Source organism: Artemia sp. Qi Xiang Cuo, chromosome 8, assembly GCF_049724085.1.
Source record: "Artemia sp. Qi Xiang Cuo chromosome 8, ASM4972408v1, whole genome shotgun sequence".
NCBI lineage: Eukaryota > Metazoa > Arthropoda > Branchiopoda > Anostraca > Artemiidae > Artemia > Artemia sp. Qi Xiang Cuo.
In genome coordinates this window covers 57,109,744-57,228,652 of record NC_142801.1, presented here as the reverse complement: position 1 = coordinate 57,228,652, position 118,909 = coordinate 57,109,744, and the positions used below count along the sequence as shown (strand labels likewise).

Below are 118,909 nucleotides of genomic sequence, written 5' to 3'. Positions count from 1 at the left end.
TACAGACAGGGTAAGTAGTGACATATATAAGGGATGAGGGGAGTTTTGGCCCACCAGAAATTTCACAAAAATTTTCTAAAGAAGCTTATTCTTTTACTTACAGCAGTCCACTTGTTTTCTTGTAGCACAGTTTGATAATTTATTTGGAGTGGTACACAGCAATTACAATTTTCACCTTTACAGATCATTTTGTGCTTTATGTATCTATTAGGAGTATTCATTATTAAGATCTATATCAAGTCGTGAATCGTAATTTGTCATTCCCTGGGTCATTTCATCCCAGTGCTTTAATTTCTAGCGCATTCCATTACAAAATATTAGTGTTTTTGTTTCATTCTAGTCTTATTATTAAGGATTATCAGTTTTTGTCTTTGATGTCACCCAATATGCCGTAAGGTGACTAAGTTTTTGGAATTTAAGGGGTTATAAAGTGTTTTTTTTTTCGTAAAAGTTTTGTCCTTCATAAGACGGCCTCATAACGTCATGAATTTACAAATTATTTGAGCTACTTCGATCTATGATAGAATTGAAAAAGCCACAACGGTGGTGGCGCAATGGCATGCACTGGTACCACCAGTATGGCGGTGCGCTGCCGACCTGTTTCTATTTAGCCTTATGTTTTTGCAGTGATTTGTTGATTTTAGTGTGCTAAATTAGTTAACATGCTAGGTAACTGTGTAAAAATCTATCAATATTGATTTCTAACCAGAAAATGGAAATAATAGTCTACTGACAGAGTAAGTACTGACACTGATGCATTTAAAGGAAAACGAGGGGTCTAGGCCCCCCAGAATTTTAACAAGATTTTCTTAAAGAGATTATTCCCTCACTCGCACCAGGCCTTTTTATTTCTTGTAGCATAGTTTGACGATTTATTTGAAGTGGCACACAACAATAAAAATTTTCCCCTTTACAGATCTTATTTTGCTTTGTACATCTATTAAGATTATTTACTATTAAGATCTTTCTCAAGTTATGAACTATAATTGGTGTTTCTCTCGGTCACTCCATCCCTGTGCTCAATTTTCCCGTATTTCAATCCATTTTTTTTAAAGATTAAGGATGATCAGTTTTTGTCTTTTAAGTAACCCAGTAAGCCACGAAGCGATAAAATATTTGGAATTTAGAGGATTACAAAGTGTATTTTTCCATAAAAGTTTTCTTCCTTTATAAGACGACTTCAAAATGTCATGTATTAGCAAAAGATTTGAACTGCTTGGATCTATGATAGTTTTGAGAAATCGCAACAGTTTTGACTTCTTTCGAATTTTGTTACTATGTATACTGAAAACTGGATGGAAAATACCCTCAATTGTTATTTTTGTTTTGAAACGCAGATGATAATTTTAGCACAGATCACTGATTCTAAAAATAAAATTTGAACTGCTTGAACTGCTATGATAGTTTTGAAAAAGCCACAACAATTTTGACTTCTTTCAAATTTTATATACTATGCATACTGAAAACTGGAGGGAAAACACCTTCAATCGTTATTTTTGTTTTAAAACGTAAGTGAAAACTTTAGCACAGATCAACAATTCTAAATTAAGAAAATTTCTCACAAGCCTTGAGTTGAAAGAATAGTCTTGAAAGATTTGATCTTAACATTAAGTTTTCAACCTATTCTTGTACCCTGAATTCTCAAAACTTCCAAATTTTTTTTATCTTCCTATTCCTCCTAACTTTTCTTATAACCTCCTAATATCTTCCTACTCTTCCAAGCTTTTTCCAACTCTGAGAAAACATCCTGGGCTTTGGGTGTTCTGTTTCTAAAATCTTCACTACACCCACCGTCTTTACTAATAATACTACCTAGTAATAATAATACTAAAAAATATAACACTAAATGCATTTTAAAACGCAGCTGAAAATTTTAGCATAGATCACCGATTCGAAAGAAAGATTTGAACTGCTTGGATCTATGATAAGTTTGAACAACTCACAACAGTTTTACTTCTTTTGAATTTTGCATACTGAAAACTGGAGGGAAAATACCTTCAATCGTTATTTTTGTTTTAAAACGCAGGTGAAAACCTTAGCACAGATTACCCATTCTGAGTTAGGGAAATTTCTCACAAGCCTTGAGTTGAAAGAATATTCTTGAACTCCTGTAGCCAAGGCGATATTTTGTTTATTTTATTGCTCACTGTTTAACTTCGACGAAGAAGAACGAATAATAAGAAAAGGCCTAACCAATGGAAAAACAGTAAATTCTGTAAGTGAAGAACTTATTTTAGGTCAGAAGCCGAGTTTACTTTCTTAGATTAAGTTGAGCCGATTTGGCGAAACTACGAAAATGCAAAGTTAACGAATTTTGCATTTTACAATATCCGTTCCAGAAAATTCACTTGGATTTTGAAATTAAAGAGAGGAATAAAATTAAATTCTTGGGCAAAATTCAACCAAATCTTCAAGCTTTTCTAAATCTGTGGAATTATTTTAGATTTTGATTGAATAACTAGACATATTACTAAGAGACTTGCTTTGAAGAATTCATAATTTATACTACTGAATTTTGGACACTCTCTATCGGTTCATTGAATTGATATTGAAATCGAATGGAATTTTTGAACTATCTGAACAGAGCCGTTCCTAAGGGGGCAACCGGGACAGTTTAACCCGGGCACCGCCTACCCTAGGAACGGCTCTGTCTCTGAAATTCTGTTGCAACGAATCCGTTTTTTTTTTATCGGATTCAGTATGAGTTTGGATTTTTGATTAAAATTTTACCGAACCTAAAAAAGTTTAAGTTACTGCCCCCTCCTCCCCTGCGATACCCCTACCTTCTAGAATGAAGATCATAACAGCATCCACTTGATTTGATATGCATTGCTGCTTCCATTGCTCAAATTTTCTCCTAGTAAAGGCCTCAAAACTGAGTCTAATTCAAATGGTGTAAGGTATTTGCAGACGTTGTTGTTTCTTGTTTTTCTTCCTCTTTCCCCAAACGAACTGAGTCCGTAGCTTTTTTCTGTATTCTGCTGCATACACAGAACAAAAGCTGCTTAAATATCTTCACACACTTGGTTGAAAGGTATGATACTGTGATTACTGGGTTTCATTTAATACAACGACAGGTATCATAAAACATTAACACGGAGGGAAGTGAAAGCTGCCGTTTATTGAATAGCTAGAAATTAAAAAGACTGAAATAAGGCTCTCGATCCTTAAAATTTTTGAGTACTGTTGTTTTTGTTGTTTTCTCCACGAATTTACGCAAGTCATTATGTAGTACATGCTCTCGGATTCTAAACGGCTTTGACAGATGTGTCTGTTTATTGAAATTGGAACGATGCGTCACTCGGGGTGTTTTAAGAAGATTTGAAACTCCTTCCTAATAAGAAAAGTTAGCTTCAGCAAGGCGACGCACCCCCGTTTCCCCTAAAAATCAATTATGCAATACCGAAAAGAAAACCGACGTAGCGTCGGGATAAGCAGTACATTTTCCTTACAAATAGCTATCTACCTTCTTGGAATGTGGCCAGAAAGCTCCTCGTGACATTATAAAAAATGGAAATCAATTTTCAAGAAATAAAAAAGAGAAAAATCTGTAGAGGTGGAAATTCCCTTGTACGACTACCGTCTAATCCCATGTCTGCCGATAAGTATAAACAGTTCTTCTTCTTCTAATTCACAGCAGGCGGGCTATTCAGTTGGTACTATTTAACCCTCTTCTTTTTGCTTCACTCTGTGGGCTACAGAGCTACTGTCTTGGTTGTCTCTTATTTATTAGATATTCTCAGATATCTTTCAGTAGATCTTTTCACTCAAGGAGTTCAAATATAAGATGCTAGATATCGATTTCTGTGCTCTGTGTGCAGGTATAGTTGGCTAGGCTCTTGGCTGATAGTGAGATTTTGTGGTGTTTGAAGTATTTTAACAGTTTACAAAGCAAGGTATGTTGTGCAGACGTCAGCATATTACATTCAAATAGGCAATGATCAATTGTTTCATTATTCATATTACAATGCCTGCAAAGAGGGGACAGGGGAACTGAACCACTTGAATTAGAAAGCTTATATGAGAATGCAAGGAAATTTAGTCCATTTGTTCCAGAACGAATTCTATGATAAAATTTAGAAAGATACTTATTGGGAAACGGGGAAAGGATAGGATTAATCTTATTAAAATTAATATCTGATAGCCTCTATCGGTAAATATCTCTAATTGGGATTGGTCTCCCGCTTGGCTGGTCAATATTTATAGAGTTTTTTGCTATTTCATCAACCTGATGATTACCACTTATGCCACAGTGGCTAGAAATGTACTAAAAATAAATTTTTATGCCACTTGAAGCAAGATTATCAATAATACTGAGACAATGATAAGTGTCAATATCCAACTTATATTGAGGAGCTGAGGCCAGCAACTCAAGGCTTGATAAAGAGTCGGAATAGATGATAATATTATTCGAATTTGCAATCAAAGGTTGGTTTTGCTTAAGGTGCTCTAATGCCATGATTATGGCATTTAACTCAGCAGACATTATAGATAAATTATTAAATAATCTCTCGCCCATTGCAATTTTCAGGTGAGGAAGGAAAACACCACTTGCAACCTTCTCATTCATTTTTGACCCATCAACAAATATTTGGAAGTGATTTTTATAAGTAATTGTATTAAGTTCTGCAAATTTTTTCTGGACAAAAGCAATGGTGGTTAAATCTTTATTCCATTTTGAAAATTCAGTATTTATTATGGGAAATGACCCATTCCATGGAGGGGATTGGGGGAAAGTAGGTGCAATAGACTTTGCTGGTACAGGAAACTTCTTTTGAATATTGGCATACTCATCTGCAATACCTCTATACATGGCTGGATTTCTTAACCAATTATGTAGTGTGTGTTAGCTATATGATTCAATTTTTGTAAGATGTTTTATCAAGAGAAAGCTACGTCTCTCCCTTATTGTTGTTAATCCACTCTCCATAAGCAGAAACTTGGTGCTTGTGGGTTTCCTAAGACCAAATATGAGACGTATTATATCATTTTGTGTTGTTTCAATTTTTGCATCTGGGTCTTTGCACATGCACCATAGATGATGAGCCCATAGTCAATATGGGGTCTTATATGTGATTTATAAAACTGGAGTGAGGTTTTCTCTTTACAACCCCAGGGTGTGGAAAAAAGTCTTTTTAGTATATTTCTTTTCTATAGCATCTTTTTTATTGCGTTTGACATGTGGAGGGGGAAATTAAGTTTTTGGTCTAGCATGAGACCTAGGTAATTAATATGATTATCTTCTGGAATAGTTGTTTTATTTAGAGTCTAGTTTTGCATTAACATGGTTTCGCTTCCTGTGAAATTGGATTATTTTTGACTTGGTGCGTGCAATGGGTAAATCTGAATGTTGAGAGAATTTTTCAAACTGGAAAAGTGACTTTTGCAGATTTGACTGTGCTATCTGAAAGGTGTTGCCAGATGACCATAGCACCAGATCATCAGCATATTGTAGATTCGTGTGGGGTAGGTTCATGTCCCAGAGATATAGGGCAAATAGGAGGCAACTGAGGATTGCTCCCTGAGGTAGGCCTTTGGTTATTGTCTTTTGGGATGAAGAGGCTGAACCAACACAAACTATGAAACTTCGCACTTCTATGAAGGATTTAATAAAGGATACTAGCTTAGGGGGTACTCCAAGGTTTGCAAGTTTATTTAAAAAGGATTTGGTGGTTCAAATTGTCATATGCCCTTTCAAAATATAGGGATGCTGCCAATAGGACATTATAATTTGAGAAAGATTCATTTATTGCATTTGTTATAAAAATGAAAGCATCTGTTGAGGAGTGGTGTTTCCTGAATCCAGTTTGAGGGTGTGGGATCACATTATTTTTTTCAACAAACCAGAGGAGTCTGTGATAGATCATTTTCTCCATTATTTTCCCCATCACAGGTGTAATCATTATGGGCCTATGAGACTCAGGGTTATCTTTTGGTTTATTTTTCTTTAGGATTGGTAGGAGGGACGAACATTTCCATATATTGGGGAACATAGAAGATGCCCAAGCGTGATTATAACAATTTAGCAGTTCTTGTTTGTATGAAGGTGTGAGATTCTTTATCCATGTAGGGTGTACATTGTCATAGCTGCTGCTTGTTTGGGTCCTAATATGATGTATTGCATTATCCAATTCATGGATTGAAAATGGATTGGTTATGTACTTGGATCCTGGGCGTGGTTGGTAACTTGGATTCATAGGAATTGTGGACAGTTTGCTTTGATTATTTGATGTTAGCTTGTTAACAAAAAGAGTTGCAAATAGGTTAGCTTTTCCATTATCATTGTCATAATGGGTATTATTATGTATAAGCTCATACAGGAGTGGGTTGGGGGAAGTCTTTTTCCCACAGATGTGGCTTATGACTTTATGTATAATTGGCTCATGCGTTTCTCTGGAGAGATTATTGGCAAAATTATTCCAGTATTTATATTTAGCATCTATTATAGTCCTTTTTAGATTAGATTCTGCTTGTAAATTTTTTAAATATGTAGTAGGTGATGGTTTTTTTATGAATTCTGTCCTAGCTGCCTTTTTTATCCTCCATTTATTTAGGCACTCAGTTGTCCACCATGCTTTAGGAATTTGTTTAGGGAATGTTTTCTTAGGTGTTGTCTTGGGGATACCATGATTAGCTGTATTGATTAGTAAAGATGTCAAGGCTTCAGCATGTGTGTCAACTGTTGTGTTAGAAATGCATGAACTTTGGGTGAAACTTGTAATTTCATCATTTAGCTTATTTTGGAATATAGACCAATTTGCTTTAGTGTTGATATATTTGGAGGTATGAGATAAAGTTTTAGCAGGTTCATTTAGGGAGCAAACTATAGCAAAGTGGTCAGTACATAGACCATCAATTTTATTTATGTAAATTTTGTTCAAAAAATTTGATGACACAATTTGTAGGTCAATTGTGGAGAATCTGCCACTTTTGGGGTTGAAATATGTGTTCAGGTTTGGAGGGGTAGCAACAGCTAATTCATTATTATTTGAAGTCATATGCTCAATGAATTTACCAGCTTTATTTGCTGGTTTATTCCCCCACAAAAGGCTGTGGGCATTGAAATCACCACAAAATGATGATATTTTTTAACATATTAGAATTATTTATATAATTAAAGAAATCCTTGGCATCTGTAGTTTGGCCATTAGGGTTATAAAAGCTTATTATGTAGGTTTTTAAATTATCCAGCCAAACACTGATACCAATTACATCAACATCATTTGCAAAATCTGGAAAATTGATGACACAAAGATTTATATTATTATTAACTAATAAAGCTACCCCACCTCCTTTTCTCTCTGAAGATCTATCCTTTCTCAGGATAGTATATCCCGGAGACTTAATTTGTTGATTTTGGGTTAAATGAGTTTCCTAGAGGCAAGCAATATTAATGTAATTATTATTCATATATGATATTAGTTCATTTAGCTTATTTTCTGTGTGATCTTACATTCCATTGGAGTATTTATATATGTTGTGTTGTTGATTTATTCTTCATATGACTGTGTATCAATGTTCAGCTTTGTTAAAAGTAAAGCGAGATCTTTTTTGCTTGAATGAGCATATCATCTGGGATGTAGATTTTTGCCAATTCTGCAATAATTTTTGTTTTCTGTAGTTGATGTATGTTCATGGCCTGAACTGCATTACAGTTTAGAATTAATAAGCATATATTTGGGGATTGCATTTTTGGTTGAGCATCCTGTTTGTTGGTTAAGGGATTGATTCCTGGTAGTGTTTCTGGTTTGTTTCTTCTTGGGAGGGGGGGGGGCAGGCTGACCTCATCTCGCCGGACAAGGAGGCTTGTTGGCTTGGTGATTCCTTCTGATAGGGATTTGAGCTAGGGGGCTTAGAAGATGGTGTTTTATATGGGGTGCTGGATGCTGTGGGGGCATTTGCCTTGGGGGTTTTGGTTGGTTTCATTACAGGCTTTATTTGGTATTGTTGGGCAGCATTTGCTTCCATTGCTGCAAAGGGGTATGAGATGGCCATCTCTGTTGATATTTGGAGTGTTAGAGCTCTTTTCTTGTATGCAGGGCATAATGATTTATTTGTAGATTCATGTGGGCCTTTGCAATTGATGCATGTAGGCCGGGTGTTGTTGCAAGTTGTCAGCTCTTTAGGATGGAAAGATTTACAATTACTACACTCTTGGAGAATTTCATTGCATTTGTTTGTCGTGTGTCCCAGTTTGAAACACTTCTGACACTAGATAGGCTTAGGTTTGTATTCCTTGTGTGGTTTGATTTGCCCAAATAGGAATAATTTTTCTGGGATATCAATTTTATCCTTCAGTGTGAATAAGAAGGATCTACTAGATTTTAAGCCATTAGAGTCAGGTTTTCCAAGTTGGGTAACATCCTCAACTGGGATTGTGTTTCCAGCCCTATCTGAGAGCCCTTCTTTTAACTCCTGAGTAGATATCTCTGGGGGAAAATTATAAACTACTATTTTTGTTGGTGATTGATTTGGGTTCCAATTAGATCCAATAATGGGGGTATTCATAAGGGATTTTAAGTTAATTATTGTATCTGCTGATTTCTGATCTTCTACAGCTATTAGCAGAGATCCATCACGGTTAATGTTAAGAGAGAACATTAATTTTAGCAATTTAAAAATTGCAACTCTTATTGCAGTGATCATTTTTATTTCAAAGGGGGTAGTGGGAGTAATTTTAAGGTAAATTCCTAAGTTTTTGGAGGGAGGATCTTGGGCAGGGAGAGGGAAAATTCTTTCAATTTGTGAAATTTTTCACCTTTTTTTAGAGCTTCTAGAGAGGACCTCTTAAAACACATTATCATCATTTATGGTTACATTAGCCCCTACACTTATCATTGTCGTATTCTTCGCATTAGAACTATCATTAGAACTTTGAGATAGTTTGCTTGACCAGCCAGGATGGGTATCTTTCATTATGACACTTTCACTGGAATTTGATTTGGGATCTGGGGGGACTTTTTTTTGGAGGACTTCTAAACATTTCCTATTGGAAAAAGCTTTAAACACAAAAATAAAACTAAAACAAGAAGGGAAAATACAATGATATCAAACCGTCTGCACTATACTATAGGGAGGATAAACACCACAGTATAGCCCTGAGGATGAGTTGAGCAGGATTGGTTTGGTACAACTGCTGATTAGAAGCGATAATAATTCACAAGAAAATATATTTTGATTTTCTTATAAGGTTGCAGTTGTTGCGAGGTTACAGTTATTTTTGTTTTAATTTTTTCATGCAGGTCACCGAAGGTAAATACAGCAATTGTACGCTTTGGGAGTGCGTTCAGAGCTAAAACTGCAATAGCTTACTTGACTACTATTTATAGTGCTACTAACAAATCACTGCAGCCCCAAGCTGCCTGAGGTCGCCACAGCTACGCACGCTTCTCCTACATCCTAATCTATTCTAAGCATCCCTCTTTATACCCTCCCAAAAAATTCCTATTCCCATCAGTCGTTCTTTATGAAATCCTCTCATCCCATTCGGGAAAGATTTTTTCCATTAACCATAGATGATCGGCGAACAAGTACGGTTTTAGACAAAAATTACTGTCACCCTTCATCCGCAAAGCATGTCCTAGCCATCTCGACCTCTCTCTCATTATAGACTTAGACATAAGGATAGAACCACACTTCTTGGACAGCTTATTGTTTGAAAAACAGTCTATCAAACGGACACCCGAAACAATCCGTACACAATTTCTTTGGAAAATATGTAACAGTTTCTCTTCCATCTTTTGGAGCGCCCACGCTTCAAAGTCATATTTGAATACTGTCATCTCTAATGCTACCTAGGTAGGTGAAGCTGTTCACTTGAACGATCTTTTTGCTATCCAGCATCACCTTTTTACCTTTATGTATTTCCAGTCTTAGCGACTTAGTCTTCTTAACATTAATTTTCCAATCGTTTCCTGTACCCTGAATTCTCAAAACTTCCAAAAATGTCTTATCTTCCTATTCCTTCTAACTTTTTCTATAGCCTCCTAATATCTTCCTGTTCTTCCAAGCTTTTTCCGACTCGGAAAAAACACCCTGGGCCTTGGATATTCTACTTTTAATATCTTCACTTCACCCTCTGTCTTTTCTAATAATACTACCTAGGTATAAGAAGTTGTCCACTTAATCGACCTTTTTGTTACCTAACATCGCCTTTTCACCTTTACCTATTCCTAGTCTTAGTAACTTTGTCTTCTTAACATTAATTCCTGCGTGAACTCGCAAAAACTACAAAATTCTATTCAATTTATTACCATCTTCATCTAGGATGCTCAAATTGTCAGCGTAATCAAAGTCTAGGAGAGTTTTACATCCACATTTGATCTTGTGCTCTCCTATAGCCTTTAATGTGCTCTTTAAAACTGAATGCATCAAACGATCCATGTAGACAGGGATAAAGCTTAACGCTGCTTACCTCCTGATCTAACGCATTGCAAGCTACTAAACTGACTTCCACTTTAACCATAGCAAAGTTATTGTCGTGTACTAATCGCTTTAATGCACTTATCTGGCACACTTTACAAGGATAGGGATTTACTCGTTAAAGCTCTTCTAGTGGCTGAATCAAACGCTTGTTCTATATCTACAAAACTGACGGCTAAAAGAGTCTGATGGCCCATACACTTCTCAATTATTAATATAAGATTATTAATTATTAATCATAGGCTTGTCGCATAACAAACACAAAAAATGACAGCTTAAACAGCAACACTGCAAAACACACACACACAAAAAAAAATCATCAGTAAAAAAACAACTATACAACAACTATACTACAGAAACAGTTTTTCATAGAACTCAGTTTCAACAAGAGCACTCTTAAATGATTGCACTGTTTGAGTAGAAACTACGGTATCGGGTAAACTGTTCTAAAGTTTTGTTGCAAGGTTAACAAAGCTACATTGACCTATTTTCTTGTGCACTTGTGGCCGATACAGTTTATACGAGTTTTGTCGAGTGGCCGAGTAATGACTAAGTTTGAAGAAATCAGCCCAGTCCACATTATCAACACCCTTAATAATCCGGAACGTATTGATCGGGTCAATCCTATCCCGTCAAAACTCCAGAGAAGGAATTCCAAAACACTCCAGTCGACGCTGATACGGTAAATGGGTCAACAGCTTCAAAAGCAGCAACTTTATAAGAAATTTAAAATAAATTTTCTTGTGAAATATTATCGAATTTAAGCAGCAGTTGTACCGAACCAATCCTGCTCAATTCATCCTCAGGGCTATACTGTGGTGTTTCTCTTTCCCAATAGTATAGTGCAGACGGTTTGATATCATTCTATATCCCTTCTTGTTTTAGTTTTGTTTTTTTTGTTTAAAGCTTTTTCCAATAGGCAATGATTGGAAGTTTTCCAAAAAAAAGTCCCCTCAGATCCCACTTCAAATGCAGATAATAGTGATACTAATTTTGGCTGGTCAAGCACTCTATCTCAATGTCCAAAGGATACCTCCAATTCTGAGAAGAGGACACTGATAAGTGTAGGGGTTAATTTCACCATAAATTATGATAATGGGTTTCAAGAGGTCCTCTCTAGAAGCTCTAAAAACAGGAAAAGAATCTCCCCAATCAAAAGCATTTTCCCTCTCCCTGCCCAAGATCCTCCCTCCAAAAACTTAGGAATTTACCTTAAAATTACTCCTACTACCCCCTTTGAAATAAAAAAGATAACTGGAATAAGAGTTGCAATTTTCAAATTGATAAAATCAATGTTCTCTCTTAATATTAACCGTGATGGATCTCTGCTAATAGCTGTCCAAGATCAGAAATCAGCAGAAACAATAATTAACCTAAAATCCCTTCTGAATACCCCAATTAATGCATCTAAATGGAACCCAAAACAATCACCAACAAAAATAGTAGTTTATAATGTTCCCCCAGAGATATCCATTCAGGAGTTAAAAGAAGGGCTCTCAGATAGGGCTGGCAACACAATCCCAGTTGAAGATGTTACCCAACTTGGCAAACCCAACTCTAATGGCCTAAAAGTAGTAGATACTTCTTATTCACACTGGAGGAAAAAATTAGTAACCCAGAAAAGTTATTCCTATTTGGGCAAATCAAACCACACAAGGAATACAAACCTAAGCCTATCCAGTATCAGAAGTGTCACAAACTGGGACACACAACAAACAAATGCAATGAAATTCTCCTATAGTGTAGTAATTGTAAAGCATACCATCCTAAAGAGTTGACAACTTGCAACAACACTCAGCCTACATGTATCAATTGCAAAGGCCCACATGATTCTACAAATAAATCACTGTGCCCTGCATATAAGAAAAGAGCTCTAACACTCCAAATAGTAACAGAGAAGGCCATCCCATACCCCTTTGCAGCAATGCAAGCAAATGCTGCCCAACAATACCAAATAAAGCCCGTAATGAAACCAACCAAAACCCCCAAGTCAAATGCCCCCAATGCATCCAGTACCCTGTATAAAACACCATCTTCTAAGCCCCCTAGCTCACATCCCTATCAGAAGCAATCACCAAGTCAACAAGCCTCCTTGTCTGGTGAGATGCTGGCCCCCCCTCCCAAGAAGAAACAAACCAGAAACATTACCAGGAATTATTTCCTTAACTGACAAACAGGATGCACAACCAAACATGCAATCCCCAAACACATGCTTATTCATTCTAAAAAGTAATGCAGTTCAGGTCATGAACATACATCAAGTACAGAAAACAAAAATCATTGCAGAATTGGCAAAAATCTACATCCCCGATGATATGCTCATTCAAGCAAAAAAAGATCTTGCTTTACTTTTAACAAAGCTGAACATTGATACACAGTCATATGAAAAATAAATCACCAACACAACACATATCAATACTCCAGTGGAACATAAGATCACTCACAGAAAACAAGCTAAATGAACTAATATCTTTTATGAATAATAATTTCATTAATATTGCTTGCCTCCGGGAAACTCATTTAACCCAAAATCAACAAATTAAGTCTCTGGGATATGCTATCCTGAGAAAGGATAGATCGTCAGAGAGAAAAGGAGGTGGTGTAGCTCTATTAGTTAAAAATAATATAAAATTCTGTGGCATCAATTTTCCAGATTTTGCTAATGATGTTGATGCAATTGGTATCAGTGTTTGAGTGAATAATATAAAAACCTACATAATAAGCTTTTACAACCCTAATGGCCGAACTACAGATGCCATGGATTTCTTTAATCATATAAATAATTCTAATATGTTAAAAAATATCATTATTTGTGGAGATTTCAATGCACACACCCTTTTGTGGGGAATAAACCAGCAAATAAAGCTTGTAAGTTGATTGAGTATATGCCTTCAGATAATAACGAGTTAACTACTGCTACCCCTCCAAACCTTAATGCTTACTTCAACGCCCAAAATGGAAGATTCTACGCAATTGACGTACAAATTGTGTCATTAAATATTTTGAATAAAATTTACGTAAATAAAATTGATAGTCTATGTACTGACCACTTTGCTATAGTTTGCTCCTTAAATGAACCTGCTGAAACTCTACCACATACCTCCAAATATATCAACACTAAAGCAAATTGGTGTATGTTCCAAAATAAGCTAAATGATGAAATCACAAGTTTCACCCAAAATTCATACATTTCAAACACAACAGTTGACACACATGCTGAAGTATTGACATCTTTACTAATAAATACAGCTAATCATGCTATCCCCAGGACAACACCTAAGAAAACCTACCCTAAACACATTCCTAAAGCCTGGTGGACAAATGAGTGCCAAAATAAATGGAGAATAAAAAAGGCAGCTAGGACAGAATTCATAAAAAAAAACCATCACCTACTACATATTAAAAAAAAATTACAAGCAGAATCTAATCTAAAAAGGACTATAATAGATGCTAAATATAATTACTGGAATAATTTTGCAAATAATCTCTCCGGAGAAACACATGAGCCAATTATACATAAAGTCATAAGCCACATCTGTGGGAAAACGATTTCCCCCAACCAACTCCAGAATGAGCTTATACATAATAATATCCTTTATGACAATGATAATGAAAAATATAAGTTCTGTGCAGCTATTTTTGTTAATAAGCTAACATCAAATAATTGAAGAAAAAGGTCCTCAATTCCTATGAACCCTATTTACCAACCATACCCAGGATCCGAGTACATAAGTAGTCCATATCCAGGAAATGAATAATGCAATGCATCATATTAGGACCAAAACTAGCGGCAGCTATGACAATATACACCCTACATAGATAAAGAATCTCACCCCTTCATACAAACAAGAACTGCTAAATTGTTATAATCACGCTTGGGCATCTTCTATGTTTCCCAATATATGGAAATGTTCGTCCCTCCTACCAATCCTAAAGAAAAATAAACCCAAAGAGAACCCTGAGTCCTATAGGCCCATAATGATTACCCCTGTGATGGGGAAAATAATGGAGAAAATGATCTATCACAGACTCCTCTGGTTTGTTGAAAAAAACAATATGATCCCTCACACTCAAACTGGATTCAGGAAACCCCACTCCTCAACAGATGCTTTCATTTTGCTAACAAATGCTATAAATGAATCTTTCTCAAAAATAATGTCCTAGTTGCAGCTTTCCTAGATTTTGAAGGGGCATATGACAATGTGAACCACCAAATCCTTTTAAACAAACTTTCAAACCTTGGACTATCCCTCAAGCTAGTATCCTTTATAAAATCCTTCATAGAAGTGCGAAGTTTCATTGTTTGTGCTGGTTCAGCCTCTTCACCCCAAAAGACAACAACCAAAGGCCTACCTCAGGTAGCAGTCCTCAGTTGCCTCCTGTTTGCCCTATATCTCTGGGACATGAACCTACCCCACACGAACCTACAATATGCTGACGATATGGTGCTATGGTCATCTGGAAACACCTTTGAGATAGCACAGTCAAATCTGCAAAAGTCACTTTTCCAATTTGAAAAATTCTCTCAACATTCAGATTTACCCATTGCACCTACCAAGTCAAAAATAATCCAATTTCACCGGAAGCGAAACCATGTTAATGCAAAACTAACTCTTAATAAAACAATTATTCCAGAAGATAATCATATTAATTACCTAGGTCTCATGCTTGACCAAAAACTTAATTTCTACCTCCACATTTCAAACACAATAAAAAATGATATAGAAAAACAAATATACTAAAAAGACTTGTTTCCACACCCTGGGGCTGTAAGGAGAAAACCTTACTCCAGTTTTATAAATCACATATAAGACCCCATATTGACTATGGGCTCATCGTATATGGTGTATGTGCAAAGACCCAGATGCAAAAAATTGAAACAACACAAAATGATATAATATACCTCATATTTGGTCTTAGGAAACCCACAAGTACCGAGTTTCTGCTTATGGAGAGTGGATTAACAACAATAAGGGAGAGAAGTAGCTTTCTCTTGACAAAACATCTTACAAAAATTGAATCAAATAGCTCACACACCCTACATAATTGGTTAAGAAATCCAGCCATGTATGGAGGAATTGCAGATGAGTATGACAACATTCAGAAGAAGTTCCGCGTACCAGCAAAGTCAATTGCACCCACTGTCCCCCAATACCCCCCATGGAATTGGTCAAGTCCCATAATAAATACTGATTTCTCAAGGTGTACTAAAGATTTAAGCCCTATCGCTTTTGTCCAGAAAAAAATTGCTGAACTGTATACAATTACCTATAAAAATCATTTCCAAATATTTGTTGATGGGTCCAAAATGAATGAGAAGGTAGCAAGTGGTGCTTTCCTTCCTCACATGAAAATTGCAATGGGCGAGAGATTATATAATAATGTATCTATAATGTTTGCTGAGTTAAAAACCATAATCATGGTATTAGAACACATTAAGGAAAACCAACCCTTGATTGCAAATTCAAATAATATTATTATATATTCCGACTCTTTATCCAGCCTTGAGTTGCTGACCTCAGCTCCTCAGTATACGTTGGACATTGACACGTATCACTGTCTCAGTATTATTGATAATCTTGCTTCAAGTGGCATAAAAATTTATTTTCAGTATATTCTTAGCCCCTCTGGCATAAGTGGTAATCATTAGGTTGATGAAATAGCAAAAAATTCTATAAATATTGACCAGCCAAGTGGGAGAACTATCCCGATTAGAGATATTTACCGATTGAGGCTATTAGATATTAATTTTAATAAGATTAATCCTATCCTTTCCGCCTTTCCCAATAAGTATCTTTCTAAAATTTATCATAAAATTCGTTCTGGAACAAATGGACTAAATTTTCTTGCATTCTCATATAAGTTTTCTAATTCAAGTGGTTCAATTCCCCCGTCCCCTCTTTGCAGGCATTGTAATATGAATAATGAAACAATTGACCATTGCCTATTTGAATGTAATATGCTGACGTTTGCACAACATACCTTGCTTTGCAAACTGTTAAAATGCTTCAAACACCACTAAATCTCACTATCAGCCTAGAGCCTAGCCAACTATACCTGCACACAGAGCATAGAAATCGACATTTATCAACTCATAATTGAACTCCTAGAGTCAAAAGATCTACTGAAAGATATCTGAAAATATCTAATAATCATGAGGTAATCAAGCCACTAGCTCTGTAGCCCACAGAGTGAAGCAAAAGGAAAAGGGCTAAATAGTATCACTGAAAAGCCCACCTGCTGTTTAAATAGAGGAAGAAGACATGATAATAATCAGAACAGTGTAAGGGGCGGAGCAAGTTGTGTTATTCGTACGTGTAATGAATTTTGGACTTGAGCTTTAACTTTATTTTAGTTAATTTTGAACTTTCTCAACTTTAAATTTTTGGGCTAAACTCTAACTCTTTCGAGCGAAAATCGCCCTTTTAACCCTCAATTTCTACTGGCCCTAATGCCAGAACTAATACTGTCATTCTGTGGCACTAAAAACGCAAGCAAATATGAAATAATAATACCTGCTTTGTGTTTTGTTTTATTGGAAAAAGTTTTTAAATAGAGGACTCATTACAGGTTGGCCTAAAAGAAAAGAGTTATTTTTGTTTAGTCTAACCTTATTATAGACTATATCAGCACAATGGATCAATTTATATACAATTCAGCCTTCTTTTAGCCAGTGGTGTAGCCTACTTTCGCCAAAATCCTGGAGGGGGAGCAAAGTTGGAGCCAATGTAAAAACATCAGAATCGACTTTAGAGGACACGTTATATCACGGGAAGATGTTCTTGAAATCCCCCTTCCCCCCAAACTCAAAATTTTCCAAAATTCTACTTTAGAAGCTTTTTTTAATATTTCTAAAGCGCTAAGACATAAAGAACTACAAACATCAGAATAGACTTCAGAGGACAAGTTATGTCATGGGAAGAAGTTATTGAAATCCCACTTTGCCCCAAACTCAAAATTTTCCAAAATTCTACTTTAGAAGCTTTTTAAATATTTCTAAAGTACTAATAGATAGAGCGCTAAAAACATCAGAATCGACTTCAGAGGAAAAATTATATTATGGGAAGATGTTTTTGAAATCTCCCTTCACCCCAACTCAAAATTTTCCAAAATTTTACTTTAGAAGCTTTTTTAAATGTTTCTAAAGCACTAAGACATAGAGCACTACAAACATCAGAATCAACTTTAGAGGACAAATCCTGTTATGGGAAGATGTTCTTGAAATTCTCCTTCCCCCCAAACTCAAAAATTTCCAATATTCTACTTCACAAGCCTTTCTAAACATTCATAAGGCACTAATGTATAGAGTACTACAAATATCAGAATCAACTTCATAGGAGAAATTATGTTAGGGGAAGATGTATCTGAAATCCCTCTTCCCCCCAAACTCAAAATTTTCAAAAATTTTATTTTAGAAGCTTTTTTAAATATTTCTAAAACGCTAAGACATAGAGCTCCACAGACATCAGAATCCACTTTAGAGGACAAATTATGTTGTGGGAAGTTGTTCTTGAAATCCCCCTTCCCCCCAAACTCAAAATTTTACTGTAGAAGCTTTTTTAAATATTTATAAAGCGCTAAGACATAGAGCATTACAAACATCAGAATCAACTTTAGAGGCCAAATTATGTTATGGGATGATTTTCTTGAAATCCCCCTTCCCCCCAAACTCAAAATGTTCCAAAATTCTACTTTAGAAGCTTTTTAAATATTTCTAAATCACTAATAGATAGAGCACTACAAATATCAGAATCGACTTCAGAGGACAAATTATATTATGGGAAGATGTTATTGAAATCCCCCTTCCCCCCAAACTCTAAATTTTCCAAAATTTTACTTTAGAAGCTTTTTTAAATATTTCTAAAGCGCTAAGACATAGAGCGCTACAAATATCAGAATCAACTTTAGAGAACAAATTATGTTATGGGAAGATATTCATTAAATCCCCCTTCCCCCCAAACTCAAAATTTTCCAAAATTTTACTTTAGAAGATTTTTTTAATATTTCTAAAGCGCTAAGACATAGGGCATTACAAACATCAGAATCAACTTTAGAGGACAATTTATGTCATGGGAAGATATTCTTGAAATCCCCCTTTCCCCAAAACTCAAAATATTCCAAAATTCTACTTCAGAAGCTTTTTTAAATCTTTGTAAAGCACTAAGACATAGAGCACTACAAACATCAGAATTGACTTAAGAGGACAATTTATGTCATGGGAAGATGTTTTTGAAATCCTCCTTCCCCCCAAACTCAAAATTTTCCAAAATTCTACTTAAGAAGCTTTTTTAAATATTTTTAAAGTGATAAGACATAGAGCGCTAAAAACATCAGAATTGACTTTAGAGGACAATTTATGTCATGGGAAGATCTTTTTGAAATCCCCCTTCCCCCCAAACTCAAAATTTTACTTACAAAGCTTTTTTAAATATTTCTAAAGCACTTAGACATAGAACATTACAAACATCAGAATCAACTTTAGAGGAGAAATTATGTTATGGGAAGATGTTTATGAAATCCCTCTTCTCCCCAAAATAAAAACTTTCCAAAATTTTACTTTAGAAGCTTTTTAAATATTTATAAAGCACTAAGAGCGCTACAAAAATCAGAATCGACTTCAGAGGAAAAATTATATTATGGGAAGAGGTTTTTGAAATCCCCCTTCCCCTCAAACTCAATAGTTTACAAAATTTTACTTTAGAAGCTTTTTTTATATATTTGTAAAGCGCTAAGACATAGAGCATTACAAGTATCAGAATCAGCTTTAGAGGAAAAATTATGTTATGCGAAGACGTCCTTGAAATCCCCCTTCCCCCCAAACTCAAAATTTTCCAAAATTCTCCTTTAGAAGCTTTTTAAATATTTCTAAAGCACTAATAGATAGAGCACTATAAATATCAGGATCAACTTTAGAGGACAATTTATGTCATGGGAAGATGTTTTTGAAATCCCCCTTTGCCCCAAACTCAAAATTTTCCAAAATTCTACTTTAGAAGCTTTTTAAATATTTCTAAAGCACTAATAGATAGAGCGCTAAAAATATCAGAATCGACTTCAGAGGACAAATTATATTATGGGAAGATGTTTTTGAAATCTCCCTTCACCCCAACTCAAAATTTTCCAAAATTTTACTTTAGAAGCTTTTTTAAATATTTCTAAAGCACTAAGACATAGAGCACTACAAACATCAGAATCAACTTGAGAGGACAAATCCTGTTATGGGAAGATGTTTTTGAAATCCCCCTTCTCCCCAAACTCAAAAATTTCCAAAATTCTACTTTAGAAGCTTTTTAAATATTTCTAAAGCACTAATAGATAGAGCGCTAAAAATATCAGAATCGACTTCAGAGGACAAATTATGTTATGGGTAGATGTTTTTGAAATCCCCCTTCCCCCCAAACTCAAAATTTTCCAAAATTCTATTTTAGAAGATGTTTTAAGTATTTGTAAAGCGCTAAGACATAGAGTGCTACAAACATCAGAATCAATTTTAGAAGACAAATTATGTCATGGGAATAGGTTTTTGAAATCTCCCGTCCCCACACACTAAAAATATTCCAAAATTCTATTGTGGAAGATTTTTTAAATATTTATAAAGTGATAATACATAGAGCACTACAAAAATCATAATCGACTATAGAGGACAAATTATGTTATGGGAAGATGTTCTTGAAATCCCCCTTCCACCAAAACTCAAAATTTTCCAAAATTATACTTTAGAAGCTTTTTAAATATTTCTAAAGCACTAGTAGATATAGCACTACAAATATCAGAATCGACTTTAGAGGACAATTTATTTTAGGGAGAGAGTTTTTCTAAATCTCCCTTCTCCCTAAACTCTAAATTTTCCAAATTTCGATTGTGTAAAAATTTTTAAATATTTATAAAGTGCTAATAGATAGAGTATTACAAACTTCAGAATCGACCTTAGAGGACAATTTATGTCATGGGAAGATATTCATTAAATCCCCCTTCCCCCCAAACTCAAAATTTTCCAAAATTTTACTTTAGAAGATTTTTTTAATATTTCTAAAGCGCTAAGACATAGGGCATTACAAACATCAGAATCAACTTTAGAGGACAATTTATGTCATGGGAAGATATTCTTGAAATCCCCCTTTCCCCAAAACTCAAAATATTCCAAAATTCTACTTCAGAAGCTTTTTAAATCTTTGTAAAGCGCTAAGACATAAAGCACTACAAACATCAGATTTGACTTTAGAGGACAATTTATGTTATGGGAAGATGTTTTTGAAATCCCCCGTCCCCCCAAACTCAAAATTTTCCAAAATTCTACTTCAGAAGCTTTTTTAAATATTTTTAAAGCGATAAGACATAGAGCGCTACAAACATCAGAATTGACTTTAGAGGACAATTTATGTCATGGGAAGATGTTTTTGAAATCCCCCTTCCCCCCAAACTCAAAATTTTACTTTCAAAGCTTTTTTAAATATTTCTAAAGCGCTAAGACATAGAGCATTACAAACATCAGAATCAACTTTAAAGGACAAATTATGTTATGGGAAGATGTTCTTGAAATCCCCCTTCCCCCCAAACTCAAAATTTTCCAAAATTCTACTTTAGAAGCTTTTTTAAATATTTCTAAATCACTAATAGATAGAGCGCTAAAAACATCACAATCGACTTCAGAGGACAAATTATGTTATGGAAAGATGTTTTTGAAATCCCCCTTCCCCCCAAACTCAAAATTTTCCAAATTTTTACTTTAGAAGCTTTTTAAATATTTCTAAAGCGCTAAGACATAGAGCATTACAAACATCAGAATCAACTTTAGAGGACAAACTATGTTATGCGAAGACGTCCTTGAAATCACCCTTCCCCCCCAAACTCAAAATTTTCCAAAATTATCCTGTAGAAGCTTTTTAAATATTTATAAAGCACTAATAGATAGAGCACTATAAATATCAGGATCAACTTTAGAGGACAATTTATGTCATGGGAGGATGTTTTTGAAATCCCCCTTTGCCCCAAACTCAAAATTTTGTAAAATTCTAGCCTTTGTTTCCATGGGGGGGGGGTATTTTCCCCGGGGGGTAAAGTATTTGGGTAGTTTGAAGGCAGAAAATAATTAATACTAGTTAATAGGGCCAATAAAAAATTACAGAAGAATAGCAAGGTATCTGGAAATGCTGTTAACTAAAAAAAAAAAAAAAAAAAAACATCCTTGTATAAAGTAAATGTAATCTTTCATTTAAGTTTTTTTTGAACAAACATCAGTGCCGACCTGGAAGCATTACGGCTTCTGCCAAAGTTAAATTTATGCCACCTGGGACTAAACAAGCTGAATTGTTGGGTCAACCATATAGGCTCAACACTAGAATATTTGCATCTGTTAAGAAGCAACTATTTCAGATGCAGGAAAAAAGGATACTAAGTTGACCTATCTTTCCAATATATTCATAACCCAATTCACTGTTATCTTTGTTTGACTATTCCCACTGTTTAACAATGAAACAACTATGAAAGCTGCAATTGATATTACAAGTAATAGCTTCAGTCTGTAAATGACAATTATTGAAATATGTCTTGTAATTTTTGTGAAATAAATTTATGTGGTGGTATCATTCAATTTTCTACTGTTGAGGCAGTCTTAGAGTTGTATTATAACCATGGCTTTTTATTGAGAAGCAGGAATTGTGATAACTGTGGCCGGATTTGTGTAAAATATAGAAATTTGTTCTGTTGCCAGAAATCTAGGCTTATACCTATCTGAGGTGGCCGCAAATATTCTCAGGTAAAGTGTAATTTTTCAAAATCGATCTATGACAAAACATGGATGGCTGGTTCACACCTTTCTCTGCTAGAAAATTTCTGTTTTTTGATGATTTGGCTTCAAATACCGCCTCCAAGGATGATTTCATGATCAACAATATTACTTGTTATAAAAAAAACGTTTGTGGATTGGAACCAGCTCTACAGAGAGGTTTGAATGAATATATATCATTCAAACTCCGCTCCTTTGGGAGGAGAAGGAGTCATTATTGAGATAGATGAAGCCAATTTTGGGAAGCATAAATATAATTGTGGTTGGATTGTCGTGGGTGCTTGGGTATTTGGTGGAATAGAGTGAGGAACTGGTAATTCATTCATGGTTTATATGCTGGATAGAAGTTGTGCCACGTTATTGGGAATTATCCAAAACTAAATCTTACCAGGGACAACAATTATCAGTGACTGTTGGAGGGCCTATAATTGCCTGGCTAGCCAGGGCTATCAGCATTTACATGTCAACCACAGCATAAATGTTGTTGACCCTGCAACAGGTGCTCACACACAAAACATCAAAAGACACTGGCGTAAAGTTTGAGACAATATACCCAAACATGGCAGAAGAGAAGAACATATGGAAGGATATCTGTCTGAGCACTATTTAAAAAAAATATTCAATCTCCTCAAGAATGCACCATTTCATGAAACATATATCGGAGCTTTATAACCACAATTAATTTGTTTTTTATGGGTATTATTTACTAATTAATTTTTAAAATGTTGTAACAGAAAATTTGGCAATTTACGGTATCTAACCCCATTTGTTCTTAAAGCAATTCAAATGTTTTTTTTACAAATAGTTTAGTGTAGGCAATCTTCATTCTTGAAGCTACGAGATGTTATTGAAGTGTAAATAGGGAGGGGGAGAGAGGGGGCGGAAGTAAATATTTAACTATAGAATAATCGGTACTTGTGCATTATAAATAACCCACCACTATACACGAAAGAAGTTAAGTTTGGTTACTGCTAATGAAATAAAAGTTTAGAAACGAATTTGGGCTATAATATTTGCACATTAGGGGGTGGGGGGTAAATCATAGCATATATTAAATACCTAACCTAACCTAGGTACATTTTTCCCTCCCTAAACCCAAAAAAAAACAACAGTTTAAATATTGTAAACGCAATAAGAAATCACTCTTTGCGATCCATTTGTCTAACAAATGCCCGTTTTTCTGGTTTCCTTGTACAGTCTATAGTGATGGGTTATTTATAATGCACAAGTACCAAATAATCTATATTTGTTTCGATTATTTTTTTGGAAACCCCTTAACATTTTGAGTTGGGTAACCACATAAAACATATTCAAATAGCTTGATCCTATAATATTGAAAAATTGTGCTTTTCTTTTTAACATCCACGAGTTGAAATGTGTTAAAAATGCTGGAACTTGTATAAAAATTTTCTTTTGAGGGTGCAAAGGTTAGCTGCAAGAGGATTTGATAGCAGGGGGGGGGGGAGGGCGGGGCGGTGGTGAGCAACCTGCTTGCAGTGCCCCTGCTTATACTAATCTAAGCTGACCATTTCGTTGCAACGTGTTGCACTGGAATCATACTCTAAAATCTTGTTGATAATTTGCCTGTCTAAAAAATTTGTCTGAGTTTCGTAAAAGGGGGAAACAACCCCTAAAAGTCAAAGCTTTAAATAAAACTCATACCATAAAATTTGTGATTCTTTGCGAATACCCGCCGGAAAATCCCCCCGGAAACTACCTCCCCGCGGAAAATACCCCCCCCCCCCCCACGGGAAATATCCTCACGGAAAATCCCCCCCCCCCCAAAAAAAAATAACCCCGTGGAAAATAAGGCTTTTCAAATTTCAAATTATCAACCAGATTTTAGAGTATGAAGGGGGAATGGGATGAATGGTAAAGGGGATTTCAAAAAAGTTTGAATGGCCTTTAAAAATGTGTGAGTTATAGCAATGGAACCTTGCAAAATAGATCTTCTGCTTAAATGAAGTACAACAAAATTGTTTTCAGCTTCAAAACTTTGCTCAGTCCCAATTTATAAGGTTTTGAATATATGCAAATACATTTCCTAAATTTTGGAAATAAACATTTGATATGGCTTAAAATTCTGCTCAAATAACTGAAATTGCGTTTTCAGAACTAAAGCCAGAGAAAAAGCAACTGATAACTGAAAATTAAGGTAAAATGTTGTTTTGTCAAAATTTCAATGGGTAATGGGTATTTCAAAAACATCTTCCCATGACATAAAAAACATCTTCCCATAACATAAATTGTCCTCTAAAGTCGATTCTGATGTTTGTAGCGCTCTATGTCTTAGTGCTTTACAAATATTTAAAAAAGCTTCTAAAGTAGAATTTTGGAAAATTTTGAGTTTGGGGGGGAAGGGGGATTTCAAAAACATCTTCCCATGACATAAATTGTCCTCTAAAGTCGATTCTGATGTTTGTAGCGCTCTATGTCTTAGCGCTTTACAAAAATTTAAAAAAGCTTCTAAAGTAGAATTTAGGAAAATTTTGAGTTTGGGCGAAAGGGGGATTTCAAGAACATCTTCCCATAACATGATTTGTCCTCTAAAGTTGATTCTGATGTTTGTATCGCTCTATGTCTTAGCGCTTTATAAATATTTAAAAAAGCTTCTAAAGTAGAATTTTGGAAAATTTTGAGTTTGGGGGGACGGGGGATTTCAAAAACATCTTCCCATAATATAATTTGTCCTCTAAAGTCGATTCTGATATTTGTAGCACTGTATCTACTAGTACTTTAGAATTATTTAAAAAGGCTTCTAATGTATAATATTTGAAAATTTTGAGTTTGGGGGAAATGGGGTTTCAAAAACATCTTCCCATGATATAAATTGTCCTCTAAAGTCGATTCTGATGTTTGTAGCGCTCTATGTCTTAGTGCTTTACAAATATTTAAAAAAGCTTCTGAAGTAGAATTTTGGAAAATGTTGAGTTTGGAGGAATGGGGATTTCAAAAACCTCTTCCCTTGATATAACTCGTCCTCTGAAGTCGATTCTGATGTTTTTAGCACTCTATCTTTTAGTGCTTTAGAAATATTTTAAAAGCTTCTAAAGTAGAATTTTAGAAAATTTTGAGTTTGGGTAGAAGGGGGATTTCAAAACATCTTCCCATGACATAATTTGTCCTCTAAAAACGATTTGTTTATTTTAACTGGTCTATCTATGATCAAATCCTTTCCCTATATAGTACAGTTTAAATGGGTTATCTATACTTGCCACTGGCATGCAACCCTTAAGGGCTTATGATAAACAAAGTTGTGACATCACAGACCCGCTTTCATTATACCATAACCAAAGTCAGCATGGGTAGAAAATTAAATGGCTTATAATGGAAATATGATTTTGGAATATATTTTAATGAACAAGGTTAAAAGCTGAAGTTGTGTAAGGGAAGCAGTGATTTATAACTATGATAGTAATATGGGATGAAATATGAACTAAAACAACTAGTAATGTGCAGTAATTTACCATTATATAGAGGGGGGTGAGTGGAGGTAGGTACTTCAAAGTACCTTCCCGGGACATACATTAGCATGTACATCCATCCCTGAAAGTTTCATTTTCCTCACCCAACCCCTTTCCAAGATAGCCAAAAGTAACTAAAGTAGAATTTTATAAAATTCTACTTTTGATTATCTTAGAAAGGGGTTAGGTTAGGAAAATGAAACTCAGGTATTATTCCGCTGGCTAAATTATGTCCAGGAAAGGTATATTGGAGTGCTTATCTCCACTCCTTCTCCCTGTAGAGGGGCCTGATCTTTGATGATCTTTAAAAATATATGCATTATAAAAGTAAAACCTTGCAAAATAGATCTTCTGCTTAAATGAAGTAGCCTACAACAAAATTGTTTTCAGCTTCACAACTTGGCTCACTCCCAATTTATAAGGTTTTAAAGATATGCAAATACATTTCCTAAATTTTGGGAATAAAACATTGATATGGCTAAAAAATTCTGCTCAAATAACTGAAATTGCATTTTCAGAGCTAAAACCAGAGAAAATGAAATTAAAAACTGAAAATTAAGCTATAATGTTGTTCTGTGAGAATTCCAATAGGTAGATCTTCCAAACAGGCAAGTTTAAGGGCCTTCTATAGAGAGAAGGAGTAGAGGCAGGTCCTTCATAATATTTACCCAGGACATACTTTAGAGTGGAGGACCATCCTTAAAATCTTCATTGTCCTTACCCAAGTCCTTTGCAAGATAGCCAAAAGTAGCTAAAGTAGAATTTTACCGCTCCAGGTCCACATAATTTGTGCTTCCACATATTTATTGGGGGGTGGTGATATGTCAGACAATGTTCCATGGGAGGCTGTTTTAATTAACAAAAAGTGAGTTTCTATGCCTAAGTTTTCTAAGTTTTTCGAGAAGGGACAACAGCACTCTTAGGATAGCAAATTCTCCATATCCTGATGTATGTTATTTTTTTATATCAATAAATAATACTTTTTCTGTATCCTGAACAACTAGTAGATTTTTTTTTCTTATATTTAAGGGTCCCAAAATCCCAAGACCCCATTTAAATGTACAGTTAGTTTTACAAAGTTATTCATTATGTTTTTATATGTTTGTGGTGATACATTAGAAACATATTCACACAAAATTTCTACTGTTAGTGGGAATCAGAGCACGTTTGCTTCTACACATGCAAGGTATAAGGACCCTACCCCCAATATTAGCCCATGCAACCTTCAGATAAGAAAGTGTCAGAAACTTGGGTCTTGTTTTTTATTTGGCTTAATTCTCCTGGAAACCAAGAAGTTGATGGGTGGGGATGCTTCTTAGAAAATTTGGACTAATAAGTAGGTTATTTGACATATTTCTGGAAAGGGGATCAATCTCACCCCTTGATCAGGTAAAACTACAGGCTTTGAAGAAAGAATTGAAATGATTATTTGTATGATCCTGTTATGTGCCAGTTTATTATAGGCTATAAAAATTACTTCGATCTTAATTTTAGGTTGCAAAAATGAAGATTTCACCTGACAAAAGGTACTTTATTCATCAAATTCCCAAGCTTACCGCCAATCAATCAGATTATATTGAAGTATCAGAATCTGGAAAATGTCAGGTATGCTATAGATGATTAATAAGTTTGGTTTCTGCGTTGTATATGCCCTTGCATTTAAGTGATGGTAAATAGACATTTAAACCATTAATGAAGTTAGCTATAAAGAATAGAGCTTGTACAAAAAAATAATGTGAGTCTTTGGGAGTCAATTACCTTTTCTATCCTTGAAATCCACAAAAATTGGATTTTACACAGCTTTTATGTCTGTTTTCATAAAAAATTAGATACTTAAGTTTCATCCAAAGTGCAACTGCAAGTTTTTTCTCCAGCTGCAGGGGGCAAAAATTTGAAAAGGCAACAGGGGATATATGAATAATACAGGATATTAGTTGGAGGAGACACAGGCCTGAACTTTCTCCTTTCTTGTATTTACCAGTATCAGCTAATAATTGATGTGTTAAGAATGCTATAAGAAGGACACAGGAAGAAAGAAGAAAAATCTACCACCTACATCCAAGCAAGGGGAGGGGATTGGGGAGATTCCCTTTTTAAAGGTGGGTTTAAGTGGCTCCCTCCCCATGTAAATTGAAAAAATCGAACCTAATAATGTAGACCTACTTGTGTGTTTTTTCAATTACCCATAAAAATATTCCAATAACACCCCTTCTCCCAAAGATGAAACATATTTTCACCTATGTTTGCACCCATATCTATTTTGATTGTAACTTTAAAAAAAAAGTAAGGTGTAAGCACAGAGAGACATAGGAACTGCTTGTAATAAATCTTGTGACTCAAAACTTTTGTTCTTTTTCACTGGCTAACAATTTCTTATAGAAGAAACAATCAACTGGAATTTAACTTATGGTTCTTTTTAGTGGCTTAATATTTCATGCAAAAAAAAAACTAATGAACAAATCAGGTTTCAAAAGATGGGTTATTGGCTTCCTTTTTAGATTTCATTTAAGGAATAATGTGATTAGCTTACAAAAGTGCATCACAGATGTAAACCAGTAAAATTAAAGCCCCTTTTTTTTACCACTTAACTACAGGAAAGTAATCCTTCTTTTGTTCTTTGGTAGAAACTTAGAACAATGGGAATAAAAAAAAATCGTAGATGTTTCTACACGCTCACCCTAGAGTAGAGCTCCATAGCCACTTCTCTAACTAAGTAGGATTTTAGGAAAGGTATATGGGAAAAAAAGATAGTGCTTCTAACAAAAACCGGATTTCTAGCGTTGTAAGTTTTCAGGGATTTCTCTTTAGTGAAGCTTGCTTATTATTTCAAATAAATCTTATGTCTCATTATTTTGCAGATTTCCTCTTCATTTAAGACCAAGATCTCTGAGGGCACTGAAAAGCTTCTATCTCTTTTTGAGTCGAATCTTGAAAATGGAACAGATTGGACTGATGGGTCAGTATACACTGGAGTTGCTGGCTATGCATACTTGTATTATCTTATGGAAACCAAACCGAAAATAAGCGGTGCCTTAGAGGTAAATCACAAAGACTGTAAATACATAAAAAAAAATCTACATCAGGAAAACAAAAAATGTCTATTGAGATAAATGTCATTATTTTCTTAAAATAAGCTATAGAGATAATAAACGGATCGAGAGCCAAATCAGAGGGGGTATAGTTTCATTACAGCAACAGATTTTGGTCATCATTTCAATAAGGCTATTAGGCTACTCTTCTTAGCATTTCTTTAGCAAAATAGGGTTTCTTTTTCCTATACAAAGTTTCCTATATTTTTTTACTCTTTCAAAATTTTGGTGTGTTCTGTGAGACGGTAAAAAAAAATAGCTGTGTTTTTCTTAGAGGTCTCTGAAAATTCGCAAAACCTCTTGAAGAGAGTTGCAGTGGAGCAACATCACATCTACCGTCCAAAGCCTGCTAGTGAAGAGAAGTGATCATAAGCTATCTGTGGGATTCACTATGGGCCTAGCTTCAAGAAAAATTTCGTGAAAAAACAGTTGTTTTTTTTCAGACTTACTCAACATTGAATGTTTCTTTCATTTATTTCTTTTCTAATTCCGGTAATTTCAAAGGTCATTCAAAAAGTAAGAAACATCGAAGTTTAGATGTATTTTAGAAATGGGATGTGGCCATCAAGTAGAGGGGCTCCAAACCAACACAATAACGATGGTATTGATACAGTAGTGTCAATAGGCTGGGAAGTATATTTTACAAATGGGATGTGGCCATCGAGTATACAGTATAGGGAGAGGGGCTCCAGACCTGCTAAAGGCTTATTATTTTAATAATTGCTCCAAAAATGTCGCCTGATATTTATAATGCTTTCGGTTTACATCAACATTGGTTTTCCGAAATAGCCCCATCCCCCGCAAAAAAAGCTCTGTGGAGGTGCCTAGGGATGATAATTGTCAGTATCTTTTCAGAGGCGGTTTAGAGGGAATAGAGGGGGCACTTGCCTCGGGTATAGAAATTTTAGGGGTGCAAAAATTTTAAATAAATAATCTAATGGTTATAATCATTTTGTAATTTTGAAAATTTAAATTTTTATTAAAATAAAGTAGAGGGCGCAGGCGGCAGTAAGTATAAGCAAATTGAATCCGCAATTTTTTTTTTTAATTTGGCCTGAAAATTTTTGGGGGATACAGGGGGGGGGGGTGCTAATCAAGATTTCGCTGCGGGCGCAAGAGAGGCCAGAACCTCTACTGTATCTATTACAGTATTAAATCAGAGGTGTATCCGAAACTGAACCTTCTTTTTTAATGTTCACCATTTCGATGGCTAGAACTATTGTTACTGAACACTGTTGAAGTTATTCAAAGCTGTTGAAGTTTGGCATCAGGAACAGATAAAGGATTTGATTTTTTTTTTTTCTCTCTTTTTTTTGCTTGACATCTTTGTATGCTTGAATTTCATTTTTTTTTTTTCTTCTTTTTTTCACCAACCCATTCTAAGCCCCTCTTGTGCTCCCTCTACCCATGGAAATTGAATGATACAGGGTTTATGTGCTTTTATAAAAACCAATTGAATTTAAGAGCAGCTCTGCGTTTGTAAGGACTATGTATCCTATTATCCTCACTTTGTATTTATTTTAAGTTTTTAATGGTTTCGTTTTTCAACTATGCTTACCTGTCCCGTTTCCTACCTTTTGTACGTTTAATCATGTAGTTTCTAACTAGTACCTTTTTGTGGGTTCCTTTTGGGAGGATAGAACACATATTCATGTGGGGGTTAACCGCAGGAAGATAATCGAAAAGCATGTGCAAGTTCTTCATTTCAAAGCAGAGTGTCTCTCTGGCTGCACTACTATTTATATCACATACACACAGATTAAAAACTTAATTTTCTACTGATGGATTTTGATGCATTGTGATGTTGTATGTTTTCTCAATCATTCATGAATTTAGCTTGCTTCTAGTTCTTAGTAAGAATTTCAATTTATTTAATTTCTAAAAAGAATTAAATCGATCTGAGTATCTCTTTACAGACTGCAAGAAAATATGTTGAAAGATCAGTAGGCCTTTGTCGTGGGAAATATTTGCCCCTTCTTACTGGTGATGCTGGGCCATTCACTCTGGGGGCTATTATTTATCATCGTCTTGGAGACACACAAAAATCTGAATTTTATATTGGCAAGTAAGTTCCAGTCTTTACAGCTCTTTTTTTTCTTAGCAAGGCCTGCCATCACTATTACTTTATTTTTATTTTTTAGTGTATGTTGTTACCACTGTGTTATCACTAAATACGATGACATTTTGTATGTGACTCATGAACGGTCGCTACAGGACTATTTGTTTTAGAAATCATTTCAATGCTTTTTAATTTAGCTCTCCTGTTGTGGATTTTATTCGAAAATTTAGTCTTATTAAGGAATCCTTCCTAACCTGTACAATCTAATTTAAATTCGTTTGGGACTATTGGAAATTACTACTAGAGCAAGTTTCTCTTTATTTAACTTAATTCTTGGAGAAACATGGTTAACCAGGAATGATGAAAGATGAATTGGTACGAAGGTTTTCGAAAAAAAAAAACAGGGCTTTAGCTCCAATTCCGATGGTTTATTTAGCATGCTTTCTACTTGGCATAAATATTGCTTGCGTAATTCAAGTCTCCATATTTTTCAAACGATATTCTTTTATTTCTTAACCCCGTTTTGATAATAATAAAGAAAGGTTTTGATTGAATACGAAAATTTGGAATACATGCAGTACATTTTTTGAAGATGACGCATGCTCCGATTTTCACGTTGTATGTGTCATGACATCTAATTTGCGTACGTTGTGCTGCATTCTGAATGTGAATTCTGGGCTACTATTTTCAATTTCGGACTCACTGGCAACTAAGTCTGAAAACTTTTTCTGTACTTTGTATGAAAGGGGAAAAGGGAGTGGTGAACGCGCAGAATTTTATTGTGATGAAGGGGATAGGCTTCTGAACCCCCTCTGCTCTCTAAAAAAAAATTACAAGCGAATTCTATGATAAAATATCGAAAAAATAGTAAATGTTTAGAAATACTAATTCTTGGGAACTTTCCAAACCTTAAAAATTCATTCATTTTGCTAACGATTTTACCTAGGGCACTGAAATCACCTGCATAATATATGTCTAAGGGGGCTATATCTTGCCGTCTGATTCCATGTTCTCCCTTGGCCTTTGCCTGGTTGCTTAGGACAACATCCTTTAAAGTAGTCTACATAAACGGCGTTAACATATAACTCTGGCTAGATGCTGAGTCTAAACCAACTACCCACCTCAGTTGCTACCGTAATAGCAGTAATATTACTCGCACCAATCCATTTAGCACACTCATCTGGTATAGCATATAATTAAAATAATTATAGGAACTCCGCTGAAGCTTTATATATTTTGACTGAAACCATATTCTGTAAAACTCAGGACTAAAAGAGCCCGATGATTTAAAACTTCTCAATTATTAATCTAAGCAGGAAAGCTTGGTCAACGCATCCTCCCCCTTTCTTAAAACTACGCTGTTCTTATCTTAACATTTCATCTACAGCATGTCTTAGTATAATAAGTATCATCATGCTAAGCAATTTATTTCCTACCGAAATCTAATGCATGTATAATTGTTTCATCTACTCTTATCATCTTTCTTATAAAGTGTTAACCACATTACCAAGACTTGCAGTTTTGTTATTTCCTGATCTTATTGGTCTTTTCAGCTCCTTCTTTGATAGTAAATGTTCTTTTGCTTCTAAATTATTATAAACTTTCTCACTATTTTCTTCCTAGAAATACGTTTGCTATATATATATATATATATATATATATATATATATATATATATATATATATATATATATATATATATATATATATATATATATATATATATATATATATATATATATATATAATATATATATATATATATATATATATATATATATATATATATATATATATATATATATATATATATATATATATAATGATATCCTATCATTTTAGGTTAAAGGAACTAGCCAATTCCCATCATATCGACAAAATTGGGACTAAACTTCCAGACGAGGTATTATATGGCAGAGCTGGCTATCTCTCGGCTCTACTTCTGGCGCGAGAAGAGATTAACAACAATGAGATTGAAGATTCACTTGTCAAACAGGTACGCTCTCAGGGCCGTTAGTTTATGGGGTGTCAGCTGGCTATGAGAGATGTCAGCTGGCTATTTCTTGGCTTTACTTTTTGTATGAGAAGAGATTAATAGTAGTATGAATGAAGATTCACTTGTCAAACAGGTACGCTATCAGGGATGTTAGTTCATGGGTTTTTCCCTTCAGCACAGTGTTCCGTTCATCATGAACCTGTTGTAGCACCGTGGATTTATGCTCTGCTTGCTAATACGGAGCACCAGGGTTCGATCCTCGCTGCTGCAAGTCTGGGCGACAAGCTTGCTACTTGTCCCTGTAAAAACATCCAGCAACTGAAACGTCAACTCGACGCCCTATGTGCCAGCAATGGCTCAGGAGGAGCTTTATCCTTTTTTTTATCCTGTTCCGTTCAGATGGCGTTCCCTTCAATAAAGTAGGTAAAAATTTCCTTCTAATCAGAGTTAACATCCTAGCATTGACTAGTAAAGAGTGATGTGTCTCGTATGTGTTAATTTATGTTTCTTTATTAGTTTTTTTTTACCAGACCTCTTCATATAGCATTTGTGGTCGAGGGACTTGAAAGGGGGCTCATTTGATTCAAGGAATTGAACATAGAGAGTCCTCTTCAAGGACTGAAAGTGATTGTAGGGCAATCTGCCCCTCTAGACACAGAAAAGTAAAAAAGAATAACAGTAAAACTTTTAAAGAGAAAGTAAAAGTAAAGTAAAGGAAGAAAGTAAAGAGAAAGTAAAACTTTGGAATTATTTCATCTAAGTCCTATTCGTCCTCAATTTTCATTTGGAGCCTTGTTGAAGCTCAGTGTGATAGGAGATTTACTTATCAAACAGGTATGCTATCAGGAAAATGTTAATGTATGGTACCTATGGCTCTATATTTAATGTCTCTCTTCGTGGCCCTTTTGTTTTCAAAAACTGGAAAGCATTTTTTTTTTATGTGAGACATACCATATTATTATAAAAGATGGTCCCAATACCCTGAGTTTTTGTGAAAGAACTATAACGAATTAATTTATAATAAACTCTAGACAACATATGTTTTCCTGGCGCTGGCTCAAAAAGCTCCTGGTGCTTTTTCATCCATATGGCTGACAAAGTTTCTGTATTGATTTTTTTTTAGGTGTTCAAAGAAGATAGGCATTGTGTTCATGCCTAAAAATATAACCGAACGATCTTCACCATTGTTGCCATGGTGGCAGTTTTTGGCCCCCCCCCCCAGTTTTTGATATTTTTTTTGTATTTTCATTGGCAAATATCTTTTTTTTGTTATTTTTATTGAAAAAAGTTGCCCCCTCTCATCCAATATCTTTGTGAATTGCTACCTCTGTTACCACTGTTGTTGTTAGATGCGTAGTATATTGTTGTTACCTGCCCGAGCATTGTAATGCTTTTCAATATTATCTGATGTTTATTCTAGTAATAAGTCAATGGAATTAACTTGCCTTTAAAGGGTATCATCTTGCTTTACAAGGTCTTACCTAATGTTTGTGCTTTCACAATTTTACTGAAGAGCTTTCTTCTTTTTTTAATACAATATTTAGCAGTATGCCACAATACTAATGGGATGGGTAAAGCATACTTGTCAGCTGCTAGTATCTCATATTCAGCGCCGCATTTGCATTACATATGCTTCATTTATTAAAGCAAAGCTTCGCCTTAGTAGAGCAGCACTCGTAACTCTGTACAACACCGTTGTGATGCCCCATATTCTTTATTGCGTACCCTTTGGAGGATTTTTGCTCAAATAGATAGAAATAAATTATTTGTCATTATTTCAAGTTTTCCATATACCTTCTTCGCCTTCACCCATGGAATCGAAATACAAAATTCATTAAACGCTACAAGAACACAGAACCGTATGTAGCAGTTGAGAAGGAAATTCAAAATCATCATTCAAAGTTTCATAACCACCAGTGGAACATTTACTTCTACAGTAACCGGGAGATTTGTTTTATTAGTTATGTTTTTTTTATATGTAATGTTTGGTTTATTTGTTGATTCCTTTGTTTTGTTGTTTTGTGATTTTTCTTTGGTTTTTCTTTTTGTTGTTTTGCTCCTTCATTATTTTTGTTATTCGACGGGTATTCAATAAATTCAATTCAATAACATCAGTGTTTCAGTATTAAATGATCAGCCTTTTAAGTGTTCAATGTAAAGTTTCCATTTCAAGGGACTACTGGAATGCAGTTATCCCTGCTGGATAATCCTATAGGCTAGTTTGCAGATTCTCATCCTGCTCACGTTTGAGTGTTAGATTCTCAGAAATAGCCTTCTTAATGAGTACAATATTCTAAACTATTTTCTTGCTGAGTATATCACTTTACTTAAAAGCGAAATTAATCTTGACTTAAGGAAAGGTACAAGCTTCAAGTTCTTAAAAAGTGACTCCTATTTGTTGATTTTATTATAGACAAACCCTGTCTCGTTATTTTTTATAGTAGCCTCTGTTTTAAATAAACATTTTGTTTTCGACAAAGTCACCCTACTAATACTACTGCTACTAAACACGACTCCTTACAGCACCAAGCCGCCTGAGGCCAACACAATTGCCCATCCTCGTCCTCCATCCCAATCTGTTCAAAGCACCTCTTTACACCCTCCCAAGAAGTTCCAATTTCCTTTAAATCCTTTCTTACGACCTCTTTCTACCCTATTCAGGATGACCTGCTTTTCGTTTGGCCCTAGATGGATGGCTTAAAAGGACGTTCGTTGCCAATCTGTCGTCTTTTATCCGCAAAACGCATTCTAGCCATCTCAATTTTTCTCTCATTACAACCTTAGAAAGGGGGATAGCACCACATTTTTGTACAGCTCACTGTTTGATATTAGGTCAGTGAAACGGGTACGTAAAACAATCTGTAGGCAATTCCTCTGGAAAACTTTTAACAAATTCTCCTCTCTCTTCCGAAGTCCCTGCCCTTGTTTCAGAATCATTCTTGACCGCTGTCATCAGTATAGCTTCCAATATTCTAGTGGTGGTTCGCAGACTTATCTTCCTATTCTTCCAAACTTTTTCAACAGCGAAAAAACACCCTGGGCCTTGGCTATTCTAATTTTAACATCTTCACTGGACCCACCATATTTACTAATAAAACTACTAAGGTAAGCGAAGGTATTCACTTGATCGATCTTCTCGTTACCCAACATCACCTCTTCACCTTTATTTATTCCTTTTCTAAGCGACTTAGTCGTCTTAACATTAATTTTTAAACCTATTCTTGCATCGTAAACTCTCAGCACCTCCAAAAAATCATTCATTTTGCTAACATTTTCATTTAGGACAATCAAATCGTGAGTTGATTTGAGTCTAGGAATGTTTTACCTCTTGTAACCTTATCACAAATTTCAATATTGGAATTGGTACGGTCTTTGAAAAGAGCTGTAACGATTAATCAATTTTGAGACTTAATACAAAATTGAAGAATATGTTAAAGAGAATTTTTATACCAACAAAACTCAGTTCAACCCAGGTAATGAAATAACCTGTTGTTTGTTCAGATTGGTGAAAAAAAAGTGTTTTTTCCTTCATGATTGATTATCTACAGCATTAGAATGCATCTAGATTTTACGAAAAATCAGATCAGAGATCAGAGTTTTTGAAAGCAAAAGAGCAAAATCCTGTTTTTTTTTGTCATTTACTTACACTGAGGATTTGCTAATAAGAATTAATTTTGCCAACTTAATATGTTTTTTAGGTTGTATCTTCGATGATTTCATCTGGTGAGGACTTGGCTAAAAAACATCCAGAGATTGGAGCCCCTTTGATGTACAAGTGGCATGACTCTTATTATCTAGGTGGCGCACATGGAATGGCTGGTATTCTTCTCTTCCTACTGAAGGTATGTTTCTTTGAACTAGTTTGTGCCTGCCTGGAAGGCTAGGTTAAATAAGTGTTCAGTTTGGACTACAAAGTCAAAATCAGAAATACGAAACCTAACTCTTCAAAGCTCGTAAATTAGTGGCATCCTAATTCGATTTAGTTGTGAACTCTTGTTCCAATTTCTATTCTATGTTCGAACTCTTAAATTTTCAGCAAACAAAAAGTAAACTAGTGGTATTCAAATTGGATTGTGACCTCGATTTACTGGCATCACAGATTAAATTAGTATTGCCGTACACTCATTTGATTGTGGTCCTGATTTAATATATACATTAAAACAGAATACTCTCATACAATTCATAACTTTGTAGGCAGCAAAATTACGACGTTTCCGAGTTTCTGATTAATAGTCATCAGAGGCAGTATTAGTTACGATTAAGTGTTGGGTAGACCGATATCTGTATAACAAATGGAATTTAAAGTGGCTTCTAGTAGCGCATCGTCCTAGCCGAGGGTTTAGCGCGCTAGACTTGAAATCCTTTGTCCGTGAGGACAAGGGTTCGAGTCCTGGTGTCGCAGGTCCTTTGGTTTGGAACGGGGGTCAGTGGCGTGATTCTGTAAGCTCAGCAAGAGTAGACCCATCTCTAAATGGGTACCTGGAGAAATTTGGGGGGAAAACAAGGGAAACGTTGGATGATTTGCCCCCAACGACGCTTTGAACTCCCGGCCGAAGGCAGAGAATCAGGAGATTGGTACTTGCGCTATGCAGACCATTGGTCAGCAAGCGAAAAAGTTTCTTTTTCTATTAGTACGGCCTTTGATCGCTACCTCAAATCTAAGATAAAATAAAGGTATTCCGTTAGTTGTCTGATTTCCAATCCAGTTATGATAAGTCATGAACTTTACAAATCGGGGCCGAACTTAGTAAGAAGCGTAAAATGAAATAAACAAAGGAATGACAAATATTCAGGATTTAGTGATAAATTAGTATTCAGACATACTGGCGTGGAACCTGGAAGATTTCAACTTCCGAATACTTTTCCAGTTAAAATTTCTAAAAGTTTACCATAAAAATACTTAAAGATAGATAGATTGATTTATTCCACAATAAAGACAAACGTTGCAAGGTTCTAGACTTGCAATGGTCGGAATTTTCTTGTTGGATAAGCCGACCTCTGTGAGGCATGTTTATTTATGCCGTAGATTCTAGTAATCTTGATAGCCTACCTGGATGCAGCTACGCATAATCATTGGTTAACTTCTTTATTAAACCAAATTTATTGAAAGTCAGAAAACCTGTAAATTTCATCGTTTACAAATTTCATTTGTAGTTGTGGGAACGTTCAAAAGCTATGGTGAAATTACTTCGTATATGTTCAAGAATAATTGATTGTGAATAATTACCGCCCATGTTGCCGTGAATAATACCATTTTGGGTTGTTGTTCTCTTCCAATAATACCATTTTGGGTTGTTGTACCCTTCCAATAATGCCATTTTGGGTTGTTGTACCCTTCCAATAATACCATTTTGGGTTGTTGTACCCTTCCAATAATACCATTTTGGGTTGTTGTACCCTTCCAATAATACCATTTTGGGTTGTTGTGCTCTTCCAATAATACCATTTTGGGCTGTTGTACCCTTCCAATAATACCATTTTGGGTTGTTGTACCTTTTAAAAGTGACAACCATTAATGTTAATATTGCCAATAACCATTTAAAAATCATTACCGTAAATTTACCGCAAATTACGTTAAAATACTTTTTCGTAAATAACTCATTCGTATTGCCTTAGATATACCCCGATGTACCACTAGAAATACTATTTGGTCTGCTTTTAGGAGTAGAAACCCAAGAAACTGATACTGCTTTGTGCTATGATGACACGTGACTGGATGCCCCAATGTTGTGTCAGTCATAGAATTCTGAGACAAATTTAGTTTGCTAAAATGGTGTTCACATGAATGTCTTGCTGGATTTTCATTTCGTAGACACGTGTCTAGCGAGACATATGCCGTCCAGATAGGTTCCATTAACACTAGTCTCAGTGCTTGGTCTCACAAGTCACAGCCAAGCACCCAGTTTCAGAGTCTGAACTCTCTGTATAGGGTTTGAAATTTTACCAATAAGGAGGCTAATCTTGTCCCCGTTATCATCATCTATGCTTAGAAGTGTTGTTCACATGTGTATCTGACTTGACTTCCATGCCAAAACAAGTGCCTGGCTGTACATCTATGTTTAGGCAAGGGATTCTAGCTGGATCATCAGGTGAGCAATGCTTAAAGGTATTGGAAACCGGAAATTATTAGGACAAGTTACGTATTAGTAGTTCTGACTACCAAACTGCTTACTATAGTTTTATGGATCGTAGCTACGTTATGCAACTAGGACCTATAAAATTTCACTGATTATTTCTTGTTTCAATCCTCGAAGAAAAAACCTTTCTTGCAAAAAATCATCAAAACCTGATTTTCGCTCTCTTTTATAATTAAGAAAATGAGATTAAGGTTATATGGGTTTGGACCAGAATGGTTAAAGGCGACATTGAAATATTACAATGATATTAAACGGTGACTTAGTATTACTGATTATAATTAGAATGGAAAAGGGCATTTCATGGTCGTGCAGAAATGTCTTTTCTAAGATTTAATCTAAAACATGCCTCAATTTATTTGGTTTTTCCTGTTTTTGTTATGTATTGTGATTGGAAAGCAAGGAGTTTTGAAGTGTTGTGATACAAATCAGTGTCGTTTTGGCCGCGGGATAGGCTCGTGAATTGTTAGGTTGATAATTTTCTTTCTCCTTAAAAGAGAATAAAAATGTGCACTAACAAACGAACTGAATTATTCTATTAGTTTCTACGCGGGATGCTCTTTTGGCTGATGGCAGCTAAAACAATTCTTTTTTGTCAAAGAAGAAAAGAAACATATACAAAAATCAATAAATGCAGCTCTTCAGTCAAATACGTCTGAAAACTGGTTCAAGGGATAATCTAAAGTCATTTGTTCAAGAAGGATGTTTGCAAGGGCACCTGATAGAGACCAAAAATATGTAAACGGTGCAAAATCATGTAACACCTGGGAAACGTTTTCTACAAATTTTTTGATTTATTAAAGACCCGTCCCCCAGAAAATATTCCTGTCGGAGTCCTTTCACGCTTCTGTTCTCCGGCAAAGGCCTAGATAGCTCACTGGACATAAGCAAACATGTTAAGAAAACAATTCTTACTTCATAATATGCAGAATAGTTATAGTTAACACATTTTGCATGGGGATAACCTTTATCCTCACTTCTTTCGTTGTTTTACACTTTTTCTACCAAATTTCTGAAAAAAAAGCATGGATTCGATAAGGTGTTTTCTCAGTTTTCAAAATTAATGGTGAGACAAATGGGATCTACAAAATTTGTTTATAGATGCCACCATATACAAAACACAGGGGTGTCAATACAAATTAAAAACCATCAGCACCATCTAAATTATTTGTCATATTACATGTTAAAATAAGAGCAGTGAATAATTAGGTTAGGTTAGGCTAAACTAGGTTATTAAGGTGGCTGTTGGGTGTTTGTTTGGGCACGTTTTTCAAAACTAAACAACGACCTAGAGAATAGACACAAAAAAGTCAGAAATTTGGTAGAAAAAGTGTAAAACAGTGAAAGAAGTGAAGACAAAGGTTACCCCTTTGCAAAATACAGTAACTATAATTGTTATGCATATTATGAAGTAAGAACTGTTTTCTTAACATGTTTCCTTTTGTTCAGTGAGTTATCTAAACCTATACCTTGTTCTACGACAGTAGATGTATTAACCGGATCGAATCAAATCTTTGTTCTCCTTCAAGGTGGGCCAGTGGTGGATCCAGGGGGGAAGGGGTGTGAGGGGGGCGCGTGCCCCCCTAGTTTAGTCTACAGGGTGTAATTTACTTAATTAACTCAAGTTTGCATTAACTAAACTTGCTCCTAACACAAGTTTATCGGATCAACCTATTTTGCGCCCCCCTCCCCTAAAAAAAATCCTAGATCCGCCCCTGAGGTGGGCAGAGGGAAGCCTAGAAACATTGAGTCCATGACCTAGGCTTGTTTGCTTGGATTTCCATTTGTTGCTACATTTTGTTTTGACAAAGAATTATTTCTCTTTCTTCCTTGTAAGTTTTTCGGTGACTTTGAAAGAACTGACAAATTAGGCTGAAAGGGTATGTCAGCATGTATTGCATCCGTATAATTATTCATGTATTTTTTTTGTAATTCTTTTATTTTTTTATTTATTTAATCCAATATTTTGCTATGACTAAAGTACTTATAAGCTTTTACCAAGGTAAAGGTAATTCTAGTATTCCCAATTTCGCAATTTAAGCCTTTTATTTTCACTTCAATGTGAAATTTGAATGTTCGTCAGGTTTATGCGAAGCCTTTGTTTATGCTGAAGACCTACATTAGGGTCAGACAAGTGCCCAAAGTATATTTCTGTAAATGTTAATGCTGTAGGGTGGGTGTGTAAATAAGCTGGAGTGTTTAAATTGCCTTAAATTTATTGGAAATTAAAATATAACATTAATCTATGAGACATAATAAAAAAACAAATGTTCCCTTTTTTGCAAAAGTTAATAGTCTGTAGAGGGTACTAGTATTAGTTTGCCTATTCATTCCATTTTGTATTGTTTATTTTTCTTCGATCTGTCAGCTCTGTTTGTTGGTTTCAAAGTACTATACCACTGTGCTTTAAAATAATATATTCCCCTACCTTGTGCTAGTGTAGTGGAAGAAACTGTGCCTATTGAAAATAGGGTATACATGTTCAGTCCCTCGCTGCGCAAGGAATTTGTTAGTTTCCATTTATTCTCATAATTTTTTTTTAATCTTAGTTTTAATTTTTTAAATTTTAGTTATAATTCGTTTAATGCATAATATATGAGACTAAATAAAAAAACAAACAAATGTTCCCTCTTTTGCAAAAGTTAATTGTTAGTAGAGGGTACTAGTGTTAGTTTCCCTATTCATTCCATTTTGTATTGTTTATTTTTCTTCGATCTGTCACCTCTGTTTTTTCTTCGATCTGTCCCCTGTTTTTTTTTTTCGATCTTCTTCGATCTTTATTTTTCTTCGATCTTTCACCTCATAAAATATCCTTAGGCACCAAACGTATTTCAGTCACTCAGAATTGTGTGTTTCTTGTTACCGAAATGTTTCTTTATGTCACAGAAACGTATATACAGAAACTTTCGGAACTGAAAAAAAATTTCGAATCCACGATAGCGAGCATAAACGTTATGGTCTTTGATTTAACGGAAGCAAGACTGAGTTCATGGTATTTAATCGCCGCTCACATTGCCCGACAAATGTTCAGCTAGGTGAACATGTTGTTAAAGCGTAAGATATACGGGAGCCAGCGTATTCCCCCCCCCCCTTTTTACCATTAAAAATCGGCAAAAACTAATTTCTTGGTAGTGCATGTTACCAACCATCCCCCAAATATTTCCTGGCAAGGCTCATAATGCCCTGCCTTGTCTTTCCCCCTCTGTGCTGGTAGAAACGTGAATAAAATGGCTGTCTCAAAATTTTTATTGGATGTGCTTGGAAAATGAATGGGCTTGGGAGGAGGGCTGCTTTCCCTTCAATTCTTGACTCTTAAAACAAGGTACTAGAACTTCTAATTTCCAATCAAATTAGCTCCTTTAAAAGTTTCGATGATATTGCTAGCTTTTATACACTGGCGCTACCTATGGTATTGCTTATATGCCCTTTTGAAAACCTGAATGCATATAGTCTTTTTTGTTTAATTGAAACTCCCACTAAACGTTCCCTAAAAGTTTCACCTTAATACCCTTAGTGTCATTAGTTACAGTAACTGTAACGCTAGTATTAATAGTAAACACATGGTACCTTCTGGCTAGTTCAAGATCCGCCGCAATTTACTGTTAAATGTCTTACTTAATAATCAAAGCCGTTCTTGAGATATTGCTTCGTCATCTTTTTGAAAATCTACCTGCTTGTAGTTCGTTTTGATTTAGTTCAACATCCGCTTAATATTCCTTGACTATTAAGAACTTATGCAACCAAACTACTGTTCATCAAAAATTTTGAATAAATAATCAAGTCTTGTCCAAAATTTTACTTAGAATCCAATATTTGGATTCTCAAACAGAAAACTGAAAAAGTGGGAAGATACCAACCAATCTACAAGTATTGGTACATACATTATAACGGTTCTAGGTGTTTACCCCCTAGCCCCCTGGAAATACCCCCTCGCCTGGAAGTCCTCCCCGTGGAAAATAGGGTTTTCCAAATCTGAAAATGATTGAGTTTTTATTTAGTTTCGTTGAGAAGTGCTAAGCAAAGTGAAAAAGAAGAATTTACACACCATAAATATTTTAAAAGCTTATCCTAAAAATAAACATTTTAAAATCCATTTTTGTTGAAAGACTTCATATGAGCTTCTGCAATTTTTGGCAGTAGCGGGTACTAAATTAAAAAAAAAGAATAAGAAAAAATGTAGACGAAGAATCATCAAAATTAAGCTAGAAACATATGGCACCAAAAAGTTTAAGAAAGTTTAGCTTTCCTTTGAAAGCATAGTTGGCTTTGAAAATTATGTTCTGGTCTTGAGAAGGCGTGGGGGTCGTCAGCGATATTCATGTCAATTTAGCTCCCTCCCTCTCCTCCCCGCCTCATCACCAATAATAAAGGTAAAGACTGAAAATATACGTGGGAACTAAGAAGAATTAGACAAGTCCCAAACAGTCATTTAGTTTGCATTTGAATGGTCATTGAAGCTTGGAAAACTAGGCCATTGAAGTGCATTCCTTTGGGTATCTTAGCCCCCTCCCTATACACAGATCTACCACCTCTCCTTAATAGTAGACGAATTTTTAAAAAAGCTTATTATTCTTATTAAACGGCGATTGTGTTTCAGGAGTCAATTTTATAGAATTGGGACAAAAAGTCAAAACTTTAGCGTAAAGAGCAAGGTCTTGAGGAGGGGACAGTTCCTTTCATATACGTAATAATTTCTGTCTGTTTTAAGTTTTGATGTTGCTCCTTACTTTCAGTTGAGAACTTTTTTTAAATTTAAATTCTGATCGTTTTTAAATAATACCCGGAAATCCGACTCCTCCTTCATAAAAAATTCCTTCCCCCAGCCGGAAAAATTCCTCGGTGGAAAGTTCTTTTTACGTAAAAATACCCCCCCCCCCCTTCAGGGAAACATAATTCTATTCTAGCTGAAATTCAACCCAGAAAATTTCTTGCAGACGATCTCGGGTGAAAATTTTTCTTAGCGTACTTTAATTTGGAAAAGACTAATTTCTGATTGTTTTTAAAATCCTGCCGCTAATCACCTCCTTGGTGGAAATTTTCCCAGCAAAAGGTATTTTCCAGCAAAGGTTTTTTTTGGGGGGGGGGGCAAAAGAAACTTTAAAAAAGGCATCGAAAATGTGATATCCAAGGGGCTACTCTGGACAGGCCATTTGCTCCCTAATTGACATCAACAGAATTTCATAAAAATCATGAGATAGTGTTTTCTATGGATATATTAAAGAAGCTCATTAAAAAGCCAATAGTATAACCGTTTCTGAAAAAATCGGATAAAATTAATTTTGAAGGTGAGTCATGATATTTTAATCCTTTTATAAGGTCTTTAGCAGCTCACCGGGAGTTCCAATAAAACTCAAACTTTGTAGCTTTAAGTTAGGTATTCTTAGGGCTATTTCTGTTTTTGCAGAATACTGCCATCTGTTCTGGTTTTTTGAGGAAGCATGTTCAACCGTTTACAGTCAGAGTGGGATTATTTCAGACACCTTTTAAGAGATAACTTCGGACACTTTACTGAAATGTCTGGAATAACCCCCTTGTGGTAGAAAACGTGCATTTTTACTTTGAAAGATTATTAACTATGTTATTTTACCTAGCAGTCGAGAGCTTTAAACTTCTCCAGATAATACAAAATAAAGCTATAAGAGTTCTTGGAATTTTTCTTCATTTTTCTATGCGATTTGAAAGTTTCTCAGAAACAAATATTCTCTTCTTATTTCTTAATATATTTAGCCTTAGTCAACTTAAACAATTACTTTGGAATGATAGTATTCAATCTCTAGCCAATTACTTTCAATTTTCACAAGTTCTTGTCACCCACTTGCTTCTTCGGCTTTAGCTGGTGAGATTTTTTTTTTATGGAATGTATTAAAAAGGTTGCCAAAGCCGTCATCTTTGACAAGTCACTATGCGAAAAGCTGTGGAAGAATTTGGTATTAAGAGGACAACCTTAAAAGAATATTTTCAAATATCAATAGGGAAATAGCCATTCCAGACGAACACTCCTCTTCTCCAGCACCCAGCAGTGGCTCTTAAAGTGATGGCTATCACTTTAATTTGCCAAAAAAAGACCTTAAAAAGCAAGTGTTTAGTCCTGAGTTAGAAAGATTGGTAGTGGAATATTTTGAGTTCCCTAGGGTGCACTTCGTGCAACGTATGACAAGAAGCACCCCTCCTAGCACATAGACCAGCTGATTCAAATAGATGGGTGAACAGTGGCCTGCTTTTACAAACAATGGAAGACTTTGTAAAAAAAAAGATGGATAATAGAAATCCCACTGTTTTTTCTCCTAGACAACCGCGACAGCCACTTAGATTCAGTTTGATCGACCTGTGCATTAAAATGCTTACCTTTTGACCCTACTGGTCACACAAGATGCACGCTTTGAATGTTGGAGGCTTCGAACCCATTTAGTAGGAACTAAAAAAAAAAAAATGAAAGATTGGCGTTAACTGAATCTGGGTAAACACATATCTACTTAAAAGATGGTAGAGCTCTCTTGTCATCCATCTTTGAAAAATGTTTTCCCTTAAAACGTAATTTGATTAGTCAGTTCTACCGGTATGTATCCTTTCATTCGTGACATTTTCACGGAAGTGGCTTTCTTTCCTTCTTTAATTACCGGTAGGCCGCTCTTGCATGGGGGATTAGCTGATGAATCTACTTGAGAATCGCCAGATCCAGATACCAATATTCTCACTGACAAAAGTCAAGTTTGGTTTCTCCAGAATTGCATAGACGGAACACTGACAACTGATGGAACACTGATGGAACACTGACAACGGGTCATAGAAATCATTTAGCAGGTGGAACTAGAATATTGACTGACAAACCAGAAAAAAATTGAACTGAAGGACAGGCAGATAGCAAAGAAAAGGATGAGTAAGCGTGATTATAAAGCCTAAAAAAGGGTTGGATAACTAAAAACAACTCTTAAGACTCCCAGACTGCCTCTTCTAAAAGGCGCTGGTAGCATCAGACGAGTTTAATAACAAATTATGAATTATGTTCGAGATATCAAAAGGTCGCCACGTATTCAAATTTAATCTTTCGTCCTACAATTGTCGTTAAGACTCAAACTCAAATTTCTAGTTTGAAGTTTGTAATCATTTATTAACTCGACTGACTGCATCTTTTCACTTTTATATTGAATTAGATGTCCATCTGAGTCGATACTTAAATAAACGAAAGCTATATTTAATGTGTCCAAATTCAGCCTTAAGAATTTTCGGAGTCTCCGTACTATATGGGGTGATCTCGAACAGTGAGCAAAAATAGAAAAAATGATTTTCAAATGTGTTTAAAGAAAAAAAATACGAATGCTGGACCAAAGAAACTTCAGGGCAAAACAGGTAGTTTGAGACTTCGAAGTCACCAGTCGATCAAATAGGTTCCTGAACATAGCTTCCAAAAAGTAGCTGTCCGGGATAACTCCGGTCTCCTCTACAGGAGGAGGTCTGCCCCTTCCTCATTCACACCTCCACATCAAGGTCGCAGAAACTTCAGAGTGTGCTCATTAGATCAGAAATTGAGAGTTCTGGTCCTTTTTTTAAAGTCTAGAGGGATTGGAGACCAACCAGCCGTGTGGGGCTAGAATTTTTCGGGGAGGGGGGGGGGGTGTTTTCCGTGGGGAGTATTTTCTGTGAGATATTTTCCGGGGGGGGGGGGGTAAACGCAGGCCACCCACTTTAACAGCAATAAATAACTTTCAATTTTCCTTCTAATGAACATCTGGAATTATCCTGGGGGAATATGACTAGAAGATTTTTGGGGGGAGCGTGTTTTTCTTGGGAAATACACAGGGGGGGGGGGGAATTTTCGGGGTATACCCCTAGACCCAAGATACACTGACGTACCTTAGTGTACCGATTGGTTCAAATCTTTGCGCCACGCGTCAAACTCCGAAAGAATTTTTGCCAGGAATTCTTGGAAAACATACGGTTTGCAAGTTGTATTAAAGTTTAAATTTAACCGCTGTATCCTAGCTAGTGTGTAGAATGAATGTGTTATGCCCCATTTGCTCGCCCTTGCACTATTTTGGTTTCTTCTTACTGCTTCGGGTATCAAGGATATACGGAAGTGTTTTTAAAAGTATGCGAAATATTCACTACAGCTGAAACTGTGGACTAACAACAGCTCCATATCCTCGCATTAAGGAGTTGCTAGTTCAGTGTCCGGGGTGCAGAAAAGAAATGAGAGATATCGGAAGCAGATTATTGGTGAAAGTACCCTTGAAATTATCTTTTGAAGATAATGTGTTTATTCCAGTGCAAGATTGGCCTTATTTTTGTTATTTATTGTCAGTTCTTCTTTGTTTTTTTTTTTTTTTTTGTATTTTCTAGAAGATATTAGTTTTTTTTTCCTTATATTTCTTTATTATTCTATCAGTGGTGTATTTTTCTATTTATGATGGGCAATAAATCTACATATACATTTATAAATTAGCGTCAAAATACATTAGTATAATCTTAGGGCCGAGGAAAAACAACGCTGACATACATCATGCTATAAGTAGATATATTCCAGGTAAAAAGTCTACTTCTTGGTAAAGATCTGGAAAAGATTCAAGCTACCGTTGACTACTTGGTGGAGCTTTGCTACCCAAGTGGAAATTTACCGTCATCTCTTGGAAGTGCCACGGACAAGTTGGTGCAATGGTGTCATGGTGCTCCAGGATTCACTGCTTTACTTATTGAAGCTTCCAAGGTAAATTTAAATAATAGCACGCTTTGTTGTCTTGTGGTGCATAATGTCCGGTGGCCATTTACTGACAGATTGGAGTAATAAATACATATACCATCTTTCAAATTAAATTTTGTTTGAAAAGGTTAAGGCAGAGAGAGAAGCGGGGGAGGGGTGTGGCAATTTTGGAGAGTGATATCGGAAGAGGAAAGAAAAAGATCGAGAAAGAAGAGGTAAAGAGGAGGAGATTAAAAAACAGGAGAAAATGCCAACTAATAAAACCACATGAACCAGCTCATATTATGAAAAAAAATAAGGGAAAACTCTAAAAACTTGAAGAGTGTAAAAAAAAAAAATGCTAAAGACATGCAGGGACTTAAATTCTTGCAGAGACTTAAGTTAATAGCCTAATCAATTGTTCTTTTTTCTACATTGTGTACATATACGTACATATAGAAAAGAATACAAAAAAAAATGGCAATTTGGAAATGAAGAAGATTTATTTTGCGAGGTAATAGGCTTGGGACTGTCTGTGCAGGATTTCGACTCTTGTTGATGAAAGAACATCATCGAGGGCTGAAAATCACGGTGTGACAAACATGGCCAGGCATTGTATAAAGTCTCTCTTTAGACTGGAGGTTCCAGAAACTCTCTGCTGTCTGGGTTTAAGGTATTTTAAGCATTCTGACTTAGACCTGAGAATATGTGTTGGTCACTATCCGGTATTGGTTTTGAGGCTAATGGTTTTCCTGAGGCCAAAATAATTTCAATGATTTAAAGAACATGAAAATTCGAACTTGGAATGTTATGAAGTTAAAAAATGACTATTGTATCGACATTTCGACTGACGAATTCAGACGATTCGAACTGGACTTATTAGGCGTTTCAGAAACTCATATCCCAGGGGTAGGAAGCATGAAATTAGGTGATCTAGAATTTGTTTACTCAGGCAGGAATGATGGGGTACGTAGACAGGGAGTGGGGCTAATGATGAATAAGGAAGCTGCTAAGTCTTGTTTAGTCTGGGAAGGTATTAATAATAGAATACTAATTACTCATTTTATGACTAAAAAGTTCAGGGTATCAGTTATAGTAGTATATGCCCCTTTAGGTCCGACTGACGCAGATACTGGTTACTCAGATGAATTTTACTTGCAGTTACAGGGTCAAATAAAGATAGTCCCAGGTAGAAATGTGGTGTTTTTACTAGGAGATTTTAACGCCCAGGTCGGTAGAAATAGGGATAGATGGTATCCTAGCGTAGGTAAATTTGGTGTAGGAAAAGAAAACAGCACTGGATACAGACTTTTGCAATTTTGTAGGTAGTAACCATCTAGTTATAACCAATACGGTGTTTCTTCATAAAATGGCCCATAATTTGACATGGCACTCACGTGATGGTAAGACAGCAAACCTTATTAATTATGATGTAGTAAACCGAAGACTGGAAGGGTCAATACTAGATATTAGGGTATATAGGAGTGCTTTTATTGATGTTAAAAGTAAAGATCACCATCTAGTAGTGTTAATTTAAAGCTGAAATTATTGAAGGGTAACTACCTCTCGAAAAATTATGATGTTGGTAGACTCCAGGATGAGAATTTGAGAGAAACTTTTCAGGAACGGTTGAATACTAAATTTGAGAGTTTAAAATTTGACAATGTTGAAGGTGGTTGGAATAATTTCAGAAATACACTTTGTGATGTTGCTGATTGTGTTTTTGCCAAAAAAGGTAAGACTGTAGCTGGGCATACTTGTGAAAAGGCTTTTTTTTTAATAGAGAGGAGAAGGGGCTTGTGCAAAAATTATATTAGTGATAGATCATATGAAAACAAAAGGAATGTAAAGAAAGTGGAGAAATCATTAAAATATGAACTAAGGAGGTGTGAAGTAGAGGTCATGGATAAAATTGCCGTGGATCTAGAAGATGCAGCTAGACGGCATAATAGTAAAATATTGTACTGCCATATTAATAAATTGAGAGAGAACAGTCAATCCGGACTTGTCCCAGTTAAAGATAGGAAAAAAATTAGTGATAAGGAAAGGACGGGGCCAGAATTAGCGATGGGGAAAGCATTAAAGAAAGATGGACGTAACAATTTGAGACTGTGCTAAAGCAATGTAAAGCTACAGGACAAGTTATAGGTGAAAATGAAGAAGTGGGTGATACCATTAATGAAAAGCAGGATTTGTCCTGTTAAGAAGAATTAGCGGTAGTACTAAAAGGATTAAAAATGATAAAGCTTCAGGTGTGTAATGTGTGGTAAATGAGTTTCTTAAATATGATGGCTCTAAGGTTAGAAATAAGTTACTGAAGATAATAATAATAATAATAATAATTTATTATAAGCCAAAAAACAGGCCATACAGAATAGAATTCTTTATCACACTCCACAAGAAAAATAACATAAATATCAAGTTTCACTCATTGATGTCAACGCTTCATTTACGTATTTACATAACTGCCTGATTGACCTTTTTACAGTCGTGTTCAGGCTCCCCCGGCACACCCACTTACCACCCCCAAAAAACTTTTACCTTAATAGAGAAAGTTGCTGGCACTCGGTGAGAATATGGGCGACATCCTCAATACCTAGGTTACATCTGGGGCAGGAGTAATCCGCATTTGCATCTGGGGCCACCCTATTTCTTTCAAATATTCTTTTTCTATTTTTCAGTGGCAGGCAATTCGCTCGGATCTGAAACCAAGTCTTCAATGTCTCCCCCAGTAATCCTAGTTTAAAATAATATTCAAATCCAAATATATCTTTTACATGGGAATAAAACTTCAATGTTTCAGTTTTTTTAACTGCCTGGGTCCACATTTGTAATTCCTGTTCTTTTATTCTTTCTACAATAATACCAAAACACAACTCACCCTGATCTGAGGGACCTAGCCCCTCATTCCAAATATATGATAATCCTAATCCATCTAAAACATTTTTTATTTGACACGGCCACAATCTTTTACGTTTCGACCGTAGCATCTCTACATAAGCTGCTTTTGCTAACCTATCTTTTGACAGACTTAGAACTTTTAGCGAGTACCGGATCATCTGTGCTATCCTACACATTCTAAGCAAAAATATACCTAGGTCACCCTTTATAGCCTGATTGTGGGTCGTTACGTGAAGACCAATTAATCTCTTAAAATGTTGCAGCTGAATTGATTCCAATTGTGGTGCCGGGTCATGCCCCCAAAGTTCAGCTCCGTAATGGATAGTAGGCAAAACTTTAGAATTAAAAACATATTTATGCATTTTTAGATCTTTTATACTTGAAAGCCTTGAATTACGTAAAATGGCAGCTGAAACTGCTTTCCCTCTCTTAATCATCTGTTTTACATGCTCTTTCCATCCTTCTTTTGCTGAAAGTGTTACTCCCAAATATTTAAAATTTTCGCTCTCTTTTACTTTTCCACCTTTATAATAAAATTCTACTTTTTGATCATCATTATTCACACGAATTCCTCTAAAAACCACAATCTCAGTCTTTTTAATTTCAACACTAGGATGTTTCTATCTAAATATTCTTCTAATATACTCTGTAAGTTTTGGACCTCCTCTGGTGACTGGCCTATCAACACTGCATCATCAGTAAAAAACAACAGAGATAACTTCAGGTTCCTTATTGACACCGTAGGGGCCCATACCTTTTTAAAATGGTCAACAATATCATTTATATACAACGTGAACAACCTAGGCGAAAAACTACTACCCTGTTTTACTCCTTTTCTAATTTCAAACGGTGACGATAATCACTTCCCTCAAACTCTAACTATACCAGATGTCTTTATATACATATCAGCTAAAGTCCCAACGAAAAGTTTTGCTAAGCCTACCTTTAACAGTTCTAAGCACAGAAAAATCCTATCAATACTGTCGAAGGCCACTTCTAGATCTAAAAATGCAACGTTTAACCTATTCATCCCTTTTGCATATTTCTCTACAAGCGCCTGTAGGACTAAGACCCTATCAATAGCATTATATCCATCCCGAAATCCTGCCTGCTCCTCCTTCAAAATCCTATATTTTTCTAACCAATGAGCTAATCTAGCATCTAGTGTTCTTTCTAATATTTTGCTAAGACTAGGTACTCAAGATATCGGTCGATAATAACTGTGATCCGCTGGGGCTCCCTTTTTGTATAGCGGCAAAATCAAGGATGTTTTCCACGGCGATGGCCATTCTCCGGAAGCCAGAACTGAGTTGAAGATAGCCAAGAAGATGAGCATAAATAAAAGTTGGAATTGTTTCAAGATCTTTGTTGGGACTCCATCGCTACCAGGTGCTGATCCACTTTCCACGGCGCTTATGCATTCTTCGATTTCCTCTTCTGATGCGGGTTTTATCAAATCATAATCGTATTTCTTTCAGTGGGAAACTGGTCTCATTCTCTGTGTTTGATAATTCGTCGCTAAACCAGCAGTCAAACGAATAGTCTTCATGAACCGCGTCCTTGTAGTATGTAGGCCATGTTTTCGGGTCAGGTACTTTTGGCTGAGCTATGGAGGCCCCTTTTTTTATCTTTCTCCAGAAAGACCGTGTATCACTCTTTTCATAAAACTGAATCAGCTCCTCCTTACCTTTTTGAATAGCCAGTCTCTTCTTCTGTTTTAAAAGGCCTTTATACTCCCGGCGAACATTTTTAAACCTTGTTACTAGTCGAAGCCTATTTTCCTCTATTTCCTCTTCCCTCAAAATCTCCATTTCTTTAATCAATTCTAATTTTTTTACTCTACATTCCTCATCAAAAAATTCTATATCCTTACAAACTCCTTTATTTCCTAGAACTGGGCCTGCTATTTCATGTAAAATCTCCGTGAACTCTTCTATCAATCTATCATGGTTATTTATCTTCTCTAAATCACTTAACCTTATAGCTACATCATCCTCTGAAAACGCTTCACTTAATTTAACATTTTCATCTGTAGACCATTCCCTAGGTATCTGACGTCTTACATTTTTATTATAAATACGACTTTCACTTGAAATATCCCTCATTTGGGGAGCACTCCTTGATCTAATTTCTAAAAAGACCTGTAGATGGTCCGATCCTACTAGCTTAAGCACATCCAGATTAAGGTAATTCGGATCCCAACGAATATCAACCAAAACCTAGCCAGTTAAACTTGCTTTAGCCCCGGACACATAGTTACACTCATTCCGACTTTTATCCTTTCCAAATCTTCCATTTCCAATCATCAAAACCCGATTCTGCGCAGAGTGTCAGCAACCTTCTTCCCCATTAATTTATTCTTCTTTTTTCATCCCTGCTAGCTCTGGGGATTCTGTAGACGGCTGGGACTGCTGACGGAATACCTGGAATTAACACATCTTTTAATTCAACTTCATCACTAGTATAAGCATTAAAATCACCCATTAATTTCAATCTGTCATTTTCAAAATTAGCTATTTTTTCATCTAATTCTTTTAGCAACAAATTCCACGTATCTTCATTTCGGTACGAGCTATTTTGAGGCGGAATATAAATCGATCCTATTACAATACAAAGTCCATCCCAACATTCTAATCTAATGAAAATAACATTTTCTGATTTACTTTTCAGCTTTGTATAACTTTTGAAAGGCTCATCTTTTATCAACACTACAATGCCTCCAAAATAACGATTGTTAGAAGCTAACTCTCGCAATACACTATCAACATTAAAAGCTCTTACTTTTGGAGTTTCACTAGGGCAATGCCAGGTTTCCATTAATGCTACAAAGTCAAAATTTGACAAATCACTTTCTATAGAACTTAACTTAGTTTTTATACCCTGTACATTCCAAGATACAAACTTCAGGGTTTGTGTATGGCCTTGTCGATGTTATTGGGCTCCGTAATCACTCGGGGGGAAACCTAACCGGTAATAATCATCGCCTCTAGGCCTATTAATACCCGTGTACTGCCAAGGCTGGTTTTTTTGTAGCTGCCTGAACGGGCGTGTGTTTTGTCTGTAAATTGGTGGCCGATTCCCTTCAGTAACCCGGCTTGTCAATGGCTCCTCATTTTTTTGCCGTACATTTCTAGCTGTGCGCCTGTAAGTATTATCAACGGGGCTAATTTCGCTACTTTTAAGACCTTTCCCTGTTCCTATTGTTTTCGGCAAGTTGCTGTTTCTTTCAACTATCGTGTTCGTGTCACTTTCATTACCAGAACAGTCCGACTGATCTGAAGGGCAATTCTGGACTGAACTCTGGTTATTTTCATTCACATTAGCGGGATTTATACCTCTGATCTCTGAGTTACTCTGTGCTGCATTAGGGGCCCTAATTGGGTGGCTTACCGTCATTTCTTTTATTTTTTGACATTCACGGTCGTATGTGTACGTTTTACCTTCAATGATAAACCTTTCGCCTTTAAGCTGCGCATTTTGAGCTTTTACTATGGCTTGGGACAGCACTGACTTTAAATTTTTTCTAGCCTTGCATTGATACGTAGTGTAGTCCGGAGCAACCCCTACGCCGTTCTGTTTCAATACAAAACTTTTCCTGAGAACCGCATTTCGTATTTCCAAGTCGTGCCACTTAACTATTACAGGGCTGATCTGAGGCGGAAGCATCCTTTATGTCCCTTTGAGAAAGCTGTTGGTTCGGGAGGCACCAGCAAAGAAACTCGCAAAGCCCATCCTTCAAACTTGACTGGAATGGACCAGTCACAGGGAAATTGTAAAACACGAGGTTATAACGCTTTATTTCTGCCTCCAATGAGTCAATTTTCAGTGTAGACTCCCTGAGTTTGTTCCTCATGTCCACTAGATGGTTTGAAATTTCTGATTTTGTTGTATCTAGCTGTTTACTAAAACTATTCATTTTTTCCTCTATACCGGATAAGCTGATTGAGAGCTGTGGGATCAAATCTAGTTTGAAATTTATTTCACGCATAAACTGAGAAATAGCGTCGGGATCTGACGCATCCGGAAATTGAGGTGGCTGAATCTGATTCCCCTCCGTTTCTGCTTACTTATTCAAAATAATTAAGATTGCCTACCTTATTCTCTGCCAGCAAAAATTCTCCGGCAGTAGAGTTTATTCGTTGCGTCCCGCTTTAGCCCGGGACACAGCTTTGTAGCGCTCTCTTCTTCAGTTGTCAAAGAAATGAATCTTTATCCGGAGACGCTGCTATACTGGGGGCGTGGCTAACTTCTTCCCGTCCTTGCGCACTGAATTGTGTATTAACTGTTTTAAACTAATAGATGTTATCGCTCTGAATGACCGATGAATACTGAAGATTATGAATATAATTTTTGAAAAGGGGAAGTACCTAATGATTTTAGGAAAACCTTAATTAAGCCACTGTATAAGAAAGGTGATAAGAATGAGTGTCGTAATTATCGAGGCGTTAGTCTGGTCTCTGTAGGTAGCAAATTACTTGGTAATATGACACTTTTTAGACTGAGAGATGCTGTAGACAAAGTTTTAAGAGAAAAATAGTGCGGTTTTAGAAAAGGTAGAAGATGTGTCGACCAAAGTTTCACTCTTAGTTTAATAATTGAGAAGTGCCTTAGTTGTTAAACACCTTTGGTCCTTAGTTCTATAGATTATGAGCAAACGTTCGATTCTGTTAATTAAATACCTTGATCAAAGGCTTCATCCTTGTATGGTAAACAAGGCAAGAACCTTCATGTAGTGAGTGCTACATAACAGAATAGTAATGCTGTGGATAAATTAGAAAATGAAGTTAGTAACTCGTTTCGTATCGAATCAGGAGTGAAGCAAGATTGTGTTCTATTCCCATTTATACAGATCATTTTGATGGAATTTTTCTTAAGGGGCACAGCAAAGGCAATGGGAGACCACGGAATCAAATGGGGAGGAAAAACTCTCCTGGACTTAGATTACCCTGATGATTTAAGCATCCTAGATGAAAATATGAGCAAAATGAATGAACTTTCAGAGGTTTTGCGAGTTCAAGGTGTTAGAATAGGTTTGAAAATCAATATTAAGAAGACTAAGTCATTAAGGCTAGGAATAAGGGAAGATGAAAAGTTGACGTTGGGTAACGAAAAGACTGATCAGGTGGACAGCTTCACTTACCTTGTTAGGATTATTAGTGAAGATGGTGGGAGCAGTGAAGATGTTAAAAGTAGAATAGCCTAGGCTCAGGGTGTTTTTTCACATTTAAAAAGTTTGGAAGAATAGGAAGATAAGTCTGCCAACCAAGATTAGAATCTTGGAAGATACAGTGATGACAGTGGTCAAATATGGCTCTGAAGCATGGGCGCTCCGAAAAGTGGATGAAGATTTACTAGATGTTTTCCAGAGATTTTGCCTACGGATTGTTCTGGGTACCCGGCTGACTAACCGTATTTCAAACAGTAAGTTGTACGAAAAATTTGGTTCAATCCCACTTTCTAGGGCTATAATGAAAGAAAGGTTGAGATGGCTAGGGCACGTTCTGCTGATGAAGGATGACAGATTGCCGAAGATTGTCCTTTTCGGCCAACCGTCTAGGGCTAAATGGAAAGCAGGTTGACCTCGTCTGGGGTGGGAGGCTTCGAATAGATTTGGATGGAGGAGGAACGTGCGTAGCTGTGTTGGTTTCAGGCGGCTTGGTGCTGCGGTGAGTTGTTAGTAGTAGTAGTAGCAGTAGATAATTTAAACAGTATGCAGAATTTCCTAATAAAAGGGTAACGAAACGAACAAATATTTGCATGTTTTGAGGGTTCAGACTGCAAGAATAGGTTTGGAAAATAATATTAAAAAGAACAAGTTGCTTATACCAGGAATAAATGAAGATCTGATGGAAGGAACGAGAAAATTGACCTAGTGGATAGCTTTACATACCTGGGTAGTATTAGCAGTAAAGATGGTGAATCCAATGAAGACATAGAAAGTAAAATAACCATGGCACAGCGTATTTTTTTGCAGTTGAAAAACTTTTGGAAGAATAGGGAAAAAAGTTTAAGAAATAAGAGTAGAATATTGAAAGCCACGGTAATAAAAGTGATCAAGTATGGCTCTGAATAATGGGGGCTTCGAAAGGTTGAGGAGGAAAATGTTATCTGACTTTAAATCAGTTTGGCTTCCAGCCTGTTGTGGGATGTACGGCTGCTCTTGTAGCTGTGGCTAATGCCCTTATTGATGCAGATAGAAGTGGAGACAGCCTAATACTAGCTGGACATGCCGTACGCAGGGCTTTCGATTCTTTGATACACGCTGCAATGCTTGTTGCAGCAAAAAGAGGGGTGAACCGCGCTACTATCATGGCACTTCGTGAATTGTATTCGGGTCTTAAAGTTCGGCTGAAATTGCCTCCGGATAAATTTTCACCCCCTACACCACGTGAACGACTGATCCCGGTAAGAAAAGGAGCCAGACAAGGAGTTGTAACATCCCGTACTTTATTCAACAATTACGTCCTGGATGCTCAAGCACAATGCCCATCATCGTGTATTTTGCAGGTTATAAACTTGTCGTTGGTCTGCTACGCAGACGACATCCTGAATGTGAGTTGCACGTTGCAACGGATTCCAGAGATTTTTGGAGTGTTGGCCGAGGGCTATGCTAGGATTGGACTTGAATTTAATCCTGAAAAATCGGAGGTTGTATTGTTTAATTGGAAAGATGAAACCCAAAATCTCAGCATCTCTCTTGACAGCACGCCAGTCAAACCGTCTTACCACACAACCTACCTTGGACTCCCGATTCGTACTTCTATTAAACACACACGTCAGCTTCTACTTTCACATATACAACGCCGCATTTGCACTGCTTATGCGATATTTATCAAGGCCAAACTTCGTTTCAATAGATCCATCATTGCCACATTGTACAATGCGATTACAACCCCTCACATTCTTTACTGTACATCTTTTTGTAAAATATTTACCCAAACAGATAAAAATAAAATCTACAGCACTTTTTCCCGGTTTACAAAATATTTACTCAGACTCCCACCTTGGACCAGGAATACAAAAATAATCAGGATTTACAATATCACAGATCCACTGAAAGCAGCAGAAGAACAGATTGCTAAATTCAATAATGATCGTCAAATTCATCAGTGGTGCCCATACTAACCCAGTAGTTTTCATCTGTAATGTGAATTTTCTTTTCTCCTTCTTAGGTTCAGTGTAAGTGTCTTGTTTCGTTTTTCTTTCTTTTTCATTATTGTTTCTGTTGAAGCGTCTTTTCATTTTTCATTTTCTTATTTTCTTTTATTTTTGCTCTCTCTGTGTTTCTTGTCTAAATTTGATGGGTTTACAATAAACGGTAAATGTTTTCTAGTGGAATTTTCTAAAGATTAAATAAAAAAACAAGTTTTTTTTAACTGAAAGTAAGGAGCGACATTAAAACTTAAAACGAACAGAAATTATACCGTATATGAAAGGGGCTGTCGCCTCCTCAACGCCTCGCTCTTTACGCTAATTTTTTTTATTGTTTAAAAAAATAGTGTTGTTATAAAGACAAACTTTAGCTTAAAGACCGCGGCTTTGAGGAGGGGACAGCCCCTATCATACACGGAATAATTTTTGCTCGTTTTAAGTTTTAACGTCGCTCCTTACTTTCAATTAAAAAAAACTTGTTTTTTTAATTTAATTTCTGAACGTTTTGAAATCAATGCAGGTTTTGATTTTGGCTCACCGTACAGGAATAATTAAAACAAAATTTTCATATTAATTTACTTTTATTTGGTTAAATGGCTTTCTCGAAACTTGTTTCATTTTATTTACGAGCGTTTTTATTAGTAATAAATATACGTAACTTACGAATTAACTTACGTAACGAACTTCTATATTCATATATTTTTATTACATATATTAGTGGGTTCGCCCCCTAGTCAATACCTTGCTCTTTAAGCGAAAGTTCAAATTTTGTTCCAATTCTTTAAAAATAACCGCTTAATCACAAAGGCCGTTAATTAGAATAAATAGCTCTTATGAAAGTACTAAAAAATCTCTGGCTTAATGTGTGACGTATTGACTAGGGGGTGAACCCAATCATATATATAATATTTTCTGTTTGTTTAAAGTTTTGATGTTGCTGCTGTTGCAGTTGAAAAACCTGTTTTTTTATATTTAATTTCAGATCTTTTTTTTAAATAATGCTGGGAAGTCCGGCGTCCCCTTCATAGCAATGTCCCTTCTCCCATGAAAACTTCCTTCATGGAAAGATCCTCCTACATAACCCCCGACCTCCGGCACGTACGAAGGAATTTGTTTCGGGGGGGGGGGCAAATCCTTTAAACCCGTTATTCTGAGAGAAAAATCAGAAAATTATGGGAAAATGAAAAAAATCGTGAGATTTTTTTTTGGGGGGGGGCGGGCCCGGAGGCCCCCCTCCCTGCGTACGTCCCTGCCCGACCCCTCCCCCCCTCACAACCAGGAAAAATCTCCCCTGAAAACGTCTGTACTGTATACTTCCCAATAACCAATACTATAATTATGTTAACATTGGGTAAAGTTCATAACTTTCAGCCCTCCTCCCGGGAACTTCGGGGGATTAAGTCATCCTAAAAGACATACTTATAATATTTTCGAACATGCTGAACAAAATGGCTATCTCAAAATTTTTATCAGGTGACTTTGGGAAAACAATGAGCGTGGGAGGGAGCCTAGTTGCCCTCCATTTTTTTTTCACTGAAAAACGGCACTAGAACTTTTAATTTCAATTCCAATGAGCCCTCCCACGATATTCTAGGACCACTGGGTCGATACGATCACCCCTGGGGAAAAAAATAAAATTAAACACGCACCCGTGATCTTTCTTCTGGCAAAAAAAATGCAAAATTCCACATTTTTGTAGATAGGAGCTTGAAACCTCTACAGTAGGGTTCTCTGATACGCGGAATATGATGGTGTGATTTTCATTAAGGTTCTATAACTTTTAGGGGGTCTATCCCCCTTTTTTCGAAAATCAGCCAAATTTTCTCAGGCACGTAACTTTTGATGGGTAGGATTAAACTTAATGAAACTTATATATTTGAAATCAGCATTAAAATCCAATTCTTTTGATGTATCTATTTGTATCAAAATACCGTTTTCTAGAGTTTCGGTTACCATTGAGCCGGGTCCCAATAACCAATACTATATCGGGTAAAGTTCATAACTTTCAGCCCTCCTCCTGGGGGATTCAAGGGGTTAAGTCATCCTAAAAGACATAGTTATAATATTTTTGACCATGCTAAACAAAATGGCTATCTCAAAATTTTGATCAGGTGACTTTGGGAAACCAATGAGCGTGGGAGGGGGCCTAGTTGCCCTCCATTTTTTTTGGTCACTTAAAAAGAGCACTAGAACTTTTAACTTCCATTCCATTGAGCCCTTCCACGATATTCTAGGACCACTGGGTCGATGCGATCACCCCTGGGAAAAAAACAACAAAAAAACAAATAAACACGCATCCGTGATCTTTCTTCTGGCAAAAAATGGAAAATTCCACTTTTTTTTTTATAGGAGCTTGAAACTTTTAAAGTAGGGTTCTCTGATACGTTGAATCTGATGGTGTGATTTTCATTAAGGTACTATAACTTTTAGGGGGTCTTTCCCCCTTTTTTCGAAAATCAGCCAAATTTTCTCAGGCGCGTAACTTTTGATAGGTAAAATTAATCTTGATGAAACTCATATATTTGGAATCAGAATTAAAATCTGATTCTTTTGATGTATCTATTGGTATCAAAATTCCGTTTTTTAGAGTTTCGGTTACCATTGAGCCGGGTCGCTCCTTACTTACAGTTCGTTACCACGAACTGTTTGATAGTTTTAGGTACTATTTTGACTCATCATCTATCAAACAAAAAGTTCTACGAAAATGTGGTTCGATTTCACCTTCTAGGGATTTAATGAAAGAAAAGTAAAAGTTAAGAGTAGAGATGCCTTATTGAGTCCCGTACGAACCACGTGGTTTTTGGTTTTCTCAGTGAGAATGAAAAAACAGGAATTTTCTCACTTGAAAAACCATGAATTTTGTCACATTTATGTCTGCTTTCATGTTTTTTGTCAGTGAGAATTTGAAAAACATGAATTTTGTCACTTTTTTGTATTTTTTTTTGGTTTTTGTCAGTGAGAATTTGAAAAACAGGAACTTTCTCACTTGGAAAACCATAAACCACGTGGTGCTGTCACGAGTCAGAACACCTGTGATGTCGACCTCAATTCACCTATCGTGAATCAATAATTCCCCTTAGAAACAACAAATTAATTTTCCTTTCTTGTCAGATCAATCAATCAATGACATCATCTGTCAGACTTTAAAAATTTTCGCCTAGAAACATTTTTCCAGGAATAGATCCAAAATCATTAATGTCTTTGCCTCGGGAACAGTTCTACTGGTCGAACTCCAAAGGATATTAATAACCAAAGGCCATGGAAACAATTAGGCAAGAAACATCTTAGCGATGAATTGTTTTAGCGCGCGAGAAGGTTTCATATTAATTTGAAATGCGTTAGCACAGAGATGCCAATAACAAAGGAACACGCTGAATTTACGTTTAGGGATTATTTGGGCGAAACCGTTTTAGACAGGTTATGGAACTATTTCGGCGAAACAGATAGAGACATTTTAAATGAAGATTTTGAAGAGATTTTGGAGGAGGTTTTGAGTGTGGTCGTTATAATACACAAGTTTCATTTGAACAGTGTTGTGAGGTCCTCTAACCCAACCCCAAAGGGTCCCAATCCTCTTACCCCAACCCCGAAGGAAGCCCCCGGTCCTCAAAGCCCCCCAAACTCCCAAAGGGCCACCGGCGCCCCCAAAGACCCACCCAGACCCCCAAAGGCCACCCCCAGGCCCCCAGGCTCCCAACTGTCCCCCCCCCGGACCCCCAAAGACCATCCCTGTGCTCCAAAGGCCCTCCCTGTGCCCCCAAAGGCCCTCCTCCGGTCCCCAAAGGCCCATCGAGCTCCCAAAGGACCAACGGGGTCCCAAAGGCCCTCCACCGGCCCCCAAATGACCCACAGGCACACCCCAGGTCCACAAAGGACCCCCAGGGCTCCCAAAGGACCAACGGGGTCACAAAGGCCCTCCACCGGTCCCCAAATGTCCCTCAGGCACCCAAAGGCCCTCCCTGTGCCCCCAAAGGCCCTCCTCCGGTCCCCAAAGGCCCATCGAGCTCCCAAAGGACCAACGGGGTCCCAAAGGCCCTCCACCGGCCCCCAACTGCCCCACAGGCCCTCCCCTGGTCCTCCAAGGCCCCCCAGGGCTCCCAACTGACCCACGGGGGCACAAAGGCCCTCCACCGGTCCCCAAATGTCCCCCAGGCACCCACAGGCCCTCCCTGTGCCCCAAAGGCCATCCTCCGGTCCCCAAAGGTCCATCGAGCTCCCAAAGGACCAACGGGGTCCCAAAGGCCCTCCAACGGTCCCCAAATGTCCCCCAGGCACTCAAAGACCATCCCGGCGCCCCACAGGCCTACCCAGACCCCCACATGCCATCCCCAGACCCCCACAGCCCATACACCGGTCCCTCAAAGGTCCCCCCGAGCTCCCCAAGGACCACCGACCCTCAAGGGACACACAGACCCTCAAAGGCTCTCCCGTGCACCAGTCTTTCGTTGATGTGTGTTGTCTGAAACCTATGATTTGGGATGTGTAGTTTGCTACTTCAGCCTTTTCTGAGCTAAGGTTTCCTAGTATTTCCTAGGTGAATGTTGTCTGAAACAAATAGTTTGGGATGAGTAGTTTGCTATTTCAGGCTTTTATGAGCTAGGTTTCTTAGCCTTTCGTTGATGTGTGTTGAGTGAAACGTATGATTTGGGATATGTAGTTTGTTATTTTTGACTTTTATGAGTTGGATTTCTTAGTCTTTCATAGGTGGGTGGTGTCTGAAACCTATGATTTGGGATGTGTAGTTTGCTATTTTCGACTTTTCTGAGCTGGATTTCCTAGCCTTTCATAGGTATGCGTTGTCAGAAAATTATGATTTGGGATGTATAGTTTGCTATTTCAGGCTTTTCTGAGCTAAGGTTTTCTAGTATTTCGTAGGTGAATGTTGTCTGAAACCAATAGTTTGGGATGAATAGTTTGCTATTTTTGACTTTTCTGAGCTAGGTTTCTTAGTCTTTCGTTGATGTGTGTTGACTGAAACCGATGATTTGGGGTATGTAGTTTGCTATTTTTGACATTTCTGAGCTGGATTTCTTAGTCTTTCATATGCGTGTGTTCTATGAAACCTATGATTTGGGATGGGTGGATTGCTACTTTTGACTTTTCTGAGCTGGATTTCTTAGCCTTTCATAGGTGTTTGTTGTCTGAAACCTATAGTTTGGGGTGGATGGATTGCTACTTTTGACTTTTCTGAGCTGGATTTCTTAGCCTTTCATAGGTGTTTGTTGTCTGAAACCTATGATTTGGGATATGTAATTTGCTATTTCTGACTTTTCTGAGCTAGGTTTCTTAGCCTTTCATAGGTGTGTGGTGTCTGAAACCTATGATTTGGGATGGGTGGATTGCTACTTTTGTCTTTTCTGAGCTGGATTTCTTAGCCTTTCATAGGTGTTTGTTTTCTGAAACCTATAGTTTGGGGTGGGTGGATTGCTACTTTTGACTTTTCTGAGCTGGATTTCTTAGCCTTTCATAGGTGTTTGTTGTCTGAAACCTATGATTTGGGATATGTAATTTGCTATTTTTGACTTTTCTGAGCTGGGTTTCTTAGCCTTTCATAGGTGTGTGGTGTCTGAAACCTATGATTTGGGATGTGTGAGTTGCTATTTCTGACTTTTCATAACCGGATTTCTTAGTCTTTCGTAGGTGTGTGATGTCTGAAACCTATGATTTGGGGGTGTGTGGGTTGATATTTTTTGACTTTTCTGAGCTAGATTTCTTAGTCTTTCATAGGTGTGTCCTTTCAGAAAATTATGATTTGGGAGGTATAGTTTGCTTTTTGGACTTTTCAGAGCTATGATTTTTAGTCACTCATAGGTGTTTGTTGTCTGAAACTTCGAGTTTGGGATGAGTAATTGGCTATTTCAGACTTTTCTGAGCTAAGGTTTCTTAGTATTTCGTAGGTGAATGATGTCTGAAACCTATGATTTGGTATATGTAAATTACTATTTCGTGCTTTTCTGAGTTAGATTTCTTAGTATTTCGTAGGTGAATGCTGTCTGAAACTTATGATTTGGGATATGTAAATTACTATTTCGGGCTTTTCTGAGTTGGATTTCTTAGTCTTTCATAGGTGTGTGATGTCTGAAACCTATGATTTGGGATGTGTGGGTTGCAATTTATTGACTTTTCTGAGCAGGATTTCTTAGCCATTCGTAGGTGTGTGTTGACTGAAACCTATGATTTGGGATGGTTAATTTGCTATTTCTGACTTTTCTGAGCTAGATTTCTTAGCCTTTCATAGGTGTGTCCTTTCAGAAAATTATGATTTGGGAGGTATAGTTTGCTTTTTGGACTTTTCATAGCTAGGATTCTTAGTCACTCATAGGTGTTTGTTGTCTGAAACTTCGAGTTTGGGATGAGTAGTTGGCTATTTCAGACTTTTCTGAGCTAAGGTTTCTTAGTATTTCGTAGGTGAATGCTGTCTGAAACTTATGATTTGGGGTATGTAAATTACTATTTCGGGCTGTTCTGAGTTGGATTTCTTAGTCTTTCATAGGTGTGTGATGTCTGAAACCTATGATTTGGGATGTGTAGTTTGCTATTTTCGACTTTTCTGAGCTAGGTTTCTTAGCCTTTCATAGGTATGTGTTGTCAGAAAATTATGATTTTGGTGCGTGTAGTTTGCTATTTCAGGATTTTCTGAGATAAGGTTTTCTAGTATTTCGTAGGTGAATGTTGTCTGAAACCTATAGTTTGGGATGAGTAGTTTGCTATTTTCGACTTTTCTGAGCTAGGTTTCTTAGTCTTTCGTTGGTGTGTGCTGACTGAAACCTATGATTTGAGATACGTAGTTTGCTATTTTTGACCTTTCTGAGCTGAATTTATTATCCTTTCCTAGGTGTGTGTTGACTGAAACCTATGATTGGGATGAGTGGTTTGCTATTTTTGTCTTTTCTGAGCTAGATTTCTTAGCTGTTCATAGGTGTGTGTTGTCTGAAACTTATGATTTGGGATGTCTAGTTTGCTATTTGAACTTTTCAGAGCTATGATTCTTAGTCCGTCATAGGCGTTTGTTGTCTTAAACTTCTAGTTTGGGATGAGTAGTTTTGCTATTTCAGGCTTTTCTGAGCTAAGGTTTCTTAGTCTTTCATAGGTGAATGATGTCTGAAACCTATGATTTGGGATTTGTAAATTACTATTTCGGGCTTTTCTGAGTGGGATTTCTTAGTCTTTCATAGATGTGTGTTGTCTGAAACCTATGATTTGGGATGTGTGGATTGCTACTTTTTACTTTTCTGAGCTGAATTTATTAGCCTTTCATAGGTGTTTGTTGTCTGAAACCTATAGTTTGTGATGACTAGTTTGCTATTTTTGACTTGTCAGAGCTAAGTTTCTTAGCCGTTCTTAGGTGAGTGTTGTCTGAAACCTAGGATTAGGGATATGTATATTACGATTTCGGGCTTTTCTAAGCTAGATTTCTTTGCCTTTCATAGTTACGTGTTGTCTGAAACATATGATTTGGGATGTGTTGGTTGCTATTTTTTGAATTGTACGAGCTGGATTTCTTATCCGATCATAGGTTAGTGCTGTCTGAAACTTGTGATTTGAGATGGTTAATTTGATATTTCCTGCTTTTATTAGCTAGGTTTCATATCATCTCATAGGTGTGTGTTGTCAGAAAATTACGATTTGGGATGTGTAGTTTGCTATTTGAACTTTTCAGAGCTAGGATTCTTAGTCCATCATTGGTGTTTGTTGTCTGAAACCAATAGTTTGGGATGACTAGTTTGCTATTTCAGGCTTGTTCATTTTGAATTTCTGTCATGAAATGCAAGAGTTGGAAAATTAGGGTCTTAGTCCACCAGCTCAGTATTAGGGTCCCAGTCCAACAGCCTGAACAGTGGAAATTCACTAGCTCAGAATTGGGGTCTTAGTCCACCAGCCTGAATGGTGGAAATCCACTAGCTCAATATTGGGGTCTCAGTCCACCAGCCTGAATGGTGGAAATTCACTTGCTCAGAATTAGGGTCTTAGTCCACCAGCCCGAATGGTGGAAATTCACTAGCTCAGAATTGGGGTCTTAGTCCACCAGCCTGAATGGTTGAAATTCACATTAGAGGACACAAAAACTTACACATACACACACATTAAAACTTACACACACGCACAAAAACTAACACACACATTACTAAAATTCCACACACACACAAAAACTTACACACACACACACACACACAAACTAACACAAGCACACGAAAACATACATGCACACAGAAACTTACATGCACACAAAAACTAACACACACACACACACACACAAAACTCTCACACACACACACACACACGAAAACTCACACACACACACAAAAAATAACACACACAAAAAAACATACACACACACACACACACGCGCAAACAAAAATCAACAAGAACACAAAAAAAAAACTCACAAAAACAATAACACAATATTACACACACACACACACACACACACACACAAACTTAAAAACTAACACAAGATCTATAACAATCACACGCAAAAAAATAGCCTCAAACAAAAAAAAACAAACACACAAACACACACACAAACAAAAAATAACACTAGCACGCTAAAAATAAAAAAAAAAAAAAAAATAACAATCACACAAAAACTAACACACACACACAAAACTAAAACACACAAACACACGAAAACTCACACACACACACGCCAAAACTTACACACATACAAAAACTTACACACACACACACACACACACACACACACAAAAACTAACAAATGAACAAAAAAACACTCACACACACACACACGCAAAAACACTTACACACACACACACACACATCAAAAAAACTTTTTAACACACACAAGAAAACAAAAAAAAACTCACAAAAACTAAAACTATCACATGAAAACATACACACACACACATGAAAACTTAAACACACATGTCAAAACTCACACACACACACACAAACACACATAAACACACACACACACACAAAAAAAAAAACAAAAAAAAACAAACACAAACACAAAAAAACTAACACATGCACACTAAAACTTACATGCAGACAAAATCTTACATCCACACAAAAACATACAAACACACAAAAAAAAAAACACAAAAAAACAAACACAAAAAAACACAAACTCAAAAGAAACAACAAACACAAACAAAAACAAAAATAAAAAATGAAATAAAAAAAAACTCAAAAACAAAAGAAAAAAAAATTACAAACAAAAAAAAAAAAAATAAAAACACACACACGAAAACATACACACACACACCAAAACAAAAACACACAAAAATCACACACACACACACCCACAAAAAAAAAAAAAAAAACAAAAAGATAAACATACAAACAAAAAAACAATATTAAAAAAAAAACCAAATATACACATACACACACACACACACACACACACACAAACTAAAACAAACACACAAAAAAAACTTATCAAAAAACGAACAATAATAGAAACAAACAAAAATAAACACACACAAAGAAAAAAACACACACACACACAAAACAAAAACAAGCGAACGCACTAATCAAAGAAAAAACAAAAATATACAACAAACAACGCCCACATACAAGAAAAAGAAAACTAATACACGCCAATGATAATATAATAACACACAAATACACACACACACACACAAAAAAAATTAAAAATACATGCACAAACATACACACACACACCAAAACACAAAACTTACACACACAAACTACACACACACACACACACACACACACAAATACTTACACCCACACGCAAAAACTTACACACACACACACAAAAACTTACACACACACACGAAAACATATGCACACACAAAAACTTACACACACGCACAAAAACTTACACACACACACACAAAACTTACACACACGCACAAAAACTTACACACACAAATGCACGAAAACTTATGCACACACACGAAAACTACCATATCACAGTTACATTGTCTTAATTTTTCAAATTTCATTTTGAATTTCTATCGTGAAATGCAAGAGTGGGAATATTTCAGTAGTGACTTGCTGTGCTTTACCTTCTCACAGTTACATTCTCTTGATTTTTCGAAGTTCATTTTGAATTTCTGTCATGAAATGCAAGAGTTGGAACATTGGGGTCTTAGTCCACCAGCTCAGTATTGGGGACCCAGTCCACCACCCTGAACGGTGGAAATTCACTAGCTCAGAATTGGGGCATAGTCCACCAGCCTGAATGGTGGAAACCCACTAGCTCAATATTGGGGTCTCAGTCCACCAGCCTGAATGGTGGAAATTCACTAGCTCAGAATTAGGGTCATAGTCCACCAGCCTGAATGGTGGAAATTTACTAGCTCAGAATTGGGGTCTTAGCCCACCAGCCTGAATGGTTGAAATTCACATTAGACGAGGTTACGTGCGCACACACACACAGAGAGAGACGACTAACACACAGAGACAACACACACACAAAGAGACGACACCTAACCTTTTCCGGTGAGTATGGTTAGGTTAGGTTAGGCTAGATTAAGTTAGGTTAGGTTAAGTTAGGCTAGGTTAGCCTACGTACGCTTCACTTAGGTTAGCTTAGGTTAGGTGAGAGACAGGCAAAAGTTAGGTGTATGATTAGGTTAGGTTAGATTAAGTTAGGTTAGGTTAAGCTAGGTTCGGCTAGGTCAGCCTACGTACGCGCGCGGCCGTAGGCTAACTTCGCCGAACCTAGCCTAACCTAACCTAACTTAAGCTAACCTAACCTCATCATACACCTCACAGTTTGCCTGTCTCTCACCTAACCTAAGCTCACCTAAGTGAAGCGTACGTAGGCTAACCTAACCTAACTTAACCTAACCTAACTTAATCTAGCCTAACCTAACCAAACCATACTCACCGGAAAAGGTTAGGTGTCGTCTCTTTGTGTGTGTGTTGTCTCTGTGTGTTAGTCGTCTCTCTCTGTGTGTGTGTGCGCACGTAACCTCGTCTGATGTGAATTTCAACCATTCAGTCTGGTGGGCTAAGACCCCAATTCTGAGCTAGTAAACTTCCACCATTCAGGCTGGTGGACTATGACCCTAATTCTAAGCTAGTGAATTTCCACCATTCAGGCCGGTGGACTGAGACCCCAATATTGAGCTAGTGGATTTCCCCCATTCAGGTTGGTGGACTATGACCCCAATTCTGAGCTAGTGAAGTTCCACCGTTCAGGGTGGTGGACTGGGTCCCCAATACTGAGCTGGTGGACTAAGATCCCAATTTTCCAACTCTTGCATTTCATGACAGAAATTCAAAATGAACTTCGAAAAATCAAGAGAATGTAACTGTGAGAAGGTAAAGCACAGCAAGTCACTACTGAAATATTCCAACTCTTGCATTTCACGATAGAAATTCAAAATGAAATTTGAAAAATTAAGACAATGTAACTGTGATATGGTAGTTTTCGTGTGTGTGCATAAGTTTTCGTGCGTGTGTGTGTGTAAGTTTTTGTGCGTGTGTGTAAGTTTTTGTGTGTGTGTGTGTGTGTAATTTTTTGAGCGTGTGTGTATTTTTGTGTGTGTGCGTATTTGTTCTTGTGTGTGTTTTAGTTTGTGTGTGTGTGTGTTTGTTTTTGCGTGTGTGTTTTTGTTTTTGTGTGTGTGTGTGTGTGTGTGTGTGTGTGTGTGTGTGTGTTAGTGTGTTTGTGTGTGTGTGTGTGTTTTAGTTTTTGAGTGTATGTTTTTTTGTGTTTGTGTGTGTGTTTAATTTTTTGTTTGTCTCATCTCTTGTGCGTGTTATTTTATTCTTTTGTGTGTTTTTTTTAGTTTTTGTGTTTATTTTTTTTTGTGTGCTTGTTAGTTTTTGTGTTATTGTGTTATTTTGTGTGTGTGTGTGTGTGTGTGTGTGTGTGTGTGTGTGTTAGTTTTTGTGTGTCTAAGCTTTTGCGTGTGTATATAAGTTTTTTTTGTTTTTGTTTGTATGTTTGTGTGTGTGTTTTTGTGTGTGTGTATTTTTGTTGGTGGTGGTTTTTGATTTTTTGTTTTTTTGGTTTTTTGTTTGTTTGTTTGTTTGTGTGTGTGTTTGTCTGTGTGTGTGTGTGTGTATGTGTTTGTGTGTGTTAGTTTTGGTGTGTGTGTGTATGTTTTCGTGTGTGTGTGTGGAAGTTTTGTTTGTGTTTGTGTGATTTTTTTTGCGGGTGTGTGTGAGTTTTTTTTGTGTTCATTTTTATGTTTTGTGTGTGTATTTGTGTGTGTGTGTGTTTGTGTGTGTTTGTGTTTGTGTTTGTGTGTGTGTTTTTGTGTGTGTGTGTGTGTGTGTGAGTTTTTGTTTGATTGTTATTTTTTTTGTGCATTTATGTTTTCGTGTGCTTGTGTATGTTTTTGTTTGTGTGTGTGTGTGTGTGTGTGTGTATGTTTGTTTGTTTGTGTGTGTGTGTGTTAGTTTGTGTGTGTGTGTGTGTGATTTTTGACGTGTGTGTGTAAGTTTTCATGTGTGTGTGTGTAAGTTTTCGTGTTCTTGTGTTATTTTTTGTGTGTGTTTTTGTTTTGGCGTGTGTGTGTGTATTTTTTTTTTGTGTGTGTGTGTGTGTGAGTTTTTGTGAGTGTGTGTGTGTGAGTTTTTTTGTTTTTTTGTGTTTGTTTTTGTGTGTGTGTGTGTGTGTGTGTGTGTGTGTAAGTTTTTGTGTGTGTGTATGTTTTGGAGTGTGTGTGTGTGAGTTTTAGTGTGTTTGTGTGTGTAAGTTTTGTGTGTGTGTGTGTGTGTAATTTTTTGTGTGCATGTAAGTTTTTGTGTGTTTGTTAGTTTTCTAGTGCTTGTGTAAGTTTTTGTGTGTGTGTGTGTGTTTGTGTGTGTGTAAGTTTTTGTGTGTGTTTGTTTTTGCGTGTGTGTTTATGTTTTCGTGTGTGTGTGTATGTTTTTTTTTGTGTGTGTGTGTGTGAGTTTGTATTTTATTGTGCATTTGTGTGTTTGTTTTTTTTTGTGTGATTGATTAATTATGTTTGTGCGTGTGTGTTTGTTTGTGTGTCAGTTTTTTTGTGTGGGTTATTTTTTGTGTGTGTGTGTTTGTTTTGGTGTGTGTGTGTGTGTGTGTGTGTTTTTTGTGTGTGTGTGTGTGTATGTGTTTGGGTTCTTTTTTGTTTCTGCTTTCTTTTTTGTGGTCTTTGTCTTTTTTTTGTTTGTGTGTGTGTGTGTGTGTGTAATTGTTTGTGTGTGTGTGTATGTTTCGTCAATTTTGTGTATTTTTTGGTGTGTGTGTATGTTTTCATTTGTTTGTGTGTTTAATTGTTTTTGTAGTCTAATGTTAATATAAAAATTTCAGTCTGGTGGACTAAGACCCAAAAACTGAGCTAGTGAATATCAAACATTAGGGCTGGTGGACTAAGACCCTAATTCTGAGCAAGTGAATTTCCACCATTCAGGCTGGTGGACTGAGACCCCAATAGTGAGCTAGTGGATTTCCACCATTCAGGCTGGTGGACTAAGACCCCAATTCTGAGCTAGTGAATTTCCACCGTTCAGGCTGGTGGACTGGGACCCTAATACTGAGCTGGTGGACTAAGACCCTAATTTTCCAACTCTTGCATTTCATGACAGAAATTCAAAATGAACAAGCCTGAAATAGCAAACTAGTCATCCCAAACTATTGGTTTCAGACAACAAACACCAATGATGGACTAAGAATCCTAGCTCTGAAAAGTTCAAATAGCAAACTACACATCCCAAATCGTAATTTTCTGACAACACACACCTATGAGAGGCTATGAAACCTAGCTAATAAAAGCCGGAAATAGCAAATTAACCATCTCAAATCACAAGTTTCAGACAGAACTCACATATGAACGGATAAGATATTCAGCTCTGAAAAGTCAAAAAATAGCAAACCACACATCCCAAATCATATGTTTCAGACAACACATACCTATGAAAGACTAAGAAATCTAGCTTAGAAAAGCCCGAAATAGTAATTTACATATCCCAAATCCTAGGTTTCAGACAACACTCACCTAAGAAAGTCTAAGAAACCTAGCTCTGAAAAGTCAAAAATAGCAAACTAGTCATCCCAAACTATAGGTTTCAGACAACAAACACCTATGAAAGGCTAAGAAATTCAGCTCAGAAAAGTCAAAAGTAGCAATCCACCCATCTCAAATCATAGGTTTCAGACAACACACATCTATGAAAGACTAAGAAATCCCACTCAGAAAAGCCCGAAATAGTAATTTACAAATCCCAAATCATAGGTTTCAGACATCATTCACCTATGAAAGACTAAGAAACCTTAGCTCAGAAAAGCCTTAAATAGCGAAACTACTCATCCCAAACTAGAAGTTTCAGACAACAAACGCCTATGACGGACTAAGAATCATAGCTCTGAAAAGTTCAAATAGCAAACTAGACATCCCAAATCATAAGTTTCAGACAACACACACCTATGAACAGCTAAGAAATCTAGCTCAGAAAAGACAAAAATAGCAAACCACTCATCCCAATCATAGGTTTCATTCAACACACACCTAGGAAAGGCTAATAAATCCAGCTCAGAAAAGTCAAAAATAGCAAACTACGTATCTCAAATCATAGGTTTCAGTCAGCACACACTAACGAAAGACTAAGAAACCTAGCTCAGAAAAGTCGAAAATAGCAAACTACTCATCCCAAACTATAGGTTTCAGACAACAATCACCTACGAAATACTAGAAAACCATAGCTCAGAAAAGTCTGAAATAGCAAACTACACGTCCCAAATCATAATTTTCTGACAACACATACCTATGAAAGGCTAAGAAACCTAGCTCAGAAAAGTCGAAAATAGCAAACTACACATCCCAAATCATAGGTTTCAGACATCACACACCTATGAAAGACTAAGAAATCCAACTCAGAAAAGCCCGAAATAGTAATTTACATACCCCAAATCATAAGTTTCAGACAGCATTCACCTACGAAATACTAAGAAACCTTAGCTCAGAAAAGTCTGAAATAGCCAACTACTCATCCCAAACTCGAAGTTTCAGATAACAAACACCTATGAGTGACTAAGAATCCTAGCTATGAAAAGTCCAAAAAGCAAACTATACCTCCCAAATCATAATTTTCTGAAAGGACACACCTATGAAAGGCTAAGAAATCTAGCTCAGAAAAGTCAGAAATAGCAAATTAACCACCCCATATCATAGGTTTCAGTCAATAGACACCTACGAATGGCTAAGAAATCCTGCTCAGAAAAGTTAAAAAATAGCAACCCACACATCCCAAATCATAGGTTTCAGACATCACACACCTATGAAAGACTAAGAAATCCAACTCAGAAAAGCCCGAAATAGTAATTTACATATCCCAAATCATAAGTTTCAGACAGCATTCACCTACGAGATACTAAGAAATCTAACTCAGAAAAGTCCGAAATAGTAATTTACATATCCCAAATCATAGGTTTCAGACAGCATTCACCTACGAAATACTAAGAAACCTTAGCTCAGAAAAGTCTGAAATAGCCAATTACTCATCCCAAACTCGAAGTTTCAGACAACAACACCTATGAGTGACTAAAAATCCTAGCTCTGAAAAGTCCAAAAAGCAAACTATACCTCCCAAATCATAATTTTCTGAAAGGACACACCTATGAAAGACTAAGAAATCTAGCTCAGAAAAGTCAAAAAATATCAACCCACACACCCCCAAATCATAGGTTTCAGACATCACACACCTAAGAAAGACTAAGAAATCTGGTTATGAAAAGTCAGAAATAGCAACTCACACATCCCAAATCATAGGTTTCAGACACCACACACCTATGAACGGCTAAGAAACCTAGCTCAGAAAAGTCAGAAATAGCAAATTACATATCCCAAATCATAGGTTTCAGACAACAAACACCTATGAAAGGCTAAGAAATCCAGCTCAGAAAAGTCAAAAGTAGCAATCCATCCACCCCAAACTATAGGTTTCAGAAAACAAACACCTATGAAAGGCTAAGAAATCCAGCTCAGAAAAGACACAAGTAGCAACCCACACATCCCAAATCATAGGTTTCAGACACCACACACCTATGAACGGCTAAGAAACCTAGCTCAGAAAAGTCAGAAATAGCAAATTACATATCCCAAATCAGAGGTTTCAGACAACAAACACCTATGAAAGGCTAAGAAATCCAGCTCAGAAAAGTCAAAAGTAGCAATCCAACCATCCCAAACAATAGGTTTCAGACAACAAACACCTATGAAAGGCTAAGAAATCCAGCTCAGAAAAGTCAAAAGTAGCAATCCACCCATCCCAAATCATAGGTTTCATAGAACACACGCCTATGAAAGACTAAGAAATCCAGCTCAGAAAAGTCAAAAATAGCAAACTACAGACCCCAAAATCATCGGTTTCAGTCAACACACATCAACGAAAGACTAAGAAACCTAGCTCAGAAAAGTCAAAAATAGCAAACTATTCATCCCAAACTATTGGTTTCAGACAACATTCACCTACGAAATACTAGAAAACCTTAGCTCAGAAAAGCCTGAAATAGCAAACTATACATCCCGAATCATAATTTTCTGACAACGCATACCTATGAAAGGCTAGGAAATCCAGCTCAGAAAAGTCGAAAATAGCAAACTACACATCCCAAATCATAGGTTTCAGACACCACACACCTATGAAAGACTAAGAAATCCAACTCATAAAAGTAAAAAATAGCAAACTACATATCCCAAATCATAAGTTTCACTCAACACACATCAACGAAAGGCTAAGAAACCTAGCTCATAAAAGCCTGAAATAGCAAACTACTAATCCCAAACTATTGGTTTCAGACAACATTCACCTCGGAAATACTAGGAAACCTTAGCTCAGAAAAGCCTGAAGTAGCAAACTACACATCCCAAATCATAGGTTTCAGACAACACACATCAACGAAAGACTGGTGCACGGGAGAGCCTTTGAGGGTCTGTGTGTCCCTTGAGGGTCGGTGGTCCTTTGGGAGCTCGGGGGGACCTTTGAGGGACCGGTGTAGGGGCTTGGGGGGTCTGGGGAGGGCATTTGGGGGTCGGGGTAGGCCTTTGGGGCGCCGGGATGGTCTTTGAGTGCCTGGGGGACATTTGGGGACCGTTGGAGGGCCTTTGGGACCCCGTTGGTCCTTTGGGAGCTCGATGGACCTTTGGGGACCGGAGGATGGCCTTTGGGGCACAGGGAGGGCCTTTGGGTGCCTGAGGGACATTTGGGGACCGGTGGAGGTCCTTTGTGACCCCGTTGGTCCTTTGGGAGCCCTGGGGGGCCTTTGAGGACCAGGGGAGGGCCTTTGGGGCAGTTGGGGGCCGGTGGAGGGCCTTTGGGACCCCGTTGGTCCTTTGGGAGCTCGATGGGCCTTTGGGGACCGGAGGAGGGCCTTTGGGGGCACAGGGAGGGCCGTTGGTGCCTGAGGGCGAGTTGGGGACCGTTGGAGGGCCTTTGTGACCCCGTTGGTCCGTTGGGAGCCCTGGGGGGCCTTTGAGGACCAGGGGTGGGCCTTTGGGGCAGTTGGGGGCGGGTGGCGGGCCTGTGGGCCCCCGGTGGTCCTTGGGGTGCTCGAGGGGCCTTTGGGGCCGGGTGGTGGGCCTTTGGGGGCACTGGGAGGGCCTTTGGAGCACTGGGATGGTCTTTGGGGGTCCGGGGGGGGACAGTTGGGAGCCTGGGGGCCTGGGGGTGGCCTTTGGGGGTCTGGGTGGGTCTTTGGGGGCGCCGGTGGCCCTTTGGGAGTTTGGGGGGCTTTGAGGACCGGGGGCTTCCTTCGGGGTTGGGGTAGGAGGATTGGGACCCTTTGGGGTTGGGTTAGAGGACCTCACAACACTGTTCAAATGAAACTTGTGTATTATAACGACCACACTCAAAACCTCCTCCAAAATCTCTTCAAAATCTTCATTTAAAATGTCTCTATCTGTTTCGCCGAAATAGTTCCATAACCTGTCTAAAACGGTTTCGCCCAAATAATCCCTAAACGTAAATTCAGCGTGTTCCTTTGTTATTGGCATCTCTGTGCTAACGCATTTCAAATTAATATGAAACCTTCTCGCGCGCTAAAACAATTCATCGCTAAGATGTTTCTTGCCTAATTGTTTCCATGGCCTGGGGTTATTAATATCCTTTGGAGTTCGACCAGTAGAACTGTTCCCGAGGCAAAGACATTAATGATTTTGGATCTATTCCTGGAAAAATGTTTCTAGGTGAAAATTTTTAAAGTCTGACAGATGATGTCATTGATTGATTGATCTGTCAAGAAAGGAAAATTAATTTGTTGTTTCTAAGGGGAATTATTGATTCACGATAGGTGAATTGAGGTCGACAGCACAGGTGTTCTGACTCGTGACAGCACCACGTGGTTTATGGTTTTCCAAGTGAGAAAGCTCCTGTTTTTCAAATTCTCACTGACAAAAAACATAAAAACATAAAAAATTGTGACAAAGTTCATGTTTTACAAATTCTCACTGAAAAAAAAAATGAAAGCAGAAATAAATTTGACAAAATTCATGGTTTTTAAAGTTAGAAAATTCCTGTTTTTTCATTTTCACTGAGAAAACCATAAACCACGTGGTTCGTACGGGACTCAATAAGACATCTCTACTGTTAAGAGGCTAAGTTTTACGGATGAAGCATGACACATTGCCAAATATTGTTCCTTTTGGTTATTCGTGTGATGAAATGAAAAGTATGTCGTCGCCGAAAGGGTGAGAAGATGTTATAAAAAAAGTTTTAAAGGAAATTGTAACTTAATGGGAGGTGGTAAAAAGTGAAGCTTCGAACAAATTGGGTGGAAACCGGTGTGTGTAGCTGTGTTGGCCTCAGGCTGCTTGGTGCTGTAGTGAGTTATTGCTAATAGTAGTATGCAGGTTTTTTTCTAGTCCAGACTACCCCCGCCCCGAAATGTCCAGAACTCATTGGAAGAAAATTAGCTAATCTTCGAAGAGTTACCGAAAATCCAGGAATGGGTATGTTTGTATAATAAACGCAAACCTAAGATATCATTTCATTTTCAGAATGAAACTTGACGGTGGAAGAAGAATGCTAAATTTTTCCGACTCCGATCAATCGTCCCAATGCAACGAAGTATTTCCAGAATTTCTTTGTCATTGATTATTTTAACATGCCTGTGGTTCAACATATTTTGAATTAATTAATAAACAAAATTTGTAAATTTAAGCTTCTCTAACATTTCTTGTACAAAAATTATCCCACTCTCTATAGAAGTAGTGTTGAAGAGATTATGTAAAGTTAAATTTGCAACCTTTAAATTTGTGAAACAAATAGATCCGTGGTGTTTTGCAAAATGGGCCTAATACCACTTTTTTCCGAAAATGAGTAGGCCTATATTGTTCGAAAGAACTTAAAGAGATCTATCGATTGGTCTATTCGAAATGAGTTTATCTTTAATTCTGACCGAGTTACAAATTGTTCCAAAAAAGTGTCAAAAAGGACGTAAATCCCTTATTTTTGAAGTAACGAACAATTGAGCAATTTAGACATTTCTAGCGAATTCCGATCGAAAAGTTGACTAGGAATCTGTCTTTAAATTTTCAAGTTTCTTAAATTCTGATTTGCGAGAAACATTTTTTCATTGCGCGTTTTCATTTTCATTTTGATCTCGTGTAAAATTAGGAAAAGGGTTCTCTCCCTTTTTGCAAAACGCCACGGAAATTTCATTTGTTTTTTCATCAAAAATTTCGATTATCTCATATTCATTTTAAGCTCGGGGCCAGGAAACAGCAGTTGCATGTGTTTCTTTTGTTTTTTTTTAATTACAAGCATGCTATGAACTTAATGAACATTTTTTTCCTGAATGATAAACCATTCATGAACCTAGATAAAAAGATTAATCTTTTGTCATAATTATGAACCCATTGAGGTTTGCTCCTTGAAAATTCTTCTAAGGGAAGGAGTATATATCTTTGTACTTTAGATCTATCAAAAGTTTTTGATAGTGTATGTCATAGTCAGCTTTTTTCTGCTCTTCGTGGTTACGGTGTCAATCTATCGGTTATTTTGCTTCTTTGGTACTGGTACTCTAATTCTTTTCTTCGGCTGAAATCTCTGCCTGCATCTAATATTAAATTGAAAAGAGGTTTAAGGCAAGGTGGAGTTTTATCTCCGACCCTTTTTAATTTGTGTATTTCAGGTGTTCTGGCAAAGATTTCGGCTACCTATCTCTCCGGTTTTTCTGATGTTTCCTACCTGGCTTACGCTGATGATCTGCTTCTTATAAGCCGTACTAAAACTGGTTTATCTAACATGGTTTCTCGTGTTGCTTCTTCTTTTTCCGACATAGGACTTTCTCTTAATGTAGATAAATGTAAATTTCTTTCTTTTAATAACATTTCTTGTACTTCCCTTCGCTGTAGTGGCTTTACTATCCATCTCGTATATTCTATTTGATGGCTCGGTATTTTTATTACTACTAGTCTTCCGAGTTTGCGCCAGCGCACAGTCTCATATACTAATATGAAAATTAAATTAGGATATGCTAAGATTGTTGCCAATAGAGGTAAATATAATAAACTCGCGTTAGCCAAGCTCTACTCAACTTTTTGTGACCATTCAATTCTTTTTGCTTCTGGAATTTTTCTCCTTCTTAAGAAAAATGAGTTAAAAAGAATCCGGATTAATTATTTTAGATTTTGTAAATTTTTGTTGTTTCTTCCACCTTGGGCTAAAAACAGGGTAATTATTAATAAATTTCTTGTTCCTAATATTACTGAAAAACAGGAAGCACTACACAGAAAACTTTCAAATACTGCTTGTATCCGTTTTTCTCCACACCATCACCTTATCAGGTTTTTTCAGTCGTAAGTTATTTTTCTTTTATTTGTTTAGTTGTTTTTCTCTGTTTGGTCATTCTACAATTTAGATTTTTAAAGAGTGATTAAAAATCCAATAATTATTATATTATTGCCTGCTTATTTTATTTTGCATTTTTTCATTTTTTTTGTTTTTTTTTTGCTCTTTTCCCCCTCCTTCACCGTTATTATTTTTTTTTTTTTGGTCTCGTTTCTTTTAAATTATTATTTTTTACACTGTAATTTTGTAATTTTTTATTTATATATTGTCTTGTGTCGCATTTTTTGTGTTTTTCCCCGTGATACTCCACGTATTGTACCTCTGTATAGTGTGGGTTAAAAATAAATAATAATAATAATAATAATAATGTGCTGAAATAATTTCTGATAATACTAATGCTACTTTCGGACGACCTGACATAATTTCCTATATTTTTAACAAAATTCCGCTGTTTTTGCTATCTTAACCCCCTCCCCCCTACAAAAAACCTGTGCATTTACTTTAAATCAACATTTATTTTGAAAGAAATTCACTTCTTTTTCTTTTTTGAAAATGTAGCTACGCTGGTCAAGTTATCAAGCAATTGTCTTCGTTGACATGTCCTGTCCTGTTTGATCATATTAAACAATTATAAGTTTTAACTTCAACTTCTACAGGTTTTTGGATCTCCAAAGTATATGGAAGCAGCAGAAAAATGCTGTGATGTCATTTGGGAGCGTGGCATGCTCGTTAAGGGATATGGACTTTGTCACGGGGCTGCTGGAAATGCCTATTCCTTCGTACAGATGTATCAAGCCACTAAGGTAATTTCCCTGCTTTATCGTTAGCTCAGACATGCTGGTAAAATAGTCTCTCAGCTTGTAAAATGGCTGTAGAAAAACAAATATTGGTTTCAAGCTATAATGGTGGGGTTTTGAATTTAATTTCAAACACAATGTGTTGACAAACAGAAGAATGTAATGATAAACCGTAGAAGACATTAAATGAGTGTAAAGCTTAGTTCTGAACAGAGCACAAATATTGCATCGCCTAGCGAAAATTGCTCCACCGCGCCACAAAAAGGCTCGCCACGCTTTAACTTGAACTTGAAAAATAATGTGTTGCGAGGTGATATTCTTAAGAAAAAAAGAGAACAGATGTTGAAACATTAATAGGAAGCATTAGATCATGTTCTGTGTTTTGTGATATATGCTGCACAAGGACCTGAGAATCAAAGAAAATGCATGGAAGGAGGCTACAAAAACACTTGATGAATCAGGTAAAATGTGTTTGGTATATATTCAATTTTTGAAATGAGCCCTCCCACGATATTCTAAGACCACTGGGTCGATACGATCACGATACGAGAACGATACGATACGAGCCCTCCCACGATATTCTAGGACCACTGGGTCGATACGATCACCCCTGAAAAAAAAAAACACGCATCCGTGATCTGTCTTCTGATAAAAAATATAAAATTCCACATTTTTGCAGACAGGAGCTTGAAACTCTACAGTAGGGTTCTCTAATACGCTGAATCTGATGGTGTGATTTTCATTAAGGTTCTATAATTTTAGAGGGTGTTTCCCCCTTTTTTTCGAAAATCAGCCAAATTTTCTCAGGCACGTAACTTTTGATGGGTAGGACTAAACTTGATGAAACTTATATATTTGAAATCAACATTAAAATCTGATTCCGTTGACGTATCTATTGGTATCAAAATCCCGTTTTTTAGAGTTTCGGTTACTATTGAGCCGGGTCTGGGATACTTAAGTTATTTTAGAGACATATAATCAATTATAAAATAACGATTTATGTACGATTATAATATAGTTCTAAGAAATAAGAGGAAATTGGGTTTTACTTGGAAACAAAGTCAAATAAAACACGAGTTTGGATTTTTGTGGGGGGTTTTTTCCAACTCTGACTTCGCTCTTTGTTCCATTCGATGAAAATTTTACTAAAGAATACGGATTTCCACCTCCAAGTGAAGGAATGGTGTAAAATCGTCCTGTTTTGCTCAACTTTATTGACAGTGTAAACTAGTACAATTTCTTACAATGGTGTAGTTATATTCAAACTCGTGTGGTCGGTATGATCTGCGGTAAAGCAAAATTAAATTTAAAACAGCATGCGATTGCTGAGTGATGCTGAAGAAAACCCGATATAAGCGGAGGAAAAACCGGGGAATAAATCCGGTGGCATTGGGTATAAAAACTGCCCATCTATAGGCTTTGTAGTTTCTGTACGTAAAATAAGATTAGATATTTATTTCAGAAAATGACTATCACAAGCCCAGAAGGGCCGAATTCGCATTTCGGAGGCATAAAAAAATCATAAAAATAGCGCAACAACTAAAAAACTGGCTAAACAATACCACAAACAACAATATCAGAAAGGCAAAGCCATTCATTAGTAAAAAAAAGCGTCAAATGTAAGAAAGTTAAAAAGGTAAAGAGTAAAACAAAACCAAAAAAAAATTACATAAAAATAGCGTTAAAAATGTTAAAAGAGAACATATAAACAAGGGGGGGGGGAACAAAAGAACCAGGCGGACACAAACTTGGGTATCACCAGTACCAAAAAAAAAAAAAAACTAGTGGGTTATTTGGTCAGTAATGAAGGGGACAAAGGTTTTTTCATACCTGGAGGTTAAGCAACGGATGGGGGACAAGAGAGGGACGGGTTCAGAAACAGTACGTGGCAGGCGGTGTCCAGATGGGGAGTGTCTTTTGGGAAAAATGTTTTTCGTACGAGAGTTTATTATTGCATTTTTTGCAAACCGGAGGCACAGCGTTCCTCCCCTGTGCTCAAGAGTTTCCAGCTTGGCCTTTTTTAAAAGGAGGGAATATGGTACCATAGCCTCTTTAAAAATTATTCTTAGGGCTCTTTTTTGAATAGATTCAATTTTTTCTGATTCATCCCGAGAGACGCCAGGATGCCAAACTGGACAAGCATATTCAAGATGCGGGCGGACGAAGGAAGTATAGATCCTTAAAGAAGGGGATGGGGGGGAGTTAAATTTATTCAAGATTTTAAGGAGAGACATGGACGCATTAGCTCTATGGACAATGTCTTTCACGTAGATATCCTCTTTAAAATTAAAGCATATAGTAAACCCGAGTAATTTACCGAAAGACACTTAATTGTCTGGGGGGATGAAGTTGAAAAAAAGGGGTGAGGTTTGACGGGAACATGGTGGTATTATCAGAATTAAACAAGGGTTTATTCTCGGATATAAATCTATAGCATCATCTGCCGTATCACTAAGAATGATAATAGGGCTAATTATTAAGTTTCGATAGTTGGTTTCTACAACTGGTAGGTCAGCCACATTTCAATCCGTTTGAGAATTCCTTATCTATGCCATTTCACATGACGGAAAAAAAGAGGGGACCTAGAAGTGCACCGTAGGGTACTCCATTGTGAAAATGGAGGTGGCTTGGATATTGATTCTGATATTTGACTACCTGTGATCTATTTGATCAAAAGGAGGCTACCAATTTAACCAGGAAAGAATCAATATTAAAATCAGTTACAAGTTTCTCTACTAAAATATTGTGGTTAACAAGGTCAAATGCTTTTTGAAGGTCAATGGAAATTAAATTTAGCCAGTAATTAGGTTTTTCGAGAATTTCCCAATTGAGTCAATAAGAAAAACAAGGTAATGGGAAGTAGACGTGGATTTGATGTTTCCGAATTGTCTCAGGTCAGTAAGAGGTAGGATAGACTCCTTTAGCCAATCTGTGAGGAATCCTTCATATAGCTTAGAGAGAATGGGAGTGAGTGAAATAGGACGAACACCTTCAAAACCCGGTTTTCCGTCTTTCTTTTTCAAGGGGGTTATGAAACCCTGTTTCCAAATTTGTGGATATTGGCCAGACTCAGTATCTCATTGAAAATAACAGAAAAGAGCTTTGAGAGAAAGTCACTGAACGCACTAATAAGAGGAAACGAGATATCTAAAGGGCAGACACTTGTTTTTCTTAGTTTCCCAATTCTTCTTTCGGTCTCAGACGGAGATATGGAGGGGAAAACAGGGGGGGGGGACATCAGTAGGTATTTGATAAGACAATGCTGGAAGGCTCTGGACAATGGAAGCAAGAACTTGTTAAGATTATTAGCAGTAACTTCTGGGGATTCCGGTAGGTTGAAGTCAAGCTGGTCTGGACTCCTACCACACAACTTTTTTAGCTCGAAATACCAATTTTTCGGGTTACTGGTCAACCATTCTTTGACCTTATTCTTGTAGTAGGATCGGGCAGATTTACGTATTTCATTTTTAATCGTTTTTCTTAGTTTATTAGCTTCGTCCAATTTACCATTTCTGAAAAGATTCAATTTTTTCCTAATTAGCGCTTTTATGTTAATGAATGGTTTGTCACTGGAGCACTTTTTAAATCTTTTTTCCGGGAAAGAAATTAGGAATTTATCATTTAGCTTTTTGTGAAAGGTAGGTAGTGATTTTTTCGTCAAGATCGTGCAAGCTATAAATATCAGACCAATTCTCAGTACTCAGCCACGTTCCAAAAGAAAGAAGGCCAGCATTTTGGAGGGGGCGGAAAGAGCCATAAGTTACTGAGAATGTATGCTTAAAACCAAGAGAGGGGGACAGGAGGAGGGAAAAATGATAACTCCCCCCCGATGGAGGCAAAGCTGATGGAGGACTGTAAAAGTTATTCAAATTAGTCAGAATGACATCTAGAGAGGTATTTCCCCTAGTTGTTGGTATTCTAACTATTTGCTTAACTCTTAGAGAGGAGCAAATTGAATTCATCTTAAGTTCATTGGCATCACCAATCAGAAAAGAAATTATCCGTTAATAAATAGTCTGCCCCAAAAATTATACCAACTTTCACGTCGAGAGATTGAAAGTTCTATAACATATTATATTATAACCCAAAGGTCAAGATTTCCTATATCTGCTTTAGGCTGTTCCAAGGGTGGATCTAGAGCAAAATCTTGGAGGGGGGGGGGTAATGTGACAAGGGTGCTAATAATTGACCAAATTGACAAGTTTATTTTGAAAAAGAGTGAAAAACAGAAAAAAACACGGAATGAGGGCGCCAGAGGAATCTTGAGGCGGGGGGCGGAGCGGGGTCCTCCTGGATCCGTTAGTGGGCTGTTCACGTTGCCAAGGCTGTGTTGGCTCTTGTTTTCTTGGGGCTAGGCTTTGGTACATGATTTCAGTAATTCTGTAGCCGGTTTTCGTCTTAACTTGGAATTTCTTATTAAAAACTGCATCTGTCAAACAACAATGAAATTGCTTAATGCTCCGTCGCAGGTAAACATTACAAAAACGATCTTGGCTAGCTTTTTAATGTCACGGCTTTGCCGCATGTACTGTTCCTGGTACCATTTTAGGATCTTCTGACAGCCACGGATAAGAAACAGATTAGAAAATGTTTTTCAAATTTGCTGCTAAGTTCCTTTTTCAACTTCCCAGTTGTTCTCGAAATGTTTCCTTATAAAAAAAGAAAATATTTGATTGCCGACGTTATTCTTAGTGATGACCTGGTCTCTAACCTGTATACTCGTAGTAAAGGGATGTGCCACCGCTGGATGGGTTTCTTTTTTGAATTGTTTTTAGTCACTTATGTAATTTTGTGTATAGTATTTTTTTTTCCTGTATTTCTCTTTTTTTGTACTCCAACGTTCTCACTTTGTTTATTGATGGGTAATAAAATATTTCATTTCATTCAGTCATTGAATAATATTTTGGTGGGGGAAGTCTCCAAACCTCTCTCCCCGCTCTCTTTCTTTCTTTTCAAGTACTATCTTTCTTTCATTTTTTAATTTCCTACTAATTTATCTATGTTATTGCAATAGCCTTTTTCTGTTTTATCTGGCTATAATTCAGTCTTCAGATTATTTTTTCTTTTAGGATCCAAAGTACATCCATCAGGCATGCGCATTTGCAGAGTTTTGCTTAGATTATGGAAAGCATGGATGTAGGACTCCTGACACCCCCTTATCCCTTTACGAAGGTAGTTTCAGCATTCATTCATAAGTAATTTGGAGTATAAAATATTACTTACCAAATAGCATAAGCAGTTCCAGCATGTAAACAAACAAAGCCCCTGAGTTGACTGAGCACCTTTGTTTTTAGAAATACTACTACTACTACTACTAACAACTCACCGCAGCACCAAGCCGCCTGAGGCCAACACAGCAACGAACGCTCCTCCTCCATCCCAATCTGTTCAGAGCCTCCCTCTTTACAAAAAGGAAACTAATGGATTTTTTTTCAAATTTTGGGAACAAAAATCATCAAGGGATATATATATATATATATATATATATATATATATATATATATATATATATATATATATATATATATATATATATATATATATATATATATATATATATATATATATATATATATATATATATATATATATATATATGAATAGTACCGAAAGTATTATTCACATATCACACTCCCTTATCCCTTTACGAAGGTAGTTTCAGCATTCATCTATTCAATCTATTCACCTCCCAATCTATTCAAAGCCTCCCTTTTTACAAAAAGGAAACTTTTACAAAATTTAGAGTATAAAATAAAAGTTCGAAATAGGGATTAAATTCTTTTTTAATAGACAGTGTCTAGAAATTCACAAAAATACCAGATATTTCGGTCACATATACAGTGACCGTCATCAGCAGTAAAACTCACAACTGATGACGGTCACTGTATATGTGACCGAAATATGTGGTATTTTTGTGAATTTCTATACACTGTCTATTAAAAAGGATTTTATCCCTATTTTGAACTTTTATTTTATCGTAATGGAAAGGCAGTGTGGTCTCCGAAATTATCTACGTCATATTTAATTTGGAGTATAGCTTACAGAAATCATGATTTTCGGTTTAATTAGCTCTTTTTAATTTTTAGATCTGTTTCGTTTCATAGTTTAGAATTGAGCTTCGCTTGGTGAAAAGAAAGACAGTTTTTTTTACCTCTTTTTCAAAATAACTCTAATTTCAGTTTATTTTATTCGTTTTAGACAAAAAAATCGATGTTGCTAAGGTAACCGTCGTCGCCGTCATGTCGTCACTTATATAAGATGGAATTCGAACCTTTTGCTTATTTATATCGACAATAAAACTAAATAGTAATGTGCTTTTTAAAATATTTAGCACAGACACTCATCTTCGGCAAAATTTATTATAGCTATTCTAAATATTTGTGACACCATTCAAAAAAAAAATCTTTCTCCAAAATTAAGGCCCTGGATGAAATTTTAATAAGTTGTGACCTATCTATATTGTTTCTTTACACCGATAAATTGTAGTATACCAATTTTCAGAAAATGTAATGTGCTTTTGACGAAGAAAAATTACAGATAAATAAACAAATAGACATATATACAATTTTTGTTCGTTTAATAATATAAGTTTTATTCTCAAATTTATTGCCTTTTTATTCTGCCCGTCCAGAGGAAAAGAGGCAATAGTTCACAATAGCCTGTAATTAGGTGCCTGATAGATAGCGTGTGGGTATACAATTATGAGTTACTTTCTTACCGCTTGACGGGCACTAGCCCTATGGGAGTAATCATTCTGTGGAAACTTTTTGTTTATGAATAAATAGAGCTTGAATTGACATAAACGTAATTTGTTGTGTTTTGTAGTCTGAGATTCTTCAAGAACCCTGTGACCACCACACCCTTTCTATATTCTGGCTTAACTTTACAGCTCGTAGATCTGTGCTAATTTAACGTGATTGAAAAAAATCGCGTTACAATGTAGATAATTCCAAGGACTTACCCACTTTCTGCTACCACGTGTACATCTCAAGCTCTATGTTTTCTTAGGATTATCTGGATAATATTTTAGAGTTTGAGCATAAAATTGTACTTTATCGCATCTACATACCCTTTCTACCCAGGATAAATCCTTTGACCATCCTCCCCGCCCCTATAGGTGGATACACGTATATGGATTAGAGGAATTTGTTTATATGCGGGTGTAAGTTTGATAACGCTGATTGAGCCAATTTCATTCCTTATTGAAAGATTAGCTAATTAGACAACCGCCTTAGAGAGCTTGGCAGTAATGCAAGAACAATTTTTGGCTCAAATATAATGTTGATTAATGTAGATTATTACTTCTTTTTTCTACGTATGGAGTTTTAACTGTTTGAAATTGCTACAAGCTGTTGGTATTGGGTGCTGAAATGCCCTTATGTAAATTTCTGTAGATGTGAGATGTAATGTAGATGTCTGTAGATGTAGAAAAGTCTGTAGATGCATATGTAGAAATGCCTGTAGGTGTAGATTTAATTGCCTCATGAAAATGTCTAAAATTGTTATAAGCTGTTGTTATTGGGTGCTAAAATTTCCTGATAAAAATGTCTGCAGATTCAAGATGTAGATGTAAGATATAATGTTGATGTCTGTAGATGTAGATGTAGAAATGTTTGTAGATGTAGATGTTATTGCCTCATAAAAATGTCTGAAATTGTTTCAAGCTGTTAGTATTGGGTTCTGAAATTTTTTTATGTAAATGTCTGTAGTTGTAAGGATTGGTGGTAATTTCGTCAAAATCTTGGGGAGGGGGGCAAATTGTGAGTCAAGTTTCCAAAATCAAGCGAAAATGACAGTAAAAACTAAAAAAATAGGCCATTTGGTACCTTAAAAGTGCTATTGGGTATTATAAAAGTACTATAAAGGTGCGTAATAGTATTATAAAGGTAAATATGTACTAAAAAACAGATCTGTTTCTGTTGGTGCTTGAATTGTGCAGGTTAATCTTAGATTTGACAAGGTTTTGGAAGAAACTAAATTTCAGCTGGGGGGGGGGGTGGTGCAAACTGGGGTCTCGGGGGGTCAAACCGAGGTCTGGGAGGGGGGCAAATTGAGGTCTGGGAGGGGGTGCAAACCCAGGTCTGTTAGGGGCAGTTGCCCCCCTTCTCCATAGTAAATTATGCCCCCGGATGTAAGATGTAATTGCTTCATGAAAATGTCTGAAATTCCTACAAGCTGTTGCTATTGGGTGCTGAAATTTGCTTATGTAAATGTCTGTAGATGTAAGATGTAATGTAGATGTCTTTAGATGTAAATGTTGAATATCTGTAGATATAGATGTAATTGCCTCATGAACATGTCTGAAATTGCTACAAGCTGTTAGTATTGGGTGCTGAAATTTGCTTATGTAAATGTCTGTAGATGTAAGATGTAATGTAGATGTCTTTAGATGTAGATGTTGAATATCCGTAGATATAGATGTAATTGCCTCATGAACATGTCTGAAATTGCTACAAGCTGTTAGTATTGGGTGCTGAAATTTCCTTATGTAAATGCCTGTAGATGTAAAATGTAATGTAGATGTCTTTAGATGTAGATGTTGAATATCTGTAGATATAGATGTAATTGCCTCATAAACATGTCTGAAATTGCTACAAGCTGTTAGTATTGGGTGCTGAAATTTCCTTATGTAAATGTCTGTAGATTTAAGATGTAATGTAGATGTCTTTAGATGTAGATGTTGAATATCTGTAGATATAGATGTAATTGCCTCATAAAAATGTCTGAAATTGATCCAAGCTGTTAGTATTGGGTGCTAAAATTTCCTTATGTAAATGTCTGTAGATGTAAGATGTAATGTAGATGTCTTTAGATGTAGATGTTGAATATCTGTAGATATAGATGTAATTGACTCATGAACATGTCTTAAATTGATCCAAGCTGTTAGTATTGGGTGCTAAAATTTCCTTATGTAAATGTCTGTAGATGTAAGATGTAATGTAGATGTCTTTAGATGTAGATGTTTAATATCTGTAGATATAGATGTAATTGCCTCATAAAAATGTCTGAAATTGATCCAAGCTGTTAGTATTGGGTGCTGAAATTTCCTTATGTAAATGTCTGTAGATGTAAGATGTAATGTAGATGTCTTTAGATGTAGATGCTGAATATCTGTAGATATAGATGTAATTGCCTCATGAACATGTCTGGAATTGCTACAAGCTGTTAGTATTGGGTGCTGAAATTTCCTTATGTAAATGTCTGTAGATGTAAGATGTAATGTAGATGTCTTTAGATGTAGATGTTGAATATCTGTAGATATAGATGTAATTGCCTCATAAAAATGTCTGAAATTGATCCAAGCTGTTAGTATTGGGTGCTGAAATTTCCTTATGTAAGTGTCTATAGATGTAAGTTGTAATTGCTTTATGAAAATGTCTGAAATTGCTACAAGCTGTAGGTATTGGGTGCTGTCACCTTCTGAAAGTAGCAAACGTAGCTGAGATTTATTTTTGAAGGGGGCCACCGAGAGGAGACTTGATGTCTTTCTGTGTCTCCAGTAAATTACAAACAAAATTATTTTAAAAATTTCTTCCCAAGGCGTATTTATTGGGGAAGAAATCACCAATCCTGTTTCGCTGTTTCTCATTGGACAAAATTGCGACTGGTTTCAGGAAAGGCTTGTTTATCCAATACTAAAAAAGTTCGGCTAATGTAATAGGTAAAGAAACATGAAACAGTTATTAATAAGCAAACCACAAAACAATGTCTTCGCATAGACCTTTTACTGTTCCTAGTATTAATAATTAAATTATGTCTATTGGTAATCCTATTTTCAGTAATCTGTTACTATGTATTAGGCGGGATATTTTTTTGGGGAGGGGGGGCTCATTATTCATTTTCACTAGCAAGAGAAATGAGTCCTTAATTTTTTTATTTTTTTTCTGAAAGCTGATAATTTTCAAGGTGTGACACAGGCTGTGTTTGACGACCGCAATGTTAAATATCTGTTCAATAAAACTCAAGTGAAGCGTACAAACTAAATTTCTCTTTCGAGTCCAACTGCTCAATTTTGGGTAGAAAATTAAAGGTCGGAATATTTTTCTTAGTTTTACAAGCATTTATCAAATTGGTATAGAACTAGAGAATTTTCTAAAAGGGGTTGGTCCGAATATGAAGAGCTCTCCCACGTTCCAGAAGCACTGCTCAAATACTTCTACCTAGAAAAAAAAAGAAAAAAAGGATGTGGTAGGAGCAAAACCTCTCCATTGGGTGTTAAAAAACAATCGAAATTACTCAAGGAGTGCACTAAAGTGCTCCTTTAGTTCGAAACTCCTTTAGCTCTAATTACTTTAGTCCTAATTACTTTTAGTTCTAATTACTTTAGTTCTAATTACTTCGAAGTTACTCCTTTAGTGCACTACTAATTAGGGGACATCGTTGTTGCAGTCTCGTTGTTGCAATAAACGCGTGTGATGAACGCAACGACGACTACATATCGTTGTTGCGATAAACGTTTTCTTTTCGGGTTAAAAAAACAGACCACAAGCAATCTAACTTTAGATATTTTAGTACCTTTATGGCTGAGGTTAATATTACTTCCCTTCTTAATTACATCTGGCATCATGGTTTTCGTCTTGTTTTGATTACACCTGAACTCTTGACGAATTATGATGTGCTTCAAGGGCACTTTGAAGTGGCATGGGGAGGCTCATCGACCTTCCCTAGGAAGGGTGTCTGAAGCCATTTTATGGGGGTATGGAACGCCAAATTCTCTTCTAAATTCTGATCCGTTGTATCTTTGACTTAATTTTTGGGTGTCCCTAACTGAATGGAAATTACGGTAAATATTTAGTGGTGATCTTTTCTGGAGGAAACGTGCGTAATAAAATAAAAGTAGTACCATTAGATTCCTAATTTTATGCTCTTTCCAAATATCAAGGTGGATTTTCTGACAATGCATTCCAAACCACCGCCCACCCCCTGATGGTCCCATATATAGCCCCAATAATATATTTCATTGTTGTTTTGAATTTCGTGATGACGCCATTTTTCTTTATTAAAACGGCTTCTGCGTTCTTGACTCGATGAAGTTTAGTTTCGTGTGAGTGAGAATAATAGAATTGTGAGAGATTATCTGAAATAATTTTTTTAAAAGCGGATAACAACGGAAGGAAGAATGATAACCTGATTAATAGAAACGAGCTGCATATTATACAGTAAGAATTTAGCTCTCGTGTTTTCTTCTAGTTTTTTGTATATTCCTTGGGCTTTATATGAGACCATGGGGGGGGGGGTGGAATGCATTGTCAGAAAAATGACTATAATATTTTGAAAGAGAATAAAACAAGGAATCTTGTGGTATTACTTTTATTACATTTTTGGTATGAAACAAATGGAATGGAATTTCAAATGGCTAAGTAAGAATTATTTGTGGCAAATTAGAAGAAATTTCACTTATTATAGAGGTTGCCTATAGCTTCTTTGGCCACACTTTGCGTCGCCCTGCAGGCCTAATATGCCAAGACATCCTTGTTTTCGAACCAGCACTCTCCTAGGAACAAAAACCAGGAGGAAAAAATAATCTCTGGCAAAAACTCAAAGAAGATCTGGATCTGTGGAGAAGAGGGAGGTTTGGAGACATGCTCAGAGATAAGACCGAGACTTGTTGAAGATCGCAAAGAAGTTGTAGCCGATAGGTCAGAATGATAGTTAAAAGTCATCTCAGGGTACTTGGGTGCTGGGCGGGACACTCCATCGTCGGTTCCCCTTCGATCGAAAGTAAAATAAGCAGCAGTTGCTGCAAGTGCTGCCATGAAACCATGTCATTCCAGTCACCCCATTTGCCTTAGAACTTTATATTCAAAATAAACTTTTTCTTTCTTGTCCTTGATTGTTTGCTTAGTTGTATTAGGGCACAGGCATGTCACTTCTGGTTATCTGGTATGTCTCAACATGTTTTGAAAAATAATTACTTCTGTTTTTTATAGATGCATTTTTAGTGTAAAGATAGACTATGTGTTTGGTGTTTTTCCATGCTTCTAAGTATTCGGTCTTCTTTTAATATTTCCCCAGAAATTTGTTATGGTTAAACTGTCATTTTTTGCGATTTGCTAGCAAATACTATGTGCCCGTTCCTTACAGATTGGCTCCAGTAATTCAAAAAATAGTATAATACAAGGTATGATTTTTTTTGCCGATTTCTCAGTATTATTTAAAAACGATCAGAAATTAAATTAAAAAAAACTAATTTTTTCAACTGAAAGTAAGTAGCAACATCAAAATTTAAAACGAACATAAATCATTACGTATATGAAAAGGGCTGCCTCCTCCTCAAGACTTTGCTCTTTGCACTAAGGTTTTTTTTATAGAACTTTCGTGTTAAGTTTTGCTCTTTTTGGGTTTGAATCGGTTATTTATTGTAATTTCTGTTCGTTTTGGGTTTAGTTCATTTAATGATGGTGATTTGAGGTAGTTTTACACTTGGAAAATTATTTGAACTTATTTCTACTCATTTTTGGCTTAATGAGGCTCTTTTACTATTCTTTGACAAACTTGTTTTGTGGAATTTTTTTTTTTTTATTAATTTCTGTTCATATTTTATTGGCACAGTCGTTTTCATAGAAAAAAATATTTCATATCTTATTGTTTTTTGTTTTGTTTTTTCTATTAGCCTCCATAGTTTTTACTTTGAAGATTATTTGACTTTATTTCTGGTCATTTTTGGTTTAATGAGACTCTTTACTTAAAACAAAAAAAAAACTTGTTCCGTATGTTTCACATTAACAAATACTATCTGTAAGTAATCATAGGCAGCGCAATAGCGCTGCCTAAGCAAAGAACGATGTTGGCACAATGTATTATTTATTTTTTGTTTTTTCTTGGTCTTAGACCAGGGCACTTCGTATCAAAGGAGTTGTCGCAGAAACTTTGAAAAGGGCTCATTCGATTGGAAATTGGAGTGGCTAGTTCCCTTATTAATAATCAAAAGTGATTGGAAGGCAACTAACGCCCCTTCCACGCCCACCATTTCCCTAAATATACCCAATCAAAATTTAAAGACAGCCATGTTGTTCAGCGTAGTTGATTTCCAAATAGAAATTATGATTTTGAGGAGGACACTCCCTCGCAGCCCTCAGGGCAAGGTTGTAAGTTATGCCCTGGGGGCATATAAGATTTTTATAAAAAGCGTTGTCGTAGAAACTTCAAAAAAGACTCATTAGTAGGGTAAGAGGTACCATTTTGCTTGCCTTATGTTCCTTCCGGTTTTTCTGGTAGTCCTATTCTACAGGTCATTACACCTTTGCCAAGAGGAACGAGTATAACTCGATTGGTGATTAGGATTTGAATATAATGAATTCTTTGATTTAAAATTCACATTATTAATAGACTTTAATTCAAAGATAGTAGTTTTTATTTGCGTGGATATTATTGGAGAAAAAAAAAATTAGTGGTGCCTTTACATAATTGTAGATAAATTATGGAACCGCCAGCAGCATCAGTACTGATATACGAGTACCTAATTTGGCTGTGGAAATATCTGCTGGCTGTATACTATGTCTTGAATGGGACACTATGTATGCTAGATACGTGATATCATTAAGCAAATTTAAGCAGGAGGAGCAGCTGTGTTTTGCTGGAAAAGTAAATATTATCCATATAAATAAACTCCGGTCAGCATTAGATATCATATCGAAACACATTGATGAGAAGATAATGCATCAGTGAATATTATTATTATTGTAATTATTTTCAATGAAACTGTTTCTAAATCAATGTTATTTTTACTTTTTCTATATTATAATATCTTATATTTTCTATATTAGAAAAAATAATTTATTGTCTTTATTATTTTTAGCGTTAGTGTTTTGTGACTTAAAAAAAAAAAAAAGGATAGTTTCGAGAAGGATAGAATAATGAGGAATCTATTTATTATTTAAGAACATTTGATTATATATGATGATTTTATATATTCTTCTATTAAAAGTACGATATTTTCTCGAGGAATGCTTGTCGATATAATGAAAACTGATTCTCCATCATTAAACTATTGTATGAAGCTTCTACATCGTGGTCCAAATGCATTTACACAATTTATTGATATATTGATCACGACATGGCAAAAAGATATTGTGGATATGCTTTTATACATTAGTTTAGAAACTTATGACTTTTTTTAATAAGAAAGATGGTACTCAAGGATGATTTACTCCTCTCTCTCTCTCTCAGACAATTTTTTTTGTTGTTAGCTCAGTTTCCTTGTGGTAGTGAGAGTCTCAACACATGACAAAATGTTCCATACAGGTCCGTTATGTAAGTATACACTGAGCATTTGGTCATTTGATAATTGCAAACTAATTGAGGAGTATGGCGACATATGTAGATTATGCAACACATGAAAATTGCATCTAGAATATGCTGTACAAATTAAAGATTATACTTCCTGTCTTAACGAGATGTGTGACTCTCATCCTAGAGGTCACCTATGCTCCAATTGTCATTATCATAAATGTAAGCAATGTGAGAATAAATATTCCTGAATGATTGGACAGAATCCTCACTATGATTTTAGTTTACTAGTAAGACATTAATATCGTCGGGGTTATAGAATGTTCTGGGTGGCGGAACTGGGTCAGCGATTCAACTGCCGGAACAACAAAAGAATATCGTTTGCGATTCATCGTTTTGAAGACACTAAGTGCTATGATTATAAGCCCACTGATTTTCATTTGGCTGTGACGGACTGTGATTCGACACTTGAGGACACTGTTTGTGAAATTGCTTCAAATAAGCAAATTGAAACATGTGAATTCTATAGAATAAATGAGAATAGTATCATTGACTATACAAAGAGATATGCCAAGAGTGAAGTCACACTCTACTGTAGAAAATGTGACCCTGACATTGCACTACATCAGGATCAGTACACTGTGAATTAAGATAATCTACCTGCACTAGTTGTTGTCGACAAATACCTAGTAGTAGTGGATGAAATCTAAAGAGTAGAAAAGTCGTTTTATCATGTATGTAATTTTTTTTTTTTATTAATAAACAATTTCACATATATCTTGAGAACATTTTATTCTTAGGGCACTAAAATCAATATTAAAAAAACTTGTAAGTATATTCTCCACTAGAAAGTCGTTCAATCGAGGGAAGTCAACGTAGATGTTGAGAAACTGCTTGTAGGTGTAGCCACGACATCTGAACATGAAAAAGAGTAGTGCATGAAAGCCACATGTCATAGTCGTTAAATCCTGTACTCTTCGTTCATTTTGAATAATGGTTTTCCCCCTGCTTTCAATAAAGTTGCTGATGTATGGAGCACAGAATTTATATGATAAGCCAAGAAGATCAAAAAATTCTAAACTCTCCGTTGTTTGAAAGATGCATAGGCAATCACCTGTCTTTATACTCGATGGACTGCTATTAACGATGATTAGGGTATTATTAACACTTGGAATTTCTTCAAGGAAGTCCGATGGTATACGATAGGATTTGTACTTGGACATGTATGGATCCATACTAGATACGTTGATTATTTGGTTTGTGTTCATGGTGCTAGGTCTAGTAGAACACTGCCGTCGGGCGTGATTTCCCAATAGGTTTCAAATTGACTCAGTGATATTAGCGTGATACTCTCCGTCACAGCATTGGCAAATGTACACTCTAAACGTACATTCCCTGTTTGTACTATGGTCATATCTTGCATGCCTGACAAATCCAAAACACTAACCCCATGTTTTTTTGAAAACATTGACTCGGTTATTCCATTTTTAAATAGTTGAGAGTCATGATCAAGGGATTGCATGGTCAACTCGTACAGAGTTCTATAGGATTTTTTGTCAAATGATAGATTGTACAGTGTAATACCATTCAGTTTGCACACAAGGCTAGATAGATCGAAAAAATTAAGATCATGGGGGGATTCAGTCCAAGATCCAACGGCACTGCCACTCTTCACAAAGGCCAAAGCCAATTTTGATGGGCTTTCTACATTGATAAATGATGAATCGCTATAGCTACGAGAGCCGGTGGCAATGTGACGTTGATTGGTGATTGTATGGGGGACAAGAAGTTTACTGTTGTTACCATTGGCTCTTAGCTTTTCCACTGCCAATGCAACAGAGCTCATAACCTGTTGTTTTCGGACGTGGACAATTGCCGATGTGATAATAACATTTGCATCGGGTGCTGCAGGAAATGTTTTTCTCAAAATGAACTTTGATGGGGCCATCTGTAGCTTTATGTCAATCTTGACATTGGGGGGGTAACCATTAGGATATATTGAATATCTCATGACTTAATTTTCCAACTAGATGATACTCCTGGGTCACTGCAGTAGTCAACTCACCGTCAGTATCAATACCTGTTCGATATTCATAGCCCAATGATTATCCTCTCAACTCTTTGTACGCCTTTGGCGTCATCATCATAAATTGTATGTAGCTTGCATAGTTTGATAAATTGCTAGTGCTCACCAATGTTCCATTAATAAATACATCAATTTTTTTGAATAGATTTTGTAGAATAAAGTTTTCATAGGAGAGACCATCACTGGCATTCGGAGTTGTATTATCTTTATTTTTTTTCATCACGGCATTTAGATCAATAAATGTTGACGACAAGTTAATTAAATAGTTTTTATTGGAAAATAATTTAAAGTCCTCATTGTCTGAGAGGAACTTTTGAGGGTGAAATTGTTAATGGCATCCATACTTGACACTGACATAAAAATTTTCAGCATTAAACAAATTCAATGAAGGGCTGTTCGATGACTGTGATTCCTTTCGGGGTAGATAGGAAATCTAAAGAGAAGAACTCATTCTTTGATATAAAAATCTTTTTCTTTTTATTATTCTGCTGCTTATTGGCCTTCGTTGTTTTATTTCTCAAAGTCCTAGTTGATGTCCTTTGCTTCCTGCCTGGGTGGAGACTGATGAGTGAATGACGCGAACGCATCCTTTTCAATCCCTCCCCATTTTGTCGAGATTTTAATTGTTCACCAACAGCTCTTGCTGAAGATCTAATATTTTCCTTAACACTCTCCTTGAAATTCTTGCCCATCCTGTAGTGTGGAGGCAGCAAAATTTGATGCAGCAGGTACAAGATATTTTCTGGCAAGGGGTATGGCAGAACGAAATAGCCTAGCAAACCAGCTACCAAGACCATAGCAAGATATTATAGTACCCCCCTTGTAGCAGTCCAATCCATTGCCTGTTTTACGTGGACTCAAAGCACCAAGATAACAATCGATATCGGGACAGACAAATTGAATTCTTCTATTGTTCATTTTTTAGGTTATTGTACCGTCGTCGTCGTTGACAATGGGTCGAAAATGACATGTAACCACTGCTAAGCCTTTTGAAATTGCTAGAGAATCACCTAATTCAGTGTTTACGGGAATATACTGAAGATGCTTTATATTGTAATGATGAACATGTTCTTGATTGGTTTTTCGTTCAAGAACTCGTAGAAGGGGAACATTTGAATTACCAACCCGAGATGTTTCCACAAATGAAGTGTAGAGAAATATACAAGTGTCCGTGGAGAAGGCAGGTGGGTAGTCAGCAAAAATGAAATTAGTGTTTCCAGCACTTCTACCATTGATTATATTGAGCTTAAAGCCAAGAACGTCCTTTAAGTTATCATTGAGAATATTCTTTTCATTGGCAATAGGTGAACTAATGTAGATCTTGCCCTCCTCCTTTGAATAGTTGAAATGAAAAGCTCCTTTTTTACGAGCAGAAATTCTTTTATTGATAGTACGACATAAATCATTCATGCAGGTGAGCTCCTCGTAGGGTAATTCAGTATATGGATAATCCATCCAATTGATTTTTTGAATTTGTTCTTGATCCCCTGGTGGTGGCGGCCAATCATAGGGTCTAATTTTTATTTCATATTTATGATCCTTTTTCAGGATGTCATATGTATTTTTGAGAATACAGTCGACAAGAGCAACTTCATATGCACCGTCAAATTTGACGGCGAGGGAGAGTTTTGTCAAAAAATCACTTGTCGTATTCAAGTCATTGTAGAGAGGATCGGAAACGTTGGACATGAAAGTTACATAGAAATCATTAGGCATTGTCAATATCTTCAACACCGATCCAAGAATCAAAATCCGAGTTGTATCCTAGCCATCGAACAAGTAACTGTTTCTTACCCCTGCGAGTAGGTGTATTTAATATATTTTCAATTTGATAGATTTCCCTAGCATTTTTAACTTTTGGCAATTCATAGTCATAAAAGCCGCCGAGAATCTCTTCATCTTTGGTATCACGCAGGAGATAAGTTATGGGTTTAGTTTCTAGGATTTTTGCCACTTTAAAAAGTTCAGTGGACCACAAGTCATTCACATTTTCAAAAACATTAGTTGTTCTATGAATTCAGACATTATCAACAACATTGACTTTATTTTTCTTCTTCTTGACCTCTGATTCATTGGAAAATTGTTTAAGAAAAGTGTCAATTTTATTATGATCAAAATGATTAACTTCCGTTGGTGTAGAGTTGGACAATGATCGATGAGGTCGTTGATTATAAATCAACATGATTTTATCTAGATCATGAATAAAAGCCGGTGTATTTTTCAATGTACAATATCTTGAAATTAAAAGTCGAATAGTTCTTATCGATCGTTCGACCAATGCAGCCTTTATAGGACTATGACTATGATAGAGAAGCGTTCTATATTTGTTTAGTACTTTTGCAAGATGAGGATTAACAAATTCACTTCCGCGATCCGTTTGAATTTTTTTATATGAATCCTTTTCGAGAATACTTTCAATGGCCTGAACAACTTCAACACCTCTCTTTGATCGCAATGGAATTGCATATGCATAGCGACTAAAAACACTGATTGCAAGTAGAATGTACTTTTACGGTGTATTGTGACGTCTTTGAAGCTCATCTAGAGTCAGGATATCTGCTTTCTTTATATACAATGTACAAAAGGCTTTATATTTTCGATAAGGATTGGTGCAAAGTCTATATTCTCTGTGCAGGTTCTAAATTGATCCATTTTATAGACAGTTCCGAACACTTTTGTCGCAAGCATACTTGACTTCCGAATGAGTGGAGGGGGAGCTCCCCGCCTCACCAATATTTTCATAAACACCTTTCAGAACTTCAGCCATTTTGAACGTAAACACGTTGTGTAACGTCCGCTACCCTTTTGTATACGGACTGCTGGTGGTGGGGACGTTGACTTGATACGTCTTTGCTTTTGTCTAGCCATCAGTGGTGTGCAAGTATTTTCCAAAATTGATTTAAAATTTTCTTCTTCTTCAAGTTCATATTTTAATGCTGATGATGATGATGCACGTTCATTTAATTTTTTTTAGAATTTTCTTATTGCCGATAAGACTTTTGGGGAAGTTTAATGTATTTAGAAAGTTGTATAGACGAGTGTCAAATGATAATGGTCCTTTACGATTTGTAACCATGTCATACATTAAATCAAGTAGAATATAGCTCTTGCCTTGAATTATAATCCTTTCCCCATTGCTCTCAACTTGAATTTTATCGCTTTCCAAGAGATAGATTAGGAGTGGTGTAATTTTTTCAAGATATTAGCTGGGCATTAGATTTCCAATTTTCAATACAATTTAATCCAATTCCTCCTTCTTTAATTGTGTTCCAACAGCAGTAGATTCTTGAGGAGATGATTCTTTTATGGGATCAGCAGCAGCAGTGGGCTTTGATCGATAGTGTTTGTCCACTCGGCGAAGTGCATCTTGAAGTAAAATCAGTTTTTTATCATCATTAATAGTTTTACTGTCAACGAATTTACTCAGATTCTCCTCAAAGTGCTCGACAGGTGAAAATGAGAGTTCTATAGGGGTCAATTTATAGGTTTTTGCAATCTACAGAAAACTTTTTAATAGTCCTGCAATTATTGTCAGTAAAAGTGTAAAAAAGCTACAGCCCGCCTTAAGAAGTCGTTTCCTTTTAAAATTCTTTACTTTCTTTTTAGAGGCAAATGTACCTACAATGGAACGATGTTGTTTTGCCTGTTGCTTAACTACTTCTGGCAGTTGAACATTACCCTCGGTCAAATTTAATCAAAGTTCAGATATTAGATTAATAAAATCATTGTCAATACCATGTTTGAGCATTGCTTTTCTAAGCGGAGGTTTTGAAGTGTTTAGAACTGAAAACAAGTGTCTATTTTTATGTAGTTTCTTCAGTGTCATGATAGCTACTAATAGGTCTTTTTAGTGTTCACCGGGAAAAATACTGTAATTTCATTGTCGAAAATATCTGTGACTACACGCAGATCCTCGGATGTATTTTGATGAAGATCCAATAGGATATAACCGTGGTGTTTATTAGTTGCCTGATTGTATGCTGAGAGCAGAAATTTAGGTGCTCCTGGATAGATTTGTTTATTGAGGGTTATTAGCGAGCTAGAATCACGAACAAATCTGTAGATGATATAGTAGGTACAGTTCAAAGCAAGTGTTCGCATACATTTGCTCTGATGAAAGAGATTGTGTAGAACCAGATTAACGGAAATCTGTTCATGATGAGAGTAAGCAGTGAACAAGTACCGAATTTGCAGGGACTATTGTTCAAAAGATTCAGCCAGATCGTCAATGATCAGCCAAGAGTTTGGTTCAATAATGTTGAAAACATCAAGTCCCTGTATGAACTGTATCTGCATCGATCCCATGGCAGCAGCAATTGCTTTTATTTTATTGTTTGACTCCTGCCAAATACTATAGCAATAGCAGATTTTTTTCGGCTTTTCCGCAAACATTTTATCACAATTTTTAATTATTTTAGTTAAGAGTGTTGTTTTGCCCGACATTGTGCCCACACAGAAACGATCTGAATGGTGTTTTAAATTGATACATGTTCCTTTCAACAGTTCACCTGGACAACTAACTGTAGACCCTAATTGTCTAATGACTAAATAATTTTTCCCTACTACTACTACTCTGTTCTTCAAGAAGAAAAAGACAAAGGCGAATAAAGAATCATCTTTTTTTCTTTTATTATATGCACATAAAAAGTAACAATACATTTAAAAAAAAATACACTTTTTTAAATTTATTCATAATAAAAAATACAACAACATTTACATAGGTGCACAGAGAGAAAAAACACTTTTTTTGTTTATTTATAAAGAGAAAAAACATTAAATTAGAGAGAGAGAGAACTTGAAAAAAAAATACACTTTTTAAAATTTATTTATAATAAAAAAAATACAACATTTACATAGGTACAGAGGGAAAAAACAATTTTTTTTGTTTTTTTATTTATTTATAGAGAAAAAAAAAACATTAAATTAGAGAGATGGCACTTGAAAAAAAAATCTGCTCTAAGTCCAAAAAAAGATAACTGGTGACGGAGCGCCCCCCCCGCGCTGGCGGCGGCCGCCCCCCCCCCGGGCCGCGAGCCCCCCCCCCAAAAAAAAAGGTTTTTACGAAATAATTTACAGGGCTTTATTTAAACCGAGACTTTCCCTGTGGGCAATACATTCGATCCGGTCTGAAGTTAAATAGTGTCCAAGGGGGAGGGTGGTCACACCATCTTGACAAACATAGACCTTGTCGGAAATGGTACTCATGGCTATTTTGTCTACATTTACAGCAAAGTTCCTGTAGTTCAATGAACGAATTGCCAACAATTTGGCTCGTGGAATTGTATTTTCCACAATACAAGTCCTATAAATGTCCATGTCGAAATTCTTTTCGTGGGTACTCCTTTGCAGCGTTTCTTGATTTCCTCGTCGTGTGTCTGTATAAAGTACACCTTCGGACCTACAAACATACCACGGGAAATCAAGTCGCTTCCTGTTTCAAATCTAAAAAATAAAATCTGGTTTGGCGCCCGACGGTTAACTATCAAAAGGGAAATACCACAACTCGAAATGGTGTAGTCCATCCCTGAACTGATAATTTCACCGTGCGCCAAATTATAAATTAGATCTGGTGTTTTTACTTTGAGCAGTAGAGAATCCGTGTCACCGTAGCAGACCTCTACTTGCCCCTTTTCCGGCCACTATACCCTAGCAACATTGTAGTAGAAGTCCAACTTGAGCTTTTTTGAGATCTCCAAGATAGCACTGCCTGCAGCAATATTTTTATTCAAGACAATGCGTCTTTTTTTCCTATTCAAAAGTACGATGTCCAGGCCAATGATTGTAAAGGAAGTGTAATTGGGATCGGCAATAATTCGAGCACATTGTTCTGGATCGGTCACGACGTCACAATGATTCCTATTGCGAACACTCACACATTTTGCCGAAAGCCGAATTCTAAATGAGTTTATAAATTTCTTTTTCGGCTTTCGTCTGTGCTGCAGAACTTTTGCCGACAAAAGTGTCAACAAATATTTTCAGATAGGGTTTTTGACTAAACTCGAGTGATCTGTTAACCTGTGTGACGTTTAAACCATTTCTGCAAATCAATTTTAACTATACATGGTTTTAAACAGTTTTTTTTTTCGGCAGTAGGTCAACAATAAGTTTTTATTTTGAAGGCACCCTATGCAATCCGTCCACTTCGACTAAACACCTATTGCGAGTACTCAAGAGTCCTTTGTCACAGGTCTATTGATACACGAGAAAACAAAATCCTTTACTGAATCGTGAAGCTCGACTGGTATCTCTCCATCAATTTCAAAAAACCATCCACCCGGCCCATTTTCCTCACCACTGTCAATGCTGTGTAAATGGTGAGCCTCATGGACACTGAAAAATGTTTAGTTACCGTAAGGTCGCTAATTCTGAGACATGACTGTTGGGTATAAAATCCCCATATTGAAGAACACAGAAGCCAATACTGTCACCCGCTTATCCCCCTTTGGATCATATTCAAATATATTGTACTAAGGACCAACAAACCCCCCCTCAGTGACTTCGCGATGACTCGGTTCTGAGCAATGTCGGTGATTAGCCCAATTTTTCCCCCACTAATTTTCAGGATGAGGCCCATCACTAGATGAGGCGAAGAAAAATAGTAACCCAAATTAAAATTAAATTCCTCATAGATTTTATCCGTATTTTTACACATAATGTCTAACAAAGTTAACACGCCACTCGACAAATACAGCTTGCAGTAGTCAAACCCATTTTTACATCCTCCCTCTGCCCAAACTTTTTTAGCAAAACTGTATTCCTCGGGGGTGCAACTACGATCGTGAAGACTGTCGTAAAACGATTCAATACAAGGAATGGTCTCCTCGGTGAATCTCGATATGGAACAATAATAATCATAAGGATAGATGCCCTTGAGCGTTAACAAATCATATAAATCATTTGGAAATTGTTGCTTGAGAAGAGGGAAAGCATTGCAGCCGTCATTGTTTTTATGCACTTGAATTAATTTGCTTAATGATTAGGGGAAAAAACTGTACGAATCTAAAAAGCGAATTTTATTCGTGTACTCAACACCGGCTTCAATAAATGTCCACATAAATTTTAAAACAAGCAACTTTTCCGATGATTTAGGCATGATTTTCTACGTAAAGTTGTCTATCACCCTTCAATCATCCACTTTTCCATTTCTTTGAAGATGTATCAATACTGTTAGCACATACTTCAGATCAGAGTTAGAGTTATATATAAAAACCGGTAGAAAAAGTTGTTGTTTAAATTTTAAATTACACGAATTGTGAGCCCACCCACGAAAGTTACTTTTTCCCGTTGAATTAGGGTCAATAAGGTAGTTGTGATCATGGACCGCGTCTTTTGGGGCAAAGGCCATCTTACACACCCAGAAAATTGTCCCCTTTTCAGATAACAGTTGTTCTTTATCCGACAATGTCATTGGAGAGTTGTTATGACGTAATCCTGAACTTGTCTTGTTTGCCGTTTTTATTATAGAAACCAATAACTTTTCCATACTGCCCTCCTCGTCCATAGTAAAAAAAACTCTTCCAATTGCATTTTATTGTTGGCGTCGCGACGGGCGTGCGCATAGGAACACGCAACTAGTTTGTGTTCCTTGACTATTTGGCCTTGATGGGTCCGATGCCTCAACCAGTCTTGTTTCACAATCCAAAGACATTTTATCAGATTGCAGAAGAGAATTTTGAAAATTTTTAAACTGTAAAGTGTCTTTGCCTTCTGCCGGCATTTCAATTCTTTGATTTCCATGAATTTTGCAATGCCCCATGTGATCTGAGAATGTTCGCTCAGATGTAAAGGAGGAAAGGCACATGGGGCAATAGAGACTTTCCCCTTTCTGAACACCTTGAGATAAGAGTCGACTTATTGCTGTAACGGGGAAAAAATGGCCATAAGAATTTCCATCTTTAGGAGGCTGGTAAATAATCCATACCCAATTTTTAACATTTTCCACCCTCGGTGTCCTCACTGAATACAAAACCCGTTTTTTATTCGGTTTTTCCCCCATCTACAAAGTCTGTGTCATACTGGAGACCAACCACCCCCACCCCAAGATTTTAATTTGCTTTCTTGAATATGCTTATTTATTTAAATGACACCGGATATCTTCTCACTAAACAATAAAAAATTAATTTAGGGAAAATTTTCCCACTGTTGAAAGTAAGTCTGTCGAGATTTTGCATTGTCGATTCATTTTTTAATGTCTTATGGGCTGCTTCTACAAACGCATATTTAAAGCATTGAAGCCCTGTGTCAAAATTGAAACCTTGAACTCCTCCTGTAGTCGGAATATCCGGGTGGCGTTTTATTCTTCGACGACCCACTCCCCTTAAAATAAAGTTTTTTTTTAAATCTACTGAGATTCAGATCCATGTATTCAATGTATAAAATGATTGAACCACTCCCCCTCTCATTAAATGTATCAAATGTTTAAATTAGTTTATTCACCCAGTTGAAAAAGTTTTCTTCAAATTCGTTTAGACCTGGGTATAAAGTCTGGTTGCCTGTCGAAAAATGAAAATAAAAAACGTCCCCAGATGTCATTAAGTGGAATGGTGGAGGAGGGTGACATGGAATTGTCAATAACACCACTCCCAGTCTGTTCAATCACATTGGGGGGATGTGACATGAGGTTCCCTAGTACATATTCCAAGGTGTTTGGGGACAATTGATCGAGCCAGCCTGTATTGTCCTCTGATGGAATTTCGTTATGAGGACCCAGTTCAGATTTACTTGTAGCATCACCTAAATATTCACGCATGAAACTATCTGCCCACTCCGTGTCTTCAAGCATGTCAATATCGCAAGTTATGTCCTCCAACCTAATCATGTCCTAAAAAACATCGTTGAGAAGCCCTCTCTACCACTCAGACGTCTCTAGAACCAGTATAAATAAATCCCACAACTCTGATGGCGGTGACAGACTTGTTACCTTTAATATATATGCTTCGTCACTCAATAGTGTTAGTGGTGGTGATATATTTTTAACCTCTAGAAAAAAAAGTTTTTTATTTTTTATGTAAAATAATCATTTTTTTTTTTTTATAGTTAATAAACTTTGTCAATTTCTCATAGTCATTGTCCCACCATCATCACCTGAACAATTAAAAGAAGAAGAAAAAAAAAGAAAAAAGTTACATTGCCTTATGTCTTTCATAATGTCAACTGAACATGTTAAAAAATATATATTGTTTTTTTTTTTTTTTGTTTTTTTTTTTTTTTTTTTTTAGTCAGGAAAATGTAGTCTTATTATTAGAAGGGTAATTTAGAACAAGGTAATGATAAAAAAACTAATGGTTTTATTCCAAAAAATTTTTTAAATAAAAATGCAAAATATGGGTTCAATTCGAGTGTTTGACCCTCTTCATTATAACTCTCAATGAAATGGTACCATTCTTCGACTCACGTGGTATGTTGTACGAACACTTGCTCCTCAGCTTCAGTTAACGGACACGAATCCCATATGTCGGCGGTTGGTGGTGTTACTTTCTCAATAATCCGTATTTTCCTGTGTCTTTTGCCAACGGATTTGTTTGAACTTGTGGATGTAGTTGACCTGGGCTAAATAAATGATTGTAAGAGAGAAGAACTTTTTTTCTCCATCCATATCAACAATTAAAGTGCAATTAAAATGTTGGATGGTCCTTTTTAGAGCCCCCTCCCCCTCCCCCCTCCCCCTGGGAGAACCCTTTGGAACCGGGAGCTTCCTTCGATGTAGGAGGATCGATGCCCTTTCGAGTTGGGATATCGGACTTCACAGCACTGTTCAAATAGAACAGCCTCAAATTCTTTCTCGAAAACACCTAAGTGTTTCAATGAAATGATTTCACCCCAAATAATGTTTCTTGACAACACTGTGAACACATAGTTGGAGATTAATAAAAACCATCTTCTTGTCACAAGATGTCCCCTTAGAATTGAAAGCGGATTAAAAAGCGATGGGAGATCTGATAAGGAGCGGATGCGCGCAAATGGCTTAGCGCAAAAATACCAGTTTAAGAGTGTTTGTCGACTTTTAAATTGAAAATCGTTTTTGTTTTTTTTGTTTTTTTCAAAAATGTTGTTATTTCTTTAAATGAATATTTTAATTATTTCATTATAATTCGTGTTTATTAGAATTTAAGATGTAAGGTTTTTTTGTTTTTTTTTATATAAATGCATGATAAGCATTCCTTTATATACCGCTAATTTGTTTAATGAAAGAAAATGAAATAACTTAGAAACAAATTTTAAGTTTTACTCATCAAAAGCTATGCGCCTGAGAAAATTTACATTATTTTTGAAAATAGGGATAGAAAAAAAATTATGTATATACTTACAAATTCTGACTGGGCTTCTATATCTGAACTCCTTGGCAAAACATGAAGGGGGTCAAGCTCACGATCTTCAGTAGGCTGAGCTGAGGCATTATGAGAAGCAGTCCATTCTCTCTTCAACTTCCTTCCAACTTGCGTGCAGCTAACACTGGCGTCAGAGAACCCTGGCATTAAAAGATTCACGGCTAATGGCCGGTCCAGGTCATGTGTAATTCTACCAGCACATTTGATAATGGATGCCCTTGTGGTTTGCATTAATGCAGGTTCGCTCCATCTCGCCTTCTTTTCCAGAGGGGCATTATAGCATGTATCTTCTACCTTTAAAAAAAGACAAAAATTTAGCATCAAGAAAAAATGCATTTTGGGTTTGGAAAATAATTCGGTTTATGTTAGGCATTTAAAGTAGTGTAAAACATTTTTTTTTTTTTCAATTAAATAAGTATTTATATTTTCCTTTATTATCAAAATAAAAATACTAATTGTTACAAATTTAGATTTTTTAGAATTATTTTCAGCTCTTAAACTAAGGTAAGCAGCATAGATTCTAAATTGTTTTGGTTCTTCTCCTAAAGACTAAAAGCATCATTAGGCTACTATGATCTAAAATATCACTGAAATACATTTTCCAGCAGTACATGGTAACGAACTATAAGTAAGGAACAAATCAGGTTAATAGTAACCGAAACTCTAAAAAGGAAGCTTTTGTAACAATTAATACATTAAAAGAATCAACATTTTATTCTAACCCCAAATTACCAAGGTACCATTTAACTTGTAAGATTAATCACGTATGTAGTTCTTCTTTTTTTTATATAAATGCATGATAATCATTCCTTTATATAACGCTAATTTTGTTAATGGTTTTTTTTTGTTAATAGCGGTATATAAATTAATGCTTATCATGCATTATTTAAGTTTTCATATGTAAGTTTTCATGAGCCCTACTCCCTGTCTATGTACCCCATCCTTCCTGCCTGAGTATCTTGTAAAAGAAAAAACTTAAACTAACCATTTTGTGAATTAAAAACAAAAAATGCCAATTAGAATTTTTATCCACGCACTTATCGAAGACGAAAGAAGTCGTAATAGATTCTAAATTGTTTTGGTTCTTCTTCTAAAGACTAAAAGCATCATTAGGCTACTATGATCTAAAATATCACTGAAATACATTTTCCAGCAGTACATGGTAACGAACTATAAGTAAGGAACAAACCAGGTTAATAGTAACCGAAACTCTAAAAAGGAAGCTTTTGTAACAATTAATACATTAAAAGAATCAAAATTTTATTCTAACCCCAAATTACCGATCGAAAGCTAAGCACTTTTTCAAAAACATCCCTAAAAAGGTTAACTGATCTTGATAAAAAGGAAGCTTTTGTAACAATTAATACATTAAAAGAATCAACATTTTATTCTAATCCCAAATTACCGATCGAAAGCTAAGCACTTTTTTCAAAAACATCTCTCAAAAGGCCCACTGATCTTGATAAAAATCCCACCGTAAATTTCAGCCTATAAGAGAACTATGTAGAGGTTTCAGCTCCTAAAAAGAATAGGCTTCTAAGTGCATAAGTACCCTTAGTTCTAGTGTAAGGAAAGAATTTCTTCCTTAACTTAATGACAAGACAATTTCTTTTTATTATAATAATGAGAAAATTTTACTCACCAAAAATTGCTTAGAATTATCCATTTTTTATGTAAATGTTTACAAAAAATGTCAGTAGTGTTAAGTTGAATAAACTATTCAAAACTGTTGAAGAATCTAATTTGAAACCCTAATATATACAAAAAATAAGTGCATAACAGCGAAACAAGACATGCTGGTTTTGATTTATCACTAAAAAAAAAAGACATTGAACTTTGAAATTGCGTAAATATCTTGACAAAGAAAGAGTGTAATGACCAGTAGAATAGAATACCTATCAGAAAAACCTGTTTGGTACGGAGGGGCCATAGAAATATAAGGCTATGTGAGAGGATACTCACTCTCTTTGAAAGGGTGTAATGCCCCTGTAGAATAGGACTACCAGAAAAACCGGAAGGAACATAAGGCAAGCAAAATGGTACCTCTTACCCTACTCTCATTCAATTCGAAATTCAAAGGGGTAGTGCCCTTTTTAATACTCGAAAGCGATTGGAGGGCAACTAGCTCCCCTCTCAAGCTCACCATTTCCCCAAATACATCCAATTAAAAATTTGAGATACCTATTTAGTTCAACATGGATGAAAGTTCGGGAAATTAGGTCTTTGATGACACTCCCCCTAGAGCCCTTATGGCTAAGGTTTTAAGTTATGCCCTGGGGGCATATAAGTTTTTCTTATAGTAAGTCTTGTGTCATAGAAACTTAAAAAAAGTTCATTCAATTGGAAATTGAAAGGGCTAGTGCCCTTTTTAATAGGCTAGTCGAAACTGATTGGAGGGCAACTAATCTCCCTCTCACGCCCACCATTTCCCCAAACACATCCGAATAAAATTTTTAGATAGCCATTTTTTTAACGTATTTTAAAGTTCTGGATATTATGTCTTTGAGGATGATCAACCCCCACCCCCTCACCCCTCAGGGCAAGGGTTGTAAGTTATGCCCTGGGGCATATAAGGTTTTTATAGAGCGTTGTAATAGAAGCTTCGAAAACTTTTAAGGGCTAGTGCCCTTTTTAATAGTCAAAAGTGATTTGAGAGACACTAACACACCTCCCACGCCCACCATTTCCTCAAAAACGTCCAATCAAAATTTGAGATAGCCATTTTTTTTTCAACGCGGTTGAAAGTTCTGGAATTTATGTCTTTGAGGATGACAACCCCCTTACATCCCTCAGGGTATGTAAGTTATTCCTTGGGGGCACATAATGTCATACAGAAAGTGTAGTCGTAAAACTAATAGAAATTTTGAGATAGCCATTCTATTCAAAATAGTCTAAATCTCATATAATAAGGCTTTTGGAGTTCAAACAACCCCCATAGATTAGGGGCAAGGGTTGTAAGTTATGCCCAGGGGTCATTAAAGGTTTTTATGGAAGGGACGGTTGTTTAACTTCAGACGCGGCTCAGTCTTTCTCCCTGAAAAAGACTATGTCAATATGAAACGAACAGAAATTAATCAAAAAAATTTTTTGCACGAAATAAGTTTTTCAAAAAAAAAAAGTAAAGAACTCCATTAAACCAAAAATAAACAAAAATAGAATCAAATAATCTACCAAGCATGTAACTACCACAAATCAGTATCAATAAATAAATGAAATCCAAAACAAAAAGAAATTAATCTGAGTTGGGTTCTAAACCCTGTGCTTTCTAAAAGCCAAAATATAATTTGTACTTTACTGAAAACAATTCCTTTTTTAATGTTTTCACTTACAACTTTAAGAAAACAAAAATTAATTAAGATTTTAAGAAATAAATATCAGCATATGTATATTAAACTAACAATGCACATTTTTTTCGTTAAATTCATTTGAATTTTTTTTTCAGTAAAGTACAAATTATATTCTGGCTTTTAGAAAGCATAGGGTTTAGAACACCACTCTGATTAATTTCTGCTCGTTTTAACTTATTTCAATTTCTGCTTGTTTTGGGTTTCATTTGTGCATTGATACTGATTTGTGGAATTTGAATGCTTGGTAGATTATTTGATTCTATTTTTGTTCATTTTTGGTTTAATGGAGTTCTTTACTTTTTTTGAAAAACTTATTTTGTGCAAAAAGTTTTTTTGATTTATTAAATAAAAAGAACAAGTTTTTCAACTGAAAGTAAGGAGCAAAATCAGACCTTAAGACGAACTGAAATTATTGCGTATATGAAAGGAGTTGCCTCCTCCTCAAGACCTCGCACTTTACGCTAAAGTTTATTTTAGAATTTTAAAACAAAGCTTAGGCCTATTGTTCTAATTAAACAGCCATTGTGTTTCAGGAATCGTTCTTAAAGAATTAGGACAAGAAGTCAAAACTTTAGCGTAAAGAGCAAGGTCTTGTGGAAGGGACAACTCCTTTCATATACGTATTAATTTCGGTTTGTTTTAAGTTTCAATGTTGCTCCTTAATTTCATTTGAAATAAAAAAATTTTTAAATTTAATTTCTGATTGTTTTTAAATAATAGCGGAAAATCTGGCTCTCTCTCCATGAAAAATTCCGGTAGGCCTACTTGTGTTTTATACGCCACTCACTCACTTTTACGATGTGTAAAACTCGAGAACAAACCGGTTTCTTCGTTAGTTTCTTCGTTACTTTACAAACAAATTTGGGCTATATGTTTGCACATTAGGGGGGGGGGGGTAAAGTATAGCGGGTCTGCATGCAAAATGTGTCAGGTACAATGATTCTGCATATTATGAAGTAAGAATTGTTTTCTTATTTCAAACTGTTCAAATACTTAACCCCTCCTTCCCTTATGTGCAAATATATAGCCCAAATTATATATTTCCCATCTCACTTGTCTCACTTGTCACAATCTAACGAAGAAACCGGTTTGTTCTCGAGTTTTACCCAGCGTAAACTTGAGTGAGTGGCGTATAATACACAAGTACCAAATTCCTTCCCCCCCCACGTAAAATTAAAAAAAAAAAAATATTCAAAAAATTCTCAAATTTAGAAAGCCTCATTTTCCACGGGGGGGGGGGTATTTTCTGTGTGATATTTTCCGGGAATGGGGTTAACGCCGGCCACCGTTATGAACAGCCATATAAACAAAGTGTTTCGTAACGGCTTTTAGTTGTCGCAGCCAAGACTACTAGTTAATTCATTTTTATTCTAAAAACCTCTAAATTTTTATCACTTTTATATTTTGGCCTCTGAAGTCGGAGTTGAAGAGTTGTTGCTAATTTGCTGCTAAAGTAGTCAGAATCTAAGATGCTAGAAATCAGGGCCTTGGAGGTGGAGTTGGGAGTGTAACCTAATACTATTGGGAGCCGGAGTAGGTTGAAATAAACTCCAACTGATGATGCACCAATTTTGGTAAATATTCAGGGGGGCATTCACTTGAATTAAATAGGAGGCGTCTGACATAAACACACTAAATTCAGGAGTTGAACTTGTACGCGGTGTACATAAAATTTAAAGTTATATTTGGCTCTTTTAAAATACAACTATGAGAGTTGGAGACGAACATCCTAGGCAAGATTGTATTCAGGATTTTGGTTGGTGGGGGGGGGGGGGTGCTGACACAAAAAAAACTTCAGAAAATGCATCGAAAATTGTTTAAATGTATTTTTGTTACGTTTTTGTGAGTGGGAGAAAATTTAGTGGGGGGGGGGGTTCAAACCCAGTACCCTCCCCCTGGATTCGGCCTTCATCCTAGGAACCGACTCTACAGCCCTGGTTATGTCGCCAATAGATTTGTTTATACGTTATTTGGGAGAACATATTGTCAAAGACTAGCCTATGGGGGAAGGGCATGCCAAATACGTAGCATAATTATCTTTAAGCATTCGTTGTTAAGTCACCACTAACGGGAAATAAATTTGGTGTCAATATTTTTTAAGCTGATTCATGTTATTTTTGGGATGCTGAACCCAAATATGGAGTCAGTTTTTCTGTATCAGCTGTGCTCTTTGAAATATAGCAATCGTCCACAATTAAGTTTACCGTTAAATGTCTCTGTATGCCAGTGATGTAAAACTATGTAATAACTATTTCCTGTATTGTGTATTTATTTGTTGTATGTTTTGCTAATATATTTTTGGGATGCTAAATCTAAATATGTAATCATTTTTTCTGTATCAGCTACATTTTTTGAATTATAGCGCTATCATCAACAATTAAGTTTACTGTTAAATGATTATGTATCAATGATGTTAAATTATATAATAATAACAAGTTCGTGTATTTTTATCCATTTGTGATATGTTTTGCTAACATATTTTTGGGATGCTGAACCCAAATGAGAAATCATTTTTTCTGTATTAGCTATACTTTTTGAAATGTAGCGCTATCATCCACAATCATGGTTTAATAATAGTTTAAAATTAATTGTTTTGTCAATTTCATATATCTTACAAATGTCAGCCCGTAACCAAAAACTAATGGCTTATTTGTATTTAGCTCATTAAATACAAATAAATCAACACCAAAAGTCGTGGCGCCCAAACCACTGTTGCCCACTAATTGATGGTGAATTAATTTGTGCATTTATTTACTAACATTTTAAGATAGCTATATCAGTCTAAAACATGACATAGTTTAATGGGAATTACAAACTGTCACTAATAAAACATTTTTAACGCGTTAGGGAGGGGTGTGTAACTTCGCTCTAGTTATGCTAGGGTAATGTGAATTTATTTATTCAACTCAGTACTTGTTCGGGATGCAATAAATTAAAATGAATTTTCTTTCTATTTCTAGGTCTCGCGGGGACAATTTACTTTCTCTACGACATTATGGAACCAGATACAGCAAAATTCCCTGGTTTTTGATCACGTGATGTTTTTGAAGCGCAATTTGTGTCGATAACGTTTCTTATTTCTCTATGATAGAAACTTAGTAGCGTTAGTTTCTTCTGAAGTTTTAGCATTTCTACGACATTAAGTTTTATTTTTATTTTGAATGCTATCGGAACAAATTTGAATGCTATGGGAACCGATCATTTACGCAAGTAGCTAGCACTGAGCGTTGGTAGGACTGTAACTTCTTCTGAAGATTGCTTTTGTTTCACTTATTGTTTTTCATTGAATTAAAATATTTCGATCGGGACTTGAGCCCCCGCTAGGGAGGGAGAAGTTGAGCAAACATTTTTCTCTGTACTATCTTTTTACTCCAATTGCAATGATACTTATTCTTCTTGGTAAAACAAATGATTTAAGTACCTTCTGAGCAGTGGTGTCAGTTCACGAAAATTAGTGGTGGGGGGAATATACGAATCAAAATTTAAGGGGGGGGTGTTGTTTTTTTCAATTTTTTCAGTGAAAATACAAAAAAAGACGTTTTTAAGTGAACATATCAAGCAATATATTTTTCGAACCATAAAGGGGGAGAGGGCAAAGAATTCAAAGTGGTAAATTTCACCCCTGCCCATGTTCCCCAATTGATGCCACAGATATTGACGTTTTTATACAAGAATGCTTCAATCTGGCGATCCGATCTAATTTTCCATCTATGGGATTGAGAAAGTAGATGCGTAGACCAGTTATATGTGTTTCGCTTACACGTAGAATTTTAAATGCCGACCCTTAGAATTCTGCTTCACCATAAGATCTATAAAAATTTATTCATTAATTTTTTCTGGCTTGAATAAAGTTACCTATAGTGTTCAAAGGAGACCTGGCTCAATGTAAGCAGACAATTTTAATATTATTTTATAGCTGAGAGTCAGCTTTATTCATCTCTAGGATTACTTTAAAATTTGCTTTGTATCTTTTTTAGATCCAAAAATACGTTGGAAACATAAAAAATAAGTAATTTTTTAATTAACAAAAAAATTAGACCATTCTCTAAGAAAAAGTCTTGGTAATATCATAATTCTGGCTCGATGAATGAATAAATCAAAAATTAATGATCCCAAAGATGTAAGTGTCTTGTCCCCTTTGTGCAAATTATGGCTGTAGACTTATTGCAAAGTCGCATGTTTCAAGGGGATTATAGACCTTAAGTGATAATTTGTTGTCTTGTTCCGTACCTGATTTTGCTGAGAATGCTAGTAAAAATCGAGTTGAACCCAAAGAAAGACTGAATTTATTGATAGTTTCAAGGATCTAAGTGTCTTAATCCAAAGTGTCATTCCTGGGAGGACCAGTGGGAATTTTGTCCCATCTCAATACTGAAAGAATAATAAAGCATGCTTTAGAAAATAAATATATCATAAATAATATAAAGTTTAGTTTTTATGCAGATTTTGCACCCCAAACTTCCTCTACCCTTAACTCGAGCTCCCCATCGAAATGCATAGGTCTGGGTAGTTATGGTTGTAATATAAAACACACTGAAAATTTTTCTAATCTTACAATATATATGTCTTTGGTACGAGACTTTATTTATACTTGGCGTTTAATGTATCCCATGCTACCATTATTTTTTTTTTTTTTTTTTTAAAAAAAAACTACAGGATTTAACGCCCACCTCTATCCTTAACACCAGCGAAATACATAGGTCTGGGTTATCATGCTTGTAAACTAAACAGACTGAAAATCTTCTATTCTTACAATTGATTCGTCTTTGATGCGAGACTATACTTATACTTGCGTTTCATGTATCTCATACTATCATCGATTTTTTTTTTTTTTTTTTTTTTTTTGTATGTTTCTCAACTCATTATTTGTACCTGAATAAACTTTTTTCGAGCATTATTTAAGTTCGTTCACCTTTATATTATGTAATTCTTTGTAGGAAGTGATTTTTGTTGTGTGACGAAGCAATTTAAAGGTACATAATGGCTTATTGTTTCACAGGCGTGGTTTTTTCATAAAACACTATGCTATGTAGGTTAGGTGGTAATGAAGTCATAAAAAATGACGCTTCCTTCCTGTAGACTGGACCACTTCCTTGTATTATCATCTTAATCATGATTTTAAACCGCTGCACTTCGACGTCTAAAAAACGCAGAACTGAGAAAAAATTGAAGAAACAAAAAAAACTTGAACTACTTATTTTCGTCAGCAATGGAAAAAATCCAAACAATTAAGACTCTTCAACTCGTTGGCCGATTCCATGCAGGACTGTTTCTAGGATTGATGGTGCCCGGGGGCAAAATTACCCTTGGTGCCTACCCCTTCCCTGGAAAATTTTAATGTTAACTAGCACATGACTAACGCGAAGCCTTTTTGTTCCTCCCCAGCCACATGGCGCCCGGGGCAGCTTGCCACAGCATCCCCTCTCTTCGAACGGCCTTCATGCAAAAAGAAACATGCAATTAACCTTATTTACTGATTATAGACAGTTACGTACCCAAACTTCCGATTTGTAGGGAGTTTATCTCATTTTTGGAAGAAGAGATCCAGCTAAGAAAGGTTTTAGTAGTTATTGCACGCACAAGTTATTTTTATACTTCAGCGGGGGATCCCCGTGGCTAAGCCACCTGCTTAGACAGGGAAAGGCTAGTGGCTCAGTTAAAATATGTAAAAAATAAAATCGTGAGCAATGCAATGGCTATAAAAGAAATTGTTCCAGTTGGTGACAAATTGATGCCAGGAATTGCAAAAAATTAAAAATGAGATGCAATAAACCATCATAAACTTACTCGAGCAACACTGGGCAGTTTCGGCTTGTAATATATATGCTTTAACCTAAAATGTAGTCAAAATGGGAGAGGGGCGTTGACTGTGTGGGATCTCCTGATCATCTTTTGGTAAAGACAGAGGAAACAGGCTAAGCATGAAAATTCACGAAATCGGGAAGGAAAGTTGGGGTCAGAAACAAAACAGTTGCTATGAAATTTAAAAAGTTGTTCTTGTGTATTTTGCATTCTGAGAAAAATTCTAGGTCTTGGCGCTCCACCAAGTAAAATCTAGGCTACGCCCATCTCTTTCTGTCGCATATTTAGTACTATAGTAAGACTACATGAAGAAAGCCATTAACAAAGTGATCCATTGACCCATAGTTCTTCAACCTTATACGAAACCTTTGGGCTTCCCAAAGGGTTGCCATGAGTGATTTCCTCAAAATCAACAACTTGATAATGTGTTTGAAAAAGTTGTTGAAGGTTGAAGACCCTTCTCTAGAGCTTATTCTTCGACCTAAGTTTGATGAAACCTGTGATCAGGGCTGATACATACATGGATTTATTTATGGAACCAAGGATTTTCCATATGCTTCCATGGATCTTTATTTGGCTATGGATTCATAGATTTCCGTTCTTTTCCATGGATTCCATTGGAGTGTGTAGGTTTATATTATTACAGAGAGTTATTGCTAATGTAAGCTCTCAAAGAGAGCACCCACAAAAAGAGCTAGCAGAAGCTAAATTGCTAACTGCATAATAGAAAATGTCAGAAAACCAAATCTTAGGGTTGTTTCACATTACTATTCCGTATCTTAAGCCACTTAAAGTCTGTAGATTTATTTGTCTTGGAGGAGAGAGGTTCTGTTAGTATAAACTATTAATGAGAGCTCTATAAAAAGTTCCAGCGATAGCTGGATGCTGGATTGCTAACTGTATAATGAGGAAATATCGAAAATCCCGAACCTTAAGGATGTTTCATATGGCCTCTAGTAACGTAAGTTACTTAACATAAGAATTAAATTGATCTAAAATTGTCTGCTAAAAACAATCCAGTCAGAATTAAGTTTAAATTCTTACAGACTTCAAGTAAACCAGAGGGATAGGTCCACTTAGCGAATGCGAAATAGGCATTACTGGGGCAATTACAAGCTACTTTATATGGGCAATTATAGCTATTAATAAAAGAATTGTAGTTTAAGTATTTGGCTCAGTTTCATTTATGATAAAAAGAGTTTCAATCAAGTTTTATCAGTTTTGTATATTCGAACGAAATCTAAATAATCAAGTAAATTATATATAATTTTACATTCCTAACATTTACTATAATCATAAAAGCAAATGGATTATATCTGTGGGGGAGGGTCAGCATACTTTTCCGGTTGAAGAAAATCTCTCAGTCTTAAAAACTTAGAATTTTAAGTAAAATTTAACAATTTTAGTGTTTCTATAAGCTTCAATTTCTAAATTTCAGACAAGAAGCGTAAGTGTCCAAGACTGGATCCGGCAACACATGTCTTTTTGCAACATATTCAAATGTTTTCACAATGAACCACTTTTGATTTTCACCTTTCTATTTTGTCATAAAAACTTGTGAAATAAAAGATATTTTGATCAGACAGTTCGTGGTAACGGACTGTAAAGTAAGGAGTGACCCGGCTCAATAGTAACCGAAACTTCAAAAAACGGACTTTTAGTACCATTAAAGAAGTCAAAACAACCAGATTGTTATGCTGATTTCACATATGTAACTTTTATTAAGTTTAGTTTCACCGATTAAAAGTTGCGAGCCTGAGAAAATGTGCCTTATTTTGACAAAAAAGGAGAAACTCCCTAAAAGTCATAGAACTTAATTGAAAATCACACCATCAGATTCAGCGTATCAGAGAACCTTACTACAGAAGTTTCAAGCTCCTATCAGCAAAAATGTGGAATATTGTATTTTTTGCCAGAAGAAATATCATGGATGCGTGTTTATTTATTTATTTTTTTTTCTAGGGGTGATCTTATCAACCCAGTGGTCCTAGAATATCGCGGGAGGGCTCATTCGAACGGAAATTAAAATTTCTAGTGCCCTTTTTAAGTGACCAAAAAAATGGAGGGCAACTAGGCCCCCTCCCACGCTCATTGTTTTCCCAAAGACATTCGATTAAAATTTTGAGATAACCTTCTGTTCAGCACGGTTGAAAAATACAATAACTATGTCTTTGAGGATGACTTAATCCCCTACAGTCCCCGGGGGAAGGTCTGCAAGTTATGAACTTTGCCCAATGTTTACATATAGTAGGCTATTGGTTATTGGGAAGTATACAGAAGTTTTCAGGGGGGATTTTTTTGGTAGTTGCGGGGTGGGGGTGGGTGGGGTGTTACATAGGATGATCTTTCCATGGAGGAAGTTTTCATGGGGGAAGGAACATTGCTATGAAGGGGGCGCCGGATTTCCCAGCATTATTTAAAAAAGACGATCAGTAATTAAATAATTAAAAAAACAATTCTTTCAATGGAAAGTAAGGAGCAACATCAAAATTTAAAGCGAACAGAAATTAATACGTATATGATTGGGTTTGCCCCCTACTCATTACCTCGCTCTAAACGCTAAAGTTTTTTTGTACTTTCATTAAAGCTATTTATTCTAATTAACGTTCTTTTGTGATTAAGGGGTCATTCTTGAAGAATTGGAACAAAATTTGAACTTAGCGTAAAGAGCCAGGTATTGACCAGGGGCCGGACCCCCCTAATAAACGTAATAAAAATATACGAATATAGAACTTCGTTACGTAAGTTAATTCGTAAGTTACGTCTGAACAAAATTTCGAGAAAGCCATTTAGCAAAAAAATAAAATTAATATGCAAATTTTGTTTAAATTATTCACGTACGCTGAGCCAAAATCAAAGCTGCATTAACTCAAAAACGTTCAGAAATTAAATAAAAAAAAACAAGTTTTTTTTTTTACTGAAAGCAAGAAGCGGCATTAAAATTAAAACGAGCAGAAATTATTCCGTATATGAAAGGGGCTGCCCCCTCCTCAACCCCACGCTCTTTACATTAAAGTTTGACTCTGTCTCACAACTTTGTTTTTTTTTAAATAATAAACAACTTTAGTGTAAAGAGCGAGGGGTTAAGGAGGGGGCAGCCCCTTTAATATACGGAATAATTTCTGGACGTTTTGAGTTTTAATGTCGCTCCTTCCTTTCAGTAAAAAAAAAAAACTTGTTTTTTTATTTAGTTATAAATAGAATAGAAAATACAAGTAGATTGTGAAGAAAATTTTCACATAAAAAAAGAACTAGACAAAATTTTGCACAGGCCCTTCGAGGATGGAGCCCGTGGAGGCGGGCTGATACCAGCAGTGTCGTAATTTCATCAAAATCCTGGGGTAGGGGGGGGTTGAGGCCAATCTTCCCAAATCAAGTGAAAATGACAGTAAAAAACAAGCCATTTGGTACCATAAAGATACTTTTTAGTACTATAAAAGTACTATAAAGGTATTTTATAGTACTATAAAGATAAATATAATTTAAAAATAAACTGATCTGTTTCTGTTGATGCTTGAATTATGCAGATTTATCTTAGTTTTTATAAGATTTTGGAGGGAACTAAATTTAAGCTGGAGGGGCAAACTGGGGTCTGGGTGAGGGGGGCAAACCGAGTACAAACCGGTTTCTGTCAGATCTTACATAGTGTAATTCTTGGGTGTGTTTCGTTTAACAGACAAGCACCATATTGCAGATTTGGGTGTTTTGATAATCTAGATGCACATAGTGTCTTTTGATTTTAGCTCTGGCCTCTCACTTCACCTCTGACCCAAACTTTCAGCGAAATTTTCAACTTTATACCCAAAGCCGTTCCCGAAATGTTGCAGGTACGCCATCTCGATAACCTGGTAACATAATATCTTTTGATTTACCTTGCTGCTTAACAATACACAGATTAAAGACCCAGAGACGCTTATAATGCAAAAAAGGTTTAATGAATCGGATAA

At 36.2% G+C, this 118,909-nt stretch overlaps 1 protein-coding gene across 1 annotated transcript; it reads left to right on the top strand.

Annotated features, from left to right (window-relative positions):
• The first annotated feature begins 16,604 nt into the window (after positions 1-16,604).
• LOC148949599 (glutathione S-transferase LANCL1) lies at positions 16,605-114,032 on the top strand. The gene is made up of 10 exons (XM_089093029.1): positions 16,605-16,705; positions 27,166-27,276; positions 28,530-28,709; positions 30,677-30,825; positions 32,662-32,815; positions 36,514-36,657; positions 47,471-47,650; positions 79,030-79,176; positions 84,240-84,342; positions 112,121-114,032. Exons 2-10 carry the CDS (start codon positions 27,175-27,177, stop codon positions 112,189-112,191), a joined length of 1,230 nt encoding a protein of 409 aa, XP_088949155.1. The 5' UTR covers positions 16,605-16,705; positions 27,166-27,174; the 3' UTR covers positions 112,192-114,032.
• Positions 114,033-118,909: the final 4,877 nt, after the last annotated feature.

Coding starts and splice junctions, on each gene's coding strand:
- LOC148949599 (XM_089093029.1), top strand. CDS start 27,175: ATGAAGATTTCACCTGACAAAAGGTACTTTATTCATCAAATTCCCAAG. Junction 27,277..28,529: donor CAGAATCTGGAAAATGTCAG/GTATGCTATAGA, acceptor ATTATTTTGCAG/ATTTCCTCTTCATTTAAGAC. Junction 28,710..30,676: donor AAATAAGCGGTGCCTTAGAG/GTAAATCACAAA, acceptor ATCTCTTTACAG/ACTGCAAGAAAATATGTTGA.